The sequence below is a fragment of the Lepidochelys olivacea genome (assembly GCF_965140295.1).
Source record: "Lepidochelys olivacea isolate rLepOli2 genome assembly, chromosome: 9".
NCBI lineage: Eukaryota > Metazoa > Chordata > Testudines > Cheloniidae > Lepidochelys > Lepidochelys olivacea.
Window position 1 is genome coordinate 37,511,886 of NC_140419.1, and position 144,179 is coordinate 37,656,064.

At 42.2% G+C, this 144,179-nt stretch overlaps 2 protein-coding genes across 2 annotated transcripts; one reads left to right on the plus strand and one right to left on the minus strand.

Moving 5' to 3' along the window:
• Positions 1-8,047: 8,047 nt before the first annotated feature.
• SGPP2 (sphingosine-1-phosphate phosphatase 2) lies at positions 8,048-89,354 on the minus strand (the record flags this gene model as incomplete). Its single annotated transcript, XM_084639716.1, has 5 exons — positions 8,048-9,239; positions 20,621-20,710; positions 23,944-24,117; positions 50,614-50,772; positions 89,133-89,354. 5 exons carry the CDS (start codon positions 89,352-89,354, stop codon positions 8,694-8,696), a joined length of 1,191 nt encoding a protein of 396 aa, XP_084495842.1. The 3' UTR covers positions 8,048-8,693.
• A 38,829-nt stretch (positions 89,355-128,183) lies between these two features.
• On the plus strand, positions 128,184-133,396 carry RNF228 (ring finger protein 228). The gene has a single exon (XM_084639466.1). The coding sequence runs from the start codon at positions 129,566-129,568 to the stop codon at positions 130,475-130,477; it is 912 nt and encodes a 303-aa protein (XP_084495592.1). The 5' UTR covers positions 128,184-129,565; the 3' UTR covers positions 130,478-133,396.
• The last annotated feature ends 10,783 nt before the right edge of the window (positions 133,397-144,179 follow it).

The following is a 144,179-nucleotide window of genomic DNA, read 5'->3' on the forward strand; positions in this document are numbered from 1 at the left end:
ACTACCGTATTCATCAGAATACCTGCACTTAACATTTCATTTTCCTATCAGCTCTCATAATTCAGAGGCGGGTGTGTCATAAATATAAAGGGAAAGGTAAACACCTTTAAAATCCCTCCTGGCCAGAGGAAAAACCCTTTCACATGTAAAGGGTTAAGAAGCTAGGATAACCTTACTGGCACCTGACCAAAATGACCAATGAGGAGACAAGATACTTTCAAAGCTGGAGTGGGGGGAGAAACAAAGGCTCTCTCTGTCTGTGTGATGTTTTTGCTGGGAACAGAAAAGGAAGGGAGTCTTAGAACTTAGTAAGTAATCTAGCTAGATGTGCATTAGATTCTGTTTTGTTTAAATGGCTGATAAAATAGCTGTGCTGAATGGAATGGATATTCCTGTTTTTGTGTCTTTTTGTAACTTAAGGTTTTGCCTAGAGGGATTCTCTATGTTTTAATCTGATTACCCTGTAAGGTATTTACCATCCTGATTTTACAGAGGTGATTCTTTTACTTTTTCTTCTATTAAAATTCTTCTTTTCATTGTTCTTAAGATCCAAGGGTTTGGGTCTGTGTTCACCTATGCAAATTGGTGAGGATTTTTATCAACCCTTCCCCAGGAAAGGGGGTGTAGGGCTTGGGGAGGATTTTGGGGGGAAAGACGTTTCCAAGCGGGCTCTTTCCCGATTATATATTTGTTAGACGCTTGGTGGTGGCAGCAAAATAAAGTCCAAGGACAAAAGGTAAAATAGTTTGTACCTTGGGGAAGTTTTTACCTAAGCTGGTAAAAATAAGCTTAGGGGGGTTTCGTGCAGGTCCCCCACATCTGTACCCTAGAGTTCAGAGTGGGGAAGGAACCTTGACAGTGTGTATTTAATGTCTACTTAGAATGTTTTTCCCTCATCTATTACGAGGTCTGACTGACGTGCATTTATTTGTTTTTACAGGTGGAAGTGGGGATAATGAACTGATGGGGATAGCAAGAGGTTGGGATTCTTGGGTCTTATTCCCACTAACCTGCTGGATGACCTTTGGAAGGTGGCTCAGTTCAACCATCTATAAAACAAGTATACAACTTACTGCTCTGATGTCTTGTGAGGTTTAATAGTTGAGTTCCTCTGAAATTTGCTCTATATAGTAAGTGGGAGGAACTAGAAGTTATCTGATATATATCCCTCTACCCTAGTCTATGGTTACAACTACTATTTCTATTATGGATTAATGTCTACATTAAGGCAACTTCTGTCCTTGGGCAGTTTCTACTTTTGGATAGATGCCACTATTGTTTACAGTTTCAATGATTCTTAGCTTTGCCAAGGGGCGCTAAACAAGCACAACAGGAAATCAGAGAGCCAGGCTCTAGGTTCCTGCTTCACCTGGGAGACTGCTGTGCACATTACAGAGCTTCTTGTAAACTGGCAACCTCCCACCTCCACAAGTCATGTGACAGGAATCACCTCAGCCTAGTTGTCCTCTGGGAAGGATCACCAATCAAGATGGGTAGGGGAGGAATGGGGGACCATCACAGCCCTGTATGTGGAGTGACAGCCAGCATAGCTAAAGCTATATGGTAGGGGATTTGTGTAGAAATGTGTGTACACACACACACACAGTGTCAGTTTACTTGTTTGTTTTTCTTCTCACTATCAAATACAGCATTTGCTAACCCCCTTCCCCCGCCCCCTCATCCACACACACACACAGAAAATGTAGTTTGACAAAAGTAGGATTAAATTGGATTTTTGTGCAAGCAAACTCTGTACATGCAAATCTCCACCATCTTGTTATTCTCTCTTCCCCTTCTGGTTGGTTTGTGAAGCTCCCTCTAGTGCCTGTATATATTGCAAAAGAAAAGGAGTACTTGTGGCACCTTAGAGACTAACAAATTTATTTGAGCATGCATCCGATGAAGTGAGCTGTAGCTCATGAAAGCTTGTGCTCAAATAAATTGGTTAGTCTCTAAGGTGCCACCAGTACTCCTTTTCTTTTTGCGAATACAGACTAACACGGCTGCTACTCTGAAACCTGTATATATTGCATGTCCTAGCTTCCTCCCTATTCAGGGAGCATATGGCTTAGAACTAGAATGCAGACCAGGAATGTTGTTTCCCTTTCTTCCTTCCTCTTGTCCCCAAATCAATAAGGCGCTAGAATCCCCCTACCAGAAGAAAAGGTTGCTAATTTTGCATGTAGGTGGTAGAGAGAGTGGGCGGTTTGGGTCCATAAAGTGAGTTTACCCTTGGGCAGGGGTTCTCAAACTGTGGGACACAACCCTGTTTTAATGGGGTCGCCAAGGGTGGCTTAGACTTGCTGGGGCCCAGGGCCGAAGCCAAAGCCTGAGGGCTCCGGCTCTGAGTGGCAGGGCTCAGGTTACGGGCCACCTGCGTGGGGCTGAAGCCCTTTGGCTTTGGCCCCCCAGCCCCACCCAGGGCGATGGAGCTCTGGCAAGCTCAGGCTTCCGTCCCCCCTCCTGGGGTCATGTAACAATTTTTGTTGTCAGAAGGGGGTCGCGGTACAATGAAGTTTGAGACCCCTTGCCCTAGGGAACTGACAACAGTAAAATTTTAAAAAAAGATAACTAGTCAAACACATGTAGTATTCAGAATAGAGGGAACCATCCTGCTGGACCAGACCAAAGTATATGGTGGGAGGAAACCTCTTCCTACTCCCAGCTAGTGATCACCTTATGCCCAGATCTACTGAGACTTATAACCCATCTCCCAGCCTAGCGTCACCACGGAGACTAGATTTTGTTTCATTTGTATACACGGACCGAGCAATAGTCAGCAGGTGTAGTTCCACTATTAAATGTATATCAGAGATGAAAAACTGACAAGTCAACTGAAAATGAACTTCCTACTGTGCAAAATCCATTTATCATAATTGCACTTACTGCTGAAATGGTGCACAGGGAGCGAGTGCTCTCTAGTAGCATGGATACAGCTTTATACATCAACACCTTAAACTGAACCTGGAAAAAAACGACAACACATGCTCCATACACAGACCACCCCTTGGTTGCAGCCAGCTGCTTTTTGCAGTAGCTGAAATTTCCGAATAGGCCTCGGAGATAGCTCAGAGACATTTCCACTAATCTAAATACATAAAAAGTCATTTGTAGTTACTAATATTACTTAAAAGTCCTGGAGCAGTTGACTCCCAGATGGAAAATCTATAACTGGGGGATCTGGCCCCACCATCTCTGATAAGATTTTTAAAAGGATGGAGTTATCTCCTTCTCTCCATATGATAAATCTGACAATTATTGAACTTCACCTTGTAATTGCATATGCTCATTTAAAATCAGTGTGGCAATCCAGTGCCTGTGTGGAGCTACTTAAGGCAGTCATTACCAGTAATAGGAGCTTCTAATGCTCCCTTTCCTTACAAACCCATGGACGTCTGATTGGTGCCCTCCCATTTGTGATTTCACACAGGATGACAGCCACCACAAATATTTTGAAAATAACTTAGTAATCTTTAGCTGGCAGGACAAGAATGACAGTTTTCACACATCACACTGGCCACTCTGGCACTACGTTGTATAATCAGAGAAGCCAGCCTGTTCTCTAAGCCTATGAGAAACAATGCAACAGCTGAGAGCGAATTATTTTGAGACATAGTGTTGATGTAAAAATTGTATATGCACACACACACACACACACATACATATACACACCAAACATAAAAACCTAACTTCCCCAAAATGAGGCTTGCACTGCTAAAATCCTGGGTTCTGTGGCTAGTGATCCCTTTATCGATATATTTGTGCAGAACGGGCACAGTGAGGCAGGAAAAGTATCATGTATATGTACACAGAACATGTCTACACCACGGGCACCCCAGTGGCACAGCTGCAGCTATGGTGCCCTAGTGCTGTATTTTAGACACTTCCTAGGGTGACAGAATACTACCCTGACTGTTGGAAGCAAGGGTGACGGAAGAATTTTAGACTAGGGCAGGATTAGATCACCTTAACTAGATCACTCAGCGGTATGAATTTTTCACGCTCCTGAGTGATGTAGCTAGGTCAATCTAAATTTTAAATGTAGATTAGAGCGCTGAGGAAGCCAAGACATATTTGGTGCTCTTGTTAAGAGCTAGGTTACACCTTAGTATGGGTTGAGTTAAAACTTCAATGAGACTGATGGGTAGGAACGCACCCTTCAATTAAGATAGTTGTAAGACCCATTTAAGGGGCTGACACCTAAAATAAGTCCTAACAGACTCTGCTGGGAAACTACCATCACTTAGGCTAAGGGTTTGACTAGGGATTGTGATCAGGTGGGGAGTGAGAGAGAGAAGCACAGGCAAAAAGCAAGAAAGCCACCAGTAGCCTATGAGCACAGTGTGACCCTGGGAAAATCTAGAGCGAGAGCTTTTGGGTCTGTTGTCTAAAGAGGCTTGGAGCTGTAAGCTAAGAAGCTGTTCCTTTTGTTCTTGGTTCCTCCTGTATTTGGAGAAGGTGGACTTTGTATATTCCTTGTAAATAAGATTGTATCAAAGGGAATACCAGACTCCATCAATTTCTACTTCCAACTGGAATATCCAAAATTTGACTAGTTACTCTGGTTGAAGTGCAGCCACACTATCTTTGGCAAGATTACCAGCAAGCAACAAAGCCATGTAGCACCATCTACAGAAGTAGCGTTTGCAGTGTGGGCATTTGTTGAGCAAGAACTAGACCTTCTATGTATGTCACCGAACAGTTATTAGACAATTTTTGTCCATCACAGCCAAATAACTGTGGATCTGAATCAGTGACACAAGGTATTAAACTCAGGTGTGTCTTAGGTCTGCCTGTGTTAGGAATCATCTCCCACCTCTAATGCCTGATATCCAATCACAGAGAAATAGCTGCATACTAGGAGAGTTTCTAAAGAAGGCCTCACTTCACAGTTGGTCACATACACTGCAGAGGACCATGTGAAGTCATAATAATGAGCATGTGTGTTAAACTGAGCAGTAGAGAGGGAGGGCAGGGAATGTGCAGGATCCTTTCCAAAATTATTTTTAAATACAGAAAAGAGAAGTTTTTCTACTATTTTGATCCAATCCTTTTAAAAAAAAAAAAAGATTTAGTACTTGGACTAATGGCTGCAATGTCTTACTGAGACACTGGAAAATCAGTACCACACAACAGAGACTGAATATTTTCACTTGATTGTGCCCAACAGCTGTGCAGGAAAAGAGCACATGTAGTTTGAGGAAGAGAGGGGATTTACTTGAGGCTATTTGGAACCCTATTATGGACTTTTTAGGTAACACAGTTGTTGATCCTGAGACATGTTTTTGTTTATTGCCACCATGTTCTTGGCTATAAATTGGCACTAACCTCATGCTGTTTTACACATGAGGGCTCATGCAGGGTTGATTGTGACTTGATACCACAATTGTAGAAGTGTTAAACCTCAATTATGCTTGGTTCTAAGTGGCATTTAAAATTGTTAGCTAGTGCTGTTTAATAAAAATAACCATAATCTAGACTAGTTATGCAGAGGGATTTTCTACTCTCTAACATTTAGGCCCACTATTAATCACTGCTACCATAATTAAAGGTTTGCACACCGAATTAAAAAAACATTTAATTTTCTGTGGCTAGCATATTTATGCGGTTTGGTAGGCTTTTTTAATTCTTCTTCCAATCTTTATTAACATCTTGCTGGGATAGTTGTAACTACAGAACATCTACATTAGTGACCATAACAGGTCTACTGTGGGAGATTATAGGTTTACTGCAGATGGAGGTGGCAATGGATTGCACAGGTCATGGTCACGTTTCAAACGGCAAGCCATTTCCCTGCTATATCAACCAATTTCAAAGATTAATAAAGATGTGTGGCAAGTTACAAAGTAAATAAAACCCACCAAGCTTTTGGAAATATATTTATTTTAAAGTTTGAGGCAAACCAGGTAGGACTTCTGGAAGAGAACAGTTTGTAGGGGTTGCATAAATCACAGGCAACTGAATGCTACAAAAAATAGAAATGTCCACATACTTTATAAATCCAAGCCTATATATATATAATAATAAAAGATTGATAGCAAAGAATAGCCACCGTTCAGAAAAGCAATATTTTAACTAAAACCATATGAAAGACCCAGCTAAACTTAAGCCACTTTTTGAGTCTAGTTGACTTAGTGTTATGAGTTAAGGAACTTCCACTTATTGTACCTTTTTTCTGCTTTAGTCCCTTCCACTATGACATGAAATAACACCTCCACAGGGCTTCAGATCTTTTGCCTTCATGCAGCCCTATATCATAAAATTCCTTTATTGGAAGGTGTTTTAAGGTACTTCTTGTGGTGTAGCGGTGAAGTGCAGCTTGATTTAGCTACAGTCTTCTATACATTTTGGTACTGAAGTGTTCATATTTACTAAACTGCTCTTAAATTTTGGGTAGGCTGTGTGTGTGTACACAATTCTAAATTCAGTTAAACCACGGCCCTTATGAATCTAAAGAGAAGCGCTGTATTTAAAATGTCAGCTTGTATCTCCTATTCTCCTGGAGTGGTTGCTAACTTTTTCTAAAAGCAAGAATTGCTTCCAAGTCTATTCAGTGGCGATCAGGGCAAAGCCATACTGTTTGAATACATTAATCTAAAACTAGCCAACCACTGGCCATTCGCCCTATTTACATTCTTCTTCTACATTTACTGCTGCTCACAAATTTAAAAAAAGCAGTGGCCAACAGGAAAGAGTGATGGCTCTACTTCTTATAAATTATCTAAGAAAAAGGCCCCCAGGCCATGCTTTCAGTTCTAAATGCAACAGTATAATGTGTAGGTTGGCACATTCATAATATGGGGGGGGGAGAGTATAGGAGGAGTCAAGGTCCAGCAGCATTACCCATTTTTTTTTTTTTAACCACAATCACAGCTGAACTTCTAGCAGCTTATTGGTGCAATCTGTAATACTTTTTAGTAGCCTGGAAGTCACAGCAGCAGCAGACACCCTTAACTATTAATGGTTAAGAACATGACTATTCTTGTGTACTAATGCAAGATACATAGAAGACAAATAATAGTGGAGCCTAGCATCAGAAATGTATGGCCATTGTATCAGTGTATTTTATGGTCACTTGAATATTAATACTCAGCACTTTCCATAATACACTTCAAACACTAATTAGTCCTCACAACATCCCTGTGAGGTAGGCAGACATTATTGTTGCACTTTTACAGATGGGGGAGCTGAGGCAAGGTGGATAAGTGACTTGCCCAAGAGGGGAATCCATGTCAGGTGCAATATTGATTCAGGAGAATGTGGCTCCCAGTTGTGTACTCACTTCCCTAGTTGAAGCATAGCCAAGCAGAATTTTCAGTAACACTTCAGTCACATTTTTGGTATGAAACACAAAAGAAAAAAAGTTACCGGTAGTTCTTTGAAGAATTCCAATAGGTAAAACAAGTCTTAACAAGGAAAGCTGTCTGTACGGAGAAGACGGATTACGTCAAGTAGCAAGGACAAAAAGTGTCATAAAATTTCAACATTTAACAATTAAGAGCAGTCACAAGGGAAACACACACATGTAACCTTATCTAGGTTTATGGTTTCTGTGCATGTTAATTCCCAAGGGCATCTATTCAGAGAGCCTGATATGTTAGTCAGCAGGACACTTCCACTGAATCCATGCCAGTTTTAAAGTGCAGCTTCATAGCAGCATCAGGCCCTACATCATTTCCAGCCATTTTGGTTTTGGCTAACCACCCACTTAGCCAGGCTTAATTCTTTCTGATCACTTCTAATTTCCTGCTACCTTCCCTCTGGATTTGCCCCCCTCAGCAACTTCTTCCTTTGGCTGCCCAATTACCCAGGAGAACACAATATTGAGCACTGATAGGCTGGAGAGTGAAGCTTTAATACAGTGGTTCTCAAACTTTTGTACTGGTGAACCCTTTCAAATAGCAAGCCTCCAAATGCAACTCCCCTTATAAATTAAACACTTGTTTATATATTTAACACCATTATAAATGCTGGAGGCAAAGTAGGGTTTGGGGTGGAGGCTGACAGCTTGCAACCCCCTGAGGGGTCCCGACCTCAGTTTGAGGACCCCTGCTTTAATACTAGATTGGCAGCTTCTTCCCCACATGAGGCCTCCTCAACCGTGCTGCACACACGTGCATGCTTTTTTTTCCCCCTCCTTAATAGTAGTATTTTCACTAACCCCAATTCCTGACCACTGTGGAGCTGGTTCTGTCCCTGCAGCAGAATTGCTCTCTCGCATCTGCTACACCCTACATGGCATGCATAAAATAGAATCCCTTACTTGAAGCGTGGGAGACCAGCAGGGATTGCAGATGCCATGAGGGGAACCTACCCTATCTCCAGCCATGTGACCATCCCCTGAGTGATGTTTCCAAAACGGAGGAGTGAAGGACTGAGGCTGAACCCTGAGTGACACAACACTGATACTGTAGCACGTGCTGACTTTTTGGAAAGTAAACAAAAGCCATATAAACAGGAGTTCTTGTTTTTGTACTCGTCATACTAACCACCTGGATCACAGATCTGTAGCTGTGGGTACAGACTAGCCAATAATTTCTAATCTTAAATTATTTACATTCAGTGATTCCTTGGGATATTCAATAGTAGGTATTTTACACCAGTGCAGAAAGGTCAAATCTTTACCTTTGTGTAAATTTTTTTGTATCTCTAACATGGTTTTGCCGTAAATTATTTCTAACAATGCACTGCACTCATATTAATCCTAATAGCTCATGCAACAATGGGACAAGCACTGTAGCACTGAAGCCAACAGAAGAATATGTTATAAATTTGTAGGGCACTTCTATTTCCAGTCGTCGCCTGGCTTCTAGATCGTTGACCGAAACCTGGTACCTAGAACACAACACACGGAGGGCCATGCCTTTGATGAAATAACGTGTAACCAAGAGAATAAAAATCCCTACTAAGAACTTTGCCAGCACCACCATCATCATCTCACTGATTGGAGGAAAGCTGAGGAGGAGAAGACTTTTGTTGGGATAGTTTGGTGCTGCACATAGGTTATTTAACCAGAATCCTATGGTTGCTCCAGCTCCTGCACCAAGGACAGTAGTTGTGTCTGCTCGGGTAGGGCTGTAATTCTCTAGTTTGGGATAGTTGTAACATAGGAGAAGGGGCACAATTATAGAAAGTATAGGGCAGAATGGACTAGTTAACATCAAGTGGTCTATGATATCCCATGCAGGATATGTGAGTGCAATTAACGCAGCTGAAATCAGAGTTCCACCAATCACATCCTGTAAACACGGGAAATTAAAAAAAAAAAAAAAAAAACCTTGTTAAAACATGGAAGTATAAACAAGTTATCAGACTATCAAGCCAATTTTTCAGTTCAAAAGTGGGGAGTAAATTAGGAAGGTGCAGTCTCTTTACATTTAAATTTCCTTTTTTATTTTTTAAATGTATACTCTAAGATTGAACACGCTATGTTTTTTTTCCCCAAAAATACAGTTAACTACGAAGTAAAGCAGTAATATAGTGAGAAACAGGAACATTAACAGCATCAAGTATCTTATTTTTTCAAATGAACATGTATCCTGTCCTTCCTCCTCCTTCCCCTCCCCCCCACACCAGTCCAGTGCACTAATAATGAATTACTTGCCAAAAAGAGAAATAACAGAGTGTTCAGCTAAAAATGTGATCCGACTGGCTGCAATTCCCTCAGTGCTTCATAAGAGGTTATACAGCAAAACAGACCTTTTATCTTGGCCACATAAAGATTCTATCTACCCAAATTCCCTCTGCAGTGTCAGTTGGCTAGTGTTTTTCACTTATTGCCCAATGATAAACTGCAGCATTTCAGTACTGGCTGAAGTCAAAACTGCTGACTTCCAAATTCATGCCTAAGTACTGAGCTAACTGCCATCCTATATGTTTTTAATAGACATTTCTGGTCTCCGCTGTGTAACAGGCCATCATCATAACTTCTGACAATCATCAGCAATTATTTTCTGAGTTTACTTTCTGTTAATTACAATTTTTCAGTTACTTCATGATTTAACAACACTGCATTTAACTTTGTTATTCTGGACTCTTTTAGCACACTTCAGACATTGACACAACCCTGCAAAAGCCCGTTGGTTTGCACACTGCTTTTTAAACAAGGGAGATAGGAGAAGCGCTGTACAGGGCCAATGTACTCAGTGGGCAGAGCTTTGCAGGCCCTACATTCTAGAACACTGCTACAGGTGATCAGGATGAACCAGGTTGGCCACATTAATGCACATTTGAAGCCCCATTTCTTTAGATATGAAAGAAACCTTTCCCTGAGCAAAGGAATATATTAGCTAAACAAGTGTCCCTCTTTCAGGCTTAATTCATTGTTAAATGTAGTGTTGTGTAGCCAGAGTCAAGATCCTATGCTAAAGAGTGGATGTATAAACACAGATTAGATACACAGATTTATGAGAGACAAAACAAAGTATACATTGGCCCTGATCCTTCTTGTCTCACACATGTGAGTATTCCTCTTGACTTCAGAGAGGATTTTTTCCTCCTGAGTAGGATAAGCAAGATTTTACCCATTGTCAGGGTAGATAAAAATCAATGATCTTTAAAAAATAAAAAATAAAAAAAATCAGGTTTTTTGATTGCTTTTTTTCCCCTCAAAAAGCATTTTATCTAAAGATAGTTTTAATTAAGATACATTATCGCTCAAAGACATCTCATCAGGGAATAGGGATCATAAATTCTAATTCTATAGTATGAGACAATATATTCATGTAATGTTTAAGAAAAGTTTTGTAAATGAGTTCCAATAGTTCCTGGATTAGGGGACCCAATCTTATGGGGTTCCACAGGCTTCTGTATAGATTATTTAGGTTAATCTTTCTATCTACCCAATGGGATTCAGTGCTCAGGCTAGAAGATACAGTCAGAAATGCTTAGTTTTGCAGTTCTCAAACTATGGATTTGTGTCTCCAGAGGTAACATGCTTATTAACAGCAAAAATGTTTTAAAATAAATAAATAATATAGAGAGGTGAGAAATAACAGACCTATTGCCCCTCTGCAAATTTGTGTACGCAGAGTCAATCCCTTACCTCTTTCTAAAAGTGCAAAGTTTCAAAAAGTCCAATGAAGAGAAGATTGTTGGGGCGGAATAGATCTGGACAAGGAGAAGTCTGGATATAGAGGTGAGAAGCGAGGGAAGTATGCTTGTTTTGTTAAAATATTATGTTTGCCATTGAAGGAAAAAATTCAGAATACTTAATGTTATTTTAGTTAAATAAAACAATTTAAATATCCGTTTCATGATGTTTTCCTCCTAATATAGCATGGCAAGAAAATCCTCCAAATATTAATGATTAACCTGTTGTAGAAAACCATGATTAAATCGAGTCTTCCTGATTAGTGATTTAAACCATGATTTAAATCAATTTGATCTAAATCAAATCCACCCTGCCCCTTGTACACTTGCTTTTTGAGAGCCAGTTAACTTCTGATAATTAATTAAATGGGAGAAACTATTTGCATGACTTAGTTTCAGGATCTCTATTAAAACAAGTTTAAACAGCAGATTTCTATTAATTCAAACCTTTCCCCACCCATAATCCCAAAGCTAATTTCATTCCATGGCAAAAGGATTATGATTTCTTCTTTTGCACAAGCAGGAGAAAGGTTATATGGTTCCTTTAACAAAAGAAACTTTATATTAAATTTGAGGGGGGAAACAACTGCAGAGATATGAGACAATGTAAAATATTTAAATGATGCATTTCTCTAGTTTGGCTGGGCACAGGCTCCTTTAGGCAATAACAATGCATAAGAACTCTTCTTATAGCCGTAATTGAAGTCTGGATTGTTAGTTAATTGCCTGAGGCAAGACCATGGAGGTTAAAACCTAATTTATTAAGGGAAATAAATAAGCTGCTTTGAGGACTTTTATAAAACTGTTGTCAACAGTGATACTGGGAAAGGAGACACATGCTACCCTGTGACAAACACTCTTACTGAAGTTTTGCAGCCTGCTGCAGGTAGGAAGGTCAAAAGCAATACAGACATTATTTTCCTCATAAATACTGTTCTAGTATCATTATCTAGCTGAAGAACCTGCATAAATAGCGGACTCAGTGTAATACTGCAAAAGCGCGAGTCAAGTAAATACTAAAAATTCCCTGGTTTCACAAGATCATAACTTTCTGAAAAGTTCTTTACAATTGAAAATTTCTATGCTTGGTCATAGCCCATAGGTGAATTGTTTTTGAGCAAACTCCATTTAGAATCATCAAGGCTGGATTTTTTTTTTTCCAGAAATATTTTGTGACAAGCACATAACTCAAACATGGGTGAATGTTAGAGGCTGAGAATTTTCACATGCTAGGTTCCAAGCAAATTTGAAATTAAAAAAAAAATTATTCAAAGAATCATTTTTGCATATGCTCAGTACCAGTTTCCATTAAGTTTAGTATTACAATTACAAGAAAATTATGTAAATACATAATAGTGATGTTGCTTACCAAGATGCAACTTGGCATTGCTGTTTTATTATCAAGGATCCACAGTAACTGTAAACTGTTATCAATAAAGGGATTATTAACACTTAATATGCTAATGCTCTACTTGATCTAGCATAGAAGGTCCTGGCCTGAGAATCAGGATGCCTGGGTTATATACCCAAGCTAGACTTACTGGGTGATTTTCCTCAAGATCACTTCACCTCTTCATGCCTCTTTCCCCTCCCATCCTTTGTCTGTCTTATGTATGTAGGATGTAAGCTGTTTGGGGCAGGGACTCTCATGTTTGTAAAGTACCCAGCACAACGTGGTCCCAATTTCTGTTGCTCAAAATATAGAATCTGATCCTGAAATCGCAGCGTTGTCTACTCTTGCAATTTTAGTCATCAGTTGTGCGACATTTAATGCTTGTCTAAAAACTCCAGCTCCTGGAGTCTTGGGATTGTTTTAGAATCTCAGCTTTCATTTAAAAAAAAATGTTTAGGAAAACAAAGCTTGGAAAAACCAGAAAGCAAATAAAAAGAATCCAACATTTGCTTTAAAAAAAACAAAACAAACAAAAAAAACTACTCCTGACTTTTAAACCAATCATGATTTTTGGGCATGACTCATTATTTTTTTTTTAATACTTGGGGTTGGCAATACTGAAGCAACCAGAAAGTCACCAAAACCTCTCAGTAAATTCAGTGTTGTTGTTTTTAAATAGTTGTAGTTTAATGAATAGCCAAAAAGAGAATCAAGCATCAAAATCACTTATTGCTGTCAAAGCTCAAAAACTGAATGTACACAAATCCAAGTAAGTGGAGAGAAAATCACCAGAGGACCCCTTACAAACAGATCTTTTTATTAAACAACAATAATAAGTTAGACTTAAAGGTCTGAGTGAGTCTAGCTTGCCCGGGCTCAGAGAGTCTCAGTCGTGTCTGCATAGGGAATGATTAGTCACAGTACTTGTCTGTAAACATGCAATGACTTTCTGCATGGTAATAAACACACCTCTTTCTGAACCATTCAGTCACATTAGGGGTGCAAGTCTCTGCTCTAAAGCTGGTGCTTTGGACTGCTAGTAGAACGTGGTTGATAAACTCAGAAATATTGGCTGATGTTGCATTGTCTAATTAACCACACTCATAAACCTAACCAAGAGAATATTATTTACTCATTTGGAACACGGGGTTATTTCAGGCAGAGCTTTCCTACTCAGATAACTATATATGCACCAACTGCAACCTACAGTGGTGCAAGCCTAATCTGAACAATAGATGCATGGGAAGTGGGGAAGGGCCTAATGTGGTATTGACTTTGGTAGCATTCATGCCATATGAAAATCTGTAAAACATTTGCAGTGAATAAACTTCACTTCCCTCCATCCCCCATCAAAAAGAGAGGCTATGATGTGACTTTAAAGGATGGCTATAGAAATCTTAATTCTCCTTCACCTTTTCCTCCTACATTCATTTTACTTGTAGTTTTTCTTTTATGAGTAAATGCAATTTATTTTTGTCTCTATTTGCCAACAGTTAACACTACATAGAAAGAAGAGGAGTACTTGTGGCACCTTAGAGACTAACCAATTTATTTGAGCATAAGTTTTCGTGAGCTACAGCTCACTTCATCTGCTGTGAGCTGTAGCTCACGAAAACTTATGTTCAAATAAATTGGTTAGTCGCTAAGGTGCCACAAGTACTCCTTTTCTTTTTGCGAATACAGACTAACATGGCTGCTACTCTGAAACTACATAGAAAGCGATCCCAGATACTAGATTTCAGGGGCTGAGAGGAAGGAAAGGAAGGTGCTGATGAAAAAGGGTTTAATTGGTTGCTTTAAAAAAACTGAGAGAAATACTGAATTCAATTTCTGCATTCAGGTGCTGGTCATTCTGTTCAGAGCACTCTTTTATTTAGAAATGTGCCTATACAAATGCCATATTTGATCAGCATCAAGCTGGGTGAAACACCATGGAAAAGAAATCTAAGTTTAAAGATCAATGAGATGCAAGGAGAAAAGTTATGCACCTGTTTGTGGCTCTTCATTAACCAAGACTGCCTTTAATTAGCTAATTAGTTACCTAAACTGCAAATATTAAGGCTTATTGGCACACTTAAATCCAAAAAGCTTCTTATACTTTCCAAGGTACATTTCTCCCCCAAATCCTTAGTGGTAACTTCAAGGAATACCTTTGTAAATCTGCATGTGGATTTATGTGAAGTCAGAGATTATTAATTCTTAAAGAATACAATGTAAAAAGGAAGGACTCAGCCTTAGGGGAAATAAGCATATGGTAAAATTCATCCATTTTGCATATGAATAGCTTCTCTTTCCAGTTAATACCTATTTTGCTACCTACACTATATGATCACTAAAGACTACTTACATTTGGATAATAACTCCTGAACAGAGAACCTCTATTTACTGTGTTGATTAGTTAAAGTTTTTCCTTTGTGCACACTTTTATTCTGTCAGTCATTTCATAATGGAATAAAAGCTTTGTTTCTTATGGGAAACTAGATGAAAAAAATTTGGACTGAAATAATTTGGTATGCTGTACGATAGTGCATATACCAGATGTATTTTCTTCCAGTATACTTTTTTGGTGGGTTTAATTTTGTATGACTAACCTGAGATTTACCTACATGCGCATGTGCGTGTTCACACACACACACATACACACAATTACGGCATGACAGACAAGACTGAACTCCCTCTACAACGATTATAGAGATCTTAACTTGTACATGATTTTTCTGATTAACAGAGACAGTTTTAAATCTTGATCCCAAAGGCTAATAATACTGAGTAAAAAAAAATTTAAGCACCTGAGTAACTTAGAAGCCCAAGACTCATTGAAAGGTTCCTAAGTCCTTAAGTCATTTTTTGAAAATGGACCTTATGCTCCTAAATCATGTAGGTGCTTTTGAAAATATTACCTACAGTCAACAGGAATTTCTTCTAAATATGAGCAATAAACAAGTGAAGCTTATCATTCAAATACATTCTCTAAAAGCTCAACATTGTATATAAAAAGATGTTTATTACTATTTAGATTTTTTTTATTGGGCCAACTTCTATTGTGGGGGAGTGAGACTAGCTCTTGAGCTTACACAGAGCTCTTTTTCAGGTCTATCTTGGGGGGAGACCCATGTCTCAAGAAAGCCAATCCTATTTCATCTTGGGTATGCTTTTGCTTACTTTAATTCCTCTGATTGTTTTGTTTGGATATGACATTCTACCACACTGCTTGTCCCAAATTATTGAATAATATTTGCTACATACAAATATTGGACTGCCTTTCCACGGTGGGTGAAATGACCCATAGTTTGTATGTCAGTTTGTAAACCACTGAAAATCCCTTCAGGACTAATGGTGCTATCGGGGGGAAAAAAACCAAGATGTAACAGAGAATATAGGTGCATATTGTGGGATGCATATTACAGAACATAATCTGCTTCTTTTCTATGTCTTTGTAATTGTATAATCAGCAATAAATGCATCAATCTTAGATCTATATTTCTTACACAAATTATTTACTTTGTTTTCAGAGGAAACTTTTTCAGAATTAAATAACAAATTACCTTTAGACTTTTCCTTATATACTGGCCAATATTTAGAATAGTATAAGATGATATTGCTTTTTAAATCATGACTGTATACATTGTGAACTGCAGTACTGATAACCTGTTGCAAGATTAAATGTGGCTCTCAAGTGACTGTCTGCTTCTACCATCTCATGTCGCTCCAGTGGTGCAACTGGTTAGTGTACAGTACTTATAAAACCGTACTTGACTGAGCAATGCTGAGGTTGTGAGTTTGAGCCTCACCTGGAGCAGGTGTTTTATGGGTATGGAATTCTCTGGCCTGTTTTGAGGAAGTCCAATGAATCCAAACAGGCAAGAGGGTCCCTCTGGCCTCAAAAATCAATGGACACTCACAAGGGGTGTGTGAGCTTTAAGCAATTAATGACTGTAAATAGCTTCCCTAGCTGCGTGTTTTGGGGGGGAGGGATAGCTCAGTGGTTTGAGCATTAGCCTGCTAAACCCAGGGTTGTGAGTTCAATCCTTGAGGGGGCCATTTGGGATCTGGGGCAAAAATTGGGGATTGGTCCTGCTTTGAGCAGGGGGTTGGACTAGATAACCTCCTGCGGTCCCTTCCAACCCTGATATTCTATGATTCTTGGAGACAGGAATGTATGCATTATGGTCAAGGGGAAACTGAGCTCTGCTCTGATCACTAATGCAAAATGGGTTAGTTTGATGCATTAGAAAATTCCCAATGCTGGCACTGAAGGGTTAAAAGGATGAAAGTCTTCCCACTGTGTACGTTTAGTGTTGTCTGTGATGTGATTCCTTATGCCTCTGTGTCATACTGTCCCACAAATGAAAGTCAGCATGCATAGTTTTCAAATCCTAGTAGATGTAGATGAATTTTGTCCCCTCCCCCACACCTATTCTACTGATCTTTAGACAGTGCACCAAGTCCTGTTTGCCTCACTCCTGCAAATGAAGTAAGTGATCAAGGATATCAGGAGTTGGCTCAGTTTTCAGGCACAGAATCTGGGGGAGATTTTCATAGATACCATTGGAGGTAGGCCCCAACTCCCATTGACTCTTGATTGGAGCACCTAATTGCCCTTTATGCCTTTTAAAACTTCCTCCTAATTACGGAATCTCTGCAGAAAAGTTAATCAAGAGTTTGGTTGTGCCTTTGAGTGACAGTTTCTCTGATTTACATACAGAACATCACTAATTCCTACTTTGCTAGTTCTTCACACCCTATAATTTGCAATCCCCCAAAAGAGTGGCATCTCCCCACTTCTCAACCAAGGTTCATTATTAGCAGATGTTGTAGAAGTTTCTCATAATAGTAGGGGTGCTGGAACAATTTGTATAGTGAGGGTGCTGAGGGCCATTGAACCAAACTTAAACCCTGTATATAATGGAAACCACTTCAAGACAGGAGGTGCAGCAGCACCTCCAGCACCCCTAATTCCAGCACCTATGCATATTAGTTAGGGCTTCTCTAGACTAACAAGCTACTCTAGTTAACTATACTAGTTAAAGCAGTACAACCCCCTAGAGTGTAAATTCAGTTATTAGTAAAAAGATGCTTTTACACCAGTATAGCTATTCCCATCCTGTATGGGGAATAACTATAATGGCGTAAGTCACCATAATCCACATTAGTCCTTTTGCAGGTATAACTATTTCAATAAAATAAACACACACACAAACCACCATGCTCCTAACCAAAATAGTTCTACCAGTAAAACTGCAAGTATACATCAGACCTTAGATTTCCTTACTTTTACAGCCTACAGTACAATGCATTTATTACATTGTGTGCTATTATTAAAACTCAAAGAAACCAAGTAAATCTCAGTGGTTTGAGCATTGGCCTGCTAAACCCAGGGTTGTGAGTTCAATCCTTGAGGGGGCCATTTAGGGATCTGGGGCAAAAATTGGGGATTGGTCCTGCTTTGAGCAGGGGGTTGGACTAGATGACGTCTTGAGGTCCCTTCCAACCCTGATATTCTATGATTCTATGAAATCCTGTGTTGCAATATTCTTGCTAATTTTTGTAAATTACATGTGTTCATTCACTTGCTAAATTTGAGGAAATTCAGTAAACCTCAGTGAATCAGCATGTTTTGTGTGAATATTTGCTTGAAGAAAATATTCATTTCCCTACAGATGTGTTCATGCACCTTCAGTGTTAGTTTTCCATCAATAGTCCAGTGGGAAATTTAGGTGGACAAAACCTTTGAGGGGAGTAAACTGAGCTCAAATGTGATCATTTGTACCAGAAACCCGATTCTAAGAATTATTGTTTCTGCTTCCTGATGAACATAAAATGAGACCTGTGTCCAAACTTGGATGTCGAATACTGAATAATTGCACTGAACCACTTGAGGAGCAGTTTTCAGACAAAGTTATTCATAGAAATTTGGCAAATTGTTCTCAATATTTTACTCATTATCCCAGAAGAATCTTAAGTTGCATGTGGCCAGTTTGTGAACAGAAAGAGGTTATATTTATGAAATAATTATTCTATGTGAATTATTTCCTCAACTCCACTCACTCCCATGCCATTTTTAAGACGGTTTCAGAGTAACAGCCGTGTTAGTCTGTATTCGCAAAAAGAAAAGGAGGACTTGTGGCACCTTAGAGACTAACCAATTTATTTGAGCATAAGCTTTCGTTGGTTAGTCTCTAAGGTGCCACAAGTACTCATTTTCTTTTTAAGACGAAGACTCTACGGAAATATGTTTCTCGCTGTTAAACTAAGGAGTTGGGGTTTAGAGGCAATCTGAGATAGGCACAAAGGGCTTTTTCTTTTTTACCCCAATTTAGAAAAGTCTCTTTCATTATCATGGAACACCAACGGAAATATGCTAAGAATTTTTACTGATTGACTTAGGGTCATCAGTTAAATCTAGACTGGAGACATCCTCTCTTTTTTTAAGACATTGTTTTGATCCAGTAAGGTTGGAAGGAAAGGTCAGGCCATATCTCATGGACAACCACCATTTTATTTATTTATTTACAATGCATCAAATTTATGTCTTCATTACAACTAATACAATTACTTTATTCATAATTCAGAATATACTTCATTACAACTAATACAATATTTCTTCATATACTATGAATGATGTATTATGCAAGTTGAAAATGTTTTCCATTCACTGAATTTCGTATTTAGAAAAGTGCTGCACATCTCTGCTAACTACATACCAATTACCATAAAGCTTCCTGTTATTATGGAGGCCACTAATGACTCCCTAATTAAGGTTTACATTGAGATGTGTACTTAACAGAAAAGTGCTATTTCCCATATGTCATAACCTAACTTAGCTCCACATACCCAAAGAGATTTAACTGAGTTCTGCCTGCACTGAAGGAACAGAAGTAAGTGTCCAGCATGCCTCACTGATTTGGCACTTCAGCACATTACATTTACCTCCTGACTAAATCAATCACTACTTAGTAGTTCTGGAATGCAATCGTGAAACTATCACACACACAATACTGTTACCTTGCTTAAGTACATTTCCTATCAATGCAATCACTGAATGGCCAGGACATCAACAATTAAATGGAGATTCACATTCACACCAACCTCCTCTCACCTGCCTTTTTGCCCAAACACTGTAATACCCAACATTCCACCAGGCTCCTCAGCTGCATGACACATTCTTTTTCAGTTACATATTTATCAGCCAACGTGCAAACATCCAGTTTCTCAAATGCACTCAAATACACAAGTTTAACCCCAAATTCAGCTACATTCAGATATCTCCCTAGAGGAAAATGTATAATGAGTCATTTGTACATGAAAAAGCATGTGGTCAGAATTCAGGTTGTGCATTTGTGTGTGGTTATGAGAAACTGGATGTGTGTATTACGGTTGGTTAGGTATTGGAATTCAAAGGGCGTGTCTTGTGGTGCTGGAGAGTGTGTTTTGGGGGCAGGTATGCACAGTGAGGTTGCTTTGGGTGGAAATATTGCTTAACTAACAATTTCCTGGATTTTTAATGATTGTGTTTGAGAAATGCATTTAGGAAAGTTTTTAAGTTGAAGTTCACAATGCTTTGTGCATGGGATAACCACAGTGACTAGTGCTGGCGCTCCTTCAGAAGTACTAGCTAGTGGCCTAGTCTACAGCCACCTTCTACTTAGTCAAACTGTTAATCAACAGAAAGTAGCTTATGGCCATGGGAGACAGAGTTTCATGGGAGCAGGACCAACAATATGGAAATTGCTAGCAGTTAAAATACCACTTACCTTTCCACATTCAGAGAGAAATGCCAATCCACCTTTTTGTCCTACTGTTCCTAGAAGTACCATTTATGCACTAAAAGAAAAGGAGGACTTGTGGCACCTTAGAGACTAACCAATTTATTTGAGCATGAGCTTTCCTGAGCTACAGCTCACTTCATCGGATGCACTGTCACTGCAATACTATTTCACACACCTAGATCTGTGTGTATGTAAAACATACCGTTTAAAATATATTTTTACATAAAACATTCCAACTTTCCCTCTGGTTGGTAGGGAAGGAAGCCAGAAATTGGCTTTTTTTTACTCATAAGATGTGCTTAGATACTAAGGGGACGGCTGCCAGTAAAATGACACAGACAGAAGGACAGTATATCTTTACCCTTACCAGTACAGTGTGCATTCCAGTGTAAAGTCTGCTGAGACACACCAGAGTAGAAAATACAAATGCTGCCATTAGTCCTAGCACAAGTGGGTACTGTAGAAAGAAAGAGAAATGTTACCAGCATTCAGATTAAGTACATATACTGTCTGTCAGTACCTCAAATAAATTATCCAATGGCCATCACCCACATGGTAATCTAGAATCAGCTCTCGAGTTCTAACGTTCCAGAGAGCTAATGTGTGTCAGAGTTATGCATTCAGGTACTCTCAGGCTGAATGTTGGCAGCACTGTATCATGCTGAAAGCTACTTTATTACCTGTAGCCTGTGGAAGGTCTTAAGAGTCCATTTTCCCCCACTGGAAACTAGGCCTAATGATGGCATGAATGATAAGGCACCTGTAGTTTTTTTTTTTTTCTTAATGGGGGGGGGGGCGGGATGGCTAGCCTAAAACTGTAATCCAGTTATTATAGCAGTCTAACCGGAATACCAAACTTTCTTTTGTCATTTAGGGTTTATATAAGGTTTATTCATTTTATTCTTTCTCAGAATGGCCTTACCAACATGGAATCAACTATTTTAAATTATTTGGTAAAGTATTTTCAGATTACAGAGAGGGGAGAAATGCTTGGTAGAGAACTAGGTTAATGTATTAGCCTTTCACGCCTTCATTCAAATCCTGGCTTAGGTCATCCATGAAAATGAGTCCGATGGCCTCATCTTAGCTCCAAGGGGACATTTGTCTGTATAACAAAAGTCATCACTCGATTGGCACAATTGACTCAGGAGAGTGCCATGACTGGATGGATGGTATGGGGTGATTGTAGGTCAGGTCAGAAATGCTTTTGCAGAGCTGTACGTTTGACAATCTATTTATGTGGCCTCATAGTAAATGTAGTATCCAAGACCCTCCTCTGGAAAGCTTGATCTGCACACACTGATCTGACTCCCTTTAATGCTGTTTTCCTTTCACTTTCCTGAGCCTCGGATTTATCTCCTACATAGAGTATTCCCAATTTATTCTCTCCTCCTCACGTAGTTTAGGGGCTGGTACAGATAAATAATCTATTATTGATGAAGGATTACTAATGATCAATTGCAGCTCTAGGTGACATCAAAGGAATGTACCAGCAGATATTTTCTAATAGAAACCATTTAAAAAGTTGCTTTATGGTGGTCTGTATTTTACAGCAAGTACAATACGGCTCTTCAGAAAAATGTAGGTTGCAATATTAGTGCACAAATTTATATATGGGGTGAAAATAAAGTACTGTAATGAATAAGGTAGTATGGATGTGTACTGCTGTCCTCTGCTGGGCAGGGTCAGAACTACCTAACTGGGTGCCTTGGCCCGGTACTGCTAAAAGATAAAGAAGTTTTCCTTTAGTTCCAGAAGTAGGGCTTAGCACAAGGGTGGGCAAAATACGGCCCCTGGGCTGGATCCAGCCCGTCTAACATTTCTGTCCGGCCTGCCATGACTAACTTTTCTGTTCAGCCTCTTCTGCCTCCTCGCGATCTCCGAGTCCGGGCCACTAAAAGTCCCAAGGCGCAGCAGGGCGCTCAGGCAGGATGCCTGCCTGCCATGGCCCCACGCCGCTCCTGGAAGTGGCCAGCTGCTGCTGGCACATCTCTGCGTGCCCCTGATGGGGTGGGAGGCAAGTCTACACGCTGCCCCCGCCCCCAGCACTGTCCTTACAGCTCCCATTGCCCAGAAACCGGCCAATGGGAGCTGCGGGGGTGGTGCTTGCGGGCATGGGCAGTGCACGGAGACCCACTGCCCTCTCCCCTCCAAGGGGTGCACAGAGACATTCCAGCAGCAGCCGGCCGCAGCCGCTTCTGGGAGTGGCATGGGGCCATAGCATGCAGGCAGCCAGCCTGAGCCCTTCTGTGCCACCAGCCAGGAGCCGCGTGTGGTAAGTGCCACCTGGTTAGAGCCTGCACCTTGCACCCCCTCCTACCCCCCCTCCCCTGCCCCAGGTCAGAACCTCCTCCTGCACCCGAACTCCCTCCCAGACCCTGCACCCCAATCCCCTGCCCCAGCTCGGTGCCCCTTTCTGCACCAAACTCCCTCCCAAAGCCCACACCCCTCACCCTCTCCTGCACCCCAACACTCTGTAGCAGCCCAGAGCTCCCTCCTGCACCCAGACTCCGCACCCTCTCCATTAATATAGTAGAAATGTGCGGCCCGCGACGACTTACCACAATTCATAGAGTGCCCCCCCTGTGAAAATTATTGCCCAACCCTGGTTTAGCAGGAGTAAGACCAGAGCTCTAGGCATGCTGTCATTATGCACTCCTTATAGCCATGTTATATACTATCGTGGCAAATGTGAAGTTCTAAGTGGTCCTAAATTTGCGACAGTTTCTTCATTTTTAAAGAACAGTAGCACATGGCCTGCTTTTCTAAGGTGCTGAGCTCGCACACCCCCTGGAAATTAATGGAATCTGCAGGTGTTCTGCAGCTTTGCCAATTGGGTCACTATACTAAGATTATGTCCTCAATAGAGCAAGAAGAAAGACATGTTGTGCCTCACGCTCACATTGATTGTACACCCTCACTAGGCACTATTCAAGTGAGTTTCTCTAGTTCTTGTCAATACATGGTAACAAGGAGAGGAAAATCCACACACAGCCTGACTCTTCAAACCTGAATTTCCCAATGAGTCTTTTTGATGAGGATTCTCCGAGTAGCCCACAATAATAGTGAGTGTGCAGTGAACTGGACAGTGTGACTTGCCCATCAGGTCTTGGTAATATTTTCCAATAGTACATTATAAAATATTTTAATATCTATTAATTTGTTAAGTGCAACAGGACTATTAAAGAGATTAAATTTTTAGAGGAATTTCACAAACATATTTCTTCTGCATCTGCCATTATCATTGTCAATGGCAGTAGAGAGCCCCTCTGCTGTCCATGGGACTCTGCAGTTCCTCATGTGCAATGTTGAGCTCTCTTAAAACACTACTCTGCAACTGATCCAGTGTAACTATTTCACTGTAACTGTACAATACAAGGCATACTTCATACCAGGACTGTTGTGAAGAGTTCCTTCTGTGTGATGAAGTGGTCAGTACCTAGTGAAAACACAGAACATTTCCCTGAAGCTTAACACAATTAACAAAATCCAACAATGACACTGAACTAGTGCCATCCCAGATGAGTTGGGAAATTTTCTACAACAGTTCTTGTCATATCTAGTATTAACCCACTACAACAATGGAAGGTAGGAGTGAGTGATGATGGAAGTATTGGTGGGTAAAAGCATTGGACCTTTTCATGGTTGCTGCAGTTCAATGGGATCAGACACATGCTTGTTCCTCCCTACCTTGTTTTGGTTTATTGTTGCAATACAAAATGTGAAGGAAATGGATGTAGCTGCCATGGCATGGGTGGATGGCATTCCATATTCTGCTCTCATTTCCAGCTTCACAACAGGAGGTGAATGAGGACGAGGCCATTTCAGGATGTCCTTAGTGACTTGGCCTATGTACATAGCAATCTGGGGGAAAACAGTGCACACAATTAGCTAAACCTGTTAAGGCGAGGGAATTCTCACTCCACTCACCCAAAGGCCTAATTTCAGTCTCAGCTATGTGGGCAACTATTACAGCATATAGTGTAAAATCCATTAGTTTGAGATCAGAATTTATCCCCTGAATAATTAAAGAGTACTTCATTATACTGGCACATGAGAGGAGCTGCAGTTTTACTGCACAGTGTTGTCACTGGATCAGATCTCGGATCAGAAAGATGTTACTCAGAAGAGGTACAGCATGGATAAGCAAATCACAGTTTGAGACAAGTGGTTCCCATCCTCCGGCATTTGTTTCCTCACCACTAACACATTATTAAACATTTATTTTAAATGTCAAGGTTTCTCCTCCTCCATTCACAACTACTCGACTCTGAGCAAACAGGCAGATTAGAGACTTCCTTATTACTTATTTTTCAGGCCCATGAAATTATCAGGTTTCATCTTTGAAATGTACACTGTAAAAAAAAAATTAAACTGAATTAATTAAATTAAAATTAATTAAAATTAATTAAATTAAATTAAAACATTAAAATTAAATTGGTTCTCCGCAAGGATTAATTCCACCCTGATGTTTGGCATTTCTCAATTCTGCCAGCCCCACAATGTGGCATTTGAGGCACCCATAGGCATTGGTGGATATACTGTTTTAACATCCTTGGGTGGACGCAGTGGAGACAGCAGGATAGGCAGCACCATGTTTTCAAAGTTCCTTCTCCTGCCAGACTTCCCGGTAACAAACTGCTTTCATGCACTGCTTGGACAATTCCAAGTCACTGAGCCACTTTGTAATACCAGAAAGAGTTAGGTCAGGGAACTATTAATATGTTATTAACCACTGAAACACAGATGTTGTTTGAAAGATTTTTATTTATCAAAGGGAAGAAAAAAGTTATCCTCTCAAGCAGTTACTGCTTGTAAGCAGGTAGAAAGACTAAAAGAAAAGACATAGCTGTTGTCAGTGAAGTCCCCCATCTCCCCAGATGGATAGTATTTGTGATCAGAAAATAAAATAAGTTAACATAGCAGAAGACAAACATAGACTCCAACTTTGGGCTTCCACTCAGCCCATGGCCCTGGGTGCAATATGTGCTCTTCCCAAAAACAGGATTACAAGCTGCTACTCTTCAAGCCATCTGAGCATTTGTGTAAGAGGGAGAAGCTAAGCAGAAGTTAGTTCTTTATTCATTAAGGATCAGGTAGTGCTGCAACACCCTTTCCCAATTACAGTGATGGAAACCTGAAGGCCCTGTGCTCTCTGCACCTCTGACTATGAGGTTACTATATAAAACATTGCTTTTGAAACAAGTCTGCTTAGAATGTTGGTATGTCCTTTGCTGCCAGGTGTCAGCATTTTTAAAGAATGGAAAACAAGCTTTCTTTAGCCTTTTGCCATGAGGATGGTGCAGCTAGAGATATGCAAAGTAAGCCTCATAAACAAAATAAAAACTCTCTACATAAAAATTAGATTCCACTGTGACTATCTATCATGGAAACTATTCAATTACCGTATAAGATGATTCTTTGTTCTGCTCTAGCACTGTGTGATGAGAAGTTTTCTTAAAAGCATAATTTTTTAAAACTGGTCTTGATCATGAAATATTTATAATAGTGCTAAGGTTGTTTTTATTTCATTTTCTATTTCAGAAGTGATTTCTCCTTATAAGGAGAGGCCTTGAGACTCAGGAATCTGCACTCAATCTACTTTTGAAAACAAAATCTGGCCTATACAAGGTAGCAATGAGACCAGACCATTATATGACCAAAATGTCATAACCAAACATCCCCTGAACTTCGGGGAAACAAAGCTCTGGGTTCTATCTCTGTTGGAGGGGACAGACCCTAGTAAAAATGATTCCCTTGAGGTTTTATATCATTTAACCCCTTTGTTGTCTCATGAATTTGTATATGTGGCCAATTTAACACCAACAATATGGCCCTACTGATCTTTTCCATTTCTCAGTAGCATTCTGGGAGTGGGTTTTAAACTGCAGTGTCCCAGACTGTTCACAGCATACTGTGGGTCAAAGGGAGAAAAAATCCTAGTGGATTTCTGTGGTTTAAAATTCTGTACCATTTCCAAGCAGAGATGCATTTCCATAAGCCAATTAAATTCCAGAACTAAAAGCAGAAATTATCTCTGATGGGTCGAGAAATATATTCCACTATTATTATGAAGCCTACTGTTTTTGGCAATAGCCTAGAGATAAGGCAGGGCAAGCCAGGCTGAGCTGGATTATTGTTGACATGAAAGCAGAGGTTGGAACTCCCATGCAAATGCTATATAATGAATGGAAGTAATTAAGTTTCATCGCTAATGTTTTTTAAATGGCAGCGTAAACTAGAAAACACGTCATGTTAAAATTTAAAAGCTCATGCTGCTACCACTATATATTAGGCAGTGGAAGGCTCACACTGAGCCTTTGGGTTTGTGCCCAAGAAGTCAATGTGCCTGTATTTCCTAGAAAAGTGTAATGAGGACAACACTGTATTGAGGGCAAAGATACTGCAAGTCTCCTTTAATCCAAGCTTTCTTTAGGAAGGTTGAGGGTGATGTGGGTAAGTCAAGATGGGGCAGAAGGGAACCTGGAGGCATGGGAGTGGTTGTACCAGGATAAAGAACTCGACAGTAGGGCACTTCATCTTCAATCCTTGACTTGACTCACTCGTTTTCAAAGTGTCTCAGAACCTGTGATGGCTGTGGAACAAGTTTAGCAGAGCTAGAGATGGCCACGACCATAGACCAAGTAATTCTGGGACTGGTTACGGTTACAAGGTCACAGGAAAGTTAAACAGGTTCCTTTGTGATTGGTTCACATCTAGAGAAGGCTGGGAATTGGTATTTCTGTGGCCGCTCTACAGATGTTGATCTTTTTTCACTCTAAATAGAACATGTTTGCTCCCACTTCCAGAAGCATCTCAGACTCCACACAAGGACAGCTCTTGTAAGAACTGTAGGTCAAGTTCTGTTCTTGGTTATACTGATATACGTCAGCAAAAGAACTTGACCAAGAGACAGTCAATCTGAAAAATATTCTACAGCAATGACCAGCTAATATAGATGAATGCAGCAAGATAGACACGTACAGTTGGTTTTACAATTAGAAAGTATACATCATAAGAGTAAGCTCTTTATATATTTTCTTAGGGCCTTCTTATGAATTTTCAACATATCTCCCAGTTGTCTTCACTAGACAAAATTAGGATGTTAGTGGGGCTGACTGTAAAACATTCCTACTGTTCCTGATCTTGCCTATGGCAAAACTTTGCCAATATCACAAGAATCTTTAGAATTTCTGTAAGTAAAATTCATTCCAGCAGACCCCACATGCCTGCAAAACTTTCCATCCAACAATCTCTCACGGAAAATCTGCCTACAGGCCCACACCTGAAAGTTTAGAAAGGAAAAAGGAGCAGGCTTTGAAAAGTTGGGTGAGAAGACAGAATTTGTCGTCATACAAATATACAGGAAAAGAATTAGCCAGAGCCACACAGAAAGAAACCTTTCCCCAAGCGAAGTATCATTTCCCTGCTTTGGTACTCCATTTTCATAGAATCATGGAATATCAGGGTTGGAAGGGACCTCAGGAGGTCATCTAGTCCGACCCCCTGCTCAAAGCAGGACCAATCCCCAATTTTTGCCCCTTATCCCTAAATGGCCCCCTCGAAGATTGAACTCACAACACTGGGTTTAGCAGGCCAAAGCTCAAACCACTGAGCTATCCCTTCCCCCAAACTGTTTCTGCCCGGTTTTGAACTGGGGACCTTTCGCATGTTAGGCAAACATGATAACCACTACGCTGTGGAAACTTGGCTAAACACTTTTGCTTCTTTCCTGTGTGGCTAGTGTTCAACACGTAGCTAGCGAACTACGGTTTTGGCTTTAACTGCTTTGCTCCTAAGTTTATTTCTAGGATGCACTCTGTTCTGTTCAATTTCTGAGTGATGCAGATCAAATGCATGTTTTTTTTTTGTTTTTTTTTTCAGTTCTGGTGGAAAACATACAGGCAATTTCAGCATAAATCACTTTAATTTGCACATTAATAAATGTATTTTGTTTGTCTTGGCATGTGGAATTTGTCTGAACCTAAAGACTCCTCTTTTCCATTACTGAAGTAAGAAAATCAAGAAACATAATGGATTGTGCAAGACATAATTAACTTGAGGAGACAGTTACAAAGCAATGCATGGGGATTTAAGTTGAGTGATTCATGAAATGTGGTGGGAGGAGCATGGCTAATTCCCTTTAGGTAGTTTTGAAAACTTAAGGAAGTGTATCTAAATGCAAGGTACCTCACAGTATGGAGCTGTTTTGCTTTTACAGCATGGTGTTTTTAACTCTTTCATGCCTGAATTATTTGCAAGTCAGGTTGGGATGCAAATTCCTAAGGAAAAATGGGTCTGCTGAGGTTAGTATAGAAACAATAGAGACTGGATGCTGGCAGGAGGGAGGTATGAGGAGCAGAAGGAACTCTGAGGCATCTGGGAAGTGAGAAGGTAGGATGGAGTCATGTCCAAGATCACAGTGGAAGGACTAAGGCAGCTAAGAGTTGGGCCAGGTGCATATTCAGAGGCAGAGGGGGAGGGTTGAGTGAGAGTCAGGCTTTTTTTTCCTTCTCTTTACATAGTAAGGCACACACAGCACAACTTCTCAGCGATGTCCTTAATTGCCTCCCTCACAGGGGTGTCATGGAGCCTCATTAATGCTTGTCATGTACTTGAGAGGAAGGATGAGTTTGTGGTGGAGGCGCTGGACTGAGACTCAGGAGATCTGAGATCATGTCTCCTTTCTGGCACAGATTCCCAACATGACCTTAGCCACATCACTTAATCTCATCATGCCTCTGTTCCTTATCTGTACAATGGGGATAACATCTTTTCTGTATGAGTTTAAATTGTACACTCTTCCAGGCGGGGGCCAACTCTCACTCTATGTTGTCCAGTGAGTAGTACAAGGCCCCAGTCTATTATAATACCCCTCAAACTCCTACCCCTCCTTCTCCCAAATGGATCAGTTACAGCAGTGGTTCTCAAACTCTTGTATTGGTGACCCCTTTCACACAGCAGTCCTCTGAGTGTGCCCCACCTCCTTATATTTCAAAACACTTTTTAAATATATTTAATGCTATTATAAATGCGGGAGGTGAAGCAGGGTTTGGGGGTGGAGGTTGACAGCTGTGACCTCCTGTGTAATAACCTCACAACCCCCCTGAGGGGTCACGACCCTCAGTTTGAGAACCCCTAAGTTGCAGAATAGTAAAGAGCTGGGTTGAAGAAGAATATGTTGCAATTAGAAGAAAATAGATGGTCTAGCACACCTTGCAGGACTACTGTATTATTGGTAGCTTGTTCCATAGTCGAAGTCCGAAGGGATCATAACAATACCCTTGTTCTAGCTTTCAACAAGGGGCATCATGACTAGACGTGTACTTAGCACGGTTGGTGAAATGTCAAATGGTCTGGCATAGATCTTCACCGAAGCCTATGATTTAGCTTATGACTCCCATAATTGACAGAATGCCCTTCTACAGCTGCAATATTATAGCGTTTTATACTTTTAGCACTGCATTTGTACATACTGCTGAGAAGGGGGCTGCTGAGGGTTACAGGAAAGAGGGTGGTTTTCTCCCTCCCCCCACACCCCCAAGTCAAAGTTTTTCATGTCCTTCTGTGAAAAGGAGTGCTCTGCTCTCTCCAAGCTACAATGCAGGTGTGAAGACACTGAGCATCACATTGCAATCATTTTATTTTCGTGAAGTCAAAGCATGTTCAGAGTGTTCTTACTGAACATTCATCTCTGCTATTTCAAAGCCAAATTTCTTCAAACTAGCTCACGCTCGCGCTCTCTCTCTCTCTCTCATCAGGACTATGCATGTATTAGGTCTGCACTTTTTTAAAATGAAAGCTGTTTGAACTGCGTGCAAGAAGTATAAAAAATTACTTAAGTGAAAGTTGTCCCCTTCACTTCCATTCCACACTGAGAATTCAAATAGCTGAACTAATTTAATCAAATGGTTTACTTCTGCATTGAGACAAGTATGTAAAATTTCAGCCCCAAAGGCAATTTTTAAAGTAAGTTATAAGCAGCTGAAAACAAGACTTCAGAATGGAGAAGCTTCTCAATGGTAACATTAGTCATTGGTGACAGTTGACAGCCCTGTGTTATGTGATACCTTTTATAACCCTGATGCATCAGGTGATTGAGACCAGGAAATAAAGTTTAGTTTCTTGTCAACACCTTTATTACATCAACCATAATTACAGTGTTACTACAGGGACATGACAAATCATTAAGAATCAACTAACTGCAGCTGACATTCTAGATCTGCATCATGAGTTTGTCTTCATGTCAAAAGGTGGTCAGCCTCCAAACCTACATTCTCTTGTGTGAGTTTGCAGCAAGGTCAGTGAGGGGAACCCAACCTGTGTGAGAGGAATACTTGAGAACTTCCCCTGGGGCCCAGAATTTCTGTTGGCGGGCCTGCTTGACAATGAGCAGCAACAACAAAAGGATAGTAACAGCAAGTCATGCGTCACCTCCAGCAGTCCCAGCCCCTTCATCTGAAACAGCCACATGACCAGCGTCAAGAACAGAATGAAACTCCACAGCAATTTGCATTTTTAAATAGTGATACAAAGAGTAAATCAGCCAGGATTTGAAATTTGCTTTGTTGTAGTCACATTAAGGTACTCTCCTCATCTATATCTGCGGACTTTCTTATCTGTGGATGTCCCATTCCTCCACCATTTGTTGGATCTCCCAAATATGGAGTGACCTAGTGGTCTACTCAACCCTTATGTGATATGATGAGACCCCAGGAAATGGTCTGCAGAATCATGCTGTTAGGCTTTTCAGATGGTGGTTTAAACACTGGCCTAATTCTGTCCCATTTGAAATCAATCAAACTCCCATTCACTTCAATGGAAGCAGAGTAGGACAATGATTAGCACTCTTGAAATTCCCTACCCTTAGAATTAAGCAGTGCTCTAGGCTTTCCATTAATGTCATTCCACACAAACAAACCTTGGCACTCACAAGATCCTCTGCTATTTTAAGAATTGCTACTTTAAAAAAAAAAAGCCTAGTACTAGTTCTAACTAGTAACTGTGAGGTCTGTTGCAAAATACTCCCTATCTTTCAAAATTAGTAATCAAAACTAGTTCAAACACGGATAACGTAACCCACAATATACTATTTACTTTGACAGCTCTTGTTTTAATTCACAGGGCCTCAGTGCAATAGAAATGGTATTTTGTCTTCTGTAGAGATTATAAAGCCCCTGGAACTCCCTTTATTACATTGCTGCTAAAATGGGAGACATCACTGTATTTGCTTGTGAATTGCTGAGTGTGGGTTGTCAAGGCTTAACTCTGTTTTTATAAATGTATGTTACTCAAAAAGGCACTTATTTTGAATTTCTGTATAACACCCAACATATTTTCTAGACTGTATTAAATATGCATTTTTTGGGAAAATCCTGCCTTGAGATAACCTCACCCCACCCCCACCTTGATCTAATGGAGTAGGTACATTGTGTGGGAAGATAGGATGGACCCTTTGTGCATTGCAAGAAAGGAGGCCTGGAGAAGGCTGAGGGATCCATTACTGTGCAGAAGCACTGGTCAGTGCCACATTTTAAAGGGGGAAATGTAGTGGCTGAGAGAGCCATTGCAGCACCTTAATTTGCAGGAGCAGCTCTGTAGCATCTCCATAGCTTGAAAGGCAGAGGGTTCCTCCCATCCATGGGTGCCAGAGTTCTCCATTGTGCAGCTGGCTGCTTGACTTTTTATCCGGGACTAGTTTTACCACTTCTTATAAAGACAATAATGAGTGCATGTCTTTCCATCAATACTTACTTGTAGGTTTTTTTGTGTTTTCAGCATGTATATCAGTGTTGATTATCATTTCAGTCCTGCTTTATATAACCAAAAAAGGGTTTTCATGTATCTTAAGTTCATACTCAACTAAATGATCCTGCATTTTAAATAGTTCTCTCTCATATGTCACCATATCAGTCATTGCCTTTAACTGTTCTTCCTCTGCAGGATGCATGCAAATTGTATCGACACACAAGATATCCGTTAAATACCTCAATGAGTGGGAAGTGCTTTTGAGATCTACTACTTTTAAAAAGAAGCTATATAAGAGCTAGGTATTATTATATACACACTCCTACACACATATACAAAGTGTGTGTGTGTGTGTATACACACACGCATATGACATATGGTGTGGGAAGAGATAGGGAGTCTAAGCTCTCATCCCTCATATTGTTACGGTGGTTCCATAGAATCATCACAAAAGTCCCACTTGAGTAACTATTGAAGGGAAAAAGTCTGAGAATACAATAGAGAAAATAATTCATCTAGACAGTGGCTGGGTACCTTAATATAATAAGTGGCACTATTTTTGCTGCAGTTTCTTCTGTGAGAATATGTAATTTCCCATTTTACAATATTTGCACAGTAGTGCCAGGTTTCTGAAGTTGGTTGTTACATTTGCGAACTCTGGGGTGACTACATCTAATCCTAATCATTCTGTTGTGCAGGACATTATCCTGATATAAAAACAGCAACCTACTTCTAATTGAGGTCTCCAAAAAAATCTACTGTGAGAGCTTCGGTATGTGAGCTAGAAAGGTCCATTGTTCCTCAGATGTCTGAAGACTTGGCAGAGCACTTTGATCTATTTTTATACTCTGAAATATTCTTTTGCTGTCTAAAAAAGAAGCCAGAATGCATCCATTATATTTTATTTATTTTCAGCTTTCTATTTTGAGTTCTTATTATCTGAACTATTGATCCATTAATGAAAGTCAAGAGAATATCTGTGGGGTCAATGACATTGGTGAATTTTTCCTTGAGGCTTCTACTTACTCTGACTGCCTGACTTTGAACCTGTGGGTTTGCCTTTCTTTCTAAAGCATTTGTGTAGACTGGCACCAGAAATCCTGCATATCCACTCTCTTTCCTAGATTAACACACTGCTATTAGCAATCAGGCTGCTTTTGTTTTAACCTGACTGTTGTATCTGGACAGAAGTGACTTTAGAGCATCAAACACATTGGAGAGTGAAAATGTAAGGACTGGTGTCATTTGCAAGTGATATTTGCTACAAATAAGCTGGTTAAGAGAAGGAAAGGTAGAAAGACAAAACCTGTGAAAGCAGTCTTTATTTTTCAGATTTATAAAATGGATGTCTGACTCTAGGTGCACGAACAGAGATTAAAACAAAAATCTAGGATGCATTGCTTTACAGATCACCCTATCTAGCCTCCTCTGGCAAAAGCCTGAGTGAGTAGATGAACACTGTAACCCATACATTTAACTGCTTGATTCATTGAGAGGGAGATCTGAAATTGTGAAGAGACTAAGGGAGTATATTCTTTCAGGGGTATATCTGATTCCTTGTGCCAAGCCCAAGAACGAGGAGGGGTTGGCCTAAGGAGAAAGCCTAAGGTTGTAGACCTGTTCTGTTTTGTGGGTACACAGCTATTAGTCTCTGCACTGGCTACCGCCTACCTCCTCAGAAAGGGAATTGCTGGTGGATCCACTTAAGAGTAGATCCACTAAATCCCCAATCATCCGCCTTTCCGTCAGTTTACCCCCTACAGATCTCTAAAGAAACAAGCAAGGTGTCCTCGTGGACATGTTATCCATGATGCCTACATAAACCCTGGCATTCTCAGCCCCACCCCAGAGCCCACACCCCCAGCCAGAGCCCTCACCCCCTCTAACACCCCAGCCCCCTGAGCCAGCCCAGTGAAAATGAGCAAGTGATGATGGGGAGAACAAACAACGTGGGGGGAGGCCCTTGGAGAAGGGGCGGGGCATGGGCGGGGCTGCAGAGGAGGGGTAAGGCAGGGGACGGGGCAAGAGTGTTCAGTTTTGTGTGAGTAGAAAGCTGGCAACCCTACTTGGCATGAGGGTTTCCTGGTACAGTGATTTCCACAGACTGGCTACTGGATAAAGTAGTGCTTTCTTTTACATCAGTTCTAAATGAAATGCTTATTATTTTCATCAAAGCCACAGTCACCTCCAGAAAGTTAATTATAATTCACTATTCCCCCTTATTGATCGTACCAATTTTACACACAACTCCCACTTATTACTTCATTCCTCTCTCCCCATCTCACCTCTTCCTTGTTGCCCAAAGCTTTACCTCCTTTTTAAAGGATGATCAGAAACCAACGGTATTACTGAAACAAGGAGCAGCCTCAGACAACTGTGTACTGGTGTGCCATTTCCTCTAGCTCTTTTTAAACACGTGCCCTGTTACCTGCTTTTTATATGGGTGATTTGCAACAAAGAAACAGAGTGCCTGGCAGTTGCTACAACTGCTGAAGCCACATTTCTGCATCTCACCCTTATTCATTATCCAAGTTAAAATAAAAAGGCCTGGGAAAAGAATCAAAGTAGAAAAGAAGGGAAAGCACCATTAACTCTTCCAGTACCCTAACCTTTGTAATAAGCATGGAGTTATGAAATACGATTATTTCATAAGAGGGCTATTTATCACACATAGTAGTCACCATCTAGAGAGGCAGAGCAGCAACCTTTCCATGACCTTTTCGCAAAGAATCTTTTACCACGGCTAGCCAAGGGCTTCAGGGCAGTTAACCAGTTCAAACGGTGCAACTATTGCTCACGGTGTCTCTCTAGTTTCCCTATCCCTCTGTGAAAGGGTGAACTGCTTTAGGCATAACATTACAGCTTCTGATGAACAGAAGATAAAAAAGCAACCACCTTTTTAAGCTACATTCTTTCTTAGATTCCTTTATTTGTGAATCAGAGGTAATAGTTTAAGCAAACACTCTCAAGGGAGTGCAATATATAATCTGCTTCCTGTACACATTTATTATGTGCAGCACAGATAGCGAAGCCTATATAAAAGGTTAGCTGACACTGTCCATTACACAACCCTGTTTTCAGTTGCTTATAACTTTGTTGAACCATTTGGGGCGGAAGTCTTCCTTGCTGGGTGTTTCCCTCAGGTATTTTGGTTTTTGTTTGTTTGAAAAGTTTCAGCTAAAATGGTTCAATTTTTTCTAAGACTAAGTTTAGGACAAAATGTTTTTGCCCGTGGTTGCATGTGGGTTTTGGGTTGTTTTTTTTTTAGAAAGTCTCCCAGCTCTTTTATTAAGAAACATTAGCACCTCTGTATTTTGGAGCAGGGACTTGAAATTTGACAGTGAGCTCCACCTCACCTACTCAAGATTTTCCTGCAACTAGACAGTAAAGGTGTGTCAACACCAGATCAGTTGCGTCATTCAGATAAACTGAAATTTTTCATCTGACGTTTAGCTCATGGTTGGTAAATGTCTTATTCCCCATATTTCCTCATAAAAGCATCAATTTTTTTTTTTAATTTTAAGAGGAGTAATTAAAGCTGCAAACTGTGGGCTGCTCATAAAATGGGAGATTTTTGTCTCAGAATACTCTCCCAGATACAGTGTCCATTCAGTACTTGGCCTTGTGGTAGAGCTGGAAACCTTAAATGGACACCCAATGCTGCATTGCAAAGGTAGACCCCCTTTAGTCTTTGAATAAGGCAAAAGTTCCTCTATGGCCCTCCAGCTCTAGTTCAGACAGCCTATTTTTCCTCCAGATAAAGGAGATATGATTCTGTGGACTGATTACTTCCATGCTGGACAGGGCTGTTCTGTCTTCAAGATGCTTGGAGAATTAGCTCCCTAAATAAGATGCATTTTCAATGAACTGGGATTATATATATTCCAAATATACAATATAGGAAATATTGCAATAGAGACAATATTGGCACCTAGAGGCCCTGGTTAAGAAAGGTGCCCCCACTGTATTGCGTGCTGTACACAGGTGTAATTAAAAGTCCTTGTCCCCAAAGCAGCTTACACATTAGGCAAACATGAGAATATAGTGGACAACTCAGAAATTCACATTACTGAAAATGAGTTAATTTGTTAATGCTCAGGGAAAAGTGCCAAGGTTTTCTAAACAGAGCTAAGATTTAACTATATACGAATGCTCCTAGCAAGAGATCTTGACCTTTGCCTAAGAAGTTCCTTGACAGGCTGAATACTGAGGGTCTGATTCTCTTGCTTACACTGGTTTTATTCTGATGTGGCTCCACTGACTTCAGTGATTACACAAATGTAAGTGAGAGGAGATAGAGTTGAAGGTGGGCTGGAAGAAGACCCCATCCCTGACTCAGGCTTACATTCTAACTTAGACCAATGATAGAGTTCAGATGCATTAGATCTTGGGTTTACCAGAAGACCTAAACTCAAAGTAGGTGAGATAACTGGTTTAGATATAAAAATAGTACTTTTTAACAATCTAAAAGAAAATTTTTTTTTTAAAATACCCACTCTGAATACCTTTTTATTCCTTAGCTGAGAAAGAAGAAAAAGCAGGAGCTATTTTGTGATTGTGTGAAGGAAAGACAAAAATAGAACCCTTCTGCTAAGGAGACACTTGTAGCTGTTACACCCAAAGAGAAAGTACTGTCCCAGCTGTACATTTCCCAGCTGTACATTAGGGTCGAAGCCTAACCCCCTATAGACTATGAAAGCATTAACATTGTCTGCAAAAGGGCCAAGATTTCACCATAATGTCATAAACAAGCAGCCATTACTTTCTGTCCTTGACTTTCCGCAGGGTGTGTGTGGGGAATAGACTTTGGAAGATAAGAAAAAAATACACCTTTGCAATATTGCACTTCTAAATTATGTGTGCAAGGTCGGTCCATGACAAACAAAATAACCAACCCATTTAGAATCGAATATTTTCCCTCAGGTGCTTGGCTGGCTGGTTCTTGCTCATGGTCTAACTGACTGCCGTATGTGGAATTTTCCCTCAGGTTAGATTGGCAGGAATGTTGGGGTTTTTCCCTTTCTTCTCAAGCATGTGGGTATGCTTCACTTGCTGGGATTATTTTGGTATATCACTACTAATGCACCTTGGTCCCTCCTATTATCTGCCCATAGCACATAATAGGGTCCTGTAGGCTAGGGTGACCAGATGTCCTGATTTTATAGGGACAGTCCCAATTTTTGGGTCTTTTTCTTATATAGGCTCCTATGACCCCCTGTCCCAATTTTTCACATTTGCTGTCTGGTCACCCTACTGTGGGCAGAGGTGACAGTAAGCCGGTCTGGTCCGGTACAATGCACCGGTAAGAAAGTGCCAACTGTAGCAACAGGGCCGCTGATGAGGTAGGGGGAGGAAGGGGCAACTGCCCCAGGGCCCGGCGATATAAAAGGGCCCCGGGCTCCGGCAGCAATTTAAACGGCCAGAGCCCTGGGTCCTTTAAATCGCTGCCGAAGCCCCAGGTGGCATGGGCTGGACAGTGCTGAAGGGCTGGCTGGGGAATTTTGGCCCCAGCCCTGCCCCTTCTACCCAAGGCCCTGCCCCTTCCAGGGACCCAGAGACACCCCCCCTCGCCCCCGCACCTTGCCCAGGACCCCGGCCACCCTGCGTACCAGTAAGTCATTTAAATTACTTTCACCCTTGCCTGTGGGCTGTAATACTTTGGTCTCATTTCAGTTGTTGGGTTTAGTGTGCACTGTGCAGGTGGTGGCCGCCTGTGATATACAGAAGGTCAAACTAGATGATCTGGTGCTCCCTTCTGGCCTTAAATAAGTGACTCTAATTATTACTACATGTAATAAAGCAGGACAAAAGCCATTGTGAGAAGAGAATAAAAAAGCAGGATACCTTCCTGGTGTACTTTGTACAATTCCAAAGCTATATCTTACTAAATAACCCTCTAATGGAAATTTGGTTCTTTTGAGTTGTGCATCATTCAGTTGTTTCACTTTAAGAACATCTTAGTTGTGAATATGAAAGAGTAACTTATCCAGACAATGTTCTCTAACACAATTTACTCAAAATGAAGAATGTTTTTTAAAAATACAGTCAAACACTAACAAGCCTTGTGTTAAAAATAACTAAGTTTCAGATTTGCATTAGATTTGGATATGCTAGTTTTCTTTAGGACACACACACAAGCCATTCAAAACAAAAATGCAAGGAAACTACTGAAATCTGTTTAAACTCTGCAAGGAGTTTTAGTCTTTAATATGATTTCCGACCTGTCTGATCCAGCAGCGTTATTAAGCTACCTTGTCTTGGGGACCTCTGCATTTCAAACAAATTCCTCATTTAAACAAACTTTTCTTAAACAAAAACAGAAAAACCCCACCTCTTTTCATAGCCACTCAGATGAGAAATTTAAACAAAGATGAGGAGGGCTGGCCTGTAACTAGGTGGATTTAGTTTGTTTGTTCAAAGGGACAGACAGCTGAGACTAGGTTCTATGGAAATGTGCATGTGCAGATTTCCAGTCATCAAGACAGAGAGCCATTTTTCAGATTATAGTGGTAATTCCAAAGAACCAAAATTTATTTTCTGTGTGTGTGTGTCAAGGAGGGCAAAAATGGGAAACATCCCTTATTGTTTCACAGTGATTCTAAAAAGGCCAAACATTTTTGTTTGCAACATATCCCCTTGGGATTCTAAATTTAATATTTAACTAGATCCAAAGTAGAGTCTACTTGGAATCAGGAAAAAATCAAAAGAGGAAAGAGTGGCTCTGGCATGCTACTGTATAGCGAGAGCTTGTGAACGTTCCTATTTTTCTGTTCTTTGTTAATTTTAAGGCAGCATAGATCCAAAGTGAGAACTCACTCAAGTGCTTTGCAAGCAGAAGAATAATCTGGTTCAAGGGAGACTTTTCAGCAGAATTTTTAAAAGGGCTTTCTGTAGAGGATCCCCAAAATCAGACACTCAGACGACAAGCTGAATTTCCATAGGAGGATGTGGACGCTGCTGCTTTTTGAAAAATACTCACAGTAGTAGATACACAAGTTGTCTATCCACTCATGCTTAGCTGGGTGCTCAGACATTGGGCTTTTCACAGCCTCACTGGTATATGATTTCATTTGCAAATGAAATTTAGTGTGGATAAATGTAAAGTAATGCACATTGGAAAAAATAACCCCAACTATACATACAACATGATGGGGGCTAATTTAGCTACAACTAATCAGGAGAAAGATCTTGGAGTCATCGTGGATAGTTCTCTGAAGATGTCCGTGCAGTGTGCAGCAGCAGTCAAAAAAGCAAACGGGATGTTAAGGAATCATTAAAAAAGGGATAGAGAATAAGACGGAGAATATCTTATTGACCTTATATAAATCCATGGTACTCCCACATCTTGAATACTGCACACAGATTCACGGGGGAGGGATAGCTCAGTGGTTTGAGCATTGGCCTGCTACACCCAGGGTTGCGAGTTCAATCCTTGAGGGAGCCATTTAGAGGTCTGGGGCAAAAATTGGGGATTGGTCCTGCTTTGAGCAGGGGGTTGGACTAGATGACCTCCTGAGGTCCCTTCCAACCCTGATATTCTATGATTCTATGTGGTCCCCTCATCTCAAAAAAGATATACTGACATTAGAAAAGGTTCAGAAAAGGGCAACTAAAATGATTAGGGGTTTGGAACAGGTCCCATATGAGGAGAGATTAAACAGGTTAGGACTTTTCAGCTTGGAAAAGAGGAGACTAAGTGATAGAGGTTTCTAAAATCATGAGTGCTGTGGAGAAAGTGAATAAGGAAAAGTTATTTACTTATTCCCATATAAGAACTAGGGGCCATCAAATGAAATTAATAGGTAGCAGGTTTAAAACAAATAAAAGGAAGTTCTTCTTCACTCAGCGCATGGTCAACCTGTGAAACTCCTTGCCTGAAGAGGTTGTGAAGGTGAGGACTGTAACATGGTTTAAAAGAGAACTGGATAAATTCATGGAGGTTAAGTCCATTAATGGCTAAGGAATGGTGTCCCTAGCCCCTGTTTGTCAGAGGGTGGAGATGGATGGCAGGAGAGAGATCACTAGATCATTACCTGTTAGATTCACTCCATCTGGGGCACCTTGCATTGGCCACGGTTGGTAGACAGGATACTGGGCTGGATGGCCCTTTGGTCTGACCCAGTATGGCCATTCTTATGATATGTTCTCAAGGTACAAGTATTCTCCCCCACGTACCACGGTCTCCTTGTGGTACAAGCTCACCCATTGCTCCTATCGGGTGTCTGCACAATGCTATAACAGTCTCTCCAGCATCAGAATGGATAGAAAAGTGTCAGGGGGGTGTGCATGTTTAAATGACATTAAGGCTGTGTCTACACTATGAGCCATGGGTGTGAGCTCCCCTGCTTGTGTACACATGCTCGTGCTCATCTTGTAGCCACAGGAGCATGGTCAGTGGCAGCAGAGACAGAGCTTAGCTGTGCTGAGCACAAACCCTCTGAAACCAGTGGGTATGTACTCGGCCCAGCTAAATTATGTCTCCACTGCTACTGTCTGTGCTACTGTGGCCATGCTGCTATTTATACTCCTGCTGGCTCGATGAGAGCTAGGGCAAGTACATATATATGAACAAGACAATCACAAGCAAACTCATAGTGTAGACCTGGCATAAAACGATTTCAGCCATTTGCTGTGCTGGAACATGACTGAGACTGAACATGAAGCAGATAAGGGTGGGGGGAGTTTCTGCACACTGATGCCAACATTTTCAAAAGCTTTGGCAGGATCAGAGAGTCACTTAGGAGGCTAAGTAAAAGTTGGATTCCCAAAAGACTTACAAACTAGCGCTTGACCACACTTAAGTTGCCTGAGCACACATACTGTTCAATGGGATTTTCAAAATTACTCCTACATTTTATATACAATAATGAGGCCTAGACACCCCAGTGTAGTGCGCATTTTAAAAAAGCAGGCTATTTTCAGACACTGCCAAACAGATGATGTCAGAAAGAATGAGGAGGAGCAGTACCTGGAAGAGCCCATGAGCAACCTTGGGATTTCCTGAAAATACTGTTTGGGCACCCATTTCTCAGACCACACCTCCACCCTGCCCCAGTGCTCAAGCCACTGGGTTCTTAGATTTGGACATGACCAATACCAGCTTTGAAAATTCCCTGGATTGCCACAAAGCCACTTCCCACACTTTTGAAAACTTCAAATTTCCACCTTACAGACCTAGAAATAAACTAGAGGGAAAATTCGGAAATAGGGAAGAGAACAGACAAAAGTCTTACTCTATAGATTATTAGATCGGTCTTTCCTTGGGTCCTCTTGAGAACAAACTGGGGTCTTACAAAGTCTTTAAAATTCAGTGGCAAAAAGTGATGTGCTACATTCATCCCTGGTGTATTTTGACTGGATTCAGTGGAGTTACACCCAACAATGAATCAAGCTCAACTTCAGGAGAAAGGCTATGTAAGTTATTGTAACACTGGTTTTGTATATTATCTGATCTCTCCCTCAAACTGAAAAACGCCAGCAGTTTGCAGCTCTGATGAAATAGTGACTTTTTGTTCCAAGAAACTCTTTCTTCTTTCTTAAAGAAAAACATAGCAGGAGCCTGTTCACCAAGGTCTGAATCTCTAGCAAACAGCTTGTTGCACCTTAACACGCTGGAAATGCAACATCAGGCACCTGTTGTATGAAGACAGATAAAGCATTATTTGCTTTAAGTGTGGGAACTTTCGTTGCACTTTCTACTGTGAACAGATAGTTAATTCCCAGCACTTGCAGAATCATTTCAAAGTAATACAAAGCCGGGGTTGGAAGATAATACTACTTCCATCTATGGATCACTTATTTTGGTCCCCAAGTACTATAGAAATTTAGTAGGTAACCCAAGCTTGGTACTACTTTATTTTCTTAGACTCTTCACTTCTTTGGGGCGCTCAAATTTCAAATATGGGCACCCAGGTGGTGCCCAAATATCTGAGTGGGATGCTCAGTACTGCCTTTCAGTATGCAAATGACTATTTACATGTGGTGTGAAGCAGTTTTACACATCTAAATACAGGATTTGGATGTCCTGTCTGGGGACCTACATTTGAAAATTGGGCCCACAGTGTGAAGTGGCAGTGTTCATCAGTAGCAAACGCGGTTGCGTTTATCCGCTTGTGAAAGAGTCTTCCCCTGGAATGCTGAGGACACATTAATACACAATAAAATGTGTTGGCTTGGCAGAATCCAATTTTAATTTTTATAATTTTGCCAGATAATTCTGGTTTGTTTTAGAGGTTTTTTTTAAATGCATCAATTGTACACTTTCACAGTTGTACAAAATTATGGGTTTAAGCATTTTTTCTGATTTGTACCTTTTTCACAGTTGTGGGAAATTAAAGGTTGTGTGTGTGTGTAAAAATTATTATTTAATGATAGCAGATGGTGAGATTCAAAAAGTTTAAACTTTAACTGTTCAAACACAAATGTCAGCATCACGTGTCAAAATATACAAAGTAAACATCCTTAAATCAAACTACGTTCTCAAGCAGTGTTTTTCTTGCTTTTCCTATCTGTAAATCATCATCAATGGAAATATATATTTTTGTCTGTGTATGGTGAAATTGGCATTTACTGACCAAAACTCTAATCCTTCCAAGCCAAAACATACCACAATGAAATCACAATTGATTAATAAATAAGTTTTCAAAGTGGTGCCCAAGAATCCAACAGCAGTAATGTCAATTGGAACCACGAATACAGTTAAAGTCCAGTTTGTTAATAAATATTTACCCTTAAAGTCAAAACACATCATTTACAAGTCTTGTAAATACCAACAGCTTTCAACTACTGTTCCATTGCAAGGCAACGTGTCATGCAAACGGTCTCATTAATTGAGAGAGAGAATCTTCTCCTACCCACCCACAAACCAGGGACCATGTCCTCTGATAGCATAAATCAGCACAGCCTCACTAACTTAAGCATACAACTTGATTTCATCTGCACTGATCAGGCTGTTATGGTTCGCTAATCATGGTAGCTATCTCAGTTGTTCAAGAATTGAATTGAGAGAGCTTCTTAATGTAGGCAAGGTCATAGTGGGATATTTTTTACTAATTTCACACGACTTGTACAAAATTCCCCAGATAAAAGCTCTGTAAAACTAGAAGTAAGATTGAATACTTATCTCTAACTTAAAGATAAAACATTACAGGGATGGTTTAATTATTGCAAGCCCAAGCTTTACACACCCAAGCAATTCAGAGTTAACGCTAAAGCTAAAAGGTACATAAAAAGTTAAGGTATGGAAATGCACAATTAAGGCACCCGAACTTTTATTCTGTTTTCCACCTTCCTCCTCCCCTCTACCACTTTCTTTGGCACCCCAACATTCTCCTATCCCCACGTTCCATGATGCACACGCTGATTCCCCTCTCTCTCTCTTTCCTGTCTCCTGTATTCCTCTGTAGTTCTGGTGCAACAGGTGCTTTTTAAAAAGAAACATTTAGGATTAATGGTTACTTTTTGCTTTCAGTTATGAAGACTGACAAAAAAGCTTTTTCAACGAGTGCTCACAAATATTCTACAGAGAACTTCACACAGACTTGTCTTCACTCCCACTGAGAGCAATAGGAGACAGTAGCAGACTGAAAGAGGGCAATTCTGAATGAAATTCTTGCAAGAAACGAACATTAATCTTAATTCCCCTCTTCATCCCCCACTCACCCCTCTGAAATGTAGCCTATGCACAAGAGTTTAGTATACTGATCTGTATTGCTAGTCATGTTGCTTAATGCACTGCTTGAAAGTGCTCAGATACTAGTGATGAGGGCAGTATAAGAACCTACATACAGTAGAGATTCGGTTTGGCCGAGGGTTCAGAATCTGGGTTTGAAGTCAGACTGGGACTAATGGCTCAAGGGTCACATCTCTAAAATCTCATTAACTGTTTAAACATTATTTGAGACCCAAATTGCAGAAATATCTTGCAAGAAATACTCATCTTATGATATCTACATTGTTTTGGCCCACATCCAAATCAGATATAAAAAACAAGACCACCTGGTTTCAGGCATGTTCAGATGAGGGTTTTGAATCCAAACCCTCCTACATTTACCTAGGGATATAGTGGGTTTTTCCATCACTTGAACTCTAAATCAAGACTGGATAGCTTTCTAAGAGATGTATGCTAAAGTTCAAATAGAATTTATGGGCTTGATGCAGAAATTCTGGGTGAGGTTCTATGGCTTGTGTTTTGCAGGAGGCCAGACTAAACAATCACAGTGGTGCATCCTGATCTTGGAAGAAAATCTATTTTTTTCTATTAAATTAAATCTATTAAACTAAAGATTTTATCAGGAATTCAGATCTGAAGTATCAATCACAACCTCTTATTCTATGAAAAATAAGTAAGTTTGTTTTTAATGTGGTTTTTGTGGATATTTTTGTTCCAATTTGACATTAATGGTCTTTATTTAATTATCAGTTTATATAAATATGACGCAGGATTTTCATTTTTGGCAAGTCTGGTCCCAGTCTGCACTCCCAAGCCCCCCAGTCTCACACTGAACTGTGCCCCTTCTGAAACCTGATTCCATTTCTTCAGTTCTACTCATCAGAATACATACTGTATACTGATCAGGAAGGCCAGCTTGTTCCTCAAATGCCAGCTCTTCAGTAAATACCAGCTTATCTCTGTGACACAAAGGCAACCTCAAACACTCCCCTGGCAAAGTCCACATTGCTCACATATTCTGTGTACTTCCGTAGGTGTCAACATACTACAGGGTCAGAAAGCGAATATAGTACGCGCACACACACATATATATGCATTGTGTACGTTATTATACACCCACACAGGTGCGCACACAACACAACAATAAAAAGTACTGGGGTAACTGTTAATCTTCCTTTGTTTTTTGTTTTGTTTAAATGTAATCTTAAGCATATTGAATGACAAGCAGGAGGGGAAAAGTGTAACAAAGTAGTTTCTTGATCTGTCTCTGAATATGTACCAATATGCAGTATTCGGTTGAGATAAATCAGCTGAGATAAAATAACTGTCCCAAACTTTCCCCTTATGAACTCAAACCTGTTGTGAGACTCAAAGACGTTCAAGCAGGTTTGTTTGACATGTCTGCTTCAGCCAGGAATTTAATCTCATGACAAATGCTGTTCAGATTTCCAGCCCAAACTGTGCGGATTCAAGAGAATTTGGATGAATCAGAGAAGGATTTTCAGGTTCTTAGAGCTTAAGGATGGGAATCAAGACACCTGGATTGTTTTCACAGCTCTTCCAGCCTCTTGCTAGGTAACTTTGAGCAAATAATTATCCCCATTTTAAAGAGAGAGGTAACACCTATGTATCTGATAGGATGCTGGTGATTAATGTTTGTCAAGTCTTTTGAGATCCTCTGGTGGGTGGTATTATAGCAGTGCAATGTATTGGTTTACCCTCCTAATGAATGATGGATTATTCAGATGGATGGGTGTTCAGCACAGTATCTAAACCTTACTGTCCTAGAGCATATTGCAGAATTCTTATTTTTTCCCACAGCCACCATCAGCCTCATTGTTAACTGACTGACTGAAAGAGGAGAATTTATATGGCTGCCCAGTAACAATTGGTGGAGCTGCCAGGAAGATTTTATCCCTCACTGGCATTCAACTATGATAAGTACTGTATGCTGTGATCGAGGATGACTTGTGATTAAAGCTGGTCAAAAAAAATAGGATGTGTCAGGAAATGTTCCAAATATGTCAGTCACTGTTGTTCTGCAGGTCTCAAAAAGGGACAATTTTTCATTTATTCAAAATTTTTCATGACAATTGTTGTTGAACATTTTTAGTTTAAAAAAATGTGTGTGTGTTCTTTCCTTCTTCCTTTATTGTCGCCGAAAAAGGGAGGGAAAAGAAAAAAGAAAACCTGAGGCCCAATTTTTTGTTTTTCCAATTTTGTTGAAAAAAAGGAAATCTCTTTAAAAATTTAACTTCTTTACAAAAAGATTCTATTTTTTATAAAAGGCTGTTTTTGATCACATAATATTCAGTTGTAAAATGTCAATCAGCTCCACTCTTGTGTAAAATGCAAGCTGTGTGGTTTCATCAACAGGGAGGCACTACTTACAAAAGAAACTGATGATGGTTTTGCAAGAACTTGATACTGTAGAGGCCAATAACACTACTGTTGCACTCTTCATTGGAAATCATGTACAATCTAATTAACTGAGACCTGGAACCGTCCAAGGGCAAAACTGAAAAACGATTCAGAGAAGCTACAGATCATTTCAATTTCTTAGCTAATGACTGATCCTGAATGTAACAAGCATAGGTTGGGCATAGAAGAGAAGATGAACGGATGGAACACAATTTTCAGGGCCTTCCATCTCCTCTCGCATTCAGAATTGAAGATGCCAACTTCTGCCCCATGACTGTATTTGGGAAGGAGGTTTCACCACAGATTGTTGCATCAAAATAGTGGGAAGTTTTGACAGTAAAATCATGAAAGACAAGACAATGGGATTTGAAACTGTCAGTTTTTAAAAGATCTGCACTCCTGCCAGTCAGCTCAACACCAATCGAGTCTGTTTGCTGCTCAGTCAGAATGGTTTGGTTAAAACTTTATAACAGGCCAAGTGCTGATGGGGATAGTAAGTAGGTAAAAATGTACCATTATCCAAGAGCAGATAGAAAAGACTGATAATTCTAACTAGTTAATAGGGCTGGAGTCTCAATTAGCATGTCTGTGTTTTACTTATAGAATTGAAAGTGTTTCATTTTGGCAACATATGCATTGTTTTTGTGGAACAAACAGGTGGACAAAGTGAATCACGTAGTATGTGTATTCTGCATTTCATTTAATAAAACATTCCTGTGCTTTTTTTCCCTACAACCAGGAATTTTTTTTTCTTTGGTCCAGTTGGGAAAAAAAGTAACAACCCTTGTATATCCCATTCCTCTAGACTACTGTATGCTACAGGAACAAGGACCCCTAGGACAGGTTATAAAGGCCATGGGTAGTGCAGTGAATGCTGTTTATTGTTCAAAGGCTGTATGGCTTCACAACAAACCATCCAGTTGCATTTGCCAAATGGAATATATAATAATGCTTAGTATTCATAGTCTTTAACTAAATATAATGAAAATGTTTAAAAATAAAAACCTGTGAAAATCCATATTTTAAGTGTAAGCTTCCTTTTTCCTTTCATTGCCAAAGCCACAATGTATCACTTAGAAGTCAGAAACAAGCACTAACGGTAGCCCGTACAACCTAGTATTCTGACCTTGAATTATCTCTTGAATTCCACAGGGCTAGACCTGGTCAATACTTGGATAGGACCTGGTTTTCTTTAAAAGTGTCCCATGAGGAGATGTTAGCAGTTCAGTAGGAATCACTCTTCCCTCTGAATATCAAACCAGTGCCTATGTGTGGAATTAGAAAGTATTGTGATGCTGGAAGTGTCATCTGCCAAGGGGAGCAGTGGGGACAAAAAAAAAACTTAACTGGCTTCAAGACTGAGCTTGATAAATTTATGGAGGGGATGGTAAGACAGGACTGTCTACCACTGCATGTGGCCCACTGGCAACTTCCAGGAGCAAAAATCTCCAACTGCCAGAGATGGGCCACTAGATGGGGAAGGCTCTGGGTTACTACAACGTGCAGGAGGTCAGACTAGATGATCATGATGGTCCCTTCTGACCTTAAAGTCTGAGTCTATCTTTTGACTGAGATGTAAAAAAGAGGCACTAATTACTTATTACAAGATTCTATGGCACTTTTCCAAAAAGAGTGGGAGTATTCCTGACCAGAGCCCAACTCTAATTATATGCTGTCCACCTACTCCTAGTTCCAGTTGAAGAATTTATTGTCTATAATTATAAGCAAAGAATGGCTGTTATCTTCCACTCCCGAAATGGTTGGATTTTAGTGGAAGACATACATAAGGCATATTACTTCCGAAGATATTTTATGGTGCCTTTCATTCAAAAAATATCAGACAGCCATGATAAAGACATGGAGAATTCCCATCAGAAAGGGCTTAAATTATATCAGTAGTTCCCAAACTTTTCAGGGTTGCATCTTCCTTACTCCTGTCCACACACCCATCAGCCAAGGCCAGGAGCAGGGCCACAGCTCCTGGGGGGTGGAGTGGAGTGGGGAAACATGGATAGGGTAAGGGGGCCGAAGCTGGGGGCAGGTTTGCGGCCAGGAGCAGTCTGCAGCTGGGGGCCAAGGCTGCAGCCAGGGCCAGGCGCATGGCTGGGACCCCGGCTGGGGGCGGGGACAAAGCAGAGCTGGGAGCAGAACGAGGCTGGGTGATGCTCCCTCACTGCCCCCTGTGGGGGCTGGCCTGAGCCCTGCTGCACCATCCCCCCCCTCCCTGAATGTCCTTCCGTGTCCTTTTAGGGGGGTGCCCCCTAAAGTTTGGTGACCACTGCTATACATCACAGACAAGTTTTCACTGACACTAAATTTCTCCCAGGCTAGTCTGGATGAGTGGCCGGATCCACTAATCTGTCTGTAGGAGATACTACAGAAAATAGCTGGATAAAAAAAAAAAAACCTCACCTGCAATTAACCAAACCATTCACAATGGTGAAATGTGAATTTCAGACCTGGTTCAGCGTCACACCCAATCCAGATAATACATTTCTCTAAAGCTACTAACCAAATTCTTAAATGCTCCACTTTCGTGTTTAAAATGAAAAGATGTCCCTCCCTCCACCCTGATCAGATTACTGCTGTACAAATAGGATTGTAGTATTACAAAGAAAGAATTAATATCAACAAAACTGCAGTTATTAATGGGTAACCAGGCACGTTGTTATTCTTGTATTAACTCTTGTTAGCACTAGCCTGCAACTGTACCACTGTGTTTTGTGTTTTTCAAACATCTTCAAAAGTTATCAGACTGAAAATGGAATTAAAGCCTGCTCATTTGGGGGTATGATCTTATACGGACCGTGCACCACTGGTCACTTAACTCTTTACCACCGACTTCAATGGACACAGAATCAGAGCCCTTATTCTTTGTCTGAAATGAGATTATGGATATTTCTTTATTCAAATCCAGGCTCTGGATTCCCATTTTTCATGCCTACACACTGGATTCTGCTAGCATGAGGAGTTGGATATGAAAAAGGTTAAGTGAAAGAGATAAGGGTAACAGAGAGAAAATACTGCTGTATAAACTGGAAGGTTCTTAGACAAATCTGTCATACTGAAAAAGGAATGTTTTCTAGCTAGTCCTGCTGGAGAGCCTGTAAAAAGGAAGCAAACTGGTTATCGAATGGGGGGAAAATAAACATTCAAAATGTAATACCTTTAATAACTGGGTTTTGAAACCTTCAAGATGGTGACATTTCTCCCCCATAATGATATCTACCTCTCTCAAACTTCCCACTACCGTTGCTTCATAAACCTATTGTAATGACTTATTCTGTTTTACATACCATGATATTTAACCACCTACATGACACATGTAGTGTCAATTAGAAACAATACGTTTCTCGGAATTTTTTCTTCATCTGGCTCTCTTGAGAGAACTGTCACCACGGTCTGCTTGCTCCAGCAGAGGTCACAACTACACAGCTCTGCTCTCAATGTGCACTCAGTCATATCTGATCTACTGTAGTGACTAAAACATGTTAAAATAGGTATGAACTGGAATCCTTCCCCTCCTGTACATCAGTAGAATTGCTTACCAGGTTTCCATTAGGGTCAGTAATTTATACCTGTGCAAAGCTTCTGGTGACAATGTGACTGCATGGATATAATAAACTTAATTTGGCCTCAAGAATCTTTATGATTAGTGATGATGGAAGAAGGAAAGAACCCATCTTGACTCTCAGATCCCAGGCTTTGTTTGATGTACTGGCAGTTTGAAAACAACACCAGGTTTTTGCTTGTTGACTGAGTACCCAAGACACAGAATCATTGAGTGAAAATAGACCTGGAGCTCCAAAATGCTATTTTTACAGCCACTTTTACTCATAGACCCCCACTCCTAGAGTGGATAAAACAGCAAAGAGAAGTATGCCAAGTATGAACATGGCAATAAGTAGATCTTCACTCTTTGTGATCTTTGATTAAAATTTGTAGCCATATATGATTACAGAAGTATTTATCACGGTTGCTCTGGACAAAACACAAATAATTTGCAATGGGCTGTTGGTGACTGTGGTGACCACTAACTCAAAATCAAGATATCAGATAAGGCTTTATCCATAGCTAGAATCAGAACAAATTCAAAAGAGCAACATTAAAATGAAATCCAAATGATAATTTCAAGTTTTAAATTAACATCAGTAGCATACTGGGGGCTTGGGGTAGAGAGAAATAGCCAAATATTTTAGATCTCTCATTGCCACTTTGGGGATAGGGAGAGTGGATGCATTCTATCTTTTTCATAGCTTGTGGTCACCTCTCTTCCCAGCTGCAAGTGCAACCATACTTCCAAATAGGAGTGATACAAGGTTGATTATGTGTCTTTGAAACAGTGTAAAGAAAATCCTTTTGTAAAATTAGTTTGAAAAATTATACTTGTGCTTCTGGAAGCATAATTCATTTTACTTTAGTTTTTGATAAAAACAAGACAATCAAAAGCCAGAAGTTGATTATTATGGTGTTACAGTAATGGAATTAATAAATGTATTAATAATCACATCCGTACTTACACACCACATCATTATCAGCCTCCTCGACACATCATGATTGATGTTCCAGTAGGTGAATGGAAGGAATGTGATGTAAAAAATTTCTTCACCCAAGGCAGATGAAAACTTGAACAGGTAGTAGTAGAAATAATTCTTCACAACATATTTCTGTGCACAATCCTGAAAGTGAAATGTTTTTAGCATGTTTCAGTAAACTTATTGAATTAAATTGTTAGCAGTGCAATTGTCAAGGTTCCTTCTCCACTCTGAACTCTAGGGTACAGTGGGGACCTGCATGAAAGAGCCCCTAAAATTATTCTTACCAGCTTAGATTAAAAACTTCCCCAAGGTACAGACTTTGCCTTGTCCTTGAACCCTATGCTGCCACCACCAAGCGCGTTAAACAAAGAACAGGGAAAGAGCCCACTTGGAGACATCTTCCCCCAAAATATCCCCCCCAAACCCTACACCCCCTTTCCTGGGGAAGGCTTGATAAAAATCCTTACCAATTTGTACAGGTGAACACAGACTCAAACCTTTGGATATTAAGAACAATGAAAAATCAATCAGGTTCTTAAAAGAAGAATTTTAATTAAAGAAAAGGTAAAAGAATCACCTCTGTAAAATCAGGATGGTAAATACTTTACAGGGTAATCAGATTTAAAACATAGAGAATCCCTCTAGGCAAAACCTTAAGTTACAAAAAGGCACAAAAACAGGAATATACATTCCATTCAGCACAGCTTATTTTACCAGCCATTTAACAAAAGGAAATCTAATGCATTTCTAGCTAGATTACTTACTGACAGAGTTTTTGAGACTGCATTCCTGATCTGTTCCTGGCAAAAGCATCACACAGACAGACAGACCCTTTGTTTCCCCCATTCCAGCTTTGAAAGTATCTTGTTTCCTCATTGGTCATTTTGGTCAGGTGCCAGGGAGGTTATTTTAGCTTCTTAACCCCTTACAGGTGAAAGGGGTTTGCCTCTGGTCAGGAAAAATTTTACAGCACTGTATACAGAAAGGTGGTTACCCTTTCCTTTATTTTTATGACAGCAATTTAAACAACTAGGGCTACAAACCAGTTTGCAATTCAAACAGCAATTTGGTGCAGTGAGACTCCAGAACTGTAGGTTTAGTTTTTCATATTAAAGTGAATTTTATAACTAACTGATGCATAGATGAAATGTGTTTTCCCTCCTCCCCCAGTCAGTTATGACAAGTGATATACAGGAAGACAATTAGACACACGCACGCGCAAAGGTTCAGACCTGGACTAGTCTCTGTTTTTGGAGGGTCAGACGTGGAACCCTCCTGGCCCTACATTTAGGGAGCTTATGCAGCTTTAGATAAAAGGAAGAACTATTGCTCTTGACAGAAGAATGTGATGAGAAAGCAAAACCCAAAGATCAAATAGAATAGTAAATAAAGCAACTTGTGTTTTTGCGCTTTGCCTCACTGCCTAAGGAGACTGGATTAACAGTTGCCTTTATACATCCTGAAATTTGCCCTAGGATAGCAAGTGGCATCCCTCCTTTATAAATCATTTTTTACTTTCAACCTCCATTTTTCCCCAACTCTCTTATCCAGAGGGCCACAAACTCTGCCTCTATCTCAACGGGGGATTAAGCAACTGTGGAAATAGCATATCCTCTCCACCATGTGAGGTCCTGACAAGACGCTGCAGTGGGACAAGAAGATTGACGTAACTTTTTAAAAACTCAGTAAATGCTGTGCTTCGTGACACAGGTAATTTATAAGCTAAATTGCTTAAATTTAACTTGATTCAACTTTTAAAAGGGCTGCATGAGCAGATTGCAAAATGAGGTGGGTATCTGTGAACCAAGGGTAAGAAATAGTTCTCCTATTGTTATGTGCTTTAATACTCCCTGTTTTTCATCCCTCTCCTATTTTTTGTATGTCAATACACAACATGATTCTACAGAACAAAACCTTCCAGAGCACCCATCTCTTATAGTAGGTTATTACCTGTAATTGCCCTTTGAAGATGTACATCTTTAATGTTTGTTTATTGTGGTAGTTCCTAAGGTCCAACCAAGAATGGGCCCCATTGTGCTAGGCACTATACGAACATGGAGTTGCAGATAGTCTCTGCCCTGAAGAGTTTACAATCTAACTACAACAGAGTGAGCAGGGGGAGGAAAGAGAACGTCAAGCAGAGTGAACAATGTGATGGTAAGCGTTCTATTAGTTCTACCATTTTTTTGGTAGGGAGATCAGTTAATGGAAAGAAAAGTGAAGGGAGAGGGGATGCTGAAGGGAAGTGAGCTGAGGGGGTGGCAGGGGAGTGTAGCTGAGATGAAGAGACTTTGGGGGGGACAGGTGGGAGAGTTGGAGTAAACAGCCAATCAGGGCAGGGCAGAGAACACCCAATCAAAACTGAAATGCTCTGAACGTCCAGCTTTGGCTGCTCGTGCAGCTGCTCCTACCTGCTGAAGGAAGAACAGGAGGACTTGTGGCACCTTACAGACTAACAAATTTATTTGACCATAAGCTTTCGTGGGCTACAGCCCACTTCATCAGATGCATTCAGTGGAAAATACAGTAAGACTATTTTATATACACAGAGAACATGAAACAATGGGTGTTACCATGCACACTATAATGAGAGTGATCAGTTAAAGGTGAGCTATTACCAGCAGAAGAGAGAAGGAAAAACAAAAACAAAAAAAAATTCTTTTGTAGTGATGATCAAGATGGGCCACTTCCACAAGTACTCCTGTTCTTTTTGCGGATACAGACTAACACGGCTGCTACTCTGAAACCTGTCCTACCTGCTGGAGTCTCTGCCTAGCTCCTCTCTGCATTTTTCCCCCCTAAGGCCATGTGGTGAGGGAGGAGGGGAGAGAGGGTTAGGCCCCACCTGACTGCTAGTTTCCCCAGAATGGGGGGATCCTCCACTGCACAGTTCTGGGTCCGGAGGGTGTTGGCTGAGGTGTGGCTGCTCAAGGCGATCTACCGCCCCAGGCAAAACATCAGTGTGCCACTCCCCTCCCACAGGCCTAGGGCAGCAGAAATTGGCCCAGCCACCTCTCCATTATGATGGTGGGACAGCTGAGCCAAATTTGAGTAAGCGGCATTGTGTCCTGACACACTGGGTCACACCGGGTCACACCACCATTCAAATTGTGCCCAGATGCCCCTCTGTCATGACAGAGAAAACCTATAATAAACAGCTTACATGTATGTCTAACTTATCAGGCCATCACCCGTCTTCCACATGGAGACCCTGATGGGACTTCTAGTACTACAGGCTCTGTCACAGGGCCTGTCACTTCGTCACAATCTTATGTCAGTTCTTACATTAAGTGTAAGTGACTCCCTCCCTAGGTCAGGGCAGTCGCTTTACATAGTTTCTAGTCCTTTGTCTGCTTGACCTCTTGACCCAGGTCACACTAGTATATGATATTCTCCCTATGCATAAAGCTTCCACAGGTTTATTACCTGTATTTTTTCCCATAGTTGGGATTTGCATTAATTATTCCTTGTTGTCTTTAGCTCCTACAGAAGCACTGTTTAGCTTTAGCTCACCCACTAACAATACAATCACAGACAAGCCCATAAAGATACACATAACTTATAAACTTGATACAGTAGTCTTTAAATGTATCATCTGTCATATCTCTCCACATAATCACTGAATATTTCATATTCCCAAAGCATTACATCTGTCACACATAGCATACAAAGCCCCTGACATTTGTCACCAAAACTAGCTTCCAAAAAAACTGAGGACTAAATTGATGATCTATTCGTGGATCTGAAATAATCATGCTATTCCCACTGCATGAAGATACAAGCCACTGGAAGGGAGAGGTCCACTAGGGGAAGCCCCTGATACTTCCTCAAACTCAGTCCACTGATGTCTCTCACTCCTAACTCTGTGGGAAACTGACAAACTAGCCACACTGCAAAACTCTGGAAATAAGACAGTGGACAGTGTAGTCTGGAGACTTATAACTTGTAAAAGAGACAATAAGCATAAAAAACAGATGGATGCACAGATTCATTTCAGCAGAATAACGGTCAAGTGTCAGATGTACCTTTTTAAAAAAATATCACCCACATCAGATGTGGCACATCAGGGAAATGACACAGACTGAGCAGGCAAAGATGTGAAGAGCTGGGTTAAAAATCTCATTCCTGACTGGAGGGAAATTAGATGTCAGAAGAGAGATAGTACATGAAAGGCACACAGACACTAAGATTGAGTCAAGTCACTACACAGTGTGTAAATGGAGTTGGGCAAGGGAGTAGATGCTATATCTGTGCAGCTGAACTCCGCTTATGTTAAGGGATTAATCAATTATGTCTGAGCAGCCATCACCCACCTACACAAAGTAGGCTTAAACATCCATGCGGTTGTGAAATGGTATGAGGAGCAGTTTTCTGACAGTGACAAAAGCTAAATAATTTTTCAGTAGTAGAATTAGTTGAGAGGTTTCCAATGAAATTATTTTTCATCAGAAAATGCTGATTTGTCGAAACCAAAGATTTTGAAGAAACATACTAGTTTCAATGAACCTTTCATTGGGAAAGGTTTCTCAGAACCATGGTGGGGGTGGAAGGGGAAATGACAAAGACCAACCCCAGAACAGTCTATAGCCCAGTGGTGAGAGCACTCACTTGAGGTGTGGCCTATTGGCTTTTCTGGGGTAGGTCTCTCTCAATCTCTCCTGTTTGGAGCTGTTCCACTTTCTATTCATTTATTAAATCTGGGTCTTCCACACCCCACATAAGTGTCTTAATCACTGGGCTAGAGTCAGCCTCTCTTTCGCTCAATGAATAATTTACACAAAGTGGAACAGCTCAAACCTCAAATCTGTCAGCCACCCAAACACTCTCCTCATGGCTATGCCAGGCCCTGCTTTGCCTTGAAGGTTCATAATAGGTGCACTCCAGTCCCCAAGTCCGTTTGAAGCATACTTCTGTAGTATTCTGTTTCTTAGCTACTGAACACTCACAGAATTACGAGGTCAGCTGTCCTCAGGGGAACCATGTACCCACTGGCTTGAATGATCCAATTCAGGGTCAGCTCCTTATACAATACCACCGCATTGAGTCATATTTATAAGTTTATTATCAAAAAGATTTAAGACATAGTGAGTAAGGATAATGGAAACAGAAGGGGTTACATATAAAGTAAAATCATTGTATGATTCTTAAAGCTTTACTTTAACGGGCGAATCATTTGTCTAAAGAAGCATATCTCATCCCAAATGTCCTTTGCAGCATTTGCAACCAAGGCTGGTTGGGATCCCATTTTCATGAATGTACAGGCACTGTCCATTTACTTCCTTGGTGCAGAATTAGGGCGTGTCTCCTTGCCTTCTACTTTTATCACCAGAGTTCACAGTCTGCCCTCAGAGACAGCAGAACCCATCACTTATTTTTCCTGCTGATTGCATATCCTCCTGTTGCTTAAGTCCCCACAGGTTAAACAACTAGGAAGCAGTTCAAAATTCAACTCTGGCAAAGATGCACCTTCTCAATAGCGTTTAGGCTGAGATTTTCAAAGCTCCTGTGGAATCTGGACACCCATTTCCCATTAATTTTAAAAAGGAATTAGGCAGCCAAATCCCTTTGTCTGCTTTGAAAATATCAGCAGGCCTTCAACAGGGGAGTGTGTGTTTACCTCAATTTACTGTGACAAAGCTCCTCTGCCGCCTTGGTGGATCCTGTGCTTTTTGGCAGATTTGCTTGCCTCAGAGGTTCACAGCAGCCCTCAGTTTGGCCACTTCTGCTGGAGTCTCAAACCCACCATTCACTCAGCTAACCTCATCACTGTTTTCCATTTCCCCCATGCCAGCCAATCTCTGCAGTACTCTGAAACCTACAGTCTCTGTTGTCCCACCCAGTGAGTCAGGGACAGGGCAGATCCCTTTCCAAATTAGGGCTTCCTTTCTAGTGTTTCCTCACAGACCAGGTCAACTCCTCTTACATCTAATCAGGAGTTGGGGGGGAATGGAGGGAACCCAGGCCCACCCTCTACACTGGGTTCCAGCCCAGAGCCCTGTGGATAGCAACTGTCTACAATATTCCCTGTATCAGCTGCATGACAGTTACAACTCTCTAGGCTACTTCCCCAAGGCCTTCCCCTAGCACCTTCTTTATTCTCACTGCAGGATCTTCCACCTGATCATGCTTGTACTCTTCAGTCCTCCAGAAGCACACCCCCACACTAACTCATGGGAGGTCCTTTTTAAAGCAGGTGTTGTGATTAGCCTGCCTGCCATAATTGATTCTAGTAAGTTCTTAATTGGCTCCAGGTGTCTTAATTAGCTTGCATGTCTTAATTGGTTCTAGCAGGTTCCTGATTGCTTTAAGGCACTTCCTGCCCTGGTTACTCAGGGAACAAAAAACTATTCATCCAACAGCCAGTCCATTTGCTTTCTACTAGACTCCTATACCTTCCTGATCTGTGTCTATCACATTACATAAAGTTGCAAATGGTCTTTGGACAGTGAGGGGGGAAGATAAGAAACAAGGAAAATCTGCATTTGAGCAAACAGAGGTAAGAAGAAACAGTGTGCATTCTCTTTCACTACTAGGAACCATGTTGCCTTCTTTTCTGTTTGAATAAACTTTGCTTTGAGGGGTAACCTTCAGGAAAATGCATCTCAAAGTGGGGCTGGACTAGAAAAGTGAGAGGCAAAACCATGCTAAGTTCTCTCTCCCTATTCATAGCTCTCTTTTCTCCTAAGAAGACAAAAGAAGTAGTCATTAGACTTTGGGAGCAGATCCTAGCCTGAGAGTTTGGTCAGCAGTGTTACTGGAAATATGGTAAGGGACTTCTCCTTGAACCAAGTCTAGAGTGTTATGTTTAGAAAGAGTTTAATCTTTATTTTCCTTGTAACCATTTCTGACTTTAATGCTTGATTTCTTCTACTCACTTGAAATCTCCCTCTCTCTGTAAATAAATGCACTTATTTTATTCTTTCATTAAAATTAATCCAGTGTTGTGACTTGTTTGGATAACTTCATTTAAGGTAAAAGCGGCCAAGAGTCCTGTGGCACCTTATAGACTAATAGAACGTAAGCTTCTGTGGGTGAATACCCACTTTGTCGGATGCATGTATTAAACATGCATTTAAGGTAGCAGACTGTTGTTATGTTGATGCCCTTAAAGGGGCAAGGGACTTAATACAACTGGACTGTCCAGGAGAGGGTTGGACAGTGCAAAGCTCACCTTTTTGAGGGGAAATCTGGGACTGGGAGTGTGCTGGGGGTCACCTGCACCTAGTAACCAAAGCTGATGGAAGCCAGAGAGTGGCTGGTGTTTACTGACAGGCGGCTAGAGTCAGAGCTTCTGGACCAGAGCTGTGGCTATATGCAGACACTCAGGGTGTGACCTGCACGTAGGTTGGGAACTACAACAGCAAAGCGGTGGGAGGCATCTCAGATTGCAGGGCAAGTGGGGAATCAACCCCTCACTGGTCTGGATTACATCCTGGAATGTTATGCAGCTGTAATTCTTTTAGTAATTGTCTGAGGATGATAGTAGCAAGAAACCTAAAGGAGCTGCATCCATTCAACTAACTCGTCTAAGAAAAGATCATTTATTTAAATTATCTTTAGATAGACAAGAGACAGAAAAGAAGAAGTCAGTGTTCTTGAAACACCAATTTGATGGGCTTATTCCCCCATGTATTAGTATTAGAAGTCATATATTAGTAACAGACATCTCCATAAGTAAACTTAACAGTTCTGCAGCACTGAATGAATTAAGGAAGAATCATGCTCAATATCTTGAGTCTAGTATGCCAATTAGAAACAACATGGACTAATTAGCAACTATGGTGCTTTGTGTCTAATATCATTAAACTGTATTTGGACATACTTATGCTTATCCCAAAAGAATCCTCACTCCTTAGTGTGCTCATTCTCCATTAAGCAACAATCTTTGTGTTAGGAATTGTGTGCTCATGTGTCTTAAATTGAAAATGAGCAGCACACTCCCAAGGTCAGTTATTCAATTCTTAAGAAATCAGATAAAGACTGTTGTAATTAAAGTTATTTAAAAATAGAACTGGCCCAAAAATGGAAACAGTTCTGTAAAAACTGTTGGTTTTATTGACTTCTCAGGATTTGAAGTGGATCCATTTGGGGAATTTTTTTTCATTATTCTTTCCTCATCCCCAGTAGAATCTGCTTGAGATATTTATTATGTCATTATCTCTCTCTCACTAACACTATAGAGTAGCATAGGGTGTAGGAACTTGTTACTCTGGACTGCACTGTTTGTTACTTTCCTTCATTTAGATACACTTTTTTCTTAAAATGTTTGTGTGATAGTTCTGGCATTCACACCTGTTTGCTTCCTAGGGAAATGGTAGCTTACAGTAACATGGTCTGTCATGAGTAGTAGTAGACTTGAACAAGCTTTGAGATTTATCACTTCATTAATACTTGATCTGCATTTCTCTGGTGGCCCCAGCAGTTTCAGCATAAATTAAGCTTTTAAAAAAATAGTTTCTAACCCTTATGGTTATGAAATACTCTGAGCATGGGAGGCCCATAAGCAAAATTAGATCAGTCCCTTTAAGAGGTGGAACCTCCTCACATTCATTTCCATAGGGTGCTAACTATGATAACATTTACTATTTCTTGACAATCATTTCAGAATAAAACTGGGATCGTGGTAGGAGCTTTGGTAGAGCACAGTCCCCTTTTTACCCCCTGTCTAACCCTGGCATGGGATTTCTGTGGGAGCTAATCCCATTTTAAGACCGCTGAAGCACTTGAATCACTACTTTATACAGAAAGTTATTGCAATTAATTTCGGTGAACATTCACATTCTCTCATGTTCATAGCAGTTTATCCCTCCAACCTCTTCTTAAGAATAGCTCATTTAAATAATTTGTGAGTCTCCTGAGACAGTCTAAAAATTGTTTTTACTTAACCTACGGAAGTGATTTGATGTCTTTAATATTCTATGAGGTATGTTTTTAATAATTTAGCACACAGCCCACTTGGCTCAGGGAGGGAGAGGCATCCAGCTGAGTTGTAATTGGTTTTGTACAAATACCATGCACAAAAGTGTAGTGGAAATGGGAATTTTAAGAACACTTTTGGAAAGGGTTTGAGTATAATACCCCAGGACATAGTTCGATTTGAAAAAATCAACTCAGAAAACAAAATTGCACATTCATAAGATGCAGTGCTACCTGAATATGTAGCTCTGATTAAGTTAACCACATTTATAGGAACCAGTTAACCACTTGAGTCCTTCCTAATGCACTGGCAGGTAGGAGTGGGGAAAATGTACATTTATTTCTGGCTTCAGTGCAACACCAGGTAGCTACACTGATATGCTGATGTTCCAGTGGAACATCTTACCCTTCAGTATAATGTTACTAAATTCTGCTTCTAGCAAGAAGCGATGGCAGAAGTCTGCAGGGAAAGGATAAGAGACCAAACAAATTCCAGCAGAGCCACACTCAAACTATTACTATAGGCTATCCGGACACAGTTTTGTGTGCAAATGGTAAAATATATCCATCGTTTATAATTATAGACCAAATGTTATTTTTGTCCCTGTTCATTCAATATTTTCTCCCTAAGTTAAACGATTATAAATAAAACGAAGGCAGCTATTGGTAATGACAATTTGATAGTTTTCACCCCCCTCAAAATAAAGTCTTTTTCCATGGGAGTGAGGAGAAAATCTCTGCTATCCATGACTGTAACCCACCTGAAATGTATTATAGATGTAGTTTATTAAGGTGTGTCATGACTTGGGGAATCTATGTACAATTTATGAGTTCCTGTTGAAGATTCTGAACTCTGCATATATATCTTTGTCTATAAACTCCATTTTGAATAATGAGCTTGTCTGCCTTCTCCCTTGTCTTCTCATCTCCATGTTGGACTGAAATTCCAAGAGGGTAGTGACACAGGACTAACAATGAGGGTTGCTAAACCTTGATGATCCTCTTTTTGTCCAAAGAGGCTTCTACGCGAATAGTTGGCTACCACCCAGAAAAACCAGTCAGCTCAGGTGTGCTGATAACTAAGCAACAAATTGCCTGATGGGGACTGGCCACCTGAAGAAAAGGTTGATCAGCAGGTCACCTGACAAAGGGGACAAACAGTTATAAGAGAAGAAAGGGGTCTCTGACTAGCCATTTTAGAAAGAGAGGGAGAAGAGACCAGAAAGCTGGCTACAGGAGTAAGAGGTGAGTCACATTATTCCAAAGGAGAAGCTATATGCAGGAGGGAAGGGTGAGAGGAGAGATGCTGGACAATTTAAAAGACTCTGACCTGAGCCCCCAAAATGCTCAAGGGTGGTGAGGAAATAGAGACAAATGCATACAGGTGTTTTGTCTAGCTTTGTATATTTATTGTGATAGGGCCTTTACAAAGCCTGTATGTTATGTGCTTCAACTATCCCTGGAAAGGTAACTGGTAAATCCAAAACCTTGGAGCACTAGGGAAGGGTATACTTATGCTGGTGGGGAATCCAGCACTAGTGTCAGGGCCTAGGCAGCTGAACTGTGGTGTCTCAGCTCTGTGAAAGGGTGCTAGATGGAAAATCTGTCCCCTGAGTATGTGCCTAGAAACCCAGTGTCTCAGGCAGTTCCTGGATTCTGCTTGGGCTCAGGAAGCCTAAAAGTGCAAGAGTCCAATGTGGTAGGACCCAAATACAGCAGCCTAGTGAGTGTCCACCAGGCAAAGATTTACCAAGGCTGTGACAAGATGTAATGTAGCTGCCTACCTAAAATACTTCTGATCCAGGTGTCGGGGATATGGGTAAATTCTACATGGGGGGCGGGGGGGGAGAACAGAGCATAGTTTGCTTTCCAGATGAGGTTGCACTAACGGAAAGAAACATTTTTATTTGTCAATTGAGCAAGTCTAATTCAGACTCATTGATGCCTTTGTGAATAAGACTCCCTTTTCAGCCTAGAATAGAGCTTTATGTTCCATGTGACTGAGATTCAGTCAGCACAAATGAAGTGCACATACCCATCATTCAGGGTTAACCACATGGTTCAGGAAAAAATCCAAGCTGTGCTCTCTCACCTTGTGGTCTGGCCAACCCCCTAAAGTCGTGAGCTCTACTGCCCCCTACTTTGTTTGGGTTTAGATATGCCCAAGATGTCAAAGCATTGTTTTCAAATTAAAAATACAACTGTTTCCTGAATGTTTAGGACTTAAAAGCTAGACAAATGTGTAAAATCAGTTTCTCCTTTGCTTGCCAGCCAATGCTAAAGTTTTGTGTGTGCAAGTGGTAGCCTAGCCTGGGGAGGAGAAATACTGAACACTAAATGCAGCTCATAATGCTGTTTTATGCAATTGGCTTCAAATTCTTAGGCAGCATAACGATCGCCATTTACACTTGCTGTGAGATGTATTATCAAACTGAGCGAATAACTGATTTTTTCAGTTCAGAGGGGGAGTGTACCCAGCCCCCCAAAATCAGTTCAGTTAAACCATGTATATCTTTATTTTTCTCACTAATATGAAAACAAATAGTTTACGGTTGAATGACACATTTTGCTCAAACCCAAAAAGAAAATTCAGTTTTTCATTTCATTTGGGGTATTTTTTTTAATTTAACTTTTTTTAACTGACCATTTTAGTAAGTTAAAACTATTTTGACTTAGAAAAAAATCATTTTCAGCCATATCTATTTGACAAATTCACAACTACCTTTGGTGCTCAAGGAAAAAAATGTATTTTTCAGCAAATTTATTATTCCCACCTTCCACCCCAAATCATCAGGTTCTAATTGTCAACAGTTGTAGCAGAAACGCACTATACTGAACTTAGATCTTGGCAGATAAATACCTTTCAGAGTTCATCCTGGCTTCTATACATGTTAATTAAAACGATTTTTAGTAGGGGGGGGTAGAGAATGTTAAATTTACAAAGGTTTTTCTTGTTTAACAGTGAGTTGAGGAGGGAAAACATGTATGGAAACGCAGACACCTGTCTGAAATCCTGGAAATATGATAGAAATATAGTTTTAAGTGACCTAGCTGGAGTCTAAGTACTTTGGATGATTAAAATTTAGGATGGCTGGTCTAAGGGTCAACAACATTGAAGGACAACTTACTTTTTACACTGAAGCCTCCGCCCTGGTCTACACTATGGGGTTAGGTTGAATTTAGCCATGTTAGGTCTATTTTAAAATTAATGCAACCACACAACCAACCCTGTTCCGTTGACCTAAAAGGCTCTTAAAATCGACTTCTGTACTGCTCCCTGGAGAGGGGAGTACTACTAAAAATTGACTTTTCTGGGTCGAATTTGGGGTAGTGCAGATGCAATTGGCCTCCGGGAGCTATCCCAGGGTGTTCCAATGTGACCAATCTGGACAGCACTTTCAACTCTGATGCACTAGCCAGGTACAAAGAAAAAGCCCTGGGAAATTTTGAATTTCATTTCCTGTTTGGTCAGCATGGCGAGCTCAGCAGCACAAGTGACCATGCAGTCCCTCCAGAATTGCAAACGAGCTCCAGCATAGACCGAAAGGGAGACACTGAATCTGATTGCTGTATGGGGAGAAGAATCTGTGCAGGCTGAACTCCGATCAAAAAGAAGAAATGCTAATATACATGCCAAAATTGCACAGGGCATGGTGGAGAGAGGCTACAACGGGGACACACAGCAGTGCCACGTGAAAGTCAAGGAGCTCAGGCAAGCTTACCACAAGACAAAGGAGGCAAACTGTCACTCTGGGTCAGAGCCCCATATATGCTGCTTCTGTGATCAGCTGCATGGCATTCTAGGGGGGGACCCTACCACTACCCCACCACTGTCCATGGACACGTGCAAGGGGGAGTCTCACACCACAGGAAGGAGGATTTTGTGGAGGAGGAGGAGAATGCACAGCAGGCAAGCGGTGAATCCGTTCTCCTTGGCAGCCAAGGCCTTTTCATCATCCTGGAGCCAATACCCTCCCACAGCAGGATCCCTGACCCTGAAGCAGGAGAAAGGCAGCTCTGGTAAGTGCATATTTGTAACTACAGTACAGGGATTAAAAGCAATAGTGTTTTGCCCTGAAGAATCAGGATGCATTTGCACCCACTACAGCTACTGGAAAAGTCTGTTAACATGTCTGGGGATGGAGCGGGACATCTCCATGAAGCTCTCCTGGAGGTACTCTGAAAGTCTTTGCAGAAGGTTTCAGGGGAGGGCTGCCTTATTTCATCCTTCACAGTAGGACACTTTACCACACCAAGACAGTAGCAAGTAGTCTGGAAACACTGCAGCACAAAGCATGGCAGCGAATGGTCCTGGGTTTTGGTCAGATTCAAGCAACATTTGGTATTTATCTTTCTGTGTTAGCCTCAGAGTGATATCATTCCTGGTCACCTGGTTGAAATAGGGGAATTTTTGTAAGGGAACAGTAAAAGGACCCCAATCATGCTGGGTTGTTTGTGCTTGGCTAAAAGGGATCATCCCAGAGAATAGCCAGGCAGTGGGGTGGGGGGAGGTGTGTGCTGCACATCCACCCGGCAACCACAGCCCCCTCCTTTTTAAATGTAAAACCCAACCAGCATTGCTTGCTATGGAAAAGGATGGCCCTGCAGTTTGAAACCATTCCCACATGTTATGAAGGTGGAAGAAGCCAACCCTGCATATCAAAAGGCTTACCATGGCTGCCTGGAAACTGAATTCTGTTGCCCAGCCATGTGTGATGTCACCATACTGACAGGTGCTCAATAAAAAAGGCAAAATGCAACCTTGTACCTAAAGCACATGTGCTGTCTGCTGTGAATTGCTTGATTCACAGTGAAAGTTTCCCTTTTGGTCTCAAATGTATCCTCTTAAATTTTATTCTCCCTTTATCTCCCCCCAGGTGCAAATGTTTCTGTGCTCCCCCTATCATCTCCATCCCTGAGGTTATAGATTAGAAGGAGAAAAAAATGCACTCATGATGACATTTTCTGAGCTCATGCAGTCCTCCCACACTGATAGGACACAGCTTAATGCATGAAGGCATTCAGTGACAGAGGCTAGGAAAGCATTAAGTGAGCACAAAGAGCAGAGACAGGCTGTGATACTGAGCCTAATAGGGGAGAAAATGAACATGAAGTGTCTGTTGGTCTGCTCTTATTGGCTTTCCTGCAGCTCCCCCGCTGCATCTATTGTATAACTGCCTGCCCTCCTCCCCAAGTTTCATATCCTTCTCACCCGGAGACCCCAGAATGTGGTGGGGGAGAGGCTCTGGGCACCCAGCCACTGCACTCCAGAGGATGGCCCAAGCAACAGAAGGCTGTCATTCAAACAGTTTGCTTATTGTAGCCACACTACAAATCAAATGTGGCCATGGCCTTGTCCTTCCCTCTTCCTGCACCCTACCCCACCTGGGCTACCTTGTCAGTTATCTCTACTTAATTAATAAAGAAAGAATGCATGGTTTCAAAACAATAGTGACTTTATTTCCTTTGCCAGCTGTGATCGAAGGGGGGGAGGGTGGTTGGCTTACAGGGAATTAAAATCAACAAAGGGGATGGGTTTGCAGCAGGGAGAAACACACACAGCTGTCAGACTGAAGCCTGGCCAGTCATGAAACTGGTTTTTAAAGCCTATCTGATGTGCAGCATGCCTAGCTGTGCTCTTCTAATCACCCTGGTGTCTGGCTGCTCAAAATCAGCCACCAGGCGATTTGCCTCAACCTCCCACCCCACCATAAATATCTTCCCCCTTACTCTCACAGATATTATAGAGCACACAGCAAGCAGCAACAACAATGAGAAGGTTGCTTGTGCTGAGGTCTAACCTAGTCAGCAAACAGCGCCAGTGAGCTTTTAAACATCCAAAGGCACATTCTACCACCATTCTGCACTTGCCCAGCTTACAGTTGAACTGCTCCTTATTACCGTCCAGGCTGCCTGTGTATGGTTTCATGAGCCATAGGAGCAAGGGGTAGACTGGGTCCCCAAGGATAACTAGTGGCATTTCACCATCTCCAATGCTAATTTTCTGGTCTGGGAAGTAAGTCCCTTCTTGCATCTGCTCGAACAGCCCAGAGTTCCTAAACATGCACCTTTCTCAGCCCTCCCACACTGATATCTGTGATCCACTAGTGCTTGCAACCATTGAGAAGTACCCCTTGCAGTTTACATACTGATTGGCAAGGTGGTCTGGTGCCAAAATAGGGATATGTATTCCGTCTATTGCCCCACCACAGTTAGGGAACCCCATTGCAGCAAAGTCATCCAGTATGACTGGCACATTTCCCAGAGTCAGCGTTCCACTGTATCAACGAGTCCCACTGCCACCAGGATGTCCCAATTGCCACAGCCCATGCTTTCAGGAACATCTGCATCCATGTCCTCATCACAATCATCCTTGTGCTGGCATCTGGCTGGAGCATCAATGGCTCCATGTCTAGTTGGCAGCCAGTATCAAGTGGAGTACCCCAAGGGTCGGTCCTGGGGCCGGTTTTGTTCAATATCTTCATAAATGATCTGGAGGATGGTGTGGATTGCACTCTCAGCAAATTTGCGGATGATACTAAACTGGGAGGAGTGGTAGATATGCTGGAGGGGAGGGATAGGATACAGAAGGACCTAGACAAATTGGAGGATTGGGCCAAAAGAAATCTGATGAGGTTCAATAAGGATAAGTGCAGGGTCCTGCACTTAGGACGGAAGAACCCAATGCACAGCTACAGACTAGGGACCGAATGGCTAGGCAGCAGTTCTGCGGAAAAGGACCTAGGGGTGACAGTGGATGAGAAGCTGGATATGAGTCAGCAGTGTGCCCTTGTTGCCAAGAAGGCCAATGGCATTTTGGGATGTATAAGTAGGGGCATAGCGAGCAGATCGAGGGATGTGATCGTTCCCCTCTATTCGACATTGGTGAGGCCTCATCTGGAGTACTGTGTCCAGTTTTGGGCCCCACACTTCAAGAAGGATGTGGATAAATTGGAGAGAGTCCAGCGAAGGGCAACAAAAATGATTAGGGGACTGGAACACATGAGTTATGAGGAGAGGCTGAGGGAGCTGGGCTTGTTTAGCCTGCAGAAGAGAAGAATGAGGGGGGATTTGATAGCTGCTTTCAACTACCTGAAAGGGGGTTCCAAAGAGGATGGCTCTAGACTGTTCTCAATGGTAGCAGATGACAGAACGAGGAGTAATGGTCTCAAGTTGCAGTGGGGGAGGTTTAGATTGGATATTAGGAAAAACTTTTTCACTAAGAGGGTGGTGAAACACTGGAATGCGTTACCTAGGGAGGTGGTAGAATCTCCTTCCTTAGAGGTTTTTAAGGTCAGGCTTGACAAAGCCCTGGCTGGGATGATTTAACTGGGAATTGGTCCTGCTTTGAGCAGGGGGTTGGACTAGATGACCTTCTGGGGTCCCTTCCAACCCTGATATTCTATGATTCTATGATCTCTTAGCTCAGTTCTGCACATACTCCAGGATAATGTGTGAGGAGTTTACAATGCTCACAACAGCAGCGGTGAGCTGAGCAGGTTCCATGCTTCCTGTGGTATGGCATCTGCACAGGTAACCCAGGAAAAAAGGTCCAAAACGATTGTCTGCCATTGCTTTCATGGAAGGGAGGGAGGAGCGACTGATACCATGTACCCAAAACCACCCTTGACGATGTTTTTGCTCCATCAGGCATTAGGAGCTTAATCCAGAATTCCAATGGGCAACGGAGACTGCAGAAAAGCTACCCACAGTGCACTGCTCCATAAGTCAATGCTAGCCACAGTATCAAGGATACACTCCACCGACTTAACATACTTAGTGAGGACATACACAATCAACTGTATAAAACTGATTTCTAAAAATTAACTTCTACAAAATTGCCCTAATTTTGTAGTGTAGACATACCCTTCAGGAGACACTACTAGGAATTTGTGCAAAGGATTTTCAGATGCTTAGTTAACATTTGCCACTTCTTCATTCTTTGACTAGCAACAACATTAAGTTAAGTTTGAACCTAGCTTATAGTAAACCATTGCTTTGTGCTTACTACAAGAAGGCTGCTGCCATTTATCAACTTCATCCTATTATACAGTGTTTGGAGGCAGAAATCAATTGTATCCTCTCCCCTACAATATGAGACTCAAGTCACTTGATGACCATGAAAAAGTAATGAGATGACCCTGCATAGGTCATCTGCAGCTGGGCTCAGATCTCTGGATCTAAAAAAGAGACTCTGTTGCTAGAGCTAAGAAAACCAGGACTTTCAGCTCAAGAGCATAAATCATTATGTAGATTACAAGACAACTTGCTGTTTAGCAGTGAGACCAAATATTTAATGCCAAGAAAGATGCTGGACAGCTGAAAGTCTTACTATAGTCGGAGCTCGTATCATAACTTATAGTTATGTTTACCTAACAGTTCCCCAGGTAAGACCCCATTACAGTTACTTATACATTTTCCAGACTTTAACTATTCAGGCTGAAGTTTCCCATACTGAGTGTCTGCCTTATGTAAGCGGGGGAATAGTCCCGCTATTGTGGGGAACTTTCCTGGCTTCTGTACTACCCCGGTGAAGTGGGCTAGCGAAAGGATCTGGGTCCTCGCTCCCACTTCCTTTACCCAGTGGCCTCCCTGCCCTTGAGGACTCCCCTTCCACTCTCCTGTCTGGCAGAGTCCTCGTAACCCCAACAAGGCTGGGCCCAGGATTCCTGGGGGGCTCGATCCCCAACCCTACTGTGGTCAGCTAGGACAGGGGCTAGGGTGTCCCCACTTCGGGGTACTCTCTCTGCCCTGGGCACTTCTCTGACCCACTGACCATTACATACAAGTTAAAGCAAATGCAAGTTATTTCATCAACAATTTATTTTAAAAAGAACAAGGGGAAATGGGAAAGGTTAAAGGAAACATCACCCCGCTCTGTGGCAGGGAACATCACAAACAGTGTCTCTGGAATGTCAGGGCACGTCACAGTCTGTTCCTTGTGGCTTTCTTCTCAGGCCCTGGTTGTGCTACAGGGATGCTGTGGGTTGGACGCTTGCTCTGGCGGTGGCCACATGCTCTCAGGCTCTAAGTGGTAGGACCCTTCTTCCCAGCATCGCCCCTGCCCTGTCGGGGTTACGATCCAAGCCTGACCTGCAGAGCCTCTTGGCTGAGGCGTCTCCCTGTGCTGGGCCCGCTGCCCAGGGCCCCCCTCGCTCTCCCCAGCTGCTCACTGCACCCAGCTCCGGACTGCTCCAGCTCCACCACTCTGTCTCAGCACTGCTGCTGCTGCTGCGCCTCCAGCTCCCTGGGCTCTGGCTCTGGTTACTACAGCTCTGCTCCCAGGATAGGTCTGCTCTGCAGGCTGCTTCTGTGACTCTGCTCCCAGCACTGACCTGCTTCGTGGGCCGCTTCTCTGGCCCCTCTGGCTCTGGTTGCTGCAGCTCTGCTCCCAGGGCAAGTCTGCTCTCTGGGCTGTGCCTCTGGCTTTGGGGCTGCAGCTCTGCTCCCAGAACAGGGTCTGCTCTCTCTGGATCTGGCACAGCTCTGCTCCCCAGCTCAGCTTGGGCCCCTGCTTTCTCCTTAGCTTGGCCCCACTCTGTCTGACCCAGGCAAATCCAGCTCACATGGAGGACGGGACCTTCCTGGCCTCCTGACTCCCTGATTAGCCTGCTCGCCCTGTCATTCAGGCTGATCTGGACCATTGGCCTCTCCCCATTGTTCCTGGGGGCTGTCAGTCTCAGAGTCCTGATTCCCCATCGACCCTTCCCCCTCTTTAATACTAGAAGCTAGAAACTAAAACACCCCCACTGAATGTTAGTAAGAGGGCAACAGTCCCTGACACTTAGGCTGAATGTTTTTGGAAAGTTTCTGCTAAAATGGTTCAGCTGTTTCAGAGAATGAGTCTAGGGAAATTGTTATGCCAAGGTGAAATTCTTACACAACCATTTCTTTGGACAGGATTCCAAAACTCCACACGCTAGAACAAGAACTCAAAATGTGGTGATGGGGAGGGTGTCAGGGAATATATCTTTTCATGTCCCATGAAAATCTACCCAAATTTAGCCAAGTTAGAAGCCCTTGAAAGAACTCTGTTCATACATAGTCAGTAAAGGCTTGTTAGAGAGTTTGGCAAAAAATTTTGAGAGATTCCATCTGCTTAAAAGTGTGGGCTGAGCAAGCTTTCCCTGAAATTGATCTTCCTGGCTACCACAGGTTGCTATGGTGCTAGCCACAGCAACTGAGAGCAGGCAGACTCTCCCTTGTACTTTGTGCTGTCGGGTGAGGGGGGAGAGAGAGCGTGAGGGTGGCTAGGAGACAGGAAAAGCAGAAAACAGAAGCACAAATATTAACACCTAGAGCACACTCCCTACCAAAACCTGGAAATTCACCCAAGGCCCAACATTTCTATGTTCCTCTGCTGTGTCAGCAAATAATCTTGAAACCCCCTGGTAGTGTGTGTGAGTGCTGACCAGAAAACAAAAATGAAATTTTGTGAAAAACTCTTAAGGTTTTAACACATTTTTTTTTCAATGAAAAATTAAACTAGACTAATTTGTCTAAACTGAAACTTTTCACATAAATAATCTGTTTCAACAGGAAGGCTTCTCAGGTCCAAATTGGAATGTGTGGTCACACAGACACAGCCTCCAAGAGCAGCCAATAGCCCCGTGGCTAGGTTCAAGTCCTTGCTCTGTAAGGGTGGGTGTCTCTCTCTTTCTCTGAAATGCCATCTTGGACCAGAGGAGCCTTCCTGACACAAATTTTGTCCAAACGTAAGTGTCTGAAAAAAGTTTGTTTTGACAAATCAATATTTTCTAATGGAAAAAAAAGCTGAAGAGTTCCCAACCAGCTTTAGTGCCTGATCTACCCCACAGTCAGCCTACTACTTCTCCCAATTACTATGTTAGCACACATGGCAGAGGTCGGTGCTGTGGAGGTAAAGATCCAAACACTGTTAGTGACCCAGGTTCAGATTCTAGGCAATGGAATTCCTATTTTACTGTTTTTAAAGATTAGGAAATTAAATAAATAAACCCTAAATTAAAACATTCAGGTTGCAAAAAGAGGCACTCAAGATAGGAAATGCTAGAACTAAGGTTACCTGAATTCGGTCCTCCCTCTTTCAGTAGTAAAGAGTAAAGCTGAATACATGGAACTTTATTAAACCTTGTGGGCTATTCTAATCATGGTATTGAGTTAATTCCAGCCTAACTCCTTGCATTCCCTGTTCCACTGGTCCCCTCAATATCAGTCCCTTCAGGGAACATGGGCCTTCTGACTCCAGTTCCACTCATGATACAGCTTCCCTATTTTAGACAGTTTAATATCAACATTAAAGCAAATTATTGATGCCCAGATCCTACCCTCGTCCCTTTGGCCAGAGGCTGCTAGCACATAGCTGAGCTGGAGTCTAGTCTTCACCACAACACAGCTGGTTAAATAGTCTTTCAGATGGTCTGGTTTCCTGTTGAGGAGAATAAACTGGGAGTGACCTCTCCCAGGCTAGCAAACTCTTGGTGGAGTCTCTTCCCTCTCTGTGGAGGTGACCTCCAGATGATTCTCCATCTCTGTTCTGTGGTTATCTCTGTAGGCTTTCTCTGGGTGTTGGCTGCTGGTTTGTAAGTGTCTTCTGTTCCTTTAGATCACTTGTCCCTCTTGTACAGTCACCCTGTGAGAGCTGGCTGCCACTGCACCCCTCATGACTCACTGAATTCACTTCACTCCTCTTGGTGTTTTTTCAATGGCTGGATCCTCACAGGAATTCCTGTCTGCATGGCCAGTAGGTAAGGCTAAAATTTAATCATGGAGGTCACGGATTCCGTGATTTCAGCCAGCCCTGGCTGGGAGCTGCAGGGTCCCCTGCTGCCTTGGGCAGCAGGGGGAACCCTGCTGCTGCTCCCAGCGGGGGGAACCCTGCTGCTGTCTGGTGGGGAGACCCCCAGAGTGTCTGGCTGCTGTGGGGCGAAGGGGGAACCCCCACTTCCCCCTGCTGCTGCTCCTGGCAGTGGGAACTCCTGGAGCTCCTGGCTGCTGTGGGGGGCAGGGGGACCCCTGGAGGGGAGCCAGCAACGAAGGGTGACCCTGGAGCTCCAAGCCCACCCACAGCTGTCCAGGCTCCTCCTTTTATTATGGATATCTTTAGAAAAAGTCAGAGACAGGTCACAGGCTTCCATGAATATTTCGTGGATTCCCCATGACCTGTCCATGACTTTTACTAAAAATATCCATGACAAAATCTTAGCCTTACCAGTAGGTCATTGGCTAACCTGTTGTACTTTAGCACATGCTTCCTCTGATTGTTCTCTATCTCCTCTGTGTTACCACCATCCTTCTGGCTGCAACAGGCCTCCTCATTCATAGCAGGGTTTTGGGGCTTCGTCACAGCAATGGACTATTTTAGAACTCCTGTGAGGGGGTATTCCTGTGTGCCAAAGATGCTCGCAAGCGATCTGAATCAGAAGAAACAGCCTTGTGTAACACTCTTAGCAGCTTTCACAGCTGATTCCACCTTGCCATTACTCTGAATATGCTGGGGAGGAGATGTGGTGGTCAAACTCCCATTTTCATGCAAATTCCTTGAATTCCTCCAAGGCAAATTGGGGTCCATTGTGGGTGAATACTGGACCCAGAATGTCATCTCTCTGTGGGCCTTCAGTTTCCCAAACACAGACTTACTTCCTGTATCAGGTAGGGCATCAAACTCCCAAAATTTTGAATAATAGTCCACTGTAATCATGGTAAATAAGTCCATTCTCATTTTCCCATAGCCAAGTGAACAGCCTATGTGGTAAGTCTTTCTGCTGGTAGTTATCACACAACTGGCAGGTTCAAACCCTTCTATCATGAAGTGGAGCTGTGTATTCATTCCTGGCCTGTAAACATACTCTTGAGCCCACATAAGACCACTGTCAATGCCCAGGGGCAAGGCACGTATTTTTTGCATTATCTCTTTATATGAGAGTCTGGGACAACAGCTCTGTCCTCAAAATATGGTTTGCATTCTGTACGCTCAGCTCATCTTTAGTTTGAAAATATAGTTCTGCTCCTACTGGTAGATGGCGTTTGTCTGCTGGCCACACTGCTAGTATCACTGTCTTGACTAGAAGTTAGATGTTCCTTTCCATAACTACTTCCACTTCCATCAGCTCACTGTTGAACTGGGAAATAGTGCAGCATGTCAATGGATTCCACGTCCTGATCTCCTTCCCACAACTCATGGATGCTGAATATGTATGTCCTACTCAGGGTGTCAACTACCACCAATTATCCTGGACAATATCTGAGCTTCACCTGGTTTAGGGCCAGAAGTGCATCAACATGTGCTGCAATCTCTGGAGCACTCAGAAGGGGCTTTCCCATGATCGTCTCCAGGGGTTTGTGATCTGATTGCACTAGTACTGGAGAACCATAGGTGTTCTGATAGAATCGCTCCTCTCCAAATGCCATAGTTCTATTGTTCAATCTCTGGTTTCAGAGTAGCAGCCGTGTTAGTCTGTATTCGCAAAAAGAAAAGGAGGACTTGTGGCACCTTAGAGACTAACCAATTTATTCCAGCATAAGCTTCCGTGAGCTACAGGAATGCATCCGATGAAATGAGCTGTAGCTCACGAAAGCTTATGCTCAAATAAATTGGTTAGTCTCTAAGGTGCCACTAGTACCCCTTTTCTTTTTGCCCAATCTCTGATAGGGCTCTGCCAGCATAAGTGGCCAACTGTTGCTGCAAAAGAGTTATGCCGGTCCTTTCTCCAATGCATCACACTTGAGTGTCAGTGGCTCTCCTGGCAGGCAATACTTCAGGACAGGGGCATCCATCATCATTTGGGGCTGTTGGGGACCTGCCCAGTTCCAGTCAACATCTGTGAGCTGATGTATAGATAAGGCTACTGCAGCCAGGTGTTGGACTGAAAATTTATCATTCCTGTAAAGTGCTGTACCCCTTTTCACATACACTGGAGCTGGCATATCCGACTGCCTTCATCTTGTTGGGATCTGCTTTCAGTCCATCTGCTGTGAGCAGATGTCTAATGTATGTCACCTCATGCTGTTTGAGTTGCATTTTTTCTGGGTTGAAGTTTGTTTTTGTCCCTGCATTGCAGCACAAAAGCTTGTAGTTTTGTGTCATAGTCTTGTTCTGTTTCTGTATCATTGCTCCCTTCACCTTCAATGAGAGATATCATGTGCAACTATTTTTAGCACAGGCCGTACTTGAGTGCTTGAGCAAGTCTTCTCTGAAACACTTTTGCTGCTGGGCTTATGCCCATCAACATGCGCAGCCATTTGTAATGACCAAATGTTGCAAAGGTTGTCAGCATACTGGATTCTTTATCCACTCCTATATGCCAAAACCTATTCCTCACATCACAGACCGCAAAGACTCTAGCTTTGGAAAGTTCTATCAAAGTGCCATCAATTGTGCGCAGTGGATAATAGAATCTTTTCAAAATCCATTCAATGGCTTTGTGTCTACACAGATGCGTAACTTACCTGATGGCCTCTTTATCACCATGCTATCACCCAGGCTGTACTCTCCTATACAGATACTACAATACCCCAGCTCTGCAGACTTTCACATCCTGGATTACATAGTGTTGCTTGAATTTTATTCTGTAATAAGCATACAGTTTCTACTCTGGGGGTCTATGTCGAGTCACAGCTTTCCTTCAAGGCAACAGTCACCTTTGAAAACATCCCCATATGCATTGTCTCCATTGTCCATGGGACTTCCCTTTTCTCTACTTGCACTGCAGCTATAAAATTTGTATGGCTATATTCCCCAAGAAGGGTCCATGGTGCTTATCATCCACCACCACAAAGTTAAGTAGGTACTGTCTTATTTTTCAAGTTATTTACTATGAGGTCACATTTTCTCCAAATTTGTATGTAGCAGTCACTGTGTTCATAAGGCTCTTGCATAAGGCTTCATCCCTTCCCCTTTGGACTGGTATCTAGTGAAAAAACCTGTGTCCTTCCATAGCTTTGTTTTGCTTTGGAGAGCAATAGGTCCTCAGGGCTTCTAGGACTGAGGCAGTGGTGAGTTTCAGAGTGGTGCAGACCTCTCTGTCTTGTTCCCCAATAAGGCAAAGTAACAATTTTAGGTTCCTGGTATTATCTTGCAGCCTGGCCATGTCTACTTACAGCTCTAACTCCTCTTTCTACTGGGGTCCACTGCTGGGCTAGGTTTGTGTCTGCAAAATCCAGGGATCTAGAGGGCTTCAGACCAAGTCCCATAGCTCATGCTGCCAGCCGCTGCACTTCAGGGAATGAACAGTGTGACCATGTTTCACTCAGAGTAAGTCTGAATACAGGTTAAGCTGAACAAGTGGAACTTTTTTAAACCCCGTGTACTGCTCTGTCCATGTAGCTGACTTGCTTCCAGCCTAACTCCCACAGCCCCCACATTTTCTACTTTTCAATATTTTCTCCTCTTAATCAGTTCCGAGATTTTCCTTCATTTCTGGTTCTACCAGAAACCCCCCCACAAAACTCAGGACTTCAATGACAAATTCATCCCTGAGCATAGTTCTTTTAGATAGAAAATTGCCCATTGAACCAACATAAAAGCTAAATTTGGAGAAGTCTATAATAATATCTACTATCTCTTCTACCAGATCATGTGTCAGGCCAAGGACACAGCCTGTGCAACTAAGAACATCCTCCAGTGTGAAAACAAAGCTATTCAACAGCTTCTTTTTTTAATTGGTGATTAACTCAAACCAAAAGATTGCTATTAAGGAAGCCGTGCATATAAATAAATAAATAAAGCTGTGTATATTTTTGATAAGTGTAGAAGGTGCATCCCTCAGCCTCTTCAGAGGTATCCGTGTTTGGGGTCACAAAATTTGAACAACCTTGTCATAGACTGTAGGAAAGAGCATGGCAAAGAGGGGGATTTCCACATTCTTAAGCACCAACTGGAAGGCAGATGCTTGTTTTGGAAGGAACAAAAAGGAAGGGAAAGGAATTGAATGATTTATTTTCTCCCTACTTGCATTATTACTTCCTTATTGCACAAAAGAACTGTTCCTCTGTATTTTCATTAGAGAGGAAAACCAGGTTTGTCCCAGAGTCTGAAGGGTATCAAGGAGCCTACATTTGAAATGTTTTAGCAAGTCCTGTTTTCCTCATTCCTCACACTACTTCTGTTAAAGCCAAAACATCTGAGGAATGGAAAAAATCCTGTTTTAAGAAAAAATTAGATGGTGAAAATTTAAGCTATATGGAGAGAGATTACAGAATTAGACTAAAATTCCCATCCTCCCGATTTCAAGATATAGCCATCAGAAGAAATTTGTGAACTCAGTGTTGCTCTAGACGTCTAAAATGAAAAGATCACCAGCTGCATATTTGGACAGGAAAACTACTTGCCTCAGATGAGTGGTTCTCAATCTATTCTCTAGCAAGGTTCCCTCCCCCCACCCCCCACTCCCCGTCACGGGCCACCTTTAGGATTTATGGCGCCCTAGGCGGGATTATTAAACTGGTGCCCCTATGCCTGACTTGCTCTTAGCAACACAAACATAAGCTTACAGTATTGGAAAACTTGCCACATGCACTTTATTAAAAACAGTTTAACTTAATTAAGCACACTGTAATGCTGGTGGACTAGCACTAAAGAAGCAGTGCAATAGAAAAAATTCTGATTTATTGACAGAATGATGCAAATAATAAAATTTTTTTAATTTGTCAACATTTTATTGGAAATTTCTATGAAGAGGTATTGAAACAAGGATTTGTTTTTAATTAAGAGCGATCTTTCTGGCTTTTTTGGCTGCAAAAATCAGTAATAATGTCATCGTATGACAAAGACAAAGTGACGTCTTGTTCGATTGCAAGAATAGCAAGACCAGTCAATCATTCCTGACTCATTGTAGAACAGAGATAGTTTTTAATGAGCTTTAGTTTTGAGAAACTCCGTTCTCCTGATGCTACTGTTATAGGAATTGTGAGTAGAATACAAGTGGCAATGTACACATTAGGATATATGTCAACAAGTTTGCTGATATGAATAAACTGTACAATGTCCATCACCGATTTTGCATGCGGCAACGTTGATGACAATGTACTCAATTCTTCGTACAGTTCAAGTCCATTTAAATCAAAACTATCACCGTGCTTCAGGAGGCTCTCTAGGTTCTTGCACTTCATTTGCTGCTCTTGTCTTCCTATTTCGTTGAATTTAGTTGTGTCATACAAAAATCCAAACTGTTCATGGTGTGCTCATAAGGTATTAAACCTTTCATCAACGGCAGATATTGCTTTAAAAATCACAACATTAAAAAATTCAACCTCAAATTTTTTTTCTGGATCATCTATGGGCTCATCTGCTTCTTCATATTCTGCTTGGCATTTTTTCCTTGAAACTCATGTCACGTTTGGACATGGAAATTTTGGTTCTACACAGAGAGCCTGTGCAAGCTCTCTTACTGTAACCTGTGCTTCTTTGAATCCATTTTCTCTGTATTTCACTAAAAAGTCTTGTGCTGTTTAGTAAGGTAAGTGTTGAATCAAGCTGCATCGTTGGACTCTGCATTATTTTGCTTACACTTGAGATTTTAACAAGAATGCCATACCAGATTACGACAGATGTTAGAAACTTGAAGCTGGATATTTCAGGGGCCAATGACTATGCTTCACTTTTAGCTTTTGGATCTCTGGCTTCTTCTGAAATAGCAATCAGTGCTTCATAAACTTCCTCAGATTGATATCTCAATGTTTTTGCACTTTCTACTCTGCTTTCCCAGTGTGTCTCAGATAGAGGCTTAATGGTAATACCACTGACATGTGTTTTGAATATTTGCCATTGTCGAGTGGAAGCTGAAAAGAGCACGTAAATGCGTTGCAGCAAACCAAAAAAAGAAATAGCTTCTACAGAAGACTTGGCCATATCACACACAATCAAATTAAGGCTGTGGCATACATACAACAAAAAAGGCTCGTGAATTTTTTGCCAGCAATCTAGCTTTCACGTCAGAAATGCATCCTCTCATATTGGCACCATTATCATAACCTTGTCCTCTAATGTTCGTTACGGACAATCCCATTCATTTTAGTTCATCAGGGAGAGCTTGAAGAAGTCCAAAACCTATAGTGTCGTCATCTTCTAAAAATGTGATAAATGATTCCTTGACTGTAATCTGTGCTGAATCACTAATGTCGACAAATCTCACTACTGACGACATCTGTTCTTGATGACTTCTGACCAGAGTGCAATCTAGAATTACGGCAAAATATTTTGCCAAAGTAACCAATAAAACAATTTTGTCTCTCACTTTATCACTCATTAGCATGATCAGTTCATTTTGAATTCTTGGTCCCAAATAGTGGTCATGTATTTCATTTTCAGTTACTCTTTGGAGAAGTTCACTCATCACCATGTCAAATTTTCCCAGCAGTTGTACAAGGCCCAAAAAATTGCCATTTTTGGACTGGAATAATTTCTCAACGCTTCCTCTAAAAGCAAGATTGTTTGTCGACAGATATTCAACAATAGATAATAGACATTCAAGAACACGACGCCAATGCTGCTTCTCTGACTCCAGCAATCTTTGATTTTGGACATCAAGAGTTGTCTGATTGTTTTAACCTTACACTCAGCTCAAACCATTTGTGCATACTTTCAATGTGGTGTTGTGCCTTTTCATGTTGCGGTAATACGTGACTAAGATTTTTCCAATCATTAATACCCATGGTTGCTATCTTAAAATTGCAACTATTGAAAAGCTTGCATGGGAAACAAAATATAGCATCCTTGCATTTAGAGTACCCAAGCCACCATCCGTTGACAATTGCACCATTAGAAAGTCTTTTGTAGTAATTGTTTTCTGTGAATTTCCTATTCAAGACCTTTTATTCTCCAGGGCCTTTCTCAAGTATAATGGCACGGAATTAGTTGTTTAAAAATTGCGGCCATGTGCCAGTGTTATCTATATCCCATGCTAGTACAGCTTCAACTGTTGTAATTTCTTGTTTTGTTTCTGCATCTGTTTCAAATGATTGTTCTGTGTATTGTTGCATTTCTTGAGCTTCGTCTGCATAAAAATGGTCTTCAGCAGTTACTTGATGATCTTGATCAACTTTGTTGTTTTCATGATGTACAAACTTAAGTATAGAACCCTTCTGTGCTTGTACAGCTAATCCTATTTCATCTTTCCATTTTCTTTTTTGCGACCTGGAAAGTTGTTTTTTGATACAACATAACTTATAAGGGTGTTTTTTAAAGAAATAACTGTTTAAATTATCAGATTTAAAATAACTAAATATAGGATAGTCGTGAGTCTGTGACCTTGCGCTAGTGTGAAGACACCTCACAAGGTGCTCTACCCTGACTGAGACACAGTAGCGTTGGAAACCCATGTCATTTTCACAAAGCCACTTTTTAGTTTTAAATGTATAGTGGGCATCAGTCTTAATGTTAGTTACAACTCTATATCCACCTTATACTGTAAATAGATCAATGGCATTATCCAGTTAAATAAGCTGGGTTTCCAAACAGTGGCAAAATATAACCCTAGTTTTACTCCCAGGTAAAGCACAAAGTGACCAAAATGAAGTCAGCACAGAATCATCTCATCTAGATTAAGGTAGCACAGAAATGTTACAGGAGTCCTATTTGTGCCTTATTTTTGTTTGGAAAGACATTCACAATAGCAGCACGTTTTGGGCATGGCCAGAAATACATGATAAATCACTGCCTCTAAAGTTCCATCAAAAACTGACATTTCCACAGCTCTAGCATGATCTGCTGCACCGATTCTTCACAAGGAAGTGTCCCTGGCCTTCTTAAACTCACATTAACTGTGTATTTACTTTATGACAAGTTGGACAAACATTGTGAAAACATAAGACATTGGCTGCCCAACCTCACTGACTCACTGGGAAAAAAAAAGCAAGAGAATCTTAGTACAACATGTGGTCACTCTACACACTAGTAAGGAGATGAGCATATTACAGTTGTTGGAGGGCTCTATTTAGCAGTAACAGGGCTACAGGAAAGCCAGTCAACATTTTCTGTTTCTCTGATGAAAACTGGCCCACTCCCTGCCCCAAACCAAACTTGTCACAAATAATTGTCAACAACTTAATTTTCTGTTTTTGGCTAAGATATTGATTTAAAAAAATATATTGAAATTGGATTCAGGATTGTTAGCAAGCATTTTTGGCAAACAAAGTTGTTAAATGAATCTAAATGGCAACACAGTACTGCTTTCATGCTTGGCTCACTCAGCCCCCCAGCCTGCTGGTCCAACAGCTGCAGTAGAGGAGGAGATAGGTGGGAAGCTGCAGTACCCCAAAATCCACCCCTTGGGGTGCAACAGCAAACCCTCAGGCCTGATCACACGCCAGTGGGCACCACCGCCAGCCCATGGTGAAGTTAGCACAGCATCTGATCTCAGGGACGGGGCACCCACGGAGCCACAGCAGCTCATCCTGTCCTGCGCAGCTCCCCTCCCCCCGCATGAGATGGATCACTGCCAGCCCAGGGGAGAGATGCGCTTCCCAGCTAGGGTGACCAGATGTCCTGATTTTATAGAGCCAGTCCCAATATTTGGGGCTTTGTCTTATATAGGTACCAATTACCCCCACCTCGGGTGATCAGACAGCAAGTGTGAAAAATCAGGACGGGCGGAGGGGGGTAATAGGAGCCTATATAAGAAAAAGACCCAAAAATTGGGATTGTCCCTATAAGAGTGGGACATCTGGTCACCCTACCCCAACCCCCATCCTGATTTTTCACACATGCTATCTGGCCCAGCCAGCTGCGTGTGACCATTCCAATCCTGGCCAAGGAGGTGAGTTACTGTCACTTTCATTCCTCAGCACGCAGCCAGTCAGCCCCCCCACCCCTCACCCAACCCAGCCCTGCCGGAGGGGAGGGGGGAGAGAGGGGTGCTCTGTGGGGGGGGGGAAGAGAAGAATGGACATTATGGGGGGCAACAAAGGATACTGCAGCCGCCGAGCCTGCCTCACCTCATGACAGGGGAGAGAGTCACACTCACAGGTGAGTTCCTCCTTTCCCCACCCCTATCCCCTCTCCTTCCCAGAGACCCCAGCAGCCAGTCTCCTCCCTCAGACTGTACTGCGTTCAGCTCTCTCTAGGACCCAGCAGCCCTGCTCTTACATGCTCCACTGCTTCCCATCTGTCCGGACTCCCATCACAGTGGTGTCATAACGGCTGCCTATTCTGCCTATGGCTAAGGACGGCCCTGCCTCCCGCCCACATACATTCTTCAATTCTTCTCATCTCATCAGCCCTTTGTTTTTATTTTGGTAGGGATTGAGAGGAAAGTTGACTGGTTTATTGTGGAGAGGTGTAAGGCTGCAAGTTACTTCAGGAGAGCCTGAGGAGGAATGCATATGCTCGCCTTTTCTAATATGTCCAGGTGTTTGCTATTTCTCAGTTTGTTGGCTTTTTGTGGATGACACAGTGCAACTGTGTAAGAGGATCATCATCATTCACTGGTAGAAAAACCAGCATGGAAGGCAAAGGTTCTGGGGTTGTTGGGGTTTTTATTTTTTTTAATACAGAAAGTTTTCTTAATGTTTGGCTTTAGAAGTCAATTCTAAGCTTGAAATTTCACTATGAAAGTTTGTCATTTGCTACCAACTGTGATGTATATTTAGCCTATGGCTCAATTAATACTGTTCATTTGCCTATAGAACAAGGTTTCTATTTTCATGACAATTTGACAAGTGGCACAAGGCAGCAAGATTTCAGAGAAACAAACAAGGCAAAATTAGGTAGCTAATTTATTTCCTCCAGTGTAGTGCAACAAATTTTGTAAGTTCATTGATATGGGTGAGGGGAAAATGGGTTTCCTTTGCAGCTGAATTTAAAATCCTAAATCAAAATTTTCTAAGCTTGGACTAAGTAAAACTTGAACATGGTTTAAGAAGATGGTTATGGTCCCAGGTAGACTCTCCTCTACAAGGCAAAGCCATGTTATAACCAGCTTAGTGGACAGTGCTCTCATTTTAGCTGTGACAGTAGCATTGATGTGCATGAACTTCATCTACACTAAGAGAGTGATCCATTGTTGATGATGGTTGTAGATAGCAACATAGGTGCTGGAACTAGGGATGCTGCAGCTTGAACTGCAGTGGCTTGAAGTGGTTTCCATCAATAACAGGATTTAGAGTTTGGTTCAATAGCTCTCAGCACCCCCCACTATAAAAACTGTTCCAGCACCACTGGAAGCCATTCCTTCCTTCACTCTTCTCAACATCATTAGTTGCTAGTGTAAACCAGGCCAAACTGATTCAAAAAGTTATAGGCAGTGTCCTTGAGGCCAGGAGAGCAGTAGTTTGAACCCACTGTCAGCACTGAGTCATCCTCCTACTATCTAGAGACCCTAATGATCTAGCAACACTGAAGAGAAGCTATTAGAACCACAAATTCAGGCACCTGAAAAGGTGGGTCGACCCTTCAAACCCAGGAGTGCTCCTAGCGACACAGTTCGGCCAATAACATTGAGTGCACCTTCTTCATCAAGGCTTAACAATACATCAATTCACTATACGTCAGCATGCTGCCAGGCTTCAGGAAAACTGGCACTGCAGGTGGACTGTTGTAACAACCTCCCAGTTCCCTCCCACAATGCTTAGAGCATTGTATCCTCTTCTCCATACAGCAGCTCCTTTCCCCTTTTAAACAGGCTACTCCTAACCAAGGAACTCTGTCATCACTGAACAGTGCTTATTGGAAACACACCACTGAATGCAATACAAATGTTTAATACATATTTTAATACAATATAACTGGACTGGTGAAAGCCATGGTATGGTCTTCTCCTGTAAAATGAAAGATGACACTGATTAGCCTCCTCTTACATACTACATAGAAGAGGGCAGGGAAGGAGAGAATGTAGTTTTATATTGCAATATTAAAAACTTATCTTAATATGAATCAGGATTGGTAGACATCAGGGAACTGACTGCAGCAATTTACACATCCCAGACACCTTTGAGAAAAACAACAGAAGAAACATAGCTGACCTCCAGTAAGACAAACAACAAAACTGTCACTAAACAATGACCTACACATGGTTGCTCCAGATAAACTAAACCATTTTTAAACCAGTGCAAATCCCTATAGGTAACTTTTTTTTAGGTTTAAAACTGGATTTAAATTTAGCTAGTGTAGGTAGATTTAAACATGCAAGCTACACAGAACCATTTTAAACAGGTATTTCCCACAAAGAGTTTTGCACCAGTTTAAGCTTATTGTCCTTCACAGATTTTAATTAAGCCTGGTGCAACTTGTGCATGTATAAACAAGGCTTAAGCAAAGCTACCCACCCAACCTTAAGAAATCCTAGACCTCAATCTTACCAGCAGGTGAGATTCTAGCACTCAGCAATCCTTCCCCATGCCCAAGATGAGTAGTAAGTGTCTTGTAGGGACCATCACCACATCTGGCAAAGAGAAGAGTAACTTGTTGGGGGTCAGATGACTTTCCCAGGAAGGTCCTTTTTCCTCTAGACCTGTCCTGTATAATCCACTTCTGTGAATCTCTGGAGTATGGGGGGAGAATGAGAAACCATTAACTCAGCTACAAGACAGAAAACATAAGCATAAAAGATTAAGATATTCAGTAAAATTACATAAAAATCAAGCAACTTACCTCCTCCACTAGCAATGCCTACTGTAATCATTGCCAGGATTCCAGGACTGCAGATTTGGCGTTAGGATGAGAAGACAATGGCCTCCAAGGACAGTAAAGAAGATGGGACTAGAACAGTGGCGGACTGTGATGAGTCCACCCTTCAGTAAGGTTTTAGATTATCAAACAGTGGTAACAATGGCAAGCGTATGTCATGTTATGTGGCTGCAATGCATCTAGAATTAACAGATGTGCAATTTCTCCTAGCCATTCCAGCTATGGACAGATTTCATCTATACAAAGGTCAACTTACAAGACTCCTACCAAGAGTACATCTTTATCAGAGGTCAGCACTATATTCACTTTTTTAAAAAAAAAAAAAGAGAGAGACAGGCTGATACCAATATGGAAACATTATACCAGTCAGGAGTCCTTTAGACAATTAATGTATCTACAGAGTAAATATAGATATCCTTCCGTAGTTCAATGAGATGCCCTTGAGCATCTGTTGAAATGTTAAGACATCAAAGCTAAGACAACATTTATTCAAACCATTTATTTGGGGAAATTTATATTTCTCACCTATCCCTAAATTATTGTTATAACTTAAAAGAAATGGAGGAAGAATATTTTATCTGATCTTATCTACAAAAGAAAGAATCATCCAGAAGTTGGGACACTATTGGTAAGCAAAGGGAACCTGTTTTAAAATGCAGTTATAGTTTGTCTAGAACCTCCATTTGATTAGGAATCTGAACACTTGCCAAAATAACATGGGGCAAGTTTTTTCAGTAATGGTTTTGTGTTAAACTGCCAAGGACTTCAGAAACTCTCATGACTAAACTCCCTAAAAGCAAAAAAATTCAGAAATGAAACCCCAGTGAGTCTGTTACACTAAAACCACAAAGATGTTCAGGAAATCAGGAAGTATTAAAGGATGGTTGGCCCCAGGTATAATCAAGACTAGGGGCAAGTCTACACTACAGCGCTACATTGGCACAGCTGCACTGCGATAGCGCATCTGGTGAAGACACGCTATGCCAACGAGAGAGCGTTCTCCCGTCGGATAATTACTCCACCTTGGCAAGAAGCAGAAGCTATGGCATTGGGAGAGCATCTCCTGCCCACAATAGTGCCAGCATGAACAGTGCAAAACTTGTGTAGCTTGGGGAAGGAACTTTCACATCCCTGAGCAACATAAATTAGATCAACTTACTCAGTAGCGTAGACCTGTCCCTAGGAAATATTTAAGCACCTCTATTACTAAAGGTCCTCATCTTTTCCAATCCCTTCCAAAGAGCACCTCGATCTTTAGGTGTTTATCCTCATAAGGCTGGGAAGTACTATTAGTCTCATTTTACAGATGGTGAGCTGATGTACCCCCCCGCCCCAAAAAAGTGACACTTGCGCAAAGTCTCACACAGACTGTAGCAAAGCAGGGAATTGAACCCTGGTCTTCTAAATTTCAGGATAGCATCCTAACCACCATGTTATCCTTCCTCTGCCTATGTCTGCAGAATCTGAACTAATAAGTCAGAGGTGTGAACTGATCCATTCATCTCAGTGTGTATTAACTCAGAAAACCAATTATTTTAAATGTCAACATTGTTATAACAACTTTCTCTGACAGTTAAAGTATTAACTATTTCTCTGTATTAACTATTTCTGGAAGGGAGGGTCCTATTATGAAGATTTGCATAATTTACTGTGACTGCAGACCATTTTGACACTACAAGCAAGAGGACTTGGAACAGTACCATGAGTGAGTCTTCCTGACCTTCCAATCAAGGAAGAGCCAAGCAGAGACCAATGGGGCATCTGAGGCCCTCCAAAGGGGAGCGGAGTTCAAGAAGCCTCTAGGAAGAAAAGCCATGTAGGGAGAAACAGCAAAACCCATGTATTTAGACCCCAATGAAAGGAAGCTGATCGCAAAGAACTAAGAGCATGAGTGAGCATACTTGGAATACTTGCACAATTTCATGTGGGTGAGTTTATTTTGTGAGCTGAGCTTGAAAGATTACAACTCCAAGTACACACCCTGCCTTTTCCTGAATGATCTGTAACAAATCCAATTTGATGCAATGGGAGACAACTGTACATGCACACTGCACCAGGCCCTTCTTGCACTTTTTCTGTGTGTAATACAAATGCATAAGACTAAATATGTGCATTGTAAATTTCAATCCTTCAGCGCTTTCCTTGCTTGGTCAAGACCAGAGAAAGCAAGGAAAGCACTACCTGTATACAGCCACACTCGCAATGGACAGAGCTGACTAAGGTAGAATAGTATCAGAGGGGTAGCCAAGTTAGTCTGTATCCACGGATGTAGTGGCTGGCTCACTACAAAAGCAATTTTTTCCTCTCTTGGTATTGACACCTCCTCATCAATTATTGGGAGTGGGCCACATCCACCCTGACTGAATTGACCTTGTCAACACTGGCTTTCCACTTGTAAAATAATTCCCTTCTCTTCATGTGCCAGTATATTTTTGCCTGTATCTGTAATTTTCACTCCATGCATCTGAAGAAGTGGGGTTTTTTACCCATAAAAGTTTATGCCCAAATAAATCTGTTAGTCTTTAAGGTGCCACTGGACTCCTCATTGTTTTTAAGGCAGACTAATTACACTTTGGGGTTAGCAGCATTGGTGTAGCTACTTCAATGGAGACCTCTAGTGAATTATCAGTCTGGCTTAGTGACCTTAGGACGTTCTTGCTGGCTGCAATCTAGAAGGGGGTCTAGAAGCGATGGGGGTGTCAACATCTCTCTATCACAATAATAGTTGGAGGGAGAGAACAGCCTTCTTAAAAATTAAGGTAATTCAGGCAACATCTCACCTCAGAATGCTTCTTTTACATTTAGAATTGGAATAAGAACTTACAAATAATTTCTTGAATTAGTATCCATAGTTAATGCTGTGCACCTCATTGACGCAGGCTTTGTTTTTAGTCAAGAAGACTTCACTCTGATTTTCACTTTAAAAATTCTCCTCTATATTTTGTCATCTATCCCCACTCTAGCTCTTTAGTTCCCTTTTCTGGCTATAACTATTAGGGATTGTGTAAACACAAATTTGTACTAGTTTAATTCAACCAATTTAGTTGAAGCAAACCCCTGTGCTGAGACACTTTTTTAACCAATTTTAAAATCAGTATCAACTTAAGGTTGCTCTTTATGAATTTACAGGAGCAAGCAAAACAGATATAAACCAGGTTTTGGCTGATGTGTCTACACAAAGTTGCGTTGATTTAGCTCAGTGTTTAAAAATCACACTTTTAGTTAAACTGGTGCAACTTTGTGTTTGAACCAAGTCTTTATTTACTTTCTGTTCTGTTCTCCCCACCCCACAGCTGATTAACACTTATCATATATCTATATATCAACACCTGTGGCTTTTTGACCTGTTAGACAACCTTTTAGTTATGGGGTCAGATCCTCTGCCATGTCAATGGAGTGATGCAAATTTACTTCAATGAAGTTATGCCAGTTCACAGCGTCTGAGGATCTGAACCATGTTATCTTTCTATCTCCTATGCAGAAACCAGCTATATTTATCTTCTTTCCCAACACCACTTTTTCTCTACAACATCCCCAGTACTTTGCCTTGTCATCCACCTTTCCCTCTTCTGACATGGTCTTATAAACTGACAAACTTGGCCATGCTCCTCAGATCAGATTTTCTTCAGAGCCTTAAAAAAAAAAAAATAGATAAAATGAAAACCAGACAAGTTTTATAAACAGCAGTATCCCTAGGTGATTTGAAGTTTCAGATTAATCAATAACCCAGTGATCTAAGCATGGACACTATTTCCCTTAGCGCCCCTCCTCTATTTGTGCTACGTTGATGACATCTTAATCATATGGACCCATGGAAAGGAGGCCCTTGTTGAAATCCAGGTGGAATTCTTCAATCTGTAGACCACCATCAACCTCAGCCTGGACCAGTCCACACAAGAGACCCACTTCCTGGACACTACAGTGCAAATAAGTGATGGCCACATAAACACTACCCTATACTGGAAATCTATTGACAGCTATACTTCCCTGAATGGATCCATTGTTTACAGCCAAGCCCTAAGAGACAACCGAATTTACTCCAATCCCTCAGACAGAGACAAACACCGACAAAATCTTCCTCAAGCATTCTTAAAACTATAATACCCACCTGGGGAAGTGAGGAAACAGATTTATAGAGCAAGACGGGTACCCAGAAGTCACCTACTACAGGACAGGCCCAACAGGGAAAATAACAGACCACCACTAGCTATCACATGCAGCCCCCAGCTAAAATCTCTCCAGCACATCAATGATCTTTTTAATGTTTCTCTCAGTGACTTATTCTTGTAGGTACAAGGTATACAGTGTCATTTCTTGACTCTTGTAGTCAGATATTAAATTGTATAATTTATATATTTATATATATACTTGTATAATTGTTGCACACTATTTTCTAAATTAAAATAAACTTTATACTTAGAATTTCTGTTTGCTAGGTCTGTTTATGCTAGTGACTTTCAAAAACAAGCATGAGTAACTGAATTTCACATTTGAAGTTGTACAGTCAGATTCTTTGTTGATTGCTACCTAGAGTTTAGATTTGCTTTCATAATTTGCTTTCTTGTGTCTATGCTGTTGTTTGTTGCCATGGACAGGGCTAATGTTATAATGTATGTATATGTATGTATGTGTGTATATATATATATAGTATATATAGCAGTGACTTTTTGTACAGTTGAAACTAGAAAATGAGACCAGTGCTGTCTGTGTACAAACTACAAAACAGATGGAATGCTGACTGGCTATGTCTGAACAAATAGAAAGATTGTGGCACTTGCTGATGGTAGGATAGCCTCCTGAATAAACCTCAAATGTGGAAAAGTTGAAGGATGTACTAAAATGTAAAAACTTTCCCTGAAGTGCCACTTACTATTATGAATGTTTCCTGAAATTAAGGTGGAAATAGCGAGGAGTCTGGTGGCACCTTAAAGACAAACAGATTTATTTGGGCATAAGCTTTCGTGGGTAAAATCCCCACTTCACATGCATGGAGTGAAAACTATAGATGCAGGCATAAATATACTGACACATGAAGAGTAGGAAGTTACCATACAAGTGGAGAACCCGTGTTGACAAGGCCAGTTCAGTCAGGGTGGATGTGGTCCACTCCCAATAATTGATGAGGCGGTGTCAATACCAAGAGAGGGAAAATTGCTTTTGTAGTGAGCCAGCCACTCCCAGTCCCTATTCAAGCCCAAATTAATGGTGTTACATTTGCAAATGAATTGTAGCTCTGCAGTTTCTCTTTGAAATCTGTTTTTGAAGTTTTTTTTTGTTGAAGGATGGCTACTTTAAATCCACTGAATGCATCCGATGAAGTGAGCTGTAGCTCACAAAAGCTTACGCTCAAATAAATTTGTAGTCTCAAAGGTGCCACAGGTACTCCTTTTCTTTTTGCAAATATGGACTAACACGGCTGCTACTCTGAAACCTACTTTAAATCTGTTATAGAATGTCCAGGAAAATGATCCTCTTTCGCTTTCATTTGAAATGTCATTTTCTAACTTTCTTGCTTTAAGTGACCCCACCCCTCCCTACAGTCCCTCAGTGACTCTTTCCAAAGTTCCTAGGCTCCCAGTAAAGTTTCACACTTTTAAATCACGATGAATTTCTGCATCCACCTCCAAGAGAGTAAAGTACCCTCTAACAGCAAAAGGTTATTAAGGAATTCCCCGAGGGGTACACGCCCTCCCACTTTGGCCTGCGGAATAAAGGAGCGGGGAAGGAAGGCAGAGAACAAGATCACTGAAAACACCCCTCCTTCCCCAAGATTGCAAGAGAAATGAGGCAGGGAGGACAATGGAAGTCAATAAATATCCCAAAGCCACTGATGCACCAGGAAAAGGAGGGGAGGGAAATGGGAACTCCCCCCCATTTACCCCACCGGGGAAGTGGGGGCATAGGCGCGATGAGAAGACGCCGCCGCCGCTCGCTGCTGAGGCTGGGGCTGGGGTGGGGGCTTCCCTAGTCCTGGCTGGCGCGTTACCTGCGGCGGGGGGCTGCTCTTCACACCGTTGGCCTCTGGCAGCCGCTGTCTGGCGGGGCTGCCCCCGGGGCAGGTGTCCCGGGCCGGGAGATGGTCCCCACCGCCCGCGGTCCCCGCCAGCCCGTCGCCGGCTCCTTCCCCCGCGGCGGGGAAGAGCCCGCAGCAGCGCTGGAAGCGGGCGACAGGCTGGGAGCTGTGGAGGCTGCGGAGCACCCGGGCCATGCTCCAAGGACGCGAGCGCCCGAGCCGCCTGCGCGCTGCGGGAGCCCCGGCACTGGCAGCGCCCCAGGCCGGCGGCCGCGGGTCACTGAACAGGTGCAGCCGCCTGCCCCGGCCCCGGCTCCGCCCCGCGCAGGTGGGCCTCCCCCGCCTGGCTGCGTGGCTGCTTGCGGCTCCCCGCACCGCACGCCGGCACCATGCGCCCCTCTGAGCCCCTGTCCCCGGCGCCATGGGGTGTGCGCGCCCCTCTGAGCCCGTCTCCCCCCCCCCAACCCCTCCCCCGGCACCATGGGGTGTGCGCGCCCCTCTGAGCCCATCTCCCCCCCCGAAACCCTTCCCCCTAGCACCATGGGTTGTGTGTGCCCCGCCAAGCCTGTCTCATCCCCACCCCAGCAGGGGATGTGTGCGCCCTTCTGAGCCCATCTCCCCACCAAGACACACACCCCCTGGCACCAGGGTGTGTGCACCCCTCTGAGCCCATCTCCCCTCTGAATCACCTCCCCCTGCCACTGTGGGGTGTGTGTGCCCCTCTGAGTCCCTCTCCCCTGCACGGGGGTGTGTGTGCCCCTGTAAGCCCATCTCCCCCCTTCCCAAGTTCCCTCCCTCTGGCACCATGGGTTGTGTGTGCCCCACCAAGCCCATCTCACCCTCCACCCCAGCACTGGGGTGTGTGCGCCCCTCTAAGCCCATCTCCCCACCAAGACACACACCCCCTGGCCCGGGGGTGTGTGCACCCCTCTGAGCTCTTCTCCCAATGTGACACCCCACCCCCCACCACTGAGAGGATATGGGGAGTGGTTAGAGGCAATTGTGCCAAAATTGAAGTCTTGTGTCCTGGTTGATTCATCGTTACACCTAGATGATTAGGTAGCATCAATAGTGGGGGGAAGCTGCCTTCTGGCTGTAACTTGCTAGATGTAACTCTTCCTGGCTGAGGACTTGGCCACAGCTATCCATGCTTTTGTCATGTCCAGACTAGATTATTGACACTCGCTCTATCTGGAACTGAACAAGGATGCAATGCAGAGGCTCTAGCTTGTATGGGAAGTAGTGTCTGCATTATTAATGGTACAAGCTGCTGTTAGCGCACCACCCCGCTATCCCTTTTGAACTCCCAGACCGTTTCCATTGTTCAGCAAAACCTTTGGTCCTGATTTTCAAAGCTAACTACAGGTTGAAGACTGAGATACATGAGTGTCTATGCTTCTAATCATGACCTGCCAAGACAGCTGTGCTCTTCTGGGACTGTGCAGTTTACAAAGCTCCAGCTTGTTAGCTGGAGATAAAATATTTTTGTTCAAGGGAGTTTGGCTGTAGAACAATCTTCTAGAGGGGATCAGACTAATCTAGATCCTGACCACTTCCACTCTCAAAATCTTCATATTTGACAAAGCATTTCTACCACAACAGTGATTTAATATACAATACCCAAGCTGGGAGAGAAGAAGAGCATGAACCCCCTTGCATTTCACGGAGGAATTTACCTGAAATACACTTAGTGATGGATGTTATAGAAAAAACATAGGCAGCTGTGTGTGAAAGAGTCCCATGCCACACTCTGACCCAGTGTGTCTGCCTCACAAAAATATATCTGTACTCCACTTCTCAGCAGTCCTAGCACCTCTTCACCCCCACCACCAGATGTGCACTCTGCAACAATTCTGACACTGGCTGACAGCACTCTGGCCCCATTCTGACCTAGAGCAATCCCATCCCCATACAGGTATGTTAACCCCATCTTCCTCTGATATCCCAGTATCTCCCTCTCCCTGTACAGGCATGCAGATGTTGCAACTTGCACCCCACTCTGGGCCCAGCATTCACCCTTCTCTGCACATGTATATGCAACACATTCCAGCCTGGGCATCTCCTCCCTCAAACAGCTGTATGCAGGTCAGTATCCTTGTGCTCTGCACCAGTATAACATCACGTACATTACACCTAGGTCTGTCTATTCCCCACACTAGCCCAGGGAAATATTGAGGAGAGGGGTGTAGCCTAAAGCTAACCGGCAATTAGGCACTAAATCCCTTTGTGGATATTTGCAGCCTTGGTCAAATATTGTAGGTATAAATTTTCAGAAGAGGCCACTAATTTCGTGTGCTTCAGTTTCTGGGTTCCCAAAACGGAGACACTCAGGGTCTGATGTTTAGAGGCGCCGAGCCACCACAAATCCATCTGCAGTCACTTTTCAGGTAGAACTGCATTTTGAATAGTTTGTGTGTACTCATCTGCTCTCATGATTAAACAGTTCAGCTTATTTGTCAGCATGATTTCCCCTGGGACGACAGCATGGAGTTTCCCTTGCATCATGCAGAAACAGTTCACGCGAGCTTTAGGGTGCGGGACATCCATTCAGGCATTATTATGTGTAAAAGCAGGTGTTATGCAAATGATTTTTATGAAATGATCTTTGAGGCTGCATAATACTTTGGGTGCATTCATAAATACCTGGGAAAACTGTTTCCCACTGCCTTTTCTCTCTTTAGGACTCAGGAAACCTCTGTGGGGTGGAATATTTAACAAAAGAAATACATCTGTATTTCTCAATTCCAGATATAGGGCCAAATTCATCCCTGGAGTGACTTCAATAAAGCTGCAACAGAGATGAATTTGCCCCATATATTCTTTGACTGTTTCTTCATATTACAGGAAATATCCCCCAAGACAATCCATTCCCATTTTATCCATCAATATGAAAAACTACGTGAAAAGTTGTAAACATATTGGTTGCAAAGGGTGAAATCTCAGCCCCACTAAAGTCAGTGGAAATTTTGCCATTGACATCAATGAGGTCAGGATATCACCCAAACCTTGCAACAACAACAAGAACAAAAAGGAAACTATGTAATGACAGATAGATACAGAATAGTTTTTGGTATTGACAGAATGTGACTGGTGGGACAGTTTGCAACAGCTATTTCTTTTTAAAGATCTATTTTGCAGGCACAAAGCCTATATCTATCTGATCAGCCTGGCTAAGTATTTAAATTGTCTTTATCATAATATGTAAATGCCTCCGAATTATTTTCAAATAGAAATAATAATCCTGACATCCTTACCTGATTTTTGTTCAGTCTTTATTCAGGCAAAATGCCCCCTGAAATCAATGAGAGGCTTTCCTGAAGACAGCCAGCAGGATTTGACCCATGAAATTAAAGTTGAGTGAATGAGCTCATATAAGAATTGCCTCCAAACTTGTATCTTACCTTTGAACCTAAACTTTGTCTGGGCTAAAAAGTATTGGGCTAATATTTATTTATTTTTTTAAAATATTATTTTGCACTTCTGGTTTTAGCTAAAATACTGCAAGGAAGGCTATTGTTATGGTAGTTCAAGCTAGATGGAACCCAAGAGTTGCTGGATGTTTGTGCTTGTGGGAATTCCCGCATTATTTTGCTGCTGTTTTGTTTAGAAGCTTTTCATTTCAGTTCTTCTCTGGATGGTTGTGTTTGGCTAAGTAGCAGTACGACTAATTAGGCCACCCGAAAAGTGGCTCAGTAACTCCAGTGCAAACATGCGGTCTTCAAGAAATATAACTGGAGAACTATTAAAAAGAAAAAGAGAAAAATACATTTATGGGGCAGCTACAGAAAGCACAAGCCATTGAAGACCCTGGTAGGCACTGGAGAAAACAAACTGAAGATCCCTCAGGAAAATGCCTTGGGCGGGAGGGGGCAAGCTGCATTTATTTCCTTCCTACCTTTTCAGCATAAACTTTACTCAGAGTCTTTGCCAGCTACTCACTACGTTTTCCCAAGAAAGTTTGTGCCAAAGCTCTGCTTTGTTTTAGAAAATTTCAAGGTCAAGTTTACTATTGGTGTAAGTAAATGAATGTCTACCTTCCTCAGTTTCACCTTCTTATGCAAGCAGTGAATTTGGTCTGTTTGATCTTTGTCTATTTCAAAACAAGACATCACGCATCTTCTTTCCTTTGGGTGTTGGCTACAATTTAAAATAGAGGTGTAGTTAACTGCAGCCATAATTTTACACCCAAGTGCAACTGCAGGTGTAAAATTGTACTTGCAGTGCTGGAGGCCATTGCTGAAAATGGAGGCTGAAGGTGAAGGGCATAAGGGGAGACTAGCAACTAAAATCAGGCCTAAAATTTAGGGGTGTGTGTGTGTGTGGGGGGGTGTTTTCAAAAACACTGTTAAAAATAATGTTTCCATTATTTTACAATCATAGTGGATGCAATGTTTTGTTGCTAGTCAGTATTCTACTCTATTGTTTGTGACTGACACAAACATTGCAGGGGAATGCATGCATGCACACAAAGTCATGGGCCTGTGGTCCACAGCAGGAGCACCTCTGGCACTGGACTACAAAGGGGAGAGGAACTGATGCTGCCAGGAGATGTTCTCCCCTTTGAGTGGATGCAAAGAGGCACCATTGCTTTGCTCCCTCTCCAGGAAGTGGCTGGGTGGGTAGGAGGGGAACAGGAGCTTCTCTGGGAGTGGCCTCCCTTCCCAAGGGGTAGTGAAGAGGCATCACTACAGAAACCATAGTGACATGAGACCCATATAAGACTCCGGATAGATAGATACAAGCTGGGCCTTCCCCTGGGTGAGGTGGGGGGAATGAAGTGCATCCTCCTTCAAGTCAGTGCAGTATTGGAGTAACGGGGGAAATAACATGTGGGGTTGGGTATTAGGACTTGCAAGTGGTATGTGTTTATGGGTATCTCTGTATGTGTTTTATGTTGTGTGCAGGCAGAGAGGGAGGGGAAAGGCTGCCTGTATGAGTGCTGTGCATGTTGTGGTATGGAGAGCTTCCGTGTCTATGTGAGTGTTATGTTGTGTTGTACTGCCTGCATACAAAGGATGGCATTTGTGTGTGGTGTGGAGAGGCTTACCAGCGTGTAGGATGTGTTGTGTTTGTGTGTTGTGTGAGTGTGTTGTGTTTGGAGCGGAGTGCTGTTGAGGGAATGGTCAGAAACATAGGGTATGTCTACACTACGAAATTAGGTCGAATTTATAGAAGTCGGTTTTTTTGAAATCGGTTTTATATATTCGAGTGTGTGTGTCCCCACAGAAAATGCTCTAAGTGCATTAAGTGCATTAACTCGGCGGAGCGCTTCCACAGTACCGAGGCAAGCGTCGACTTCTGGAGCGTTGCACTGTGGGTAGCTATCCCACAGTTCCCGCAGTCTCCGCTGTCCATTGCAATTCTGGGTTGATATCCCAATGCCTGATGGGGCTAAAACATTGTCGCGGGTGGTTCTGGGTACATATCGTCAGGACCCCGTTCCCACCCTCCCTCCCCCCGTGAAAGCAAGGGCAGACAATCATTTCGCGCCTTTTTTGTCTGCTGCCAGCCAAAGATGTAAAGGATCGATGGAGTGGGTCAGAACAAGAAATAGACCAGATTTGTTTTGGACTCATTTTCCTCCTCCCCTGTCTAGATCACACTGCAGTCAGTCACAGAGAAGGCGCAGCGAGGTTAATCTAGCCATGTATCAATCAGAGGCCAGGCTAACCTCCTTGTTCCAATAACAACGATAACTTTGGTGCACCATTTCTTATTGGAACCCTCCGTGCAGTCCTGCCTGAAATACTCCTTGATGTACAGGCACACCCTTTGTTGATTTTAGCTCCCTGAAGCCAACCCTGTAAGCCGTGTCGTCAGTCACCCCTCCCTCCGTCAGAGCAACGGCAGACAATCGTTCCGCGCCTTCTTTCTGTGCGGATGCCATACCAAGGCAAGCATGGAGGCCACTGAGCTCATTTTGGCAATTAGGAGCACATCAACCACCACACGCATTATCCAGCAGTATATGCAGCACCAGAACATGGCAACGCGATACCGGGCGAGGAGGCGACGTCAGCGCGGTCCCGTGAGTGATCAGGACATGGACACAGATTTCTCTGAAAGCATGGGCCCTGCCAATGCATGCATCATGGTGCTAATGGGGCAGGTTCATGCTGTGGAACGCCGATTCTGGGCTCGGGAAACAAGCACAGACTGGTGGGACCGCATAGTGTTGCAGGTCTGGGACGATTCCCAGTGGCTGCGAAACTTTCGCATGCGTAAGGGCACTTTCATGGAACTTTGTGACTTGCTTTCCCCTGCCCTGAAGCGCATGAATACCAGGATGAGAGCAGCCCTCACAGTTGAGAAGCGAGTGGCGATAGCCCTGTGGAAGCTTGCAACGCCAGATAGCTACCGGTCAGTTGGGAATCAATTTGGAGTGGGCAAATCTACTGTGGGGGCTGCTGTGATGCAAGTAGCTCACACAATCAAAGATCTGCTGATATCAAGGGTAGTGACCCTGGGAAATGTGCAGGTCATAGTGGATGGCTTTGCTGCAATGGGATTCCCTAACTGTGGTGGGGCTATAGACGGAACCCATATCCCTATCTTGGCACCAGAGCACCAAGCCGGCGAGTACATAAACCGCAAGGGGTACTTTTCAATAGTGCTGCAAGCTCTGGTGGATCACAAGGGACGTTTCACCAACATCAACGTGGGATGGCTGGGAAAGGTGCATGACGCTCGCATCTTCAGGAACTCTGGTCTGTTTCAAAAGCTGCAGGAAGGGACTTTCTTCCCAGACCAGAAAATAACTGTTGGGGATGTTGAAATGCCTATATGTATCCTTGGGGACCCAGCCTACCCCTTAATGCCATGGCTCATGAAGCCGTACACAGGCAGCCTGGACAGTGGTCAGGAGCTGTTCAACTACAGGCTGAGCAAGTGCAGAATGGTGGTAGAATGTGCATTTGGACGTTTAAAGGCGCGCTGGCGCAGTTTACTGACTCGCTTAGACCTCAGCGAAACCAATATTCCCACTGTTATTACTGCTTGCTGTGTGCTCCACAATATCTGTGAGAGTAAGGGGGAGACGTTTATGGCGGGGTGGGAGATTGAGGCAAATCGCCTGGCTGCTGGTTACGCGCAGCCAGACACCAGGGCGGTTAGAAGAGCTCAGGAGGGCGCGGTACGCATCAGAGAAGCTTTGAAAACCAGTTTCATGACTGGCCAGGCTACGGTGTGAAAGTTCTGTTTGTTTCTCCTTGATGAAACCCCCCGCCCCTTGGTTCACTCTACTTCCCTGTAAGCTAACCACCCTCCCCTCCTCCCTTTAATCACCGCTTGCAGAGGCAATAAAGTCATTGCTGCTTCACAGTCATGCATTCGTTATTCATTCATCACACAAATAGGGGGATGACTACCAAGGTATCCCAGGAGGGGTGGTGGAGGAGGGAAGGAAAATGCCACACAGCACTTTAAGCACAGCACTTTAAAAGTTTACAACTTTAAAATTTATTGAATGACAGCCTTCTTTTTTTGGGGCAATCCTCTGTTGTGGAGTCGCTGGTTGGCCGGAGGCCCCCCCACCGCGTTCTTGGGCGTCTGGGTGTGGAGGCTATGGAACTTGGGGAGGAGGGCGGTTGGTTACAGAGGGGCAGCAGTGGCAGTCTGTGCTCCAGCTGCCTTTGCTGCAGCTCAACCATACACTGGAGCATTCTGGTTTGGTCCTGCAGCAGCCTCAGCATTGAATCCTGCCTCCTTTCATCACGCTGCCGCCACATTTGAGCTTCAGCCCTGTCTTCAGCCCGCCACTTACTCTCTTCAGCCCTCCACCTCTCCTCCCGGTCATTTTGTGCTTTCCTGCACTCTGACATTATTTGCCTCCACGCATTCGTCTAGTGCTCTGTCAGTGTGGGAGGACAGCATGAGCTCGGAGAACATTTCATCTCGAGTGCGTTTTTTTTTCTTTCTAAGCTTCACTAGCCTCTGGGAAGGAGAAGATCCTGTGATCATTGAAACACATGCAGCTGGTGGAGAAAAAAAAAGGGACAGCGGTATTTAAAAAGACACATTTTATAAAACAGTCGCTACACTCTTTCAGGGTAAACCTTGCTGTTAACATTACATACATAGCACATGTGCTTTCGTTACAAGGTCGCATTTTGCCTCCTCCCACCGCGTGACTACCCCCTCAACCCTCCCCCCTCCCCGTGGCTAACAGCGGGGAACATTTCTGTTCAGCCACAGGCAAACAGCACAGCAGGAATGGGCTATACTGAGTGTCCCTGAAGAAAAGCACCCTATTTCAACCAGGTGACCATGAATTATATCTCACTCTCCTGAGGATAACACAGAGAGAGAAAGAACGGATTTTGGTTGAATGCCAGCAAACATACACTGCAATGCTTTGTTCTACAGTGATTCCCGAGTATGTGTTACTGGCCTGGAGTGATAAAAGTGTCCTACCATGAAGGACGAAATAAGGCTGCCCTCCCCAGAAACCTTTTGCAAAGGCTTTAGGACTACATCTAGGAGAACCGCAAATGCCAGGGCAAAGTAATCCTTTCACATGCTTGCTTTTAAACCATGTATAGCATTTTAAAAGGTACACTCACCAGAGGTCCCTTCTCCGCCTGCTGGGTCCAGGAGGCAGCCTTGGGTGGGTTCGGGGGGTACTGGCTCCAGGTCTAGGGTGAGAAACAGTTCCTGGCTGTCGGGAAAACCGGTTTCTCCGCTTGCTTGCTGTGAGCTATCTACAACCTCCTCCTCCTCCTCATCTTCTTCGTCCCCAAAACCTGCTTCCGTATTGCCTCCATCTCCATTGAAGGAGTCAAACAACACGGCTGGGGTAGTGGTGGCTGAACCCCCTAAAATGGCATGCAGCTCATCATAGAAGCGGCATGTTTGGGGCTCTGACCCAGAGCGGCTGTTCGCCTCTCTGGTTTTCTGGTAGGCTTGCCTCAGCTCCTTCAGTTTCACGCGGCACTGCTTCGGGTCCCTGTTATGGCCTCTGTCCTTCATGCCCTGGGAGATTTTCACAAAGGTTTTGGCATTTCGAAAACTGGAACGGAGTTCTGATAGCACGGATTCCTCTCCCCAAACAGCGATCAGATCCCGTACCTCCCGTTCGGTCCATGCTGGAGCTCTTTTGCGATTCTGGGACTCCATCATGGTCACCTGTGCTGATGAGCTCTGCATGGTCACCTGCAGCTTGCCACGCTGGCCAAACAGGAAATGAGATTCAAAAGTTCGCGGTTCTTTTCCTGTCTACCTGGCCAGTGCATCTGAGTTGAGAGTGCTGTCCAGAGCGGTCAGAATGGAGCACTCTGGGATAGCTCCCGGAGGCCAATAACATCGAATTGTGTCCACTGTACCCCAAATTCGAGCTGGGAACGTCGATTTAAGCGCTAATCCACTTGTCAGGGGTGGAGTAAGGAAATCGATTTTAAGAGCCCTTTAAGTCGAAATAAAGGGCTTCACTGTGTGGACGGGTGCAGGTTTAAATCGATTTAACGCTGCTAAATTCGACCTAAAGTCCTAGTGTAGACCAGGGCATAGTGTGGCATGGGTTATAAACTTATTCAGAAAGAGGAAGTACAGTTTAGGAAAAAAATTGAGTGGTACAATTCATTTACCAATAAGCATTTTCTCCCATTCCTAACCCTAATGCGCAGCTCTGAACAGCTAATCTCCGAGTGCTCTAATAGATGGAGGGGAAGGTGTATGGCTTCCAGAGCAGGGCATGAACATCGACACTGGACATTTTCAGCATTTTTTCTACCATTGGTGTGACACCACTGCAGTTCTACTTGTGATAATGACAGTGGAAGTGCTAGTAAATACACTGGACTTGTGCAGTTTTGCTACTACGTTTTCTTTTGATAGACCAACAGTGGCAAAAATGCTAGCTAAAACCAGGCCCATGATGTCACTGTGCTGTTGTATGAGACAGAAATCACTACAGTGAGTAAATAAACTCTTTCCAGTTGCACAGAACTCAGCATATAAATAATTAATATTATGAACAAGGAGAAAGACAAATCCAGAATTTCAGTCTAAGTAGTAAGATAGGTAGGGAAAACTGGTTTTTAAAAATATGTCAGATTTTCAGAACTTTAGAGCACCCTCAACCTCCATTGAAATCAATGGGAGCTGCAGATATTCACACCTCCGACAAACAAGTCCTATGTGTAGGACTATCGGCCACCATCTCCAGTTTAAGCACTGTGTTCATTAGACCTGATCTAAACAGGGTTAAAAACGTGGTCAGATTTACAATGTTATTTAGGTACTTAAAGATGTCTAGTGGGAATTACAAAAGTGTCTAAGCAGGCTATGCTGTCATAGCCTATGTGCTAGACCATACACTAAGTAAATGTATTTTAGAGAAAAGCCTTGATAATGAAAACCTCACCAGTGCTGATTTTTCTGATGACGTAGCTCCGGTTTGTCAAATCAACAGCTGAGCTAGCTGCAGCACTTCACACCCTGGAAAGCTCATTGGCAAAATCTGGCCTGCATATTAATTGGGTAAATTCTTCCCATCAGTGATTTTGAACATCCTGCAGGCTCTAGCGTCTTAGTGGGTGATCACCCACTCGAGATGGTCAGTGATTTCGCCTCCCTCAGCTCTGCTGTTTATAAGATGGGCTGCATTGAGAAAAAACCTGAAGCCTGCATTGCAAACGTGCCATCAGTAATGGGGTGTCTCATCAAGAATGTTTTTTGTAAATCAAACACCTTGATAAATAGAGACAGCTGAGGATATATAATGCATCAGTGGTCAGTATCTGACTGAAAAATGCCCCCTTGCTGTCGAGATGAATGAAGAGATTCACTTTCTAAATAAACAGGTCCCACTCTCTCAGATGGTTGCCCAGTGCTCTCCAAGGGGTATGGTCGTCTGCTCCAAATGCCTACCAACTTCCCTGTGAGAATCATCTTTGACTTTGATCCAAGGAGAAAGCAGGATAGAAGACACACACCCCGGAAGACCTAAAACATGATAGCTGTGGATGACATCAACAGACACCTGTCCCTCACAGGAATTTTACTCTGTAACACACCAGATTTGACTTAGAACAGGACATCATGGAGTCACATAATTAGGGCCCTATCAAATTCAGGGTCCATTTTGGTCAATTTCATGGTCACAGGATTTTTAAAATAGTATATTTCATGATTTCAGCTATTTAAATCTGAAATTTCAGGGTGCTGTAATTGTAGGGATCCTGACCCAAAAAGACGCGTGTGTGTGTGTGTGGGGTGACAAGGTTATTGTAGGGGGTGGGTTGTGATACTGCTACCCTTACTTCTGTGCTGCTGCTGATGGTGGTGCTGCCTTCAGAGCGGGGCAGCTGGAGAGCGGTTGCTGCTGGCCAGGAGCCCAGCTGTGAAGGCAGAGCCACCACCATCAGCAGCGCAGAAGTAAGGATGGCCTGGTCTGGTATTGCCACCCTTACTTCTGCACTGCTGTCTGCAGAACTGGGCCCTCAGTCAGCAGCCACCACCCTCTGGCCGCCCAGCTCTGAAGGCAGCGCAGAAGTAAGGGTGATAATACTGCGACCCTCCTAAAATAACCTTGAGATCCCCCCCTTCCCCCGCAACTCCCTTTTGGGTCAGGACCCCCAATTTAAGAAATTCTGACCTCCCCCATGAAATCTGTATAGTATAAGGTAAAAGTACAGTATAGTATAAGGTAAAAAGGCCAGATTTCATAGTCCGTGACAGGGTTTTTTCATGGCCATGAATTAGGTAGGGCCCTACACATAATGTATTCAGTGGCCTCTACACTGTCCAAGAGACAGTAGTAGAACTAACATAAGCCAGTTATGCGCCTTACCAGCTTAGACACTTTTGAAGATTCCATTATGCACCTATCTGCATCTTTGAGCACCTAAGTACCTTTATAAATTTGGCCCATGCTGGTTAAACTGGTTGTGGAAAGCAGTAGCCTATACACACAATGGCCCCCAATGTTGCTTACACCAGAGAATTTTTAAAAAAATATTTCTGATATAGACAGGATTGGAGATTTGTACACGGAACTCTTTTGCTGGAGCTCTGAAAGTTGTTGTTTCATCACTGTAAGATTTGCTCTTGTTTTTATTCTTTTTATTTATTCTTGTTCAAAGCAAGAGTAGGGATACTTTGTCCTTATTTTGGAAAAATCCTGTTTGGTGCTAAGTTCCTGCTAAGTCCCTCCAATTCCAACTGTCATCAATGGAATCTGAAGATGTGAAGCATTGAATAAATTGAGGGGGAAAAAATTTCAAGATTTGGTCCAGACTTCTCATGCATAGTACAAGATTGTCCATTATTTAGAAATGAAACTGCCTTCAAATGTATTAAAAACAATATCATGATGGAGAACTAAATCCATGGCAAGTCTGAAGTATTAAAAAGAAGTTAATGATATATTATCCAGATGCAAAGAAAACTTTTAAAACTGGAGAAACTACCTCTTTTTAGTACCTCAGTAGTACATAAATGGCCAGGCAGAGTTCAACTAAATATTCACAAGGAAAAATCACCTTTGGGCTGATAATAAGCATAAAAGATTAGAACTCAGTGGCTTACAAGAAACTACTTCCTTAACTATAGCTAGTGTCGTTAGTGTGATGCGATACAATTTTGCCTCCAGCATCAACAAAGCTAACAGCTTAGTACAAATTCCAGAACTGGGGCAGATAATGATGATGTAAGAACTCAGCTCAGTTTTCAAATACCAGCTTGAGCTTGCAGTCCTGGCAGTCAGACAAGTCTTGTTTTGACTTGTAAACTAAAAAACCCACAATATTTCAGGGAGAATAAATATGGATGCCAAGATGCTGTTTGCAGAGTCACATTTCAGACAGTAACCGTTTTATCAGAGACGATAGTCCTTTCTTATAAATATCAGCCAATATCCAATCCAACCAGCACCGTGTTCTCTGGATTCAGTAGCAAGCCTATAGTTTTTGGTTGGGTGAAACCTCACTGAAGCTGTTGGCCATAACAGCCCTCCATTTAAGATAGTCATAAGACATGATTAAGCTACTTTATGGAAATAGGTAACTGAAACAATAGGAGCACTGCTAAAAACACAGGCATGCGGCATGGCTTGAGTAGAAGTTGAACCATGTAGGCAAAGAAGTTTCCTTAGAGACTGATATGGCAACTGCAGAGGCTAGGGCATCGATTAGTAGTGTTGTGGGTGTGAGAGAGGGAGAGAAAAGCAGGGCAGAAGCACAAGAAAAAGTAGAAAGCCAAGGACACAGCCAGAACAAGCACTGGGAACATGGTCCTGAGGAAAGCCTAAAAAGAGAAAGCTTCTTGGGCTAAATGCTGGCTGGAAAGGGGCTTGGAACCGTGAACAAAGAAAGGGTCTCCTGCTGTTTTATTTCTGCTGTGTTCGGGGAAACAGGACTTTGTAAATAAGCAGGGTTGCATCAAAGAAATACTTAACTCCAACATCAGCTTCTTCTCCTAACTAAACAGCCCATTAGACCCTGAATTATGGCTCGCTGCTTGGATCAAAAAAGGGTAACACTATCAATTGTGCACAGAAGCAGTAGAATTGTAGATTTCCAAAATAAATAGTATAAACTAAAATATCTGGGGGTTCATCTGGACATGGACATGTGTGCTACAAATAGAGCAACAATCAGCTGATGTGCTTGACAGCAGGCCCGGATGAACAATGTACATCAGATGCCTTTGTTTAGCACTAGAGAAGAGGGCTCTTCTATATCTTTCCTGTCAGACACAGCATGCTGTGGAAAATTTGGCACTGTGGAGCTAGAGTGCACTAGTCTGGGCACCACAGACCTTCTTCTGAGGGGTTTTGGCCTTGACCAAAGATCATCCATTCATTCTTATCCTGAGTCAAAGGTCCAGATTCAAAAAGGAAGCAGCCTCACCAGCCCACATCTGCAATGTCCTGTTATCATAGGGCTGCTAGTTGGAATTCACTTCATGCTTTTGTGACTACGTCAAGCTTGCTAGTTTTGGGAAGGCAGTGCCGCAAGCACTGTTCAGCTAGCAACTCCACTGCTTCGTCATCTGATGAAACTTATTCCTAATGTTGAATTTAAGGCAATATTTTGAAAGAGCAGAATGTTCTTTTTCCTTACTCTGGAGAAATAGGCTGGTCCCTTTATGAACAAGCATTTTGAGGGATGTATACCCACCTTCACAACATGGTTAAAACAAATTTTCTCTCTGAGCTTTGTATCATATCTTTTCTTTCTCCTCAACTCTTCTGTATTTCAGAGCCCCACTGTTCATTTTTGAATCTTTCTTCCCACAGCTTGATAGTTTGTATCTTAAAAGTATTTACATGTCAAAAGAACATAAGATTTTATTATGTACTTTTATGACCACAGACCCTGAACACCGTTTTTATATGCCTATTATAGATTTCTTTGGTTTATATACCTGTTAGGCTATTAAGCACATACATTTTAGGTCTGCCAAATCTCCAACTAAAGTCAGCGCCAACACTCCCATTGAATTCAATGGGAATGGCATGGGGTCTTTAGTAGTTTATGCAGAAGAATTTTAGAGTTTATAAGATGAAAGATGGTGTTTAAAGTAGTGTGAAATTTAGTGGCTGCCATTCACATGGGAGTGTGAACCTCTGTGTTTTCATCCTCATGTATTCACACTTCTTAAATGTAACTTTGAGCTTCTGATTTAAAGAAATCCAAATCTGAACAGAAAAAGTTGATGAAAAACAATTTTCTATGAAAAATATTTTCCATTTTTTGCCCAGCTCTGTCCAAATCTCAAAAACTAAACACAACCAGAACTATCAATGTTCACCTGGTTTTGCAGCATGACCATGGAAAATGTTCAGTTTTTCATGTATACGATGCAAAAACCATAAATAGGTCCAATTCTTGGTGAATCTCTTAACAAGATTGATCTCTGTTTTCAGCAGGTAATGACACAAAACCAGGTTGGTTTAGTAACAAAAGTCTTGCACAACTCTAATGGGTCTCAAACCTGCATACTCTGTGTTATGCTTTTTCTTAATAACAATAAGCAAATCCTTTCTGTCACAATGTCCTCTCTTTTAGATTAAGAGAAGAACAAAACAAGATAGGAATAAACTAAAATCATCATGATCGAGCAACAGAGTTTATGTCTCTCCTAAAACTGAACTGAACACAATGTGGCTGACTCTCTCTGCAAAAAGTAGAGTCCTTAAAAGTTTTAAAGGTAAACAGGAAGTAAATGTGTATTATATACATCAAACCTAAATCTTGCCTTGCAGGTAACATTCAGTGAACCCCAGTTCCTGATTTCCCCGGAGACATCTTTCTGCAGTATCTAGCCCCTATCACTGGACACTCACAGAAATTACCAAGTCCACTGCCTCCAAAGGGACAGAGCACACGCCAGTCTGTTAGGTTAGCTGAAGACCCCACTTTACTTTAATTCACAGCACTGAGATGGTCTATAGCAGTGTTTATCAACCTTTTTGATACCAGGGACCAGCTTGCTGCTTTCCTAAACTGTTTCAGGGAGATCTCAGGGACTGGTGCAGTCCATGGACTGGTCATTGAGAAACACTGGTCTATAATAAAACTAAGAATAAGTTTATTAATAAAGAACATAGATTTAAGTAATACTGAGCAAGAGAAAAAAGAGGCAGATACGGTTACAAACAAAACAAAAAATAACATGCTTTCTAGTGTCTAATACTTAATGCCAAAAATCTGCAATCTTTGCCTAAGAACCTTTCTCACTTACATCAAGCTATCAGCATCTCCAGTCCTTTAGGCTGGAGGATCCACCATTCACAGAATCAGAGGGCACTGATCCTTTTGTTCCCTGGGTGGTGGATAACAAAGGAGTCCCCTTTCTTCCCTCTTAAAGCCTTTGAAATGTATCCATTGGAAAGTAAGCCCAGACAATGTTCCTCTCCCCTGCTGCTTGTTTTTCAAGGTGTAGGTGCCAAACCCCTTCTTCATCCTCTGGTCAAATTGCTTCCTTTTTTGCCTTGATCACTTCGTTTACCTTAGATGCAAATGTACTTTCATTGTTCTTTGCTTGTAATCAAGTCATACCCTTTTCTCATCTGTCTGTTAGCTTGATCTGTGCCAGCAGGTAAATCCATATTCCTTTATCTAGAGCAGGTTTGTTTGTCAACTGCCTTCAGAACATATTTTAAGAACATATTTCCAGCACACAACCCATACATACATCACACAATGATATTCATAACCAGCATGTCACCAGATATCATATGATCCCTTACAAGACACTCTTTGCCTAAATATTCTGACAGTAGTTTGTTGGGTGTATCCTTTGCCAGTGGGCATAAAGGGGCTCTTCAGGTCACACCTCCCCACTGCCTGTTCAGGTTTGGCCCTGCCACCTCTCCATCATGATTCAAATTTGAGTGAGTGGTGTTGAGACCCAGGCACGTGCCTACGTTGCCTGTGCCTTAATCTGACCCTGAGTATAATAATTCTTGATATAGTTTTATTATAAATACACATTATGTATTTGGTTCCAAATTTTATTTTTAGGTAACATTGTTCCAAAAGCAGAGTGAATTGTAGAACACAGCGAGATGAAAGCATCTTCATGAATTGCTAACAGAGCATGCGTCAAAGCTTCTGCCTGCTGCAAATTTATCTGTCTTGGGTAGAAGTAATTAACTTTCCTGTTTGTAGTGTAAGTAACCAGATAATGCTATGTAATTGCTTATGATTTGCATTGCTTAAAATGGGATTGCTAATTTCCATTGATGATTAGCATAGCATTTAAATAATTACTCTTCACCAAATGATTTTAATTTTACAAGAAAGTTGGGATGGTTCAGTTTCACATAACTCTAATACAGAAATTCCTACACATTTTCTAAGAGTGTACAGCTATCCATAGGATGTTCTCAATGTTTGTGGGAAATAACATATGAATTTAATGACAGTGTCATAAGTAATTATTGTCTTATCCTCTAAGAGAAATACAGATAATTTTATGATTTTTGAAATGTCTCTAATAGCTACACCATCTGATTTGTTTCCAGTTTCTGTCCAATCCCACATCTTAACCTGTATCTCAGAAATCTCTTCCTGGATGTCTCAATCACATTCTAAGCTCAACCTGAGCTAAAACTGAGCTCCTTCTTGTTCCACCTTAGTCCTTTCCTCTTCCTCCTTTCTCCCTGATTTATAACCAGAGGATCATTTCCAACCTTCCTCTTTCATTCTCCCCACACATTCAAGTTGGAGCCAAATCATGCTCCTTCTCCCTCCATAACATCTTTGTCAATAGCTAAAACTCTCATTCATTTCCTGATCATTTCCTGCACTGACTATTGCAACCTCCTCCTGGCTGACTGTCTTGGCACCAATATTGCCCGTCTCTAGGCAGCAGCCAGCGACAACTTTTGTCTTGATGTGCTTGGAACCATGTGAAGTGATTCCTAAACTCTTTCTTTTAGTGGCTGTGATGTTGTCATTTAGGCAACTTGTCAGCACTCGAACTGCAGGGGAATACCACAGAAATGCTGTCTTGGTCAAGGCTAATCTCCTGGATTAGCTCCTTTAATAGTTCTAGGGCTTGGATTACACTCTCTGTGAGACTCTTGTGAGATGGAAGCAGGAGGATGGTATAAAGACAGTGGGAATTCAACCAGATCACAAACAGCTTGGACTAATTGCTTTTGTTTGCTGTGCAGTTAGGGGATATTGGAGAAGGAATTCTTGAAACGGGTGATCAGCTTCCAGCTAATCATAATCAAGTTCCCCATGAATGGTGGTTCTGATACTGCACCATTAACACAGAATTGCAGTGTGTGTGCGTGAAGGAGCTCAAGATGTACCCACGTGTTTGTTCTGTTGGCTCCATTCTCTCTGATCACCACATGGATGCTAATAAACTGCCATTTATTCAGCATGCTGAGAAATGCCTACAAAGTGACAGATCCTGGGCAGCTGCTATTGAAAGACACACAATGCAGCACCTCTTGTCTTCTTATGAGCTCTTGTCTTCCCAGAATGCCGTTAAATCCTGGAAAGGCCAGTGTTGCTTTGTGTCCGTATGCCAACAGTAAAGAAATAGCATTTTATGTGTGAAAGAGATCAAAGATAAAACATTGCTGGCAAAAATTTGTGGGAGGGGAGCTGCTAATGAAGATCCACTACTTTCACAAGCCCCACAAAAGTGTATGACTTCCACAATGGAAATAGGTTGGTTATCTACAGCCATTAACTCACCTGGAGCAGTGTAGATTTATTTTGTTCTGGGGAAGTCAGTTTCCTAAGGCCTCCATTGGGTTGCAGAATCTTCCATAGTTCTTTAAACTGGGTAAACCTCGGGTTTGATTACTATTCTGAAGATACGTTTCGAAGATACCTGCTTGTCTATGTCTCCCTCAGGCAACTCCATGTTTTATCTTGTGTTGCCCCTTATACTTGGGAAAATCATTCTGTCAGCATTGTATAGCTGTAACATTACCTGTTTTAAAATCCTCCTTAAAATCTATCTCTGCTGTGAGTCACTGTTGTCAAGCATTTGTTATCTGACACTTCTATTTCTCTGTTTAATTATGTCACCCTCCTTCCTTCTTCAACCTGTTTGTCTGTTTGACCACCAAATATATCCTGCTGGATACCTAGACTGTTAACTCTCTGGGGCAGAGACTGTCTTCTTTGTATGTGGCCTAGCACAATAGGGCCATGAACCTTGATTGAGGTTCCTAGGTGCTACCATAATATACATAAAAACTGTAATAAATAATAATGAATAATGCTGGATTTTTGCAAAGTATCTTGACAAATCTCAGGGTGCCTGATTTCTACATGGCTAATGTGGTACAGCCTGACACCAGGTTGCCCGGGGAGATTGTAGATATAAATGCTGTGCAGTCAACTTTTGCTGAAGAAGGCCCTGAAACTGCAAAAAATTCTATATGAAGCCACGTTGACTTACTGGGACACCGTGTGTGTGTGGGCATTCATCCATGCAGAGCTCTTTGCAGGATTGAAGACAGGCTCACAGGGCCTGATCTTTACTCTCTGCCAGAGTAATGTAAAGGGTTCTTAGTGTACATGAGAGTCAGACCCACAGAGAAGATCTCCCAAGCAATACTCTGCTTTTTTTTCTTTCACTGTGTACCAAGCAAAGTAGAAATAGAGAGCCTCACACAAAAAAACTACCTGGTTGACTTCTTTTGAATAGCGATTGACCAATCACAGGACTTGACAGGTATCACTGGCATATCATTGACTTATTTGTATTGCAGGTGAGCCCAGAGCTTAGACAAGATTTGGGTCCCACTTTGCAAGGTAGTATACAAACATAAAATAAAAAGAGTCACTGCTCCCAACAGCTGATTTAATTAGGAAAAAGATGTAACAAAATATAATTTTTTTCAAGATTGGGACCTACTAGCCTGCAAATATGCCCTTTGACCCTTGTATAAGCCACACAAAGGCAGGACTAAGTCCATAAACCAATTGGGCTGTTGAATTATTTTTTTACTCCAGCTTTTGTTTCTACTGTACGTATTACTTATCCTGATTTTGGAATGCAAAAGACATGTTTTTATTTTTATTTATAATTAATATTTTTTAAATGTTCGTGACTAATATTTTCATTTGTTCTGAAAATCTTTTACCAGCAATACTGTAATTCAGAGATTTTATTTTTTGTTTGCACACACAAGATTAGTGTAACTAATATTTTTAAATCAACCCAAAAAAACGTTCAGTTGATTCATTTAAATGAGAGAGCATCGCAGCGCTCTCTTTACTTTTCATTCTCAGAAAAACAGGCAGCTCTGAAGCAGCCCACATTACAGATGTCATCTTAAAACAGCCCATAGCTCAGTGACTTTCAGCTTTCTGTTATTTGCAACATTTGGACTTTCTTTGAAAAAAATTAAAATCCTCTTCAATGTCACTGATCCTGTTAAAAAAATCCCACATGTCAAAAATTTTTTTGAACACTGATAGACTATTTGGCAGTAAAAATTTTTTTTCATATATATGTAACGAAGGTACTGTAGGAAGAACTGGTCATTAGCAAGTCTAAAAATGTCAATCTTCGTCCATTAGAAACAACGTAGATCATCCAATTTGATTGTTCATAATAAAATATTAAATGAATCATACAACACAGTAAACCTTGTCTACGTTGGGAATTTGCCCTGATTCCAGCAAATGATAGCCAGCTAGCACTGTAGCTGGACTGATGCAGCCCACATATGTAGACAAGGAAAGCTGTGATTTTCATTGGTGTCAAGAATGAAACTAGGGTAAGTGCCAATGTTGCAAACTGCAGCTTTTCTTTTCTTTTCTACACTGGGGCTGCACCAGTGCACCTCTTTCAGTGGCTAACCATTGATTGCTGGAATTAGGGAAAATTCTCAATGTAGGCAAGGCCCAATATATTGCCTTCCTTTTCTAAACACAGTTTGCATAAAATGACATTACTCATACCTCTGTAATTAGTGGTTGAAGTAAAATAGAGGGAGGTAGGGGATTTCCTTGCCTCTTCCATCCCCCTCTCTGATAACTGGTCCTATAAGAGTTGTCTGTTATCCTTGGTTCATAAAGATACTTCCAAGGAGCAAATGTTTTGCCTTTGGAATGCATTTGCTTTCACCAAATGGCAGGTATTTTTAGGGTATTTGCTGGATAAAAAATACTACCAGATTCCACTTGCTGGAGCGTATCACCTCTCTAATGTGTAAATTCTATCTAAAGTTAAATAATGTCAGTAACAATCCTTATTTTTGATCATCATAGCAAAACTATTTTCTCTGTATCAAAATTTGGCATATCAGGTCTCTGCCAAGAGGCAATTTACTTTACTAAATCTGGGGTGATGGGAGCTGTTGCATCCTTTTTTAAAGAAGTATGAATGGTCACCATCTGCTTGCACCAGAGGGGAAGGGAATACGCTGGGCCAGTATGTATAGTATTGCATCCTGGCTTGTGACCCAGACAAGTCGATCCCGCACACACGCTGAAGAAGTGGGATTGCTCAATATCATGCTAGCACCACTAAACTTACAGAGCTATTGTCTATTCACAGCTGCCCTTCCAATGGTGCACACCAGGTAAGTGGGCTTGCTACCTATGTGATTTGCATTACATACCTGATATGTTGATATGACATGAAAACAAAGGGCTTGGAGTGTCAGTTGGCTGGTATATGGAAGACATTTATGGTATTATTCCCATTTATTTGTAGACAACTTTAAAAATAATTACAGGCATACATTCTTTGCAAAGACAGTGGCAGCAGCTGGAGAAGGAGCAAGGCTTTGAACCATGATTGCTCATCAGTCACCAGGTGAGCAGGGCTTTGATGGAAGTGGCCCCTTCCATCCTTTTGGTTCCTTTTAGTGGCTGGAGAGCAGCCACAGTGCCCCCAGGCAGATGGGCACTGATGAAAGAAGCACCCCCCAGCTGTTTCTTGCACTGACATCTACAAATTCAAGCCATGATTGAGACTCAAGGTCCAGATTCCTATTATAATGAATCTAGAAAGCCCCTTTGAATTTCAAACAGTTTTTGACAAGTTTCTGGTATCTTACTTGAAGTTTCAGATGTTCAAATAGATAAGACAAGTTTGTAAACATAAATAAACACTGAAATGCATTGGATCAATATTTTTGTGTAAAACAATATCTCTTGTTGAGATGTTAGAGGAGAAATGGCTCTAGGTTTAGAGTACGATATAGGGTCTTGTGGCAGAGGGATGAGAAAGGGCAGATTGGAAGGGGCTGAGAGGAAGGGTAGCTTCCAACACATTATGATAATCCTAAGGAATAATTTCCACACATTTGGTAATTTCCTCTTAGTCTGAAGGTCAGTCAATACAGACACATTAGAGTCACCAGGTGGCCAACTGAGGCAGGAGCACATGCAAGCTCAAACAGGCATGGGCTAGAGTAAGAGCAGAAGCAATAGGCATATTCCCAACAAGATAATGATGTTGAAGAAACTAGAGAGACTGTTTCCCTTAGGACCCTATATATCTGCTTTGGAATCACCTGGATGGGTCCTCACCTGGATTGGCTAAACCCTGGTTGGATCGCATGGGGCCTAACACAAGACATGCAGGTAATTGCCTCTGATGACTCATCACACTCTCTGGTTCAGGGATGACTAATCAGGCTTAAGCAGGTTCAGATACAGAGGTAACTCAGGGCTGGTCTACACTATGGTGGGAGATCGATCTAAGTTACGCAACTTCAGCTATATGAGTTACGTAGCTGAAGTTGATGTACTTAGATCTACTTACTGCGGTGTCTTCACGCGCTCTCCCATCGATTCCCCTTGTGCTTCTCATTGAGGTGGAGTACCGGAGTCGACGCTAGAGCGATCGGCGGTCGATTTATCTCATCTATATTAGACACAATAAATCAACCCCCACTGGATTGATTGCTGCCCCTCGATCTGGCCGGTAGTGTAGACATGTCCTCAGGTTTAAACAGGTTTGGGCTCAGAGGCATTACAAGTCTACAAAAGAGTCACATGCTGTGTCTCACAGTTTGGTATATGTGCTAATCCCTAAGAGGTTATCTGTGAGCTAACATGAACAATTAATTACCTCTTTCTTTTGTTGTGGTTGAGAAAATTGTTTAAAGGTTGTTTTTAAATCATTGCCATGCCAGATTTGTTTTCTACTGGTTTCACTATCTGCCTATTAATCTTAACCTTAATGCTGAATGGTACTTTAACCTGACCTCCCATTGTTTTCCTTAAGTTCTGCAAGTGAAAAAACCACTATGAGTGCATGGCCAGATCCTATACTCTAGATTTACACCTGTGTGAGTAACCCTAGTGACTTCAATGAATTTTTTGTGGGCCCAACTTGATGTCATTAGTGGCATAATTACCTCATATGCCCTTGCAGTTATTTGCACCCCCAAAATGCCAGGTGCTATGTGGGAGGATGTATATAAAACTCATGGACTAAATACTCTTCAAAGAAAATAATCTATAATTCAAGTCTAGGGTGTAGGAGATTCTCCCTGACTCTGCTGGGGCTACATCTTTTGCTAATTATTGGAGAATTTTTCTTTGTAACCTTAGAAACCTTAGTTTTCACTCCCATAAGAAAGTCATTCCAATTGTTAATTTGGTTTGTATTGGGGTATTTAATATCAAATCAAGCCTTTAGAAATAAGTTCCTGTTCCTCATTTCAGATATGAAATTTAGTAGGCTATTATAGCAGAGTATGCAAGGAATGTACACCAAGTCTCTGATCAGATGTCCTTCTCCGTCCAGAATTATAGTCATTCTTGGTGGGGGAAGGTTGAAAAGTTGTTCTGACATTTATTCTGGCAATTTGCTGCCCCTTATAATGTTGGGGTTTTGTTAGCTATGTCAGAGTTGCTAGGCTTGTCTAACAGAATCAGAAGCACATTGTTACTCTTGCTAAACATGTCTTGGTCTTATAAAGGGTTAAAAAAGGTTAAATTAGTAACTTCCATAAAAAAGTCATACACTTTTGTAAGGGTATGATAGGGTGTACCAGGCATTCACTGCCCCCTCCAGAAACCCAACAGCCTTCGTGCATCCTGGCCCCAGGAAGTGTCCCTTTAAGGAGAAGGGCAGCAAGTCTGGACCTCCAGGGGTTACCTAGCAAGGCCTCCCAGGGTCAGTTGCTGCTGGAACTAGTGACACTTGGTCCTCCAGAGACTAGAAGAGCTGGGAGGAGACAGACAGGGCCGTCCTTACTCACAAGCAAAGTACGCAGTTGCTTAGGGCACCAGAAAATTTGGGGCACCAAATTTCTTGGTGCTCTGCGCAGCTGCGTGCTGCTCCAGCCGCTGCTACGGCTCTTCCTCAGGGCCCCCACTCCTGCTCCGCCCCAACCCTGCCCCCACTCCCTTGAGCTCTGCAGCAGCACCGGGCCTGCACTTTCCAGTGGCGGGAAGTGCAGGGACCTGGGCCCAGCCGCGCTACTGATGAGTGCTGGGGGGTGGTTCCCCCCTGCCCGCAAGCCAGTCCCCCCATTCCCCTCCCCACAGAGGCCTGGGGCCCGGCCCCACCCTACCTCAGCCCTCCCCTCCCCTCCCCCCCCCGGGGGGGCTGCGTAGGGCCCCAGAATATCTGGGGATGGCCCAGCAGACTAGATAAAAAGGTGGGGCGGCTTCTATCAAGCGGCAGTTCTGGATGAAGCCAAGAGGAAGGACCTTCCCACTGCCTTAGCTCAGGGAGCCAGGTCTGGTCAAAGACTGAGTGCACTTTGCATTTAGGTCAGTGAGAGACTTTTGATTCATTTTGTGAACTGTAAGGCTCAGATGGGCAGTCCTGAGTTAAACATTAATTGGACTTCTGAAAATTGGGAGAGGCAGCGACAAAGGGGTGAAGCAGTGTTTTGTTAATAGTTATGTTTTATGGGGAGCAGCATGGTCTGGTGAATTGCCCAGTGGATTGGGAGACAGGCGATATGGGTTCTAGTCACAGCTCTGACATTGACCAGCAGTCTGAACTTGGGTCCCTCATTTCATCTCTCTGAGCCTCTGTTTCCACTCCCACCCTTTGTCTCTTTCTGTTAGAGCTCTCAAGGCAGGGATTGTCTCTTATTATGTTTGTACCATGCCTAGCACCATGGGCCTCTGATCTCAGTTGGGGCCTTTTTCATTATCATAATAATAATTTAAGATCAGTCACTGGAGAGTATCTCCACAGTAAATGGTTTATATATATCTTCTCCTGCTGGTCTTTTGTGATGTTTTGGGAGTGGCGATCAGGGGATTAATAAAGTTATATCAAGCCATTATCCTCTACTGATGAAAAGCACAATATAGGGGGTATTATTAGTAGTAGCAGTAGTTTGATCCATATCAAGGTGGTAGTGGCTGAGGGTATGTCTTTGCTGCATGGTTAACTCAGGCTTTTACCTGCGTTTTAGCCCAAGCCTCCCTACCGTGCGCACAGAAATACCTCTCAGGCAGGTTTGGAGAGGCTTTAAGCCTGAGCCAGCCTACCTGGTTGAGGGTGTGTGGGTTAGAACATGAGTTCTGGTTTAATTTGGGCTGCAACCTGCTCATCTTCGCAGTACAGATGCAGGTTAAATCATGTGGGTGCTGTTATTCCTCCCATGCCATTTCCACAGTTCCTGCACAAAGGACAGACAAGCTCTCCCACAACTGACTGGGAAAGAAGCCAAGGGTACATCTACCCAGCAAAAGAAGACCCGGGTCAACTGATTTGGGCTCGTGCTGTGCAGCTAAAAAAAGTCTGTGTAGATATTTGGGCTCAAGGTGGAGCCTGGGCTCTGAAACCCAGTGAGGAGGAGGGTCTTGGAACCCTGGCTCCAGCCTGATCCCGAACATCTACATTGCTATTTTTAGCCCCATAAGCCAGAGTCAGTTGACTCAGGTTCTGAGACTTGCTGCTTCAAGGGGGGAGAGGGTTGCTGAGTAGAAATAGCTCTTGAGTGTTTCAGCATGAAGAACTATGGGATACACCCCCAGACGTACGAGTGAGTGTAGAAACCATGAACACACCGTAATGTCAGTAGGGTTTTGGTGTGGGGATGCTTACCTCTGGGCTAGGCTAACCCAGGTGCTCAGGTCTATCACTCAGATTCACTGTGCAGTGAAGACATACCCGAAAGGTTATCACTGTCTGATGGTTGCTTCAAGGCAGAGGTGAAACCTTAGTGGTGAAGTTTCCACACCAGCATCATCACTGATACTTACTGGCACTCTTGTTGGCCAGCTCAGCAAAGGCTAAGGATGCCATGGGCATAGAGCATGAATCCTCTATTATGTCAGATCCTTCCAGGTCAGAGTATAGGGAGCCCAGCACGGTCAATCCCTGTGACCCTTCTCTTCTTTGGATAGACAGGATTTTAGTCTTCATGGTTGACCATCTTTTATTTTCTGTGGTCACTAAAAATGTGTTAAAAATAAAGCATTTCAGACATAGGCCTCAATTAACTAACCTCTCCATAATTATTTTGTGAGATATTTTCTAAAGCCCCTGTGTTCGCCTTTATGTGTGCGAACAGAAGGGAGTCAGCCCTTGTGGAGGACAATGCATTATAAGTAACTGCAGACAGTGTCAAAAGACATTTGAATGGCTTCCCCACAGGGTAATCCAGGAACAGCCACAGTGAGACAGGAGGGGCTGACAACATAGCTGGTGATAGGAGCTGTACTGTCCCTGGGCTGCAGGGACCTGGCATGGCAGTGCAGAGACTTCAACACTTGCCTTTGGAAGGTCCTGTAAGACCTGCAGACTTGCAGGAGAGGGACACACTCCCTAACCTTTTGGAGGTGGGGCAAATCCTGTGTCTTCATCCGACCTCACAACTGAAGAATCAGAAAAAACGCAGCCAGGTCAAACTTCTGTGTGTGTATGGGGGAGTGGAGGGGGGGTTCTCTATGCAGACGCTTGTAGAGTACAAAGATAGTGAACTTCTACAGTATAAAATAGGTTCTCAGAGGCTGATCCAAAGTCCATTACAGTCAAAGGAAAGACTCCCATAAACTTCAATACGCTTTAGATCAGGCACTCAATGCTTAATCCATTTAAAATAATTTTTTAATCTGGTATTTTTTAACACATTGGTTTTTTGGTGGGTGGACACGAAATTTTAAAAAACACAAACTGTCGTTTCAGGTCAAAACACAGCAATTGTAATTGTAATCCCTGACTAGATATGATAGTATGAGTGCAAAACCCCCTGAACCCTTCAATATTTTCTCTCTTTTGGACAAAATCTGGTTGAACATGTGTACATAATATTGTGGTCTGACTGGACAAAACATGTTTAAAAGAACTGTTTTAAAAAAACCCTCTGAATAAATATCTTGGGTAAAATCCTGGCCACACTGAAGTCAATGGCAAGACTCCCACTGACTTCAATGGGGCCAGGATTTCACCCCAAATATAATTCCTATCTTAGTTCAACATTGCTAATGGTGGGCAGTGATGATAATAATAGTTGACATTTATGCAGGGCCTTTCAAGCAAATCTCCCACAGTGCTGAACAAACTGCTCACAGGGATTACATATAGAACAGCCTCATGCAGCTGAGAAATGTAGGGAGTAGAGACTTCGATGGTGCCTGTGTGAAGAGCACTGAGACTCTGATCCTGCACCATCAAAGTCGATGAGACTTTGCCGTTGGCTTCAGTGAGTGCCAGTTCTAGCCCCTGAAGGATCAGGCCTAAATCAGTGCCAAAGTAGACACTTAAATGACTAAAAATTCAGGCACCTATGTTTGAAAATGGGCGTTATAATGATACCTAGCTCTTATCTAGTCCTTCTCATCAGTAGATCCCAACACGCTTTACAAAGGAGGTCAATATCTTGATCTACATTTTACAGACAGGAAAACTGAGGCACGGGCAGGTGAAGTGACTTGCCAAAACTTACCCAGTAGGCCAGTGGCAGAGCCAGTAATTAGACCCTGGATCTCCTAAGTCCCAGTCCAGTGCTCTATCCACGAAGCCACACTGACTTATTATTTTAGTGCTGACAGCTTCCTTGGTGCTGTACAAAACAAAGGGCTGGTCTACACTCAAATTTTGCTTCTGTTTAACTAAATTGTTTGAAATAACTTAATTAAATCAATGCAACCCCCAAGCATGTGGACTCAGTTATACTGATACAAAGGTGTTTCGATCCGTATAGTTTGTTTCAGTAAAAGCTATATTGACATAAATGCATGTATGTGAGTATAACTGCATCCATGTTAGAGAGTTATACCAAAGTAACTAAATTGTTTTTTCTACAGTTTTAGTTAAATCAGTACAAAAATTGAGTAGACCAACCCTAAGACAAACACATGGTTCCTTGCCTCAAGGAACTATTACTAAAAATGTATAGGCAAAACAATGCTTAGGGTCATATTAACTCCTTGCATTGTGTAGCTTAAGACAGTGCAACCCAGATTGCAGGTCTTCCTCCCCTGCCCCTCTTGCAAATTCTCCCAGTGATGGCTGCAGTCCACTTGAAACAATGGTTCTGAGAGGTGAATATTGCTCTGTAGCTCATTGGGATGTTAATTCTTGAACCTAAAGATGACAATCTAAATATCCGCATTGTTAACTATTCCACTGGCGACCAGTGTAGGAGAAATACTCAATTTATATGCTTATTCCACGGTTCCAAACTGCCCCTTGTGACATCTTCGGTGCCATAAACCAAAGCTTCCAAACCTTCCAGCGTCTTCCTCACAACTTTTGCAGTATAGTTGATATAAAAGCTGTGGCACACCGAACACTGTAAATGTAGGACAGTGTAAAAGAAATGGAACTGAATATAAAAAATTCCAAGGGTTACTGTAGTGACTGTGTTTATTGATTTCCATATTTAAATCAATAAACCTCGCCCTCCCCCATTTTAATGAAAGTGCTGCAGAATTTCCAGATTGATGTAGAAATAGGATGGCAGGGGTTGTCACTGAATTTAGGACCCACTTGCCGGGGAGCACGTGGGGCACTGGGTGTGTTGATAGTGAAGAGGAGAAGCTCAAATTTAATGCAGAAGAAAAGGGGAAACCAGTGTAGAAACCTTCAACAATGGAGGAGTGGAATGGTCAGAGTGGTGGGAAGAGTATGTCTCGGACTGGAGTGGAGCATGAAAGTTAATTGTGGATGTAATGGCTCAGCTGTTTAAAGGCTGTCTACACTATATGTTAGGAGTGTGATTCTCCTGCTTGTGTATGCTTACTCACGCTAGCACTCATTGAACTCGTGTGAGTATAAAGAACAGTGTAGCCATGGTAGCAGCATTGGAGACACAGCTGAGCCGTGCCTGAAAGTGGCAGGTATGTACTCAGCACAGCTCAGCCATGCCTTTACTGCCGTTACTCATGCTACCGCAGTTACACTGCCATTTATGCTAGGGCTAGCTCAGTGAGACCTAGTCCAAGTATGTGTACACAAGCAGGGAATCACACTCCGAGACCGTAGTTTAGATCTACTCTAGACAGCTTGGAAGGTTCCTAGTTTTAACACTAAGAGGGAAAAAAAGGTAATATTTTAAAGTTCATGAATGTGATGACTCTTCAGCTAGAGACAGGCCCAAGCCAAAACTTTGTATCTTTAAGAATCGTCCAGTTTTGAGGAAATTGAGATTTGGATCCAATTCTGAACTCTGCAGCTCAGATCTGTCTCTATCCTTAAAACAGTCTGTCATGACTGAAACACTGGAGCCAACCATATTTTGTAACAATGAGCCAAGAAGTCAAACTTTGATACCGAGGTTTTACCTGTACCTGTTGCACTGGCAAAATCCACATTTGCACGTCTAACCCAGTTACTGCATGTGCAAATGGGTACTTATCTGGATGCGTGCACAAATTCTGGAGGAATAACTTGCTTCTAAAACACCCAGTTTAGCTTTAAGTAGCATTTGGATCTTTTAATCTGTTTGTGAGACAACTGATACAGAGCCATATTCAGCAGCTACAGTACAATAGACAGTTGTGGGGTAAGGATCAGGCTTATATAAGCATCATCTGTACTTGAATATCACAGTATTTCTCCTATTCAATTGAAGGAACCATAATGTTAATTTTTTTCAGAAATCTTGGAAAACTTGGGGAAATTCCAAAAGATTGGAGGACTGCCAGTGTAGTTCCAATATTTAAAAAGGATAAAAGGGATGAGCCAGGGAACTATAAACTGGTTACCCTTATGCTAGTCCCAGGTAAAATAATAGAACAGTTATTTCAGGACTCTAGCAACAAAGAATTAGAGGCTAATATATGATATAATAATAAAAATATAATTAATGCCAGTCGGCATGGTCTCTTGGTCTTGTCAAACTAATCTGTTCTCTTTTATTTTGAGAAATTTACAGGTGAGGTTGATAAAGATAACAGTGCTGATATAATATACTTGGATTTCTCCAAGGCATTAGTACCACATGGTATTTTGATTTTAAAATGTGCATTATAATAGCCCCTTCTGGCCTTAGATTCTGTAAAAGAGGGTTGACTATAATGGGGCTATTTGTATGTCTCAAAAGTAAGGCATGAAGTTAGTCTGAACTACTGCTAAATTAGGCCCCTAGACACTTGCCTTCCACTGATTGCAATAAAGGAAGTGTCTAAATCCCTTACACTGCAATTAAAATCTCAACCTCAGACTTTAAATGTCAAAGAGGGGTAACTGGGTAAAAATTAATGGAGGTCAGACTAGATGATCTAATTGTTCCTTCTGGCCTTAAACTCTGATATCTATGACTGACACATGGGATTGGGTATAAATGTAATCTTTTTTTTCCTTTACCTTCCCACCATAGAGTGCAAACATTATTGGAAATTAAAATTCTTTTCAGGAATACTGCATTCAGTATGCAGCATTTGCACTTGTTTTTGCAACAGCTCCAAAAGGGAAAAGGTAAGAAGGCACTTTAACAATAAATTATTCAGAAATACAATGTATTAAGTAAAATGTTAACGTGAAGAAGAAAGCAGAAGCTGATCTCTTAAAACTTGTGATATAATGACATGTCATGAAAAACAATACACAGTTTTGGTCAATCCTCAAAAGAGAGAAGAAACTGGATAGGAAGGGGAAATTCAGGTCTTCTTGCTTATGTAAATGAATTAGTTGTGTGAAAAGATGGAAGAGAAGAGTTCTTTGTTAAATATTTACCATGTGAGCCATGGGTTTACTTACTTAATGAAGCCTAGAAATGTAGAGAAAGGAATACAGTAAAAAATGTTTTTCCTTGATACTAAAATGTCATCTGTGCACTTTTGATATCACTGGAAAGAATTTTTAATCATTAAGGGTCTTATCTAAAGCAGACTGAAATCAATGGAAAAGCTCCCATTGACCTCAATGGGCTTTGCATCCGGCCCTAACTAAACTACTTAATTATTAAAATATTCTTTCATTTTTTATGAATTTTAATCAGTAAGAAGTTCAATTTATGAGACTGCCTGCTTTGTTAAAGTGAATGAAAATAGTTGTTGATTTTTTTCTCAATTTTTTTTGTTAGCATTTGTGTCATTTATGTGTCTGAAATAACAGATGTTACAGCACTTATTTTTACTACTGGCCCTCATACTGAATTGTTGAGACACCATACTGGATCTGATGTTACAGTCCTAATTCAGGATCAGTACACATGGATTTATCTCAGTGGAGATTTACCTGTGTCTGGGCTGGATCAGGTCCATTCCTGGGTCACGTGTTCATCAGCTAGCATTTGCTTCTTTCATATATAAAATAAGCCAGATATCAAACCTAATCTATTTTAATATGTCTATAATACAACAACATGGAGACTGTGTATAGCTAAAACAATTTAATGATAGATGATTGCTATGGGGATTTATGCCAACACAGGCTGGGTGGAAAATGTGACTTCTTTTATTACATTTTGGGACTGATTCACCAAATGCATTACTTCATTTTACACCAGTGTAACTCCACTGAGATCAATGGAGTTACCCAGCATAAAATTGGAGCAATGCACTAGTGAATCAGGCCCAACATTATAATTCAGTTCATCCAAGCTGCAGGATGAAAAATATTAAAGATTATTGCAAAGTGAACAATCTGTATTTCATTAAAAGTTGTTTGCCACTTTTGCTCAGAACTGATAACAAGATTTATGCTGAATAGCATCCAAAGCCTTAGACACTGGTTCAGCCAAATGTCAACTCGTCCTTTCCTGTAGATACTTAAATTTTTATTTTTTTCTTCAATTAATATATTTTGCCCCTAAGAACTGGTCTTAACAATCTGAAATCCCAAATAAAAAAAATGAATACTATAACTGAAACAGGGAAAGAGTGGAGAGCAAATCCAACTCTTTAGAAGGAAGAGAGGTTCTTGTAGTGCAAAATCTGAAACATTTTCACTATTGTTCAGAAAGAACACTATGGGGATGCAAGGTATGTGTGGATCTTTACAATTTTGTGAGAGAGGTTACTCACGATTGCTTTGACTCCAACAACACCCTTTCCTTTGATAGCATCAATGGAGCAGCAATAGGTGCATCTAGAAAAGCTATGCTCAAAAATGTAGAGAAATACTAACCTAGAAAAAGTAATAACATTCATTGGTGGATACAGGGATACAGTCACTCTTTGGATAGTCATGAGACATAAGAAATGATAATTTCCCATGGGTTGTCCTGTACCAGAGTATCCTTATACATACAAGGCAGGGAAGTAGAATTGGACTCGAGATACCCAGAGTGAAATTTTGACTACGTCAAAGTCAATGAGAGTTTTGCCATTGACTTCAGTGGAGTCAGGATTTCACCCCTCGGCTCAATTCCTGGCTCAGCCTCACAATTCTTGTTTGATCTTGGGCAAATTACTTAATCCATCCTGTCTCAGTTCCCTATTGGTAAACCAGGACTAGCACTTCTCTACCTCATAGAGGTGTTGTGAGGATAAAATCCATTAATGTCTGTGAGGTGCTAAGATGTTAGGGCGATAAAGACTAGATAAGTAAGCAAGCAGATAGATAAATATCTGAATTGCAGTATTTCTGTGTACCATGTTTTTTCTGAGCCCCGTAGCTCAGGGATGACTGCATTTCAGTGGTGTTGTGTGCATATAGTCCTTAATCTTGCAAACATTTCACACACATGTGTCTTTACATATGCGTATAGCCTCACTGACTTCAGTGGGGCTCTCATTTGTGTAACATTAAAACATGTGAGTGTCTGCAGGACTGGAGTCATAATTTGTAAAATATTTGGGTATTATATATATATATGTGTGTATATAAAAGATGTTTACTGTGTACCCATGAGTACTAATCTTAGAACCAGCCAAAATAAATTGAAGCAAAAGAACAAGGTAAGTGGAAGTTTGGCAATCATCTACATTAATTGCTTACTGTCACAGCGTGACTGAACCCTTTTAAGGAAGAGTGACTGTGTGACTGAACAGGTGCACCCTGATTAGGGGTCAGGGTAGCACCTGGGGCTAGGAGAGTACATAAGGAGTCTTGGTCAGTAGAAAGGAGAGACGAGTCAGAAGCAAGAAGGCTTGGATGGTGGAGACTCTGGAGCCAGAAGAAGGGCCAGGGAGTGGCCCTGTGGCCACTGTCCTGTATAAGCGGTAGAGAACTGGGAGAGAACCAGAGCTGAAGGAAGCCAAGGGGCTGCAGAACAGTAAAAAGGAAGTTTCCTGCAAGTCCCTGAGTGTGGGGAGAAGGAATGCCCAGGGGAGCAGCCTTGTGACTAGTGTCCTGGCCAAGGGCAGGCAGCTGGGAAAGGATCCAGGAGAGATCAAGGCTGGGGTGGGTAGACACTTTATGTGTAATTCATTTGTGTGTCTGAACTGTATTGCAGTGCACAGGGATACTTCCCTTCAGACTCAGACTGAAGAAGAGTTAAGCGTGATAAAAAACAAGAGAGCCAGAAGGGTTTGAGTTAAGACAGTTGTTCTCAACCAGGGATGCACGTACCCCTATGGGTACGGAGAGGTCTTCCAGTGGGTACATCAACTCATCTTGATATTTTCTTAGTTTTACAACAAGCTACATAAAAAGCACTAGCGAAGTCAGTGCAAACTAAAATTTCATACAACTTGTTTATACTGCTGTATATACTATTCACTGAAATGTAAGTACAAGATTTATATTCCAATTGATTTATTTTATAATTATATGGTAAAAATGAGAAAGTAAGCAATTTTTCAGTAATAGTGTACTCTGACACTTTTCAGAGTAGCAGCCGTGTTAGTCTGTATCCGTAAAAAGAAAAGGAGTGCTTGTGGCACCTTAGAGACTAACAAATTTGTTAGTCTCTAAGGTGCCACAAGTACTCCTTTTCTTGTGACACTTTTGTATTTTCTGTCTGATTTTGTAAGCAAGTAGTTTTTAAGTGAGGTGAAACTTGGGGGTACACAAGACAAATCAGCCTATTGAAAGGGGTACAGGAGTCTGGAAAGGTTGAGAGCCACTGAGTTAAGATATGCAGGGCCATCCTTAGGATTTATGAGGTCCTACGCAATATTATTCAACTGGTGCTCCTGTGCCCGACTTGCTCTTAGCAACACAAACATAAGCTTACAATATTGGAAAACTTACTGTATGCACTTTATTAAAACCAGTTTAAACAAATTAAGCACACTGTAATGCTGATGGACTATGTCGTACCCCCCCACACCCCCATTGCTGACACACCCCGAGCTTTGAATGGAGCAGATGCTGCAGCGGCCTGGGAGGGGAGGGATGAGGCAGCAAAGGATACCGAGCTGCCCTGTTGGTGGGGGGGATGGGGCAGGGGGAAGTGGCTCTTCAGTTGTTCGGTGGGGCCCCGGCCAAGGGGGCTTATCTGGAACAAGAAGCACCCACTGGTCAGGGTGTCCGTCCACTGGGTGCCGGTGCCGCCTCCTGCCCGGCATGGTCCGGGAACCCCATGTTCCCAGCCTCTGCATTCAAATAATGGCAGGGCTGGGGCAGGTGCAAGGCAGGGAGCTGCATGCGCAGCACCCTCCCACCAGTGCTGCCCCAGGCCTGGCAGGGGCCTGAGAGTGCAGGGAGGTGGCGGGAGCCGCACCAAGGGAGAGCCCAGCTGTGTGCAGTGGCATGGCAACCAGAAAACCCCAGGCCTGCCGCAAAACCTCCCCTCCCACCCCTCGCACCCCCAAGCAGTACGAGCCTCTGGGGGGAGGAGGTGGGGCCAGAGCGGAGCTCCCCTCCGCCCCTGTCACTGGCAGAAGCCCTCAGCTGGAGACTTGCTGGTTGAGAGGAGCAAGTGGGCTGGGTGAGGAAAGGGGAGGAGAAGACAGCCCTGGGCCCACCAGCCGAGAGCAGTGGGGAGAGGGGCTGGGCTGGAGAGGAACCAGCACCTTGGCTGCGGTGTGCATGGAACATCAGGCCAGGCCAGCGCATGGCGCCCTCTTTGGCGGGCCACCCCGGGCACCCACCCCAGGCACCCGCCCCAACTGCCCACCCCAAAAAGGCCATCCCTGGTCCCAGTGGTGCCCTACGCAGCTGTGTATGCCTAAGGACAGTCCTGAAGATATGGGACTTTAGTTTATTCCTTTGAGATGTGTATAATAAATTATCCTGTGACAAGGGTTCACAGCCCAAGACTGTGTTTGGAGGGACTCTGAGAAGGGAGAAAACTGAGGTTGGATGCTTTGGGGCACTTTCCTGCTATCAGGGGCCCTTGAGGAGGGCTGGCATGTTATGCTTACCAATATCCTTGTTTAGATTAACATATGTACTAGTTATTGGGACGCTGGCAGCTCATGCCAAGGTCCTCATATTTCTACTGAACACTAACAGATGCATAGCTGGAATCAGACTTCTTCACTTGTGGGTTAATATTGATAAAGTAGAAAGTGTTTATAAGAAAGTGTTTTCACTCTATTAAATGCTTGTGAGTTGCTGCATGCATTAATCTGACTTATAATATTTGTGTTCCATATGGTAATGTAATATTTGAGTAATTGTATTGTGAGCCTCTGTGAGTGTATGAATCACCATACAGGAGAGGGACATTAACTAGTGTGAAAAGCTGCTCTTCTACAGAAATTGTTATGCCCCACCACAAAAAGGAGACCCATCAATACCAGATGGGCTCTGGTTGGATTTCACAACTGTAAACTCCTTACATCTGGATTGAGAAATAGTCAACAAAAGAACTGAAGACTCTTATTTTTCTGCTCTTCTCCACTTAAGATGAGTCATGCAAGTGGACTTCTCCCATCAGCTGAGTTTGCAGCTGAGAGCACCTGGTAGGAGGGGAATAAAAACCCCAAACCAAAGGAACTAAGTATGTCCATGCTGCTTGGACTCGGGAGAGGTAGGGGCAAGGTATTTCTAGGCATAAGCAAGAGATCCCCAGCTGCTTAGCCTGGGCTAGCCCTAAAAGTCAAAATAATGCTTGCTGATTATAGAAGCCTATATTACTTTTTGACACCTAAGACTGTAACTCATTAGTGTGTCTATGTTTGCTTGCTTCAACCTTGTAAATAACTCTAATTCCCTTTTTCTATTTAATAAATCTTCATATAGTTTACTATAGAATTAGTTAGGAGTGTCGGCTTTGGAGTGAGATCTAAAGCACAATTGACCTAGAGTAAGTCACTGGTCCTTTGAAATCAGGAATAACCTGAATACTGCTGTGATTCTTGATGTAAAGAGCCATCTACCACAGAGATATACTCAACTGGGTGAGAAGACAGACCAGAAAACCCAGGGGGACTGTCTGTGACTCCATGTTAAGGCTGTTAAAGATGACTGCTAGCAATTTGCATCCCTACATAGATGAATATCCCATAGCTCGTACACAGAGAGATATCAATAGCTAATGTGATTCTTCATGTTGCTTACATTTTTAATGTACTAATGGTCTGTGAGACTGCATGTCACAATAAGCATTGCTTAGACAGAATGTGTCTGTACATCATCATAGGGTTCACACTAGCAATCATTATAGCTAAGGTGAAGCTTTTACCCAGTGAATGCCTCTTTTCACTTGTTTTATCAAGATGTGAATTTTACATATTGCCCATTAGCTAATTAGCATTTCTTTCTGTTGATCTTATAATTATGCCCAAACTTCTCAATTTGTTCCATGTGTTTTTCAAGCCAGAGTTATAACAGGCTTTCCCAAGTTTTAGAGCGTGCATATCCTTATTAGGTGTAGCTTCAGTTGACCTCAAAGCAGATATAAATCAGATACGAGAAATCAGGACATATAGACGAAGGCCAAGCAGTTAAAACAAGAGAATGCAGAAGATAGATCTGGACTTCATTAAAACGTTTGATACAGTGCCTCAAAAAAATCTGATGTGAAAAATTAATTCAAAGTGACTTGGGTTTGAGCACTTTCAGATGGCTTGAAAATTAACTGAAAGAGAGTAATGCAAAATGACGATAATATCAAGCTGGTGGTGTCAAGGATGATTTTATTTACAACTGTATTACAGTTCTGGAAGAATGAAACAGTGCATTACTTGAATGTGTAGATAATACTAAACTGGGAGGTGTCAAAAACCACAGTTAGGAAGAAAACGGTATATGAGGAAACCATAAGAATAAAGATATTACAGGAAATAAATTGAGATTCACTGTAGGAAAAAATGTAGACCAATGCATCTGAGGGGAAATAATCCAAAACACAGATATTCATTAGGAGAGAGATGCAGCACTGGAAAAAACAATAATATTGAAAAAGACTTGAGGGTGATTGTGGATGGCAGATTAGCTCTGGGCCTGCAAATCAATATGGCATTTTAGAAAAGTGTGATTGTTGGGACACACATGGAAACAGCACACTGTGGACTATGAAAGCAATAATCTCTCCCTGTATTGCAGAAGGGAGACTGAACCTACAAGTCTGTAGAATTCAGTAAAGTGATTTTAAATTTACATTTTGAGGTAAATAAGCAAAGAATAGAGCTACTGTTTGGAGAATAATAATATGTAGCTGTTATATAGCTCCTTTCATCAGTAGAACTCCAAGTGTTTTACAAAGGTCAGTATCATTATTCCCATTTTACCAGTGGAGACACTGAGGCACAGAGGCACAAAATGACTTGTCCAAGATCACTCAACCAGCCAGAGCGAGCAACAGAAACAGAGAGAATGAGAAAGGTTAAAGGTTTAGAAAACACGCCTTTCATAGTGAAGGACTCAAGGAGCTCAAATCAAATTAAGGGGTAACTTGATTACAGACTATAAATACCTACATGGGAAACTAATACTTGATAATGGGCTCTTCAATCTAGCCGACAAAGATATAGCAAGATCTAATGGCTGGAAGTTGAAACTAGGAGAACTCAGACTGGCAATAAGGTGTCAATTTTTTTAAGTGAGGGTAATTAACCATTGGAACAATTTACCAAGTGTATGGTGGCTTCTTCATCACTGGCAATTTTTAAATCAAGGCTGGATGTTTGTTTAAAAGATATGCTCTACTTCAAAAGGAATTATTTTGGCGGAGTTCTATGGCCTGTATTATACAGCAGTTCAGGCAAGATGATCTCAGTGGTCCCTTCTGGCCTTGGAATCTTTAAGCCCAGATGTCCTGAGTACCAGTACAGTGTTACACTGCTTTATTCTTTATATTCAGCCTACGCTTTCCTCTACTAAATTTTATCCTATTACGCTATGACCACCTACTTTAAATAAGTTTCTCTCTCTTGGTTTCACCATTCAGATATGTGCTGAGAGTTTTCTAATCTGCCCTTATCATTTAGCAAATAATATCCACCTTTTGTTTTAATCTTCTCTGATAAATCAGTCCCTCTGAACAAGTAACAATGTATTTACCTCCCTCAATTCCCCCCATTTTGTACAAATCTTTCTGGTACTAAAATGTCCAGAACTACCAGCAGTATTGTGCATTCTAGAGAAACTAATTTGCCTATCATAATATAATAATTGAAGCCAGGGGAGTTACTCCAGGTTTACACAAAAGTAACAGGGCAAAATTTTGTTTAGTGAGACCTGTTAGACTGTGGAATATAACCTCATTGGAAGTGATGAAAGCATCATCATTTTGGGTCATTTTAAATGAGACCAGACAAAGCACTTGATGCTGTAATGCAATGGTAGAATGTGAAGAAGGAAACCTTCAAAGCTACTTTCATCTCCAGATTCCATGATGCATGAAATATCCTGCATTTCCAGCATTCATAAGGAAGGTGAATCATATTGCTCTGTATGTTCCTTGCAGCTCACCAAAAAGAAAACACTGTGTACTGGTAACCAAACGTTATTTAACAGAACAAAGCTGTATCTGCAATTGTACTCAACATCATACTAGCACTAATTAGCCTTAGTCAGAGCATAATGAATGATTTTCTAGAAAGCCAGATCAAACCTACTAATCCTAAATTGTACTTCTCACTGGAGTACCTTTGACAGAATCAGTGCAACATCTTTTAACACAATTAAAGATTGTGAGAACTTATCCAGGATTCTCCATCATGAACATTCTTTTAGATTACTGGAGGTTCAAAGAACCACTGATGATTCTTCACATAATGCTAGGCAGTTAGTAAAATGGGTACTGCTAGTAAAGAATAGACCATTTGGCAGTCCATTTGGAATTTTGAAAGCTGATGGGAGGTACATTGGAGGAAGAAAGAAGATAAATAAAAGTATATAAAAAGGCAAAATTATTTATTGTAGTAAATTTGCTACATGGCTCTTGTTAGTTGCATGAAATCCACACATATTTAAAAATGTAAATATCCATGATAGCTCCACAAAATATTTGATTTTTTTTTAAATCAATACAAACCACAAATTGTAAAAAGTGATAGCACTGCTTCCTCTGTATGAACATGGGCCAAATCACACTCCACTCACTCACACAAGTAGTGCCATTTAAGTCTATAATATTACATTCAAATGAGCATGGCAAAGAGGATTTGGTCCCATATTTGGTCCTGGCAGAAAATTATGTGAAGAGTGAGAAAATATATCCAGATCCAAATCTACTGACAGTGAGCTGAAGAAAAAAAATTTGGGCAACATAAGCTGAAACTGTCCTTGAACCAGACCCACACCCACAAACAAATCACACTTTCGTAGAGGATCCTCAGTAAAGGCACCTATATTAAGCCAAAAGATTGAAGTAAATGAAAGGCTAGTAATGTGCTATGGGGAAAAAATCCTATATAGGGGGTCTGAATATGCTCTTAGTTTAATGAATAACAAAAATCCCACTGACTTCAATGGGATTGGCCTCATAATTGCATTTCTAAAACATAAAAGAGTACAGTGAGAGAGCACAATTGTTTAAATACATGTCTCTAATCTGGTAGTCAGCTCCTGTTCTGACTCTGAAACAGTCCCATATCAGGGCTCAGTGCTGGTCTATTCATTAGATCTCAATTCAATTCTAACAAAGAAAAACCTCCTTCAGAATCATCAGCAGTAGGGCATTTGTAAGAGATCATTATTTTCAAGAAGAGAGAAAACCCCACTCTCTCTTACTGCTCCAGCCTGGCGCTGGGCTTCCTAATTACAATCAAAAGGTTAAGCTGGCCTTGTGATCAGTGGGCTTTCGTCCTTGAACACAGAAATGAGCTCACAGCTGATCATGCAGAGACAACCGCTGGTGTATGAGTCTGTCTCTCCCCTGCCGCCCGAGCCTGTTCGGAGCAGGAACCCCGCATTACATCACCGGCTCGCTCGCTCGCTTCTCGGGAGGGAAGGAGCAAAGCGGCGACTCCGGGGGGCTGCTGCTGATGGTGAGAAGGGAGAGACTCAGGAGCCAGGGGGCGAGGAGGCTACTGCGGAGGGGCGGCCGCGCACGCAGGAGAGGCTGGAATCCCGCAGCTAGAGGAGGATGCAAGGGTTACGAGACATGCATTAAAGAAGAGGGCTAAGGGGGAGCCCAACCCCCACCCGGTCTAGCCGCCTCTCCCTTCGGCATCCTCCCATGCGACGGTGCCTGCACCCCAAGGGCAGCCGGGCAGCGAGCCGGGGGCTCCAGCTCCCCGGCTGAGCAGAGACAGGCCGGTGGGGGAGGGTCGAGCTTTTCTTTTTCGGTGGCGCTCCCTCCCTCCCCCGGCTGAGAAGATGTTATGGCCGAGCTGGCGGAGAAGGGCAGCGGCAGCCTAGGGGCGGCGGGCGGGCGGCAGCAGCAGGATGGGGGGGCGGCGGATGGCGGGGGGTCGGAGGAGGAGGCCCGGGCCGCCAACCCCCCTAACTACGAGGACTACGAGTGCAAGATCTGCTACAATTACTTCGACCTGGAGCGGCGCGCGCCCAAGCTGCTGGAGTGCCTGCACACCTTCTGCCAGGAGTGCCTGAGCCAGCTGCACCTGCGGGCCGCCCAGCGCCCCCCGCCCGCGCAGCCCGGCCCGCCGGGCGCTGCGCCGTGGCGGGCCGGGGCCAGCGGCACCATCTGCTGCCCGGTGTGCCGCCACCGCACCGCCCTGCCCGACCAGCGCGTGCACAGCCTGCCCGTCAACACCAAGCTGGCCGAGGCCTTCCCCCTGCAGCTGCGGGCCCGCGACCCGCTGCCCCAGGACAGCCTGCCGCCCGCGCCGCGCCCCGCCGCCGGCCCCCAGCCGCGCGCCGCGCCCCACGAGGCGGGCCCAGCCCCGCGGCCGCAGCGCCGCGGCCCGCGCTCCGCGGGCGGGGGCTACGAGAGCTGCCAGAGCTGCAAGCGGGCGGCGCTGAGCGCGGGCTGCGTGTGCGTGGTCTTCTCCTTCCTCTCCATGGTGGTGCTGCTCTTCACCGGCCTCATCTTCGTCAACCAGTACGGGGGGGAGCCGGGGCCCGGCGGCCCGGCCTCGCCCTCCCCCGTGGGGCCCATCTGCCTCTCGGTCGCCAGCATCCTCGCCCTCTTCTCCGTCGTGGTCACCTGGCTCATTTGCTGGCTCAAGTACCGACCCGAGGCGGGGGCCGGGGCGGCCCCCGGGAGCGGGACCGGGACCCCCAGGGGGCGGGCTGCTGCTGCTGCTGCAGGCGGCAGGAGGAGCCACACGTAGCGTTGGGGCCGCGGCCGCCTGTTGCTGCTCCTGCAGCTGCCGCCGCCGCCTGAGGTTGGGTGCCCCCCTCCCCCAGGGTGCGGGAAAGCGGGGGGCCTGGCGGGGTACTCGGCCCGGGCGTTTCCACCCACCTACGCGCTCGCCGGGTCGGGCCTGGTCCCCTCTCGTCCCGGGAGGTAAAGGGCGGGCGGGTGTGAGAGGAACGGGGACCACAGAGCCTCGGTGCATTGGCCTGGTCTCGTCCCTTCCACACACCCTGCACTCCTTATCGCCTCTCTGCCTCCACGGGGGAATACATGGAGCCCCTGGGGGTGGGGGGACCTGCTGGCCCTCCCTGCACTTGGCCTCTTCTGTGCACGTGGAGGACGCACCTTACCTTGTCTGTGCTCCACATTTGAGGAGGGACCCTGCAAGAGGCTTGAAGGAAGTGGGACCGTTGCACCTCAGTGCACTTGCCTTCTTTCCTACGTGCAGGGGGCACTTACCTGTGCTTCAGATTTGAGGGTGCAGGGCTGGGGTCTTGAGGAAGTGGGATCATTGTACCTCAATGCACTTGTCCTGCTACTTCCTCCACAAAAGTCATGAACACAGTTCTTGATCCCAATCTGTGGGTGTAAGGAAAGTCCTAGTCATGCAGAGAGGTGAAACCATTTTTCCAAATTCACTTGAACTGTTACCTGTTACTCACCACACATGCAAACTTCTTATGGCTCTCTCCCTTATGTTCCCAGCCTATGGGGAAAGACCATCGGTGGGAGAATTGGAGGAGATGGGTCAGTTATTTTCAACTCAATCCTGATATGCAAATCTTTCTTTGGGAGAGTAGGATCTTGTTAGTGGATAAGGATGCAGGGCCATCATTTTGAGTGGCAGTGTTGTCTACTCTGAAAAGTGTTGTCTAGTGGGTAGAGCACAGACTGGGAGCCAGGCACTTCTGAATTCTAATCCTGGCCTTGCTGCTGATCTGCTAGGGATCAGTGATTTAGCATCTCTGTATTGTGGTTTTCTCCTCTGTAAAATGGGAATAATAATTCTTATTTACCTATTTCAAAGGGAGTTGTGATGACTAATTAGTTAATGTTTGTAAAGCACTTTGAAAATATCAAGTGCTATATAAGTGCTAAGTATTATTTATTTTTCACTACATCAAGAAAGGGAGGATAATAGAAGGAATGCTATCTCAGCTCTATCATGGACAATTAATGAGTTTGAGATGAATGCATTGTGTACATGTATAGAGGGATGGGAGGGATGTATGATGGAGGGAGCAAACAAGGTGGGAGAATTAAGGCGTAAGATCTATCAGCTATCTTCTTGCCAACTGGAGGGGAAGATATATGTCTCTAACAGATATACAATGTCTTGGCATCTTGGGAAATTAGGAAAAGTCAAGGGGTAGGAAAGGGTCACACACCATTTCCCCACTTTTATGATTTATCAGCATACCCTTGTTTCTGTGCTTGCTAATGCAGAGGGGATGAAGCCGTTTATCAAAGAAAACTGGCTTACTGTTGCCCCCACCTGGAAGATAATTGAAGAGATGCATTGTTGTTGTTATGATCAGAATGAGATGACTGTGTTCATTGTATTTTGTACTTTCCCCTTTTTAACCGTAAAAAAAGGAACTACAGTACATGTACAAAAGAGCTGTCTTAAACTCCTGTCTTAAAGAGACTGCGCCAAAGTATCCCCACATGTATCGAATACACCTCTGTTCCCCCATATAAGAAAACAGCCTCTATAAAGCAAATGAGTTTTTGCCAGGCTCCTGAGTGGTTGTTTAAAATAGGCTTTGCTATTTCTTTTTTAGAGATGTTGTTGTGAGTAACTGAAACACTGTTTTGTGCATTTTAAACAGTTTACAGAAGGTGGTTTAATTAATAGAATATAGCTCTAAAACTGGGATGAGAGATTTCTGAGGCACAGAATAATGTTTGATTGGCCATTCATTAAACTTTTATATGGTGAAAGGAATCCTACATTAAAATATTGATTTTTTTTCAACAGCACAGTAAAAGGGGAATATGATCGTATCATTTGCGTATTGATAATTAACCTTCAGTTATGATAGTTACAACTAGACATTGTTTTTCCCCCCTTCTTGATATGTTTCACTTCTGTATTATGAATTTCTCTAGAAGGCCAGGAGAACACTTTGTATATGTCAGGTTGGGGCTTTAATGCATTTCATATATGGTGAGATATTCATAATGGGAGATGAAAAATAATGCCATATAATTTCTTTTGTAATGTACAAAGGAGAGCACTCTATGTACGTACTATTGTATGTTGCAGGATAATTCATTTGGTGCCTGAATTTTTAAAAAAACTTAATTAGCTGTTATCTCTTATATCTGGAATGAGAAACTGCTTCTTCTTCCATATTTCTACATAGTACTGTATTGGAATGAAATGATAATTTTTGTGCTTAACAATTGGAGAATTTAAAGGTGGTTGTATATTATTCCCTGTGTATTTATGCAAGCTTTCTGCATGCTATCCTGACAAGTATTCTATTAATAGATCCTTACTTGACCACTTCTATTTATGACAAGTGAAAAGAAATGTATTGACTATTTAGGAGCAGAAAGCAGCAACTGAAGATTTGTTTTAAGTGTGATGTGTTTTATGACTGCACAAGTGATGTTTAGTGTGCATTGTCTTGATTATCACAAACCTGTAAAAATGTAGTATTTGTACAAAGATCTATTATAATGAAAGTATTTGATGAAAACCATACGTGATCTTTGTGTCACTTATATTCATAAACACATAAATTTGCACCAGCCTTTTCACACAACAGAAAATAAAAATGTTATGGGGAGATAAATTACTGGATTCTGTTCTGGCGCTGCTCTAACTTTCTGCATGACCTTGGTCAAGTTATTTAAGCCAGTATTTTCAAACTTGGATTAATAAATTAAGCAGCTAAATAAAAATATATCTTTTGAAAACTGAGCATAGCATTGACTTGAGTAGTAGATGTGGATACTTTGCACCTAAGAAATCAGACTACTTTTATTTAAGTTTCTGTATGATAATTGAGATGCCCAACTTCGGACACAAACATTTGAAAATTTTGGTTCTAACCTCTCTGTCCCTCAGTTAATCCATGTAAAATTGGATAGCAATACTTACCTCCCTAACTGGTGGGTCTAAGGCTTTATTCATTACACAGTTTAAAGTAATTTGAGATCCTGAGATACAAGGTGTTATAGGAGTGTGTAAAGCATTATAAATAATTTTAAGAATAAATGTATGTAAATTAGATGACATTTTCCCCAGTAATGTTTACTGAGGAAAAAATAAACAAGAATTTAAAATATATACATTCTTATGGATATCATATCCACTAATTTATAATTTAACTGTACATGTTTCTAGTGCAAATATAGCATTAGTTCATCAGTATTTTTATTAGTGAAGAACCAATAATGTTCACAGTTTTAAACAGTGTCATATTCTCCCAGTTGGAAGCATATGCTTCATCTCTGTATTTTCTATTCCTTCCACAAAATTATACACCTTCATGATTTTTCTGAGTCAAATTAAAATGGTATTGAAACACAGACAGTAGACCAGATCTATGTGAAAATTAGAGTAACTTCACTGATTTCAATAGTGTTACTCTGGATTTACACCATAGTAGCGAAGAACAGAATTCATCTATACAGTGATTGGATTCTGCTTGTTTTCTGGATTCTCTTGAAACTACAGATTACTTATGCTAAATCTAGCCTTGATCATATATCAGTTTAAAAAAATCAAGTAAAATTGTTGCTAAAGAAAATCCATGTAACTGAACTGAGGTATATTTGTTACTATAACCATCTGAGTCCCACAACTCTTACGTTTTTTCAGTGTTTTTAAAATGTTAAATACATGGGGATGGGGGATATGAAGGGGAATTGCCTCTGTGACACTGTCTCCACAAATCTCAGACTCCTGATAGTTTTCCTATGGCTGAGCTTCCTTTTAATGATTTTTACCAGGACAGGGAGTGATCCAAACCCAAAAGATGGTGGGTCAGATTTTTACACAGAAGATTTGGAATAGATCAGTTGACTTCAGTTCAGTTTAGTTTACTCCAGAGTAAAACCAGTGTGTCTGAGAGCAGAATCCAGCCCATAGATGTAGAAGGCAGGGAGTTAATATACCATCTTAGGTATATTAGGCCTCAGCTGGAGTATTGTGTCCAGTTCTGGTTGCCACATTTCAGGAAAGATGCGGACAAATTGGAGACGGTCCAGAGAAGAACAACAAAAATGATTAAAGGTCTATGAAGCATGACCTATGAGGGAAGATTGAAAAAATTGGGTTTCTTTAGTCTGGAGAAGAGAAGACTGAGGGGGGACAAGATAACCGCTTTCGAGTATATAAAAGGTTGTTACAAGGAAGAGGGAGAAAAATTGTTCTCATTAACCTCTGAGGCTAGAATAAGAAGCAATGGGCTTACGTTGGAGCAAGGGTGGTTTAGACTGGACATTAGGAAAAACTTCCTAAATGTCACGGTAGTTAAGACTGGAATAAATTGCCTAGGGAGGTTGTAGAATCTCCATCATTGGGGATTTTTAAGAGCAAGTTAGACAAATACTTGTCAGGGATGGTCTAGATCATACTTAATCCTGTCTTGAGTGCAGGGGACTGGACTAAAAGACCTCTCAAGGTCCCTTCCAGTTCAATGATTCTAAGAGCTTTTGTTTTGGTCAACACAGCCAGAGGCCAGTGCAGTGGAAGATTTTCCTCTGAGTTGATAAAGTGTTGTAAAAGGTCTTGATTTTGCCTTCTTTCCTATCTAGGGTTTATGTTTGTAGTCATTACTTATGGAAAACTCTCACTGAAGTCGGTGGGGATGCAGGATTGTGTCCTCAAATAAACAGCACTTTTTTTTTTAAATTGGAAATGGATACTTTACATGTTAAATTTACAAGCTATAACGTTGTGTATGCTGTTTCCCTAGGTGTATGGGACTCTGTTTTGTAAGTTTTGGGGGCAGGATTAACCCTGACACTCTATCATAGAATCATAGAATCATAGAATATCAGGGTTGGAAGGGACCCCAGAAGGTCATCTAGTCCAACCCCCAAATCATGTCATAGAGTTGCTTCTTTTTATTTGAACCTTTCAGAATAACTCCATTCTAGCATCCCTCTTTATTTAAAGCACCATAACATTTGTAGCAAGTATTTGTTAGGCTGGGTTGGACCCCTTGGGAAGTCACCTGATGTGCTGAGATAACCACTGAGTCTACCTGTTCTGTGAGCGTGGGCCCCCTTTAACCTGTCTTGCTGAGCCATGCTCTTAAAACCTCCTCTAATATACACACATAGGCAGGGCCACACCCAGCTGCAGATCAGCTCCGGGAAGACTCATCTTAAAGGACTTGCTCCAGCACTCGGATGTCTACCTCTCTTGGAGTACAGACCCAAAAACATATTATATTTGCCTCTTCCCTCAATGTGGAAAAGGGTATGCACAATTTCCCCCCCACACCCAGTTAGAAATCACATAAACTGGGTTGTATTATAAACCAGAAATAAATTTATTAACTATAACAGGTGTATTTTAAGTAGTTGAGGAGGTAACAGACAGAACAAGGCAGATTACTAAGAAAAAAACAGAGCATGCAATCTAAGCTTAACTAAAGAAACTGGTTACATGTCAGTTCTCACGCTAAATGTGGTTCTAATAATCTTCACAGGCCAGACCCCCTTCCAGCCTGGGCCCAGTTCTTTCCCCTGTTCAGTCTTAGTTGTTTCCAGCTGTCATCTTGGGTGGGGTAGCTGAGGAGAACGGAGGACCTGGATTACCTCACTCCTAACCCTCAAATAGGATTTGTATAAGGCAGGAGTCCTTTGTTTCCTAGTTTGACCCCCCTTCCCTTCCAGTGGAAAGTTACAAGAAGTCCCAGGTAATGTTTTAGTATCAGGTAACGAGACCACCTGACTCTGTAGGGCCCCTTACTACTTTCAGGCTGTTACCTCACTTCTGTCTTATGGCCTCCTTACTTCTCTCTACTGTTTAATTTAAAGCAAGCCACTTGACATTCAGGGCACATCTGCTTTTTCTCCATAACTGGAGCACTATTCACAATTTAGCCCATAAGAAATGCCAAGGAGAGGGGCTTAATTTGACTAATTGTCATTTTCACTCTTTTTGGCCTTATGCACTAACCACTTGGCTAATTATTTATATACAGTGGAACAGCTTCAGTAGGAGAGATTGAAACCCACACCAGAATATCCCATGTTCCTATAGTTAGGGCATTCACCTGAGAAATGGGAAACCCAAGTTCAGATCCCTATTCCACAGTAGGGGGAGGGAGACTGAACGTAGGTGTCCCACATCCTGGGTGAGAGCTCTAACCACTTGGCTAAGGATTCTAAGAGAGGCTGCTTCCTCTTCCTTCCTTTAACCCTCTCTTCCCACACTATTTTATGTGGGTTTAGGCATGCTCTGAAAGTGTCTACAGGATTGGGCCCTACAGACAAGAAAGGCAGGGGAACTCCTAGTTTGATGATCCCACTTAGGTGTCTGGGTGTCTAGGCTAAGGCAACTGTGCGCATGCTTACTGGCAGAAACTTACTGTAGGTACCTAGGGAAAATTAACCATGGAAATTCCAGCATCTAGGGATTTTAGAACCTCCAAGGTTAGGCAGCAGCTGAACAGAGGTTTTGAGAATCTCTGTGGTACCTAAACGTTGGACCTAAAGTGGCAGTTAGGATCTCAAGTACTTTTGTGATCTAACCCCAAAAGCTTCATTACCCACCCTCTGAAAATCAGGCCTCTTTAGGAGCATAGGAACTTCCTGGGTCACCAAATCTAGTCCCCTGTTATTGCATGCAACCCTGTCTTATAATCCTCATTTATACATTCATCAAACTCCATCTTAAAACTGGTTAATTGTTTTCCCCAATCTAATTCCTCTGATAGTTAGAACCCATCTAATTTTCAACTTGAATTTATTCATAGACAGGTTATACCCATTTGTACTTGGGCTAACATTGTCCTTCAGCTTCAATAGCTTTTTTCCCACCCTGGGGTTTACACCCTGATTTATAAAGAACGGTCATACCCCTTTTAGTCTGTGGCAAGGCTAAACAAGCCACACTCTTCCAGTTTCCTCTCATAAAGTAGGCTCTCAGTTTCCTTGATCATCCTAGTAGCTTTATTGGTACCAGTTCCAGTTTGAATTTATCTTTCCTGAACACGGGTACCCCCAAAATTGTACACAGATTTCCAGATGAGGTCTCATGAGTGCCTTGTATAGTAGCATTAATTCTTCCCTCTCTCTGTTGGAAATACCTTGCCTGATATGTCCTAGGCTTGCATTTGTCTTTTTCTTAGTAGCTTCATGTTGATGGCTCATAGCCATCCTGCCATCTACTAATACACCTAGGTCTCCCTCTTCCCCTGCCATTTCCAAGTGAACTCCCACCATATAGCAGGAGTTCTCAGTAGTCCCTAAATATGTGACCTTGCACTTCATAGTATTAAATTTCATCCCACTTCCATTATTCCTCTAAAAACCATCCAATTCTTGCTCTATATCAGTCTGATTTTCCACTGTATTGATGATACCTCCCAACTTTGTGTCATCACCAAATTTCATTAGCACACTCCTACTTTTTATATCAACGTCATTAATGAAAATAAGATCGATCTTGAGGAACTCCCCTAGTAACCTCCCTCCAGACTGGTAGTTCACCTTTCAGCACAACCCATTTTCATCTCCTTTAGTTAGGTCCTTATACACCTTACTATTCTTGAACTAATCACATCTTCTCCATCTTAAATAATAACTTACTATGTGGTACCATGTCAAATGCTTTACTGAAGTCCAAATAGATTAGATCTATTCATTTTTCCTGTCCAAAAAAATCTGTTATTTTATTAAAGAAAGATACAAAGTTAGTCTAACGTGCCCTATCTTTGTTAAACCCATGTTGCATTTTATCCTAATTTCTGTTTACCTTCATATCTTCAATTATTCCCTTCAAAATTTGTTCTAAAACTTTGTGTACTATTGAGATCAGCCTAATGGGTCTTTGGTTGCCCAAATCACCCTTTCCCCCCTTTCTTAAATATAGATATGGGGGGCATGGATCAGCGTTCATGTCACACTTCCTGTCAGTACCCGGCCTGGGTCGGGGAAGCTAATGATCCAACCAGCGGACCAAATTGAGTGACGAATCCTGATCACATGCTACCCAAGGAACTTTGCGCATACACTAAGAAGAGGAGTATAGGTATGATGTTAGTTATTCTCCAGTCATACAATACCACCCTCAAATTTATAATTTCCTACAAATAATTGCTACCAGACTTGCAATTTCATGGGCCAGTTCTTTTTGTATTCTGAGATTGAGATTATCCGGTCCCCCCCATCTCCCAATTTGAGCACATTAAACTCTTTGAATTTTGCTTACACCTTGTTTCCATTTCTGTACATTCATTCCTGTTAACCATTCTCCTGCTGCCCCCTCCACTCCTCATTGTCACCCTGATTGAAAACTGAGATAAAGTATTCATTTAGTTTTGGGACCATACATAGATTATCTTTAATCTTCACCTCTTCCTCACTGCACAGCGGCTCCACTTCTTTTCTTGTCCTTTAAAGTGTCTCATCTTGGGCAACCAAAATCACAAGTCACTTCTGAAAAATATTGGCTACATCTATGCTTTGGGAAATTATTAAACAACTATTTCCTTCCACTGATACAATTTCTTGTTTATAAATTTTGGGTCATAGTGTGTATTGTAAATCCATTTGCCTCTCACATTGATGTTCTTTCTTATTTTAAGGTCCATGTTGTCCTTTGTCAGCAAGTAGTGCTGTTTTGTCCAAAGTCAAAATTCCCAATGGAAGCAGGATTTTGTCTAAAACAGTATAAAATCTCTGCAGATTGAAATTATTGTATCTGACAAGTGATCAAAAAGATACAGAGCCACTTTCACATATATGGCCACCTTAATTAAACTCTCAAAAATACAAATTAATGTGCTTTCCCAGTTCTCTTGACTTGACTATCTTCTTACTGAAATCAGTGAGAGCTTTGCCTATGTGCATACTGAAGAATATTGCCTGGATTCCTTCTGCTGACCTATAACAAATATATTCTAGATCACAGAAAGTCAATTTACATTGCTAAAATAATTGACTGCCATAAGACACCTAAATACGTATTTGTATTAACCCCAAGTCACTTTACCACATCAGACACATGAGCAGGTCCCTACAGGTGGTTACACTATTGCATAATAAAAGCACACAGACACACCAACTGTATGCAGGTCCCTCTCATCCTACAAATATGAATGAGTCAGAAGATGTGGTTTCAGTGTACTTGTCCCTTCAACCAGTTACATCATGGTCACAATTTGTAGTGGTGCAGGGCCCTGAGCTGCCCCAAAACAATAGTCTGGTTTTATAATACAACAGGGTTGCAAATAGGGTGACCATATGTCCCGTTTTGGCTGGGACAGTCCCTTTTTAAAGCCCTGTCCTGGCCATCCTGGCTTTTTTTTTTTTTTTTTTTTTTCAAAAGTGGGCATTTGTCCCATTTGCTCTTACTGACTTAATCAGTTGGCAAGAGCAAATGGGAAAAATGCCCACTTTTGTCAAAAAAAGGGGGTGCAGTGCAAAGGAACATGCAGGGAGGAAGGGGTGGTGCCAGCCCCATGCAGGGGGGGAGGCAGGGCTTGAGTGAGCAATGACCCCAGCCTGGCATGGGGGGCAGGCAGGACTCGGATGAGCAGCAACCCTGTGCAGGGAGCAGAGCTCTGGAGAGCAGCTTGGGCTAGCCCTGTGTGAGGAAGAGGGACTTGGACAAGCAGCTTACACCATCCCAGCTGGGGGAGGGGGGCACCTCAGGCCAGTCCCAGGGGGGAGGGAAAGGCTCAGGCCAGTCTTGCGTGGTGTCCCATTTTCCCTTTGGGAAATATGGTCACCCTAGTTGCAAATTGTAGTGCAGATTGGATCTTCATTATAACTGAGTTTCTTGACTTCCATGTTGTTATTTCAGCAGTCACACTGCAAATTCTCCTTCTTTCTGTTGTATTTGAGCCATTTAGAAATTGGCAATATTTGGAAGAGGTGGTCACAACAATGGCCATACAGCCCTCTGTATGTATCTAGGAAGATATATGTAGGCATGTATGACCTTTGATCCTTGATGCACAAATGATATTTATTGGTTTGCTTTAAAGAGATGGACAAAACCTGGGCCTCAGTTTGGTGGGTGTTTCCTGTTACAGTACCATGATATGAAACTGCCCCTGCAACTTTGGTGCAGAACTGGACCCAGGCTTATTTTTCAGATGTAGTTCAGATGCAGCGTCTCTTCAGCCCATCTGTCTCTCCTATTAACGTGTTGTGTCACAAAAACAAGAAAGATTTTATTTCTTTTCCCTTTAACTTCTTATATCCAGGAAAACCTCTGTACACCCATAGTACAATTTTTACGTTTTATTTTCTTTGTTATTTACAATGGTTGAAATTTGCAAAAAATGTTTATTTGTGGGAATCTCAAGCAAGCAAAACTCCACACTGCCATACAGGGAGATCTATGTAAAGTTTATATATACTATATAAAGGTATATAGGTATAATTAGGCCCGTTATGACTTACAAAATGTGAAGGGAAAAGTTAACTTAGCTTTAGCTCCACGTTTTAAATACAACATTTTTGATTAGCTGGCAATATTTGTCCATGACAAATTATTTTTCTTGTATCAGTTGGAAACTCATTAAAAAAATTGGGTGGAATTACTTGAAATAATGATAATAAAAACCCTACTCTTACCTTTATTCAGGTAGTAAACAAGGTTACATTTTCAATACCCATTTACATCCTCTCTTACTGCAATAGACAAATGAAATGGGAAATGTGTTCCATGCTAGTGATGCTTCAAATGATTTCTACTTCACTGCTGAAGGAGAGGGAAGAGTAGGAGAGTTTTTAAGGTTAAGATCTATATAGGTATTTTTAAGGATAGCAATTTAGTCATGTTCCAACAGCAGTGGGTCAGATGTGTATCTTTTATCTTCACTCTGCAATATTGTTTTAAAACTTATGTAGCACAATCACGAAGTTCTTACTCCATTTTTACTCAGTCAGTGAGAGTTTTGCTATTGATATCAGTGGAAATTTTGATTGAGAAAGGATTAAGAATGTCAGAGTTTGACCCATATCCTGAGCGTCTGAATAATAGATTAATACATTTACCTGCCACTTTGGGAGTCTCCAGATTATATGCTTCTGTCTGAAAATAAATCTGAAAGCACTATCTTGAATAGACTCTCAATTCCTGGGGATAAGCATGGTGTTAAAATCTAAATGGAAGTATGCATCTCACAAAACCATGAAGTGGTTCATCGTCACTGGCAGCCTTGGCGCAAGGAATAGCAAATGAGCCATCAGGATGGAAGGGCCTTTGCAGAGAGAGCTGTGTTAGGAATCTTGTACTACATCTGTTCATATTATTCTTGACTCACACAAGCAATATTAGGTCAAGAGTCAGCAAAATACTAAAGCATATGATGAAATCAATCTCCACTCAACAAAGCACTTAAGCATCTGCTTAAGTTCCATTGAAGTTACCTACGTAGTTGTGCTTAGCTATCTTGTAGGATCAAGTCCTTAATTCCTTATAAAATTCACAACTTTCCAACCCCAACCTCCAGAAAGAATAACTGAGGCGTATTATATAAGGATGAAAAGTCTTACTGCCTATATAGTAAATGTGGTGTTTAGTATGTTCAAAACAGAGGCCAAACATGACTTCTGAAAGCAAGCGCTTTGCATTGTTAGTGCCCCTCTTTCAGTTAAGAGGGAAAGGAGAGAGACAGGTGGGCACAGGTTCTTCCAAAGTTACTAATGGAATGAATAGGGGAAGTAACCAGCACTGAATTCTGAATAAATGTTGCCGGTGCTCTCTGCTGGCCAATTAATAAATAAAATAATATTTCGTAGCATCTGGACCCAATCCTCCCTGCCTCTGGGATTTTGCCACTTATTCTAATGGGTTCAGAATCAGCCCCCTTTTTTCAGAAAAATGTGGGTTATATCTATTTTTACTAAAAAATATCCTGCTCTTTGAGTAACATGGATGAGAAGTGGGGGAAAATATTACATTTAAATTTCAATCTGCTTCCAAAGGGAAAGAGGTGTATTCTGAAATCTGATGCAAAAATGAGATTAGAATTGCAGGTGTAACTTGGGGGTTATTTTTTAAATTAGCTGAGGGGATTGTCTTCTATGAAAAGCTGAAATCACAAACGTGAGCAAACCTGATCTAATCAGCTCAGGAAATAGAAAGTCCAGCAACAAAAATCTAGTTGTCTGGATTACAGAATTAAGCCTTTAAAACGTGTGCTGCTCACAAGACAGAAGGACACTATATACACAAGAAAAAAATGCTCCCCATTAGCAAATACCTTGTGTTGTACTTTTAGGATGATCAAAACATTACTCGTTTTATATGTTAATATTAAAATTATAAAATTCTCTCTTATGCTATTGCAATTATTTTGGGTGGGGAATGAGCTCCTATACTATGACATCTATGTAGCACATATTAAATATTCTGAAGTGACGGTGTACTTACGGCACCTTAGAAACTAGCAAATTTATTTGAGCATAAACTTTCCTGAGCTACAGCTCACTTCCTCGGATGCATTCAGTGCTGTATAGTCTCTAAGGTGCCACAAGTACTCCTTTTCTTTTTGCGAATACAGACTAACAGGGGGGCTACTCTGAAACCTGAAGTGAAGGTGTTACTCAACAGTGACGGTACCCCTTTTTATGGCTCTGAAAATATTCCTTGGCCATATAGTTTGTTTACATCTGTGATACCCATGCTAAATTAAGTATCTAAATAACCAGGAGAAGGGGCGAGAACACAAGCTCTGTGATCATTCCTGGTTACTTCTGTTCGCTACCATTCCTGTTTTAAAAGGCAACTTGAATAAATAAGGTCTCCCTTACTACCAGCAAGCATTCTTTTCAGATGAACATAGAGGTTCCTTCAGTAGAGGAGACATCGGGCCGATCCTGGTCCCATTAATATTAAGTGTGCCAAATACCCTCTCAGTGCGATGATGATCCGACCCTCAGTTCGTGTCTGAGAGCAACTCAGCCCAGACTGACTTTTCGGAATAATTTTTGGCAGGAGGGGGTTTCTTCCTCATATCACGAGGCCTTTCCCCTTTTGTTCGAGCTAAAACGGTCTGAGTCTGTTGCGGGGGGAATAGGTCTGATGACAATTCGGACGTGTGAGAAGAGTTAGAGCAAGAGGAGTGAGATCTGTTTAGCAGAGAAAGGGGTGTTTTCTACTTGGTCATTTCATCGCTGTCCATTTTGAAACAGGACGTCAGAAAGAATACCAGTGGGTGGCTTTCCTGTGAGTCAGACTTTTTCTTTAGTTTTAACTCCCTTCGTGATGACTGTCTATTACCTCTTCTTTTCTTGTGGTCTCCCATTTAGTTGTACTAACGTAAACATTTTCAATTACTGATTGATTTAGGGCCGACGACCGCATTGTGGATTTTTTTAAATTTAGTTTTACCTATGTGGATTCCTACAGAGAGAGCGAGAGAGAGATTCAAACAACAAAGCTAACAGAAATTAATGAACAAATTACTTTCTTTGCTTTGGAGTATATATTCTGCATTTGGGTTATTAAATGCTGTCAATATGTG

Excerpts from the sequence above, each read along its gene's own strand:
- RNF228 (XM_084639466.1), top strand. The coding sequence starts at position 129,566 with ATGGCCGAGCTGGCGGAGAAGGGCAGCGGCAGCCTAGGGGCGGCGGGC.